This window comes from Plectropomus leopardus, chromosome 23, assembly GCF_008729295.1.
Source record: "Plectropomus leopardus isolate mb chromosome 23, YSFRI_Pleo_2.0, whole genome shotgun sequence".
Lineage (NCBI taxonomy): Eukaryota > Metazoa > Chordata > Actinopteri > Perciformes > Serranidae > Plectropomus > Plectropomus leopardus.
The window spans coordinates 19,946,126-20,089,974 of record NC_056485.1 but is presented as its reverse complement, the minus strand read 5'-3'; the positions used below and the strand labels follow the sequence as shown (position 1 = coordinate 20,089,974).

Below are 143,849 nucleotides of genomic sequence, written 5' to 3'. Positions count from 1 at the left end.
AATCAAGCCAATTTATTTATTTACTTTTCTTGTGCTGTTTTCAGACACCTTTCACAAGTATGCAAACTGTTAAGCAAACTGGTGCAATTTCTTTCAAAAATATGGAAGAAAAAAGCAATGACCAACTTAAGTATTAAACTTTTAAACTTAAGTAAGTTTATGTTCCATAAATAAAATAGTAGATTAAGAAATTTTTTTAGAAAGTTAAGGGAAAATGTCAAGGAAAAAAAGGAAAAAGCTAAGGGAAAACATTATTTATTTAAGTAGAATTACATATTTAAAATTATATCACAGAATTTTTAAAAAAAATCAGGTCATTTTCTTTCAACTTTTTGTTTTGTTTTAACTAAATTTCTGGTATTTTTTAAAAATAATTTTGCATATTTTTGAGTCGTCTCTTCTTTCCTTCTTCCCATATTTTTTAAAGAAATCAAGCCAATTCGTTCAGACACAAAACTGCCGGCTGAAACAAAACAAGCGCGCCCCCTTTTTTTTTTTTGCTATTTTTACTTGACAGCGGGAAGGAATGTGTGTACAAACAAAGAGGGCCTGAAATTAACACTTTAGCCACCAGCCCAACATCGAACACTCAGCTCTGCTGGCCTGTTTGGCAATTCAAAAACCTGGAACTTTATTGACTTACATATATAACACATTAGTCCTCATGCAGCAACATTCTCTTTAATTTCCCTTAAATTTTCTCTTAATTTCCTGGTAAGAGAAAATATAAGAGAAGAATGAATCCCACTGATCGTAATTCACCTGTTGGCACAGGTAACGCCCCCTAAACACTATATAAGGGCAGGTTTTGTGATTTAGACAAAGTAAATATGATTTCAGGGAGATTTATTGAAGTATTAAAAGTAAAAGTACGCTTGCAAAAACATTTAAATAAATGTATGAAATCATGGTAATTAGAGTAATTAAAAGAAAAGTCTGCAAACATTCTAATAATTAATTGTTTTAGCTGCACTTTGATATATTTTTTGCACAAAAATCTTAATTTGTAAAGTATCAAATACTAGCAGTGGAGTGAAAAGTACAGTATTTCCATCTGAAGTGTGGTGGAGTACAGCTATTAAGTGGTATGAAAGTCAGTGGGAACTAAAAAAAGATAAGAACAAAATCGTGGATGCAAACAAAAATAACAGAAAATTTGTTCTTGCATGAGGCCCAATGTCTTCCCCTCGAGTTGTCGCAAAGCCGTTTTATTATAATTTTGAAAAGTAACCCAACAAAAACATAAACCAAAGAAGGAATATACCACTACTCTATATACTGTTTTAAAGATTAAAAATATAAAACTTAGACCAAGCTTATCTCAGGCCAGTACAGGATCACTTAGACCAGAGTACGTCTTCTTTTTACATATGTTTATTTTATTTTATTTTTTGGCTCCCTCAGATGGTAAAACTGAGTATTTGTTGGCTGGTTGGCCCCAAAAGTAGTTAGTTTCCTGCCCTACGAACAAAAACCAACAAAGAGTTAAATATCATGTGGCTTCATGATGAACAAGTTTACAACCGACTGATGTTTTATTTATTGTTACTATCTTGAAAACCGTGACCTGTGTATTATTCCTAATGACATGCTGCTCTGGCTCGTTCAACTGGAAGTAAAAACGGATGTCTTTTAAACTTCACCGTCTCCTTACGACTTTTTTCGAGGGGTTCGTGACTTCAGATTAAGTCTTTAAAGTCCGATGAAACGGCATTTCGTGAACATCAGTATGCCGACGTATTTCTGTGTGAAAGGGATAACTCAATTTTCAGGATATTTTGTTTATTTTTTGACACATTAACAAACCAAACATTCTTAACAGCCAAAATATGTCAGATTAGCAATAAAATATATTTTTTTCTAATATAAATATCTTAAATTCAAAGTAATATGACCAAACAGCATGCAGCGAAATGAAAAAAATGTACTTTGGTTTTGCAGTTGCTTTAATTATAAATAAGACAAATAACAAGTACATAATGGACATAAATGGAGTATTTAAAAAGTATTTAAACTACAGACTTCTCCAATACTGTAAACATGTTTAAATGTTCAAAAATAATCACCAGATTTGGACTTTTTTAAATTCCTTGGCTTGAAAAAGCTGCTAACTTGAAACTGGAAACATAATTTCTCTCCAGGGTCAATAAATGTTGGTGTTGAGTCAGCAGGGGTCGCTGTGGTTGTTTAGTCCGTTTGCAAAATACTCACGAGGCCTAGAGTCATCTCAGGTGGCAGTCTTTGTCTCAACAGTTCATCTCTAATCTGGAGAAGAAAAAAAAGAAACAGTGGCCCTGAGATCAGATCAGATATGATGGTCTGTCAAAGCGTATTTCTATTGTATCGTACCCCTGAATCTTCAGAGATGTTTGTAGTGTATAGTACAATACTTGAAACTGTATTTCTAGTGATACATGTTCGCTGTTAACCAAAAGGGTTTCGTTTTCAGTCTGATTAGTAGTTGCCAGCATGATAACAGAAGAACTACTGGTTAGTTGGTTAGATAAGACGAGGCTGACCTGTTGTATGATGGTACTCCTGATGAAGTCCTCAGACAGTGGAGTGGTAGAGGAAAGCTTCACTCTTAGACCTACAATAACTAGAAGCACAGTGAACAAATGTTAAGAGGCAGGCCAGAAAGATGCTGAAACTGAGTCGTTAAGAGGAGGTCTAACATTTTCACGACACTCAAATGCCATTGTTTTCATTTAGCTCCCCATTTTTCCTGGTTTATGACCATTAAGAAACGATTACACGGTGTAAAACATCATCACCAAGTCAACATTTGTATTGGGAGCTAAAAAATAGGCCCTATATGGAACTGTGCACAAGTTCCACAATGGCCCTGAGCTGATTTGCCCACTTGGTTGAGTATAAAACAGCATCAAAATAGCTGTCCTAAATTCCTAGAGACATGCTTAAATCATAGATATGTCCTAAAATCTAAGAAATGTGATCAAATTTAAGAAATGTACTAAAATCCAAGAAACTTCCTAAATTCTAGAAACATCCTAAAAGTCCCAGCAACATCTTAACCTGTTGAAATGTGCTAAATTCCTAGAAACATGTTTGAGGCTGCTGCAACCGGCCCCTGTCCTGTCATTTTACAAAAGTGGCCCCCAAGCAAAGAAAGTTGAGCATCCCTACTGTAGGGCCCATTTATCAACTAATTTACAACCCACACTGGCCCCACATACAGATGTTGGCTTGGTATTTGTCATACTCACTTCTGTCAGAGGCTTCAGGTGCAGGTGTGCTAGTTGGTGGTGGACTTGACGGACTTTTAGTTGGTGTAGTTGTTGAAGAAGGAACAGTTTGAGTTGGTGTGGTGGTTGTTGGGGAAATGGTGGTGGTTGTTGGAGGAATGGTGGTTGTAGTTAGTGTGGTGGTTGTTGGGGGAATGGTGGTTGTAGTGGTGGTCGTTTGGGGAATGGTGGTTGTAGTGGTGGTTGTTGGGGGAATGGTAGTGGTCGTTGGAGGAATGGTGGTTGTAGTGGTGGTCGTTGGGGGAATGGTAGTAGTCGTTGGAGGAATGGTGGTTGTAGTTAGTGTGGTGGTTGTTGGGGGAATGGTGGTCGTTGGAGGAATGGTGGTTGTAGTGGTGGTCGTTGGGGGAATGGTAGTAGTGTTGGAGGAATGGTGGTTGTAGTTAGTGTGGTGGTTGTTGGGGGAATGGTGGTTGTAGTGGTGGTCGTTGGGGGAATGGTAGTGGTCGTTGGAGGAATGGTGGTTGTAGTGGTGGTCGTTGGGGGAATGGTAGTGTCGTTGGGGAATGGTGGTTGTAGTTAGTGTGGTGGTTGTTGGGGGAATGGTGGTTGTAGTGGTGGTCGTTGGGGGAATGGTAGTGGTCGTTGGAGGAATGGTGGTTGTAGTGGTGGTCGTTGGGGGAATGGTAGTGGTCGTTGGGGGAATAGTGGTTGTAGTTAGTGTGGTGGTTGTTGGGGGAATGGTGGTTGTAGTGGTGGTGGTCGTTGGGGGAAAGTGGTTGTAGCGGTGGTCGTTGGGGGAATGGTGGTTGTAGCGGTGGTCGTTGGGGGAATGGTGTGGTAGCGGTGGTAGTCGTTGGGGGAATGGTGGTTGTAGTGGTAGTCGTTGTGGTGGTTGCAGTGGTAGTTGTTGGGGGAATGGTGGTTGTGTGGTGGTCGTTGGGGGGGAAAAGTGGTGTTGCGGTGGTCGTCGGGGGAATGGTGGTTGCGGTGGTAGTCGTTGGGGGAATGGTGGTTGTTGGTAGGGGGGAATGGTGGTTGTAGCGGTGGTAGTCGTTGGGGGGGAATGGTGGTTGCGGTGGTAGTCGTTGGGGGAATGGTGGTTGCAGTGGTAGTCGTTGGGGGAATGGTGGTTGTGGTGGTAGTCGTTGGGGGAATGGTGATTGCGGTGGTAGTCGGGGGGGGAATGGTGGTTGCGGTGGTAGTCGTTGGGGGAATGGTGGTTGTGGTGGTAGTTGTTGGGGGGGGAATGGTGGTTGCGGTGGTAGTCGTTGGGGGAATGGTGGTTGCGGTGGTAGTCGTTGGGGGAATGGTAGTCGTTGGGGGAATGGTGGTTGTGGTGGTAGTCGTTGGGGGAATGGTGGTGGTTGTGGTGGTAGTCGGGGGGGGGTGGTGATTGTGGTGGTAGTCGGGGGAATGGTGGTTGCGGTGTGGTAGTTGTTGGGGGAATGGTGGTTGTTGTCGTTGGGGGAATGGTGGTTGCGGTGGTAGTTGTTGGGGGAATGGTGGTTGCGGTGCTAGTCGTTGGGGGAATGGTGGTTGTGGTGGTAGTCGTTGGGGGAATGGTGGTTGTGGTGGTAGTTGTTGGGGGAATGGTGGTTGTGGTGGTAGTTGTTGGGGGAATGGTGGTTGTGGTGGTGGTTGTTGGGGGAATGGTGGTTGTGGTGGTGGTTGTTGGGGGAATAGTGGTTGTGGTGGTAGTCGTTGGGGGAATGGTGGTTGTAGTTAATGTGGTAGTGATGGTTGTTGTAGCTACTGGTGTGGTTGTTGGAAGACTGGTTGTGGTTGTTCTCGGGTCTGTAAAACAAGTGAATAAAAAGATAAGTTACACATGAACTGTATCAGTCCAGGAATCAGCAATGGAATTTAAAACATTAAAAAAAAAGTCGTGTTTCACTCACCATTGCCAACAGTCACAATGACACAGCGGAGCTCAGAGTGATACTTGCTTGTACTGTGGAGATAAATCAATGTAGTTACTTATTGTCTTTAATGGTCAGATATCTGAGACCAGTTAATATTTTTTTAGGATTTTAAAGGAAAAAGTAGAAACATCACTTGTGGTTTTTAATTTTCATTATTTCTACACATTTTTCCTTGCACATTACTACAGAGCAGGGATACTCAGTTTGCTTTGCTTAGGGAACACTTTTGCAAAATGACAGCAGGGCAGTCGCCAGTCACAGCAGCCAGTCACTTCTTTCTAGGATTCTGGGACATTTATCAGATATTAGAACATTTTTCAGGTTTTAGGATGTTTCTAGGATTTTGGGATGTTTCGAGGATTTTAGAACATTTCCTGGGTTTTTGGACATCTCTCACAATTTAATACTTTTCTAGAATTTAAGGACATTTTCAGGATTTCAGGATATTTCTAGGATTTTAGGACATTAGGGGCTGAGCAAGGACCTCTCTCAAGGTTGCAGGGGATCTTCCACCGGCACTTTTTTTGATAATCAAGCTCTATTTTGATGCTGTTTTATGCACTTTGACACCTTCTGTATACAAAAAGTACAAAAGCAATTCCCAGTGTGAATCATTTTAATTTTTATTTTGAATCAGAAACTTTTTGAGCCAGATTTGGCCTGCTGGCCATAAGTTCAGTATTACTGTAAAGGGGACAACTTTAAGTGACTTACTTTAACTTTGCTTCGGCGACAAAACAGACAGGGTGGCTTTCTCCATCCTCATTTTCAGATGGCGTCCATGTCAGGGTGTACAGTCCTGTTGTATTTGTCAGGTTTATGTTGTGCGGTCCACTGAACAGCAGCTCAGAGATCCTTTGACAAACGGAAGAAGGAAAGGTTTGTGAAGTTACATAAGTACTTCAGAAACCACCCCACCCACAAATGAGGCAAAATTATTTTCCATTGCAGCACGGTTCTCTTCAAATTATCACCTGGCATCTTTCACGTCTTTCTTTTTTATGTTGTCTCCTTCATACCAGTTGTTTTACGGCTTGATGAGGTTGATGGTGAGTCACATCGACTGCTGATTCTTTGTGGTTGTTGTTGCATGATAGTTGTCTAACCAGTGTTAGCCTTCAACCTTCAGGCATGTGAAACTATTACTGAAGCAACATGGTGTAAAATCAACGAGTGCTCACACACAGCAGACCTCCTGCAGCAACATTCTCTCAAATTTCTCCTATATCTTCTCTTTACTTTCAGTGAAGGTAAAATGTAAGTGCGCCAAAAGTTTGAGAATTGAGTGACGTGTTTTTTGTTACTGGCTTTCACTTTCGCTAGAAGGTCAAAAGGTCCCGCTAACTTGCACGTTATGATACAAGTCTTTTTCCAGCAAGATAATATTAATGAATGTGCACCACTTTTGTGATCTTTGAAGCCTAAAAGGTAATCACCAGAAGTTTAAAAGAGCTAACATTTGCATGACTTCACGTTGCCACCATAACGAAGATGTAAATTAATTTTGGTGCGAATCGGCATGTTGACGTTCTGTAGTCTCATTTAGCCACTTGTTAGCAACAACCTTCTTTAAGACAAACAAAAGCTTTGAAATTCACAGGTGACGAGTTATTTTACAACGTGAAAGTATTTTGAGCTAGTGTTAACCACAGACCTTATTTCATGCATTCGACCAAAAACCTGGGACTTTGACATGAAGGAACCAGGAGTGCTGATATGCTAACAAATTTGGGGGGTTTTAGGACTCATTCTGCACTCTATGTCTGCTGGTTTGCAATCGAACCCGTCTCCTTCAATACAGTAAAACCATGGACAGTCACAACATTTCGTCCAACATGTCGGAAACTGGGCAGTAGAGCATTGGCGCGCTGTCTCCAAAAAAACCACCACATCCTGCACTGATGACGTCTTGGACACATCAAGTCGATTGCGTTTACACTACAAGAGATATTAAGTCAAATGCCTTCCAGAGCACCTCAGCTGTCTCTTGGTGGTTGTTTTAATTTGCATTTAGCGCTGTCCACTTGTGATCACCAAAGACGCATATTAATACCTGGTATAATCAAGGCCAGTGTTGAGGTTACACAACAACAGGTCAGATTTCTTGTGCTCCTGAAAAGCTTGGCAAATGAAAACTATGTTCTTACAAATTTCTTTTATCTTTGACTTACATGGAGTTACTGGCAGATGCACTGATGGTGATTTCCAGGGCCTGATTGACAGGGGTGTACAGCTGAGCTCTGTTGGCTGGGGTCGGAGGAAGGAACCTGGGTAGATAGAGTCCCTCTGTGCAGGACGGCACCACAGGGTCCACTGGAACAAAAAGAAAAGCTAAGAATTTTCTATGCATGGTAATGCATGTTGGTTTGTCCTTCCTTCAGAGAGTCCAGTCCACTTTGATTCCCATAAATGCTATACAAACATTCATGGTAACAACATAATAAAACCTGATGTCCGTATTGACCCTGAGGATTACTTACTCCATGAAATATCTTGATATCTATTATATTGATAAGAACAAATTTGCTAGCTGTTCACAGAGCTGGAGTTTTAGATTGAGCTTAATGTTGCAAACACCTAATTAGCAAAAGTGTGCACCGGAGATAATGTTTTTTTGTAGGTCCACCCAGAATTTAGCAATTCTTTCTAGCCAAAAAGCCAATGGGATTTTTCCATTGTATTTTCTAATATACTAAGCTCTGTGGCAAACAAAAGTGTAGGAATTTATATTTTATCCAGCCCAATACACAAATGAAAACCACCGTCCTTCATTTTTGAAGCTGAAATTCAATTGCTGTTGTGGTTTTCTACCCAAAGGTTATGGTAAAGAAACATTGTGATTTGGTTTATATCAGTGCTCTTGGAGTACCTCTTGTCCAAACAAATTACTTGATTGAATGTTGTATAACATAAATCTATTTTCACGTCTGCCTCTAATATGAACTTCTGGCTATAAATGTCAAGCTGCCAAAACACAAAATCTTACCCCGTAAAACAAACTGGACTGGCAGTTTGCTGATAGCAGTGCTGCTGGATATGATTGTCTGCACCCCGTCAGTTTTAGTCAGGGCGATAACCCCCCCCGGGAAGTCCTCCATCACCAGCTGTACAGCGTACGCACCTTCATCACTGCTTGAGGTTTGGCTGAATGACAGAGTACAGGACTGCAAATGGACCAAATAACCAAAGTCAAGTAATGAAATCATTAGTCATTATCGTCTACGTTATGTTTTTCTTTAAGTTCATGTCTTCACTTGTTTTCTATCAGCGTCTTTGGACTTTGCGTACTCACTGTTGAGAGGCTGAGGACAGACGGCAGTGTGCAGGGGTTGCACTCTGTGTTTGTGTTTCCATATCTGCATTCAACTTCATCTCCGTCCGGGTCAAACGCCAACAGGTTGAAATCTCTCGGACAGTTTGAAGGGACTCTGATGTAGAGAGAGGCATTGTGCATTCATTTCCACGTACAGCACAAACAAGACAGCCAGTCCGGCTGCTGCCGGATTAGTTTCGTCTGCACAAAGGTGTCTTTTACATTTCAGTGTAGTGATTGTAATTGTCTTGAAATTGGATACGACATGTAATTCAACTCACTGTTTCCTCCATGTTTGCTCCAGGAAACTGAAACTACTGCTACTTTTGGAATTTTGACTTGAACCCAAATCTAAAATCATGTTCTCAGATTTAATCTTTAAAGGCAAATAAGTAACTTTAATGCTTTTAAATGCATTTAACATAATCAGAAAAATCACAATATTTGAAATGTAATTTGTTAACTTAATTCTGTTAAAACTGAATTCTCAGAGACAGATACCTCATGCAAGATACCACCAGAGCTTATCTTTTTTTTTTTTTTTTTTTGTAATTTGGTTGAATTGACCGTTAACATGAAATCATCAACGATCATAAGCATAATGTTAGAATACTTCGAAGAAAACACTGACCCAAAAGATGTTACACATTAGCCTAACTTTTACAGCACATTTGTATTTCAGTTCCAGATACTGACTGTTGTTTGCATTTAAATAGCAATAGTGTTACTCTTTCCTTGATCTCTGTGCTGTTGTCAATAATTAGCGAGATCTGGTCTGGTGTTTTATGTCCGTCTTTTGTCTGAGAGGCTTGTGGCAACCAGGAAGAGACTAAAAATGACCACAAAGACATATAAAATCACTACAAAGAGACACGGACATATAGAACGATGAAAAAAAAGGAGCAAAACAACCACATAGAGAGACATAATGATCATGAAGAGACACAAAATGACCACAAAGAGACACAAAATGACCACAAAGAGACACACAACAATGACAAAGAGATAAAAATTACCACAAAATGACCATAAAGAGCGACAAAATGGCAACAGAAAACAACAGAAAGACACAAAATGACCATAAGGAGACAAAATGACAGAGACACAAAATGTCCACAAAGAGAAACAAAACAATGACAAAAAGATATAAATTGCCACAAAATGACCATAAAGACACAAAATTACATCAGAAAATAACAGAAAGACACACAATGACACAAAGAGACACACACTGACAACAGTAAGTCACAAAATGAACACAAAAAGACTCAAAGTGAGCACAAAGAGACACACAAAAGAGCAAAATAACTAGACACAATAAAACAAGAACAAAAAGAGGCTAACCCAGGGCCCTGTTGTCTCATAATCTGCCCATGCATATAATTATTAACAAATAGAAACATAAAGAGTGAGGAGACTAACCTCAGAGCTGGCAGGATGGTGGTCTGCGGTGACGTGTTGGCTCGGCCGGTGTCAGACCGGATCCTCAGGTCCACCAGAGTCAGAGCTCTCCAGGATACGATGCCATTTCTGATGCCATTTATCCAGTTACCGCCATCCAACCTTCAGAGGAAGATCATGAGAGTTAGTTTTAACTGTGCTGCACATTCAGGTTGTTGCATGTGTGAACAGTTAACTGCCAGATATTGATTTCTGAGGAAATTTGATTAACTCAGTTAATTGCTTGTAGGCAGCTGGGAGGTTTTGTTGTTTTTAACCTTTGCAGAAAGTTTGAAAATGACATTTTTTGCCTTCTGTGAAACATCATGTACTTCTTATACCTTCACACCAATGATAGCCGTAGTCGGAGGCATGAGCGTAATATCTCAAGAAAGCCTGAAAGGAATTTCTTCAAATTTGGCACAAACGTTCACTTGGACTCAAAAATAAGCTGATTAGAATTTGGGGGTCAGATGTGTAAGTTAAAGGTCAATGTGACCTTGTTTGTGTCATTCTCGCGAATGCGTTAACTCAAGAATATCTTGCAGGAATTCCTTCAATTTTGCACAAATGTCCACTTGGACTGAACAATGAACTGATCAGATTTTGGGAGTCAAAGGTCCAGGTCACTGTGACCCTGCATCAGTCTCTTTCTTGTATGACCTTGTTTGTGTCATTCTCATGAACATGTTTACTCAAGAGTCAAGTCTTGAGTGAATTTTGTTAAATTTGGCACAAACATCACATGGACTTAAAAATGAACTACATAGTTTTTTTCTGGTCAAAGGTCAAGGTCCCCATGATCTTGTGTCCATCTCATGAACTCTTTATCTCAAGAACGGCTTGAGGAAATTTCCCTAAATTCAAAACAAACATTCACCTGGACTCAAAGATATTCTTAGAATTTGGTGGTTGAAGGTCAAGGTCATGGTGCCCTCACAAAATATGTTTTTGGACAAAACTCAAAAATGTATGTGCTAATTATGACACAGTTTTACAGTCATTGTAAGAGGGTTAAATGGGTCATGACGTCTTGTATCTGGTCTAGTCTGAATTGACATGTTGCACTCACTGCAGCTCAAATGGAGCGTTACTGGCAATCTGCCGAGTCATGATTCCCTCTCTCTGACACCACTCTCCACTGATCTCTATGACAGTATTCAGCACCAAAGAGGTCTGAGTCCCACAGTCCCCAGTGCGGCAGTCCCACGTGTCATCATGTGAGCAACTCTCGAAGCCGAGCTTATAGCGAAGGACCACCTGTGGTATCACAGAAAACAGGTGTTATGGCTTTAATGGCAACATCCATTACACAAAGAATTAGTTTTTTGGGGGGTGGAAAAGATGCTACTTTAATGACATGTATAACATGTTATACAATATATCAATATTTTAATATTAATTTAATATTGATATCAATATGTTCACAACAACTTCATGGAAAGTTACTTTGTAAGGAAAAGGTGTTTGCAGAGTCCTCTCTGTGGCATTTTTCTTAGGACTTTAAAAAACTTTGATTTCTTTTCAAACCATGGGTGAAAATTACAAGAAAAATATCTCAAATTTTTCAAAAAAAAAAAAAAAAAAAAAAACCCAGAAAAGACAAAATGGATTTTTTTTAAGTAAAAACAAAAAATATTTGCTGATGAAATAGTCAATAATTGTTGTGATAATTAGGGGAAAAAATCTAGAAAAGTATATTTGTAAAATTGTATGAATACAGTTGTCTGGACATTTGTATGTGTTTTTATTAACATTTAATAATTACCCTCTATCTTTTTTAAACTAATTTTCAGGTCTTTTTCTTGTCACCTCATCCTTATTTCTTACAGTTTTTTGGACATCTCCTGCTAAGTTGCTCGCTGCATTTTTTAGCCATGTTTTAAAAGAAATCAAACCAATATGCTCACATTTTAAAGGATTAAAAGCATGTGAAAGGTTTTAAAGGGTTTCTTTAATATAAAAACGAGGTGTTTTACTTGCGTACAGTCAAATTTCAACAGGTGAATAAATTGAATTAGAGGAAAACTTTACGTACCGTGACAGAGCCGTCTGCATTTGTGTTTTTTGGGTAGAAGGTCATCACTGTCCCATAAAAATGAGAAGCCTGGGCGCTGCAGACGAGCAGCAGCCACAGCAGAGAGAACAACATCGTGAATGTGTTTGTCTCGACACACAAAGACCGTGATTGAACACCTCTGAAGACAGCCCTCTTTTAATGTCTCTCCCCTTTTCTGTTTGGCTATAATCCGCCCAGAAGAGCATTTTGTTTGGCATCAGTTCATCAGGAAACATTGTGGTATGAGGACATGTTTTCTGATGGTTATGAGATTGTGATCAAGATTGACACGTTTGATTTGCCAACAATGCAAATTAACTTGGAAACAGAAGGTAAGAAAATAATCATCACATTTTCCTCTGTCACTCTAAACATGTCATCGACATCTTTTTACATGATCAGTCATGTGGTTCAAAAAAAAGAGAGAGCTGAGTCCATGTTGACTCAACACAGTCACTGTATGGCCTGTGGGCCAAAACACCCTAAAATCAGAGAAATTTGCTAAAATACAAGAAACATCCTAAAATCCCAGAAACATGCTAGAAGCACTGAAAAATGCTAAAATCCTAAAACCGCTCAAAATTACGAAAAAAACGTCCTAAAATCAAAGCCATTTTCCATAATCCTATAAATGTCCTAAACTTTTAGAAATATTCTAAAATCCTAGGAATGTCCTAAAATTGAAATAATCTTCTAAAATCCCATAAGTGTCCTCAAACAAACTGAAATTTGAGAAATGTCCCAAAATCCAAGAAGCATCCTAAATCTGAAAAACGTCCTAAAATCACAGAAATGTGCTAAAATCACAGAAAATACTTAAATCCTAGAAATGTCCTCAAACCTTAGAAACATCCTAAAATCCTGCTAATGTACTAAAATCAAAGAAATGGCCTAAAATTAAAAAAAAAATCTAAAATCATAGAAACACTCTGAACGTCCTAAAATCAGAGTGATGTCCTAAAATCCAAGCCACATGCTAAAAGCATAGGAAAAAAAAGCTAAAAGCCTATTCTAAAATCCTGGAAACATCTTTAGGTTCTAGAAATGTCCTAAAATTATGAGAAACATTGGTCAGCTCAGGATCTCCCTCTCTATAGAAAATTTCCCACCCCAAAAACATTACGAAACAGAGGACTTTTATTTCTGATCAAATTAAAGACATTTACACAATAGATGAATGCAGAAAAGGCACAAAGTGTTGCAAAAAATCACCAAAATGCAGTGCTGAAACAAAATCCTGCATTTGAGCATGAAAACCATCACAGTCTCAGAAACAGGTGAACCATCCAGTTTTATGGCTCTGAGTTAAAAGAAAAAAGCAGAGGAGGGTGTGACCAAAGGGAAGCACGATCCAGTAAATCCAGTTTCAGTGCTGATCAAGGAGCTGTTCAGATCTCTAACTGTAAAAATACTTAAGTCCTGCAAATGTTAAAGGTATCTGAATTTAGTTCACAACGATGTATGTGATGTACGCTGCCAAAAAAATATCCCTTCTTCCCTTATTTATACCAAAAGAAAAAAAAAATGGATAAAAATATGTTATTGGTGTTGAGCCGACAGTTATGTTGGTGTTTGGTGTATCACAGCGTTTTTGGCAGCAGCTCCCCCCAAAATGCATATGAATTATTACTGATGAAAACCAAAATCTAAAATCCTAAATCCAAATCCTAAAATCAGAGAAACATCCTAAAACCCAAGAAACGTTCTCGAATCTTAAAAACGTCTTTCATCATAGAAACACCCTAAAATCCTGTAAACATCCTTAAATCCATCTGAGAAATGTCCTAAAATTAGAGAAACATGCTAAAAACCTAGAAACACCGTATAATCCTGAAAATGTCCTAAAATCCAAGAAGCATCTAAAAATCTTATAAATGTCTTTCATACTACAAACGCCCTAAAATCCTGAAAACGTCCTACAATCCTTGAAATATCCTGCAGACTTGGAAATGTCATAAAATCCAAAAATAAATAAATAAATAAACACTTATAAGGCTTCTGTGATTGGCCCCTGGCCCCCTGAAATTTTGCAAAAGTGGCCCCTAAGCAAAGCACATTGAGTAACCCGGCAGTAAAGGAAGCTTTATATTAGTATTGGGACGCGGCCCTGACTGTCAAACGGCCCGACAGCGCCTTTGAACCCGCCCCTCCACAGCGCGCTCTCTGATTGGCGGAGCTCGCTGTCCGTCACAGCCGTGACTCAGACTCCGGTCATGTGACGCATGTTTTTGTTTCCTCCCGTGTTCTCGCCGTGTCATGTGGACGTCAAAGACCCCCAACTGACAGGCTCCGGAGCCCGAAACCTCCCCACCGACTCCTACAAGAAATCTCCCCCGGGTATCGGAGCGTTTCCGCGGCCGCAGCAGAGGCTCTTCTCGAGGCCGGAGGCAGCGATGGCGGACGGGGAACGGTCGCCGCTGCTGTCCGAGCAGCACGACGGGACCAACGGCTTCTCTCCCGGCGGCAGCCTGCACGGATATCCGTCCAAACCGCAGAGTATGTCCGCTGTTCTGTTAAACCTGGACGATACAGGCGTGTTTTTAAGTGTTTTATCAGTAAAATGTGACAGTTTTATCGCGTATTTAAGTTAGAGAATATTGTTAAAATCGTAAACAAACGTCAGCTAGCTTTAGTTTACGAGCTAACTAGCTAGCTAGCAGTTTGGCTAACATTAGCTGTCAAATAACGAAGTAAAAATACAAACAAAGAGATTTAACCCGCGAAAATTCACTTTATGTGTTTATAATAAACGTTTTTAGGCTACCACAATGCAGTGACGGTAATTTACAATACACAGCAAAGGAGGCAATGCTGGGAGAAATATTCAAGTCCTTATCTGAGGTAAAAGTACTACTACACTGTGAAAGTACTTCTTCGAACAGGGATACTCAACATACGGCCCGCGGGCCAAATCTGGCACCAGATAGGGGGCTTTTTGGCACCCCAATCATGTTTCTAATTCACAATAAAATAAGGTGAATAACACTAAGAATTGTTTTTGTACTTTTAGTATACATAAGGTGTTCAGAGCGCATAAAACAGCATAAAAATAGAGTTTTTTTGTCATTAAAAGTACCACACCCCCCCGACAGAGGTCCTAGCTAAGACCCTAATGTCGTGAAATCAGAGAAATGTTATAAATTTCGAGAAATGTCCAAAAGTCCTGGAAATTTTCTAAAATAGAGAAATGTTCTGTTATCCAAGAAATATCTTAAAATCAGAAAAATGCCCTAAAATCAGAGTTATGCCCTCAAATCTGAGACATGTCCTAATGTCAGAGAAATATTCTAAAATCCAAGAAATGTCTTTAAAAAAAATTAGAAATGTCCTAAAATCATAGAATTATCTTGAAATCCAAGAAACGTCCCAAAATTCTAGTAATGTCCTAAAATCCCAGAAAATTCATACAAGTCGAGGAACATCCTTAAATCCAAGAAACATCCCAAGTTTCTACAATCCTAGAAATGTCCTGAAATCTGAGAAATGTCCTAAAATCCTAAAAACGTGCTAAAATCCTTAAAACATGTGGAGCTGCTGTTAATGGCTCCAAAGCAAAGCAAGTTCAGCATTGCTGATTAAATGTTTTAAAGTTATTATTAATATTTTTTTAAAAAGTTTGTAAATATTATGTAGCATTTCTACCAAAAGATGCCCCTAAATCCGTCACACTGGCCCTTTAAGTCGAACTTGAATGTACAATAAACTCCTTTTATTTCACTGATAACTCAGGCTGTGTCATTTATAAAAAAAAATACTAAAAAAGGAACAAACGTTGTGGTCAGCTCAGTGGGCGGTTTGCGTCGTGTCCAAAAGGTCAATGTTCAGCCAGACTTTGTTTGCTGAACAGTTTTTAGTTTGAGTTGACATTTCTGTCTGTCGTTTCTGGCTTCGTTCAGTAATCAATTAGCTGATAAACAGCATAAATTGACAACCGTCTTCAGTTGATATTATGGTGAGTTATTGAATAAAAGTAAATAAATAAATATAAAAATTAAATCTCCGCAGCTGTTTCTTCACCATTTCTTGACATTTTATAGACTGAGAGATCATTCAGTTAGTCCAAGAAATAAGTGACATATTGATCAATAATGAAAACCTGATACAGTTTGAAGCAGTGGACTACATGTCTGTCTCTTTGTCTTCTCTTTTCTTTTCTTCCTGTATTGTTTCTTCTTTCTCTCACTTCCTTCCTCTCCTCTGTTACTCATCATAAAGTTTGTGCTTTGGGTGTCGCTCGCTGATAATGTGAGCTGATAGAGTCGATATCTGCTGACCAATAATGACTCGCTGTTACGATGTGACTCAGTGTTTCGTCCTCCAGCAGTGCTGGCATTGATTGAAGTTCATTTTGGATTTTCGGACATCGAGAAACAGCCGGTTTTAACTTGGTGTCAGTTGGTGTTATTTGACAACATCTAATATTAACTATTTAATCAGTTAATGATCATGTATGACAAAGAAAAGCACCAAATGCATCAGTTTTCCTGCTGCGTTCAGACGCTTTTCACAAGCATTTAAACCTCTCAGACCCCCGAAAACCTGGGAAAACATAATGAGCAACTTGGCAAGAAGTTACATAAATTGCAAAAAAATAAAAAGATAATAACAATAATAATAAAAATTGACAAATGATCAGGTAGGAACTATTACATACATTTCCTGATACTACATTTATAATAAAAAAAAATATTTGGCAGAAAAAAACATATGCCTTTTTTAAAGACATACAAAATTTTATATATTTATTTATTTTTAAGGTTGTTTGGTATAGTTTTTACTTTTCATTTCTTTCTTTTATTCTTTTGCTTATTTTCAGGTAATTTTCTTTTAACTTTTTACAAATTTCTTTCTAATTTTGGGGCCTTTTTTTGTTGTTGCTGTTGTCTTCTTTCAATGTTTTTGAAATCAAGCCAGTTTTGTTGTTGTAAAACTGATCTTAAATTAAATTCTGCATGGCATTAAAATGCTTAAAAAGTCTTGAATTTAGCTTGCTTTAAGCTTTATATTTTGCACATAGTTGGTCAGAAACAAAGTGTGGTAAAAATCAAATTTTGACCTGATGATGGCACTAAATGAAAAGCCGGATGATGACAAAAGTGGTTAAAATTCACATAACATAAAAATAACATAAACATAAACATAAACATAAGCATCTGTTTTAAATGCCATCGGTCCACCACTTTGTCCAAAACCTGCTTTATTGTGCTTTTTAAAGTCTGGTGTCTAAAAACAAACTTTTGGATATTTGTGCTTTAACTCAGATTTCAAATTGCCTGTAAACTGTAACTGAGCCGTTTCCTCCCGGGTCTCCAGGTTTGGCGCCGTTCCCCAGCTCGGCGGCACCAGGTGAGCCTCCGCCCCCGTACTCGCCGCAGGGCAGCCCGGACAGCAGCAGCGCGCCGGTCATCAGCTGCCGCGTCTGTCAGAGCGCCATATCAGTGGAGGGCAAGACGCACCAGCACGTGGTGAAGTGCAGCATCTGCAACGAAGCTACGGTGAGTCCCAACCATCCAGACGGGTTTGTGTCATAGGATTTCAGAGTTCTCGTGGTCATGGAAAACCTGGAAAAGTCATGGAATTTCACAGGCACATTTTCCAGACCTGGAAAAGTCATGGAACCAGTAAAAATCTTAGAAAAAGTTTTGAAAAATCATTTAAATATGTTGTGTGTAATAATTATATTACAATTTTTATTTTGATTTTTTTTTAATAAAACATGGCATGTTTTTTCTTCTTTTAAAAAAATGGTTTTTTTTTATAGATTGTAGATTTTTCTTTTTTCACATTTAAAAAAATGTTTTGGAGATTTATTTATTTTTTTATAGAAAACTTTAACTTTTAGATTTTTTTCTTACATTTTTGAATGACTTTTTTTAATGGTGATTCTTACAGAAGAAATGTCTATATATATTTTTTTTTTTTTTAAGAAAATGGGGCTTGGAAGGTATATTATTTAAAAATATGTTGATGTTTTTCTTTGTTGGTATTTTCATTTAGATTTTTTTTTCTTTAACATTTTTTGGCAATATGAATAGGAAAATTTTCTAGAAAACACTCCTCCGTCCCCTTTTTTTCTTAAAAAATATAATAAATTGATCTTTTGATACATTTTTCATAATATGTTTTAAAAACATCTTAAGTTTTAGAACGAGTATGCAATTAGAAACCATAAAACATCTGACCGACTGTACGGAGAGTCACGTTTCACCAACCAGACATTTCTCAAACAGTGTCTCAAACTTCCTGTCTCGGGACATTTCGTCTCATCTGAGTAGATGTGCAGAATTTCTGCTGACGAAATTAGAAACCCAAAAATAGGGAAACCTCGTCACTGAAACTGTGTTTTACGTTTCTCTCCCGTGTGTCTCCGTCCCTCTCTCTGTAGCCGATAAAGAACGCTCCTGTTGGAAAGAAGTACGTCCGCTGTCCATGTAACTGTCTCCTGATCTGCAAAGTCACGTCTCAGAGGATCGCCTGTCCACGACCGTACTGGTGAGACACCGAAAAACAGCGCGGGATTTATTTTTCAACCTGTCAGCTTTGGCCTGTTAATGGCACCATCTGTGCAGAGGAAGTCGCCGATTCATTCAGCAAAAACACCGTCAGGGATGAGAGTGACGGGGTTCAGACAGTCATGGAAAACCTGGAATTATACATTTGTATAAATTTCTCAACTTTTCTTGATTTGTTTAAAATTTTGTTTTTATGTTTTTCTGACAGTAAACGCATCATCAACCTGGGACCAGTTCACATCGGCAGGGAAAGTCCCGAACCGCAACATCAGCCCGTCGGCATCAGGATCATCTGTGGACACTGCGCCAACACATTCCTGGTAACACACACACACACACACACACACACACACACACACACACACACACACAAGCACGCTTATATATAGGTGACTGCAAATTTAACTTCTTTATTATTTTATTTTGAATCAGCTGTCTGCAGAATTTCACCACCAACATTCAAACAAATTTTGAGTGAAACTTTATTTCTTGAATAGCCTGAAAAATATACCATAAAAAATAAAATTAGGGTGCATTTTTTTCCCAACCCCAAAAAGCTATGTTGGACATTATTTCTGAAGACGTGTGAACCTTTTATGGACCTCTGACTGCGAGCAAGCCAGCGAGGCTAATGTTTTGTCATCATAGTTGATTTATTTATTTTTTATTTATTTTATTTTTTTGTTATTTTATTTCATTTATTTTTTAAATATTTTCTCAGTTATTTTGTTGCCCTTAATTTTTTTAAACTAAGTATACTATTTTTCTGCATTATCTTGTAAATGTTTTGTCAAATGTTGAAAATAATAAACATATAATTGAAAAAATTCTTATTATTATTTTTTACTCAAGTTCCACTTCCTGTTTTTCCTTCCAGTGGACAGAGTTTTCAGACCGGACCTTGGCCCGATGTCCACACTGCCGAAAAGTGTAAGAGCCTCAACTATTCCCTCAAAACGCTCCCACAAACATTTTTTTTCTTGAATATTTAATATATTTATATTGCTTTTGTTTGCAGCTCTTCTATTGGCCGACGGTACCCGAGGAGGAGGAGCCTGCTCTGCTTCCTGCTGTTCGTCGTCCTCGTCGCCTCAACTGCAGGACTTATTGTACGTGTTTCATATGGTATTTTTGACAAAATTTTACACAAATGTCCATTAGGATAAATGAAGAGATGGCATTTTATATTCAGTGATGAAACTTTACTGTAACATCATAATATACACTGTAAATTTTCCATACAACCGCTAGGTGGTAATTCAAGTTTTCTTTATAACTTTGTGTAGTAGTAATAATAATAATTAATTGATTAATTTTAAAAAAAATGTATTAATAAAAAAATGTAAAAAAAAAAAAATAAAAAATGTATAAATAAAAAAAAAAAAAAATAAATAAATAAATAAAAATTAAAAAATAATAAAATTAATCTGCGTCTGTTTTCAGGTTGGTACGTGGAAGACGGCCCAGAACTCTAAAGGGATCTACGTGTCGTGGGTGCTGCTGATCCTGCTCGCTCTGTTCACCATGGCAAGAACCATCTACTGGAGGTGTCTGAAAATCAGCGACCCCATTTCCAACATCACGTAGAGAGAAAGAGAGAGAGAAAGAAAGAAAGGTGAGAGGGAGAGTGTATGAAGAGAGAGAAAGAGGGAGGTAGAGAGCTGACGTTATTGAGCCCCGTTTCTAAATTCACAGAGAAAAAGAAAATAAAACAAAAGATATGTAGATATGAAGAAAAGATGTGTAGACGAAGAGAGAAGATGTGTTTAAGATGATAAAATTAAAATCCGACATATGAGCTGTTAAGAAAATCTTTATATGAAGGTTAAACACATCACAAATTCGGGATGGTTGTTTGAAAAGCCTTTGGAGACAAAAAAAGTTAAAAACAGACAGATGGTTGAGCTGAGCTGGGAGATAACATGCATAATATAATGAAAGAAATGTAATTAATATAGCAAGTACATGGGGAAATGTATGAATCAATAAGCAGGCATTAATTGAAGGTAAGTGACATGAGTTTCTTTACGTTGTTTCAGAGTCAGTCTCGTAACACGTCAGCGCTGAGATCATCTCACAGGGTTTTTGGGGCATTTGATTACTCGTGTTTTTTTTCACGTTTGAAAATGATTCATGTCAAAGAAACTTGCAGTTCTGGGCTGAAATAACGATAACTCGTCCTGAGCTAAACTTCTAACTGGACTGAAAATTAACAAAAATATCACAACAGGTTAAGATTTCAGCAATAAACTCCTCATATGTTGCTAAATTCTACTCAACTAAAGCTATAAATCTGCAAGTTTCACCTGTTGGAGTCACTGATAGAAAACACCTGAAGCACACACGGGATTTATTTATTTGTCTTCTGTCTTTTTAATTCACATCTGAAGTCAGCTGACACACCCAGAAAACCTTTTCTGTTTGGGTACGGTCACACACGAGGGCGAAATTTGTGCTCAATGAGCTGGACGTGATCATGCATGTATAAAGAGATCTGGATACAGAATTCGAGGCGGGTGCCATTCATTCCTATGAAAGTTGCTCAGTGGTGCGTGAAGCCCCTCCAAAAAGATTTAAAAAATAGTTTTGCGGGGGTTTTGACACTCAAAAAAATGTATCCATTGACTTACAGACTTTCCTTTCACAATGTAAGTCAATGGGAAAAAGTCTTTTTGGTCCCCATAGCATCACGTGACTGACCAAGATGGTTTAATTCCACTTTTCCAACTACGTGAAATTGGCTTGAAAGCCCCACGAAAAGTTTGGGCGGTATCTAATATATCACACCTTCATACCCTCCTGATATTTCACCGGGGTGTGTGATGTATGATGGTATACTTTCAGCTTTTCAGGCTAAAAAATAAACAAAAGAAACCCATAAAATGGTAAGTAAAGTAATACTCTCACACCTGTTTTCCTTATTAAACAGAGAGAAAAAAAACTGCACACCTCTTGAATTCAACTTTCTCTTCACTTAATCGCCTCGTTAACTCGTCGTAAAACACACTTCACTCAGACAAAGGAAACAAAACAAAATTAATCCAAACTGTCCTGGTTACTTTTATTAGTAATCTAGTTAGTAAGTCCACTGTTCTAAAAATAACCAGCTCCAGTTTGGACGAAATAAATAAAAAAAAACATGCTGCTCCACGTTTCTCTCTCTGCCTGCTGGCTGCCGGCTGTTTACAGTCTTGTAACTTCTCCCTCCACCACTAGGTGGCTTAGCTGCCTGTTTCACCAGTAGAGACTAAGCTCTGGTGGTGCATGCTGTGCACTACATACAGAGTGTTTAATAGAAAGAGGAGCACCTGTTGTTATAATTGAACACACCTTCTGTATTTACTGACGTGTTTTATGTTGTGGAACAAACTGTAAAAGTCTCTTCAGCGTGTGTTTACTATGCACTTTATTTCAGTCTAACTAAACACACCGAAAATCCCTTTGACTTCAAGGCGAGGGAACTTGACTTGGAGCCGTGTTTTGGGGACTCATTCCTGATAGTCTCGTGTGTGACCGTACCCTCAGAGTGTAAATATGTTGAGTGGGATGTTGATTATTTTGGGACTGTACAGAATTACCAGAGCTGTTGCTTCCCCCTTGTGGCTGATTGATGTAAGTACTCGCTGACTGTGAAACATGTTGCACTACATGTACTGATGTACTACTACTGTAATGTTTCTGTCAATATTATCCCAGTGGATTTTTTTTGTATATTGTGAAACAAAGTAATACTTTTAACAAGGTCCTCTGACTCAAATGTCTCTTATTTTCTTATCATAAACTATTTTGCTTATAAATTTCCCGCTTTGCATCGGGGGCCACTTTGGCAAAATGACAGGAGGCCAGGGCCGGTGGGAGCAGCCCCAAATATGCCCCAAATTTCTGGGATTTTAGGATATTTCTCCGATTTTAGGGCGTTTGTATGATTTTTGGACATTACTCCAATTTTAGGATTTTTCTAGGATTTCAGGACATTTTGTGATTGGGACACTTCTTGAATTTTAGGACATTTCTTGGATTGTAGGACATTTTTCTTGGATTTCAGAACATTTCCAGGATTTCATGACATTTCTTGGTTTTTTTTTTAAGGAAAAAAATTTGAAAATATCAGATTTTAGCTCAGATAGTTAATATTTTCTGGTTTCTTTACTCCTTTATAACAGTAAACTGATTATCATATCATATCAGTTTGCAGACAATATTTACTCCTTTTACAATTTTAACTGTAAATCATATTAAATTATAGTATTTCTGTTATACTACATTGGCAAGGCTCATTTTGTCTTCCATCATAACAATAATACTGTATTTCTATTATTTTAAGAAGTTGAGAAGAAGTTGATCAACCAGACTTTTGTTTTTATGTACTTACCACTGAGAGCCACTAGAGGTCAGTACACACTGAGGTGTTTTTGGAGAGGACATCAGCAGCAGCCAGTACATCTTACAATGCTTTCCATGACATGACCTGAACATGATGGACTTTAATGTCCAAAAGGATTTAGGACTCAAGACAGCTTGATCCTCCTGCATCTTAATGTCTTCTGTCTCTATTTGGCACATTTTCTTTCTTTTATACTGAGTTATAAACATATAAACATAATAATATCACAGACCAGCAGGGCGTTAATTGGTCTGGTGCAGCGCAATGCATTCTGGTCGTTGTAGGTTTTACACCTCTTGAGCAAAAGTGTCCTTTTTCTCTGTTTCCTCTGGTCATGAAGCACCAATTTCAAAAGTATTTGCGTTTTTTTCTCTAATAGTTCTGTTTAAAGAGCATCTTTCCAATAGTGAAATACTTGTTCAGTTCAGTTTATTTGTACACAAAAAATGCAGATAAATAAAAATAAAAAATGTGTCAGGAGAGGTCAAGCATGGCCAAAATAACACACACATATACACTTCAACACACTCCTTCTTAAAGTCTTAAATTACACATTCACACGTCGACTTTTGAGTCTGATTTCTGTCTTTGGGAATCATGCTACACTTCTAAAACCAAACATAAGTTTAGTGTCCTAAAATCATGAAAACTTACCCCCTCCAACTTGAAAACAACAAACAATAACAAAAAAAAAAAAAAAAAACAACTAAATTAAGCTAAAAACTAAACCAACATTTTACCATAAAATACAACTCAGCACACTAAGCAAAAAAAGTGACTAGTCAGTAAATATTAATCTGATTATAACCAAGAAATAGAACAATATATATATATATCAAATTATGATCAAAATCCATGAATTCATACACTTCATGAATGAAATGTAATGATAAATTCTTTAATGATAATGAGCTTTTAGCGAAACCTGGCTATGTTTTGGCTTTTTGGACAAAAGCCTGTCAGGAAGAAGGTTTTTAAAGTATTTAGCTATAAATAGTAAGTGTGTTTTTCGGCAGTGTGACACATACATCAAATATTTGAGAACATAAAAACCTTGGAAACGTCTATAACGAGTCGAGTTAAGAGGAGATTGAGCTGGGGGAGGTAGGACCCTGGGGACAGAGATACGTCCCTCTCGTTCTCATCAAAATGCCACTGATACACTGAGTGTTGAGCAGTGACCTCACTGTGCTGACACTTTTATTTTAGACAAATAAAGCTAAAACTTAGTGGTCCGTAATATTTTGTAACCCTTTTCTGACAGCATAACTGGATCATCTCTCTCTCTTTTGCCCTCCAGACTCTCTCACTCTCTCCTCCTGTCTTTCTTCTCCCTCTCCGTCTCTCTCTCTCTCTCTGCTGGCTCATGTGTGGCGTTTCCCCTGATTCGCCCTTCAGTCTCTCGCTGCTCGATTCCCTCTGAGCCACTAATGGCTTTAAGCCCTCAGAAATCCGGAACGCTCGGGTTCCGGAACACCTGGGTTAAAATTCCGGAATACGGGAATACTTTACGTTTCGTGGAGCTGGGAGGATCAACTCACTTTGTTTTGCATTTCTTTATTTGTTTTTAACTTTTTAGTTGATATTGCAAGCACCGTGTGAAAGTGGATCCTTTAATTTTCCAAAACTGCAGGAGAAAATCTCTCTTTTGGAATAACTTTTGGATCTTTTCTTTGCAGATGTGGAAATATTTCAAACAAAACAGCAAGAGAAGAGTTCACTTTTTGCTTCGTAATTTTTTGGGGATTTATCTCTGGATTTGTATTTGTAATGTGTTTCCCTACAACAGAAATCACTGAAAAGTAAACGTGTGAATGTGTGTGACTAAAAACTTTAAGAAAGCGTGTGTTGTCTGTGTGTGTTTGTAAGTGTAATTTTGGCCATGCTGGAGGAAAAGAAGGCCAAGAGTTTTCGGCAACAGGGCTCCTCGGATGCAGGTCACCCAAAAACTACAAAAAGCAGCACCAGCAGCACCTGTAACAGCACCCGGAGCAAAGCTGACCACATCTCAAACCCCAGCAACGCCTCTGACCCGGCACAGCGGTGAGACAAACATTTTATTCACTTTATTACTAAAACAGTGATACTCAACTTACAGCCTGCGGGTCAAATCTGGCCCCTGATAGAGTGCTCGATGTCCTAAAATCCCAGAAACATCCAAAAATCGGGGGGAAAAGTCTCAAAATCCAGGAAACATCTTAAAATCTGCGAAATGTCCTTAAATCCTAGAAACGTCCTAAAATTCTAGAAATGTCCTAAAATCTGTGAGATGACCGAAAGTCCTAGAAATGTTCTAAAATCCTACAAAGGTTTTAAATCACAGAAACATCCTAAGATCTTAGAAATGTCCTAAATTCCTAAACCAACCTAAAGTCCTAGAAACATCCAAAAATATCAGAAACGTCCAAAAAACCTTAAAACACGCTAAAATCCTAGAAATGTCCTAAGATCAGAGAAACATCCTAAAATCCTATAAACATGTATCGGGCTGCTGCAACTGGCCCCCGGCCCCCTGTCATTTTGTAAAAGTGGCCCCTGAGCAGATCAAGTTGAGTATCCCTGGTTTAAAAACTAGCTTTGAAATGTCTCCGCATGCTTAAAATATAACACAAAAATAACATAATTAACGGCGTAATTGAATTAAAATCTGAGTTAATTTGGGAAAACAATGGGACCAAACATCTGTGTCATCCATGTAAACGTGATAAATGTTGGTAATGTCTTTTATCCTGCGTGAGTCTGAAGCGAACACATTTTTCTGTGCTCATGTGTTCATATGGAGCAATTAGCAGGTGTGAAATAGTCCTGTGGCATTAACCCTGCGAGCCCCGCTGGCCCTATAGCTAAAACGAGAAGACAACTGTGTCTGCGGCCGTGATGTATGTGTGTGTGTGGGTGCCTCATCTGTCTAAGTCTCAGGCTTTAAATGTTTTCTTCATGCGTGTCACACATACTGTCCCGCCTCACACATGTTGCTTTATTTTGGCTTTTCGCAGTACGTGACAGGAACGTTTCCTAAAGGTTTACCTTTAACGGTTTATGTGACGTTTCTGCGTTACGACGTCTGAAAGCCACAACAGCGATGTTATACGTCCTGCTGGGTCGAGTATTTACCTCAGAGATACTCAGCTTCCTTTGCTCAGGGGCCACTTTTCAAACAGGACAGGAGGCCAGGGGCCAGTCCAGCACAACACATGCTTCTAGGATTTTAGGAAATTTCTAGGATTTTAGAACTTTTGTAGGGTTTTGGGACATTTTTGGGACATCTAAACAGTTTTTAGGACATTTTTAGGATTTAAAGACGTTTGTCAGATTTCTATCATTTTAAGACATTTGTCAGATTTTAGGTGCTTTGGTTTTAGGATGTTGCAAGTATTTTAGGACATTTTCAAGGATTTTAGGGGACATTTCTTGAATTTTAGGACATTTCCAAGATTTAAGGGCGTTGTAAGGTTTTAGGACATTTCAATGAGTCTAGAGTGTTTCTAGGATTTTAGGACATTTCTAGGATTTTCAGAACTTTTGTAGGGTTTTAGGACATTTTTAGGATTTTGGGACATGTAAGCGCTTTTAGGACATGTAAACAGTTTTAGGACATTTTTAGGATTTTAAAAGGTTTCTCAGATTTTTTTCTCAGATTTCTATCATTTTAAGACACATCGGCGGTTTTAGGATGTTGCAAGTATTTAAGGACATTTCAAGGATTTTAGGACAATTCTAGGATTTTAAGACATTTCTCGGATTTTAGGGCATTTGAGGATTTTAGACAATTCTTGGATTTTAAGACTTTTCTCTGATTTAGGACGTCTCTAGGATCTTTGGACATTTCTCGGATTTTAGGACATTTCCAGGATTTTAGGGTGTTTCAAGGGTTTAAGGATATATTTAGGATTTCAGGCCATTTAAGGGTTTAAATTCTGAAAATGAATGATTAATAGCAACCCTGATTGCACTTAATGGAAAAAGCATTTATAGCTGGAAATTCAAAGATTAAACCAAAATTCACAAAATATAAAATGTATGCCATATGCTTGAAAACAGCCACAATTATCAAAAAATGAAGAATGAAAAGCAAATGTAAAATGCGTCAAACAGTCCCTGAGGGTTAAAAAAAGAATCTTTTAATAGTTTTTAATAGCATTAGCTTTTGATGATGGCTTTTAATAGTTCTCCTCACACAGCCGAGAGGCGTTTATTACAGTGTGTGTTAAATGTGTGTGTGCCCCATGCCTCCAGGCCATTATGAGCCTTGGCTGGGTTTTATGGTATAAAGAGAAGTTAACACCCGAAGACGCCCTGCTGCGTGTGAGCGTCATGTGAGCTGAAGTGGAAGAGAGGTGAAGTGATGGAGAGCGATAAACTGAAGGTGGAGGACAGAGAAAAGCAGTGATGGTGTGTGTCCGTCGCAGAGAGGTGTTTTGAGCGTGAGGTGTGAAATAGCTTCGGTCTGAATCAGGCTTTGCTCTGAGCTCTCTGTTGCCGTGGATTTAGACGGCCGGATTTAGGAGTGTGCGAGAGAGCAAATCTGATTTACCTCCGTGTCCTCCTCGTCTCTATTTTCAGGTTTTATCGCAGCGCTGTCATCCGATGCTCGTCGCACAATTCATATAAAGTCTGATCCATTCACACAAACACACACCGACGGTGTTTGGGATGTTTATATTTCTCATTAAGATTTATATTCGTGTGACAGGCCGTCGTCTATATTTGAGCGTTTGATTTGGGTCTCTGGCTGTCACCTCTAAGTCTCTCTGACTCACACATCGGTGGCAAAGGTTGAAGTTATGAAGCTGTTTTAAAACCATAAAGCTCGTTAGCGAGCAAGTCCTAATTAAATGAAAACCATTACCTCATTACGTTTATATTAACATGACACAGCATTTTTAATGTTTCCCTTTTAAAGCAGGCTTACTCAACTTGGTTTACTTGGGGCCATTTTTGGAAAATGACAGGAGGCCAGGGGCCAATTACAACAGCCACACACATGTTTCTAAGATTTTAGGACATTTCTAGATTTTTAGGACATTTTAAGGATTTTAGGAAATTTCTGTGATTTTAGGATGATTCTAGGGTTTTAGAACACCTCTTGATCTCTTTCTAGGAATAAAAGATGTTTCAAGGATTTTAGGTTGTTTTTAGGATTTTAGCACATTTGTAGGATTTTAGGACGTTTCTAGGGTTTTAGAACATCTCTCGGATATTAGGAGGTCTCTAGGATTAAAGGACATTTAAAGGATTTTAGGATGTTTGTAGGCCATTTTAGTGATACTAGAATGTTAGAGGTTTCTAGGATTAAAGGACTTTTTTAAAGATTTTAGGACATTTCTCAGATTTTAGGACCATTTGGGGTTTACCTAGGCCCTCCATCAGGGGGCTGCTGGGGGATCCTTCACTGCCACTTTTTTGATAAACAAGCTCTATTTTGATGCTGTTTTATGTACTCTGACACCTGATGTATACTAAAAGTACAAAAAAAATTCCCCTTTGTGAATCACTTTATCTTCATAGTGGTTAGAAAATATTCGGAGGGCCACCCAGCACCCTGTTGGGGGCCAGATTTGGCCCGTGGACCATTAGTTGAGTACCACTGTTTTACAGCGTCTTTATCGAAGCACAGATTGATTACAGAAGTAAACATAAACCAAAACCATGAGCTGAAAGTCGAAAACTGAAGCCAAAAAAGTGCCAAAAATTGCAGTTCCTCAAACGGCCACTTGAGGCAGACCACTTAATATGTACACACTGAAACAGGATACATCGTTATTATAAAATATTAAGTGGTGCCGCTTTAAATGATGTAGTTCCTAATTGGTAGTGGGCACCAGTGTAAGGAGAGATTTTGGAAAACACCGTTCAAAAACACACTGACCTCTACGCCGACATCACACACACATTTAGCCAGTACACACTCACCATATGACCAAACACCTCGTAAATTTTTGAGAGGGACTCTGTTTTTACAACGTGACAGGTGATCGACTCTCTGTGTGTGTGTGTGTGTGTGTGTGTGTGTGTGTGTGTGTGTGTGTGTGTGTTTGTGTGTGTGTGTCTTAGAAAGCGAGAACAGGTGGATTTAAAAGCGCAGCTGCTGTTTCCCTCCTTTTTCTTCTCCTTTTACTTTTGCTTATCATGTCTTCATCACTCTTGGACACACACACTCTGTCTTATTTTGTCCCGTTCTCCGCTCGCCGCGTTCTCCTCCACCTGTTGACCGTTTGCACTTTAACACGGCGCTCCAGGCAATCTGCCGCCAGTCTCGCCGGCTTTACTGGTTCCAGTGTGTATCCACTGCATAATAACGTGCAGATTTATTGCATCTGTGGTTTGCAAAAACGTACAATTTTAACATTTTTATCTATTTATTTTTTGGCGAGTAGGTTGGCAATCTCTTTGGGGAATCGAGAGTCCAGACTTGTTCTCTGCCAAATGAAAAATTTGGTTAATTTATGGATCCCTTCCCCCCCTCAGTATCCAAAGTCATAAGTATGATTGGGTTTATTTGGTGACCAACAGACTTATAGCTGATAAAACACTATTTAAAGTATTGTGCTTTAGATGTTTTCACAAGTATTTAAACCCTTGACTCTTAAACAAATTGGTGCAATTTATTTATTTATTTTTCTTTTTAAATTGAAAAAAAGGTAAAGAGCATCTTCGTAATAAATGTTGCACAAGTTGGTAGATTTAGAAAATTATTTTTTTTAAAGCTAAGGAAAAATGTATATGGAAAAAATAAGTGGGAAAAAGTACATCTGCTCATTCAATAGAGAAAAAAATAAAATTTAAAAAATGTAAAAATTAAAATTTGAGTAAAAACAAATTATGTTACGAAACTATTATGATTTTTTTAAGGACTTTTACTTTTAAGTCATTTCCTCTTTTTTTAAGCTTTATCTTTCTTTTATTTTTTGTCATTATTTTTTTTCAAACTGATTTTTTGATTAATTTTCTTGTACTTTTTGCTAATTTCTTGCTAACTTTTGACTAATTTCTTCTTTCATTGTTCATTGCATTATTTGCAAATTATTTTTAAAAAAAAAAACAAGCCTAATTTCTCAGGTTTCAGGATCAAATAAAAGATTTTATTAAGTTTAAATGTAGATGTTCTGATCAGATATTTCTCAAGTTTGAAAGCAGAAATATTTTCATCAGTTTACATATTTGGTGTTTTGGAAATAAAGTCATTTCAGTCCAGATTTGTGTTGAATCACACACTTGTGAGTCGTTGGCGCTGAGTGTTTGAGCCGAGCGCTCTCCTGACGATCAGGTCACTTTGTGTTGGACTCCATTAGCGCAGCCAGTTGTGAAAAGAGTTTCTGGGTCAACCAGCGAGTCCAGCCTCAGAATCGGGTTATCAAGTGTGACGACTGTGGACACGACGTCTTCGTACGAAGCCGCAAGTCAGTGACATGATTTTCAAATTGCGTGAGTGAGAAAAAAGGGAGAAGGTAGAGACGCAAGACAAGAAGAAGAAAGATTAAACTTTTTTTTTGCAAGAGAGGTACTTAAAACACTTTGACAATAACTAGATAAACTTTATCCTCTAAAACGTAAAAATACATTTTCAAGTGTCCCTCTCTCTTATCTCTGTGTTGTCTTCTTTGACTCAGTTTGTGCATTTCCAGCCATTGATGTTTTTTTCTTTTCCTCAATAATGGCTATTTTCAAAAGTAGTAATATTCAAATTACGGCTCATGGGTCAAATCTGGCCTAAAATTCTAAAAATGTCCTAAAATCTGAGAAATGTCCGAAAATCCTAGAAATTACTTGAAATCCGGAAACAGTCCTAAATCCGCGAAATGTCCTAAAATCTGAGAAATGTTCTAAAATCTGAGAAATGTCATAAAATCCTAGAAATGACCTGAAATCCGAGAAATGTCCGAAAATCCGAGAAATGGCCTAAAATCGGGGAAATGTCCTAAAATCTGTAAAACATGCTAAATCCTAGAAACATCCTAAAACTTATCAAAGCGTCCCAAAATCTGAGAAATGTACTAAAATACTAGAAACGTCTTAACATTCTCAAAACGCCCTAAAATCCATGAAACATCTTAAAATCTGAGACACGTCCTCAAATCCGTCCTAACGCTTAAACAGGAAGCTGTTCCTGTTTTAACTGATGAAAGCTAACGGTTTCTTTTTCAACATGTCTTCATGTAAAGACGACTTTCTGCAGCCGAAAAGCATCAAAACATATCGAGTATTTTCCCCTCAGACATCTGACTGCACTCAGTCAAGCTTTGCTGACAGGTTTTTCAAACGTTTTTGACAGTATGTGTGTATATTTGTAGTCTCCTAAAATAGTAAAAGTATCAGTGTATGCTGCGTCCGAGACAGAATACCTCGGTGGGTGATGAAAACTCTGCTCGACTGTAACTGGAGCCGGGCGTGATGATGTAACCGGAGCTCAGATATTCACGCCGAGCTACACGACGCGGTGTCACTGTCACTGTCAGCTGCCCGCCTCGTCAGAGCTCCCCGTGAGGTCAGACAGCAAATATCTCAAAGATTTTACATGAGGCCGCTCAGACCGATGCTCGGGTTTTACGTGCGGTCGTGTACCTGCTTGTCTGACATTTCCGTTTATTGCTCGTGCTTTTAAAGGAACACTAAGAAATCATCCCGTCAAATTGAGATATTTGTAAACAGGCACGTTACCCGCTGCACCAATGTCTCGGTAAAAAACAACTGCTTTTTGTGCCACAGGAAATGCCGCAATGTCCCTGTAAAAAATATAGCATGTCTCTGTGAAAAAACAAACAAACAAAATGCTTTTTGAAAGCAGCTACCCTGACAAAAAAAACAAAAAAACAAACAAAAAAAACACTCTTATTGTGGTAATCGCAGTGATATTTTAGTTGTTTTTTTTAATTAAGTAAAGAAAAAACCAACAGTTTTTTGGCATGTTTTCAGTGTCAGTATGTTGGCAGAACATGCAGCGCAATGTCTCAGTTTAAAAAAAAAAACAACTCAGCAGGAAAATCCCGTTTGAAGCACAAAAAGCCTCAGAAAACGCAGCAATGATTCGCTAAATCACAGCCAGCTTTGCTGTAACTGATAGGACTTTACTCATAATAGTATTAGTGCTTTTATAGAGCTGAATACTTTAGCGTGAGACTTACAGAAAAAAGAAATTCAGTATCTAAAGTTCGGACTTGCTAAAATCCTGAAATAGCAACAAAAGAGACTTTAAATTAAAACTTCAAAACAGAACCGATCACAAACTGGAGGGCGCTGAAACCTCCAATTAAACGTCGACGTCACCGCTAAAAATATCTCATTACATCGCTAAACATAGCGTCCAAGGACAAATAAACTATTTCCCTGTGTCAAGACTTTACACACACACACACACACACACACACACACACACACACACACACACACACACACACACACACACAGGCCTTGTAGTGCTGAGTGAGTGCACTGATTTATTTTCATCAGCGCTTATTAGATCCTCTGATAACTGCTCCTCAGAGGATGGCAACAGCGGCCGCAGTATGCACACACACACACACACACACACACACACACACACACACTTTTCACGTTTCTGGGACTTGAGGACAGTAGGGGCTTAGCCTGGACATTTGTCCTCCTTTAAATGAACAAGCTCTATTTTGATGCAGTTTTATTCACTTAAAATTCACTTTTTTACTCTAAAAAACTTTGTAAAAAAAATCCTAAAATCCATTCGTAAACTGTGATGATAAAAAATATTAGTAGTTGTCAGTAATTAGTACTGAGTGGAGACAGAATACTCTACAAGAAATTATTGATTAGAGTTGGAAAAAGTGTTGAAAACAGAGTCCATTAAGTCAGCTTTAAATATTGACAGATTTTTAGATCTGGGGCTTTTTATTATTATTAGGGACTGTTCACTATTTATGAGGGGGGTGCAAAAAGGGGAGGCATGTCAAATATTTTTCTGCACTGGGGAGGGTTTTTTTCATTTTTTATTTTGGCTCATGGGAGGAGAATACAGTTTTAATTTCTATCTATTTTACTGCAGTTTTTTACAGAAAGTAAACCGTTTTTGTAGGCATGTTTTTCTCTCTTAAAAGTTTTGGTGATTTTTTTTAAAAATTTTGGTGAATTTTTTTCAGTTGATTTTTTTAAATAGATTTTTTTCCTCTTTTTACATTTTTGGTGAATCTTAAAAGCTTTTTTGCAGGTTTGGAAGGCACATTTTGAAAAAAAATTGTGATTTTTTTGCTTCAAAATTTCTTTCTTTCATTTTTTTCTATAAAACTTTTTGACCTCCTTTTTTAATTTAAAAAAATGATATTATTTTCCTTTTAAATTCTTGGTCCTTTTTCCTTTTAAAATGTTTTTCTCTCTTCGTCTCCTCCTTAAATCATCCATAAAAAATATCAAAGCACACTGAAGCGACATTGCTGAGAGATTTATGACCCCGACATGTGCAGCAGCAGCACAGCAGCAGCGTTTGCCCGGTGTGGGTTACCGTGTGCCCTCCCCGTCCCGCTGCGTGATGCTTTAAACCCGTCCGTCTGTCGCCGGGCGTGTCGCAGAGGGCGCTCCCAGGAGCCACCGGGGTGACGACAAAATGTGAGGACGTGTTGGGCTTAAAGGGGCGATAATTCGAGTTTTAACTGTCCCACTGTACATCTGAAAAGTGCCAAAAGATCATTTTCATAATGTCCAAACAGGAAACATGTTGGTCACTAAAGTCAAGTAACAGTCACTTAGTTAACCCTTTGAAACCTGGAGCGACATCTCTTTTCTTATGCTGCTTTCAGACGCCTTTCATGAGTATGTAAACCTGTGAAAACCTCTGCAGATTGGGGGCATTTCTTCCAAAAACAGGTAGAAATAAGCAGAAAGCAGTGTGGTAAGAAATATGCCACAAAACTGCATGAAATGCAAACATTTTTTTTAAAATTAATAATAATTTTTAATAATTTTTAAAAAACAAGGGGAAAATATCAAGGGGGAAAAAGGAAAAAAAGCTAGGGAAAAACGATATTTATGATCATAATAATTACATATTTAATATTTCAGTTTCAATGGCCATTCTGATTGCAAACCATCAATTTTTTTAAGGAAAACCTCTTAAATGTTTTAAAGACAAAAAAAATTACCCAAACAATTTATTTAAAATTTGCAGATTTTTAAAAAAAAATTCTTTCAAAAATGCCAAAGAAAATTTAAAGTTTTTTTTTTTAAATGCCAAAAAGTTTTAAAGATAAAACAGTCAATCTAAAAAATACAAAAAAAATTTTTTTAAGAATTTTTAAAAATCGGCAATAATTTTCAAACAAAAGAAAATTCCTTAATATCTTCTTTAAAAATCAGCAATGAAAAAGAACCAATAATAAGTATAATTTCAGAGAATATATGGTCTTGAAAATTTGCCTCAAAATCACAGAAAAGTCACAGAAATGTTTTAGTAAAAATGTGCATGAATACTCAAACGGTGTCTCTGATTATTCCAGTTTACTTCCCAGTAAGACCAGTGTGGACTGTCTGCTGCTCAGCAGCATCTCGTCGTGCTGGAGGGTAAAATGTTCCTCAGTAATCTTCCCCACGTCTCACGTCTTCAGTTTTGCCAAGTTGAGGAAATAAGAGCCGTGTTTTTTTCTGGAAAGATCCCGCGGTCGAAGACAGATCCTAATTTGAGATTTCACGTTCCCGTCAGTCTTGGCGGCGGCCGCCGTGCGTCGTCACTGATCTGGAGTCAGGTTTCCTCCAGGCTGGATTGTTGAGATCATTAGAGAGGATCTGACCTTGTGTTTCTGGGCGGGGGAGGAGGATGCTGCACATTCATGTGGGGACACTCTGTGTGTGTGTGTGTGTGTGTGTGTGTGTGTGTGTGTGTGTGTGTGTGTGTGTGTGTGTGACATTGATGAACATTGTTCATCATTAGCATCACAGCTACACATCCTGAGTTTCATTGTAACAGCGTGCGGCCGCTTTCACACCACCACGCCAAAACCACCCGACAAATTGTCCACACATTGAGAAAATTGAGGTCCTGGATCTCCTTAAACCTCCAAGAGGACGTGACCATATCAGGGACATCAAATGATTGTTAGGGCCCTGTTATGTTATGGTTATTGTTCATAATGCTCTGGCGACATGTAGATGTCGTGTTATATGTCACGCTGGAGGCTGACACTGTTGTGTTACGTCAGGCCCGTTATGGCTGTTTTGATTCCACGCTGCCAGCATGCTGTCTAAAATCACACACTGGAGCGATATAATGTTTCCGCTGTTGTTTGGTTCTGTATAAAAATACAAAGAAAGACATAAAAAGGGACACAGTGAGGGGCTTTCTGTAAAAATAGCCAAGGCAGTGGGACTCAACTTCCCGGTCAAATCTGGCCCCTGAAAGGGCGCCAGGTGCACCCCCCCACAAAGCTTTTTTTAATTCACAATAAAAATAAAGTGATTCACACTGGGAATTGTTTTTGTACTTTTAGTATACATAAGGTGCCAGAGTGCATAAAACAGCATCAAAATAGAGCTTGTTTCCAAACAAAGCGTCAGTGGAGGTTCCCCGCACCCCCCAACAGTGGTCCTAACTAAGCCCCAAATGTCCTAAAATCCTAAAAATGTCCTAAAATCCTGGAAACTTCCTAAAATTGCAGAAATGTCCTGAAATCCTAGAAATGTCTTCAGATCCTACTTATGTCCTAAATCCTTAAAAAGGTTGTTAAGTCCTAACATGTCTTAAAATCCTAGAAATTTCTAAGAATCCAAGAAATGTCCTTAAATTATAGAAAGTCATGAAATCCTGGAAATGTCCTAAGATCCTAGAAATGTCTTTAAATCTTAGAAACATGTATGGGGCTGCTGTCATTTTGTAAAAGTGGCCCCCAAACAAAGTTGAGAATCACTTGCCTAAAAAATATAACCAAATATGCAGCAAAGACCTTTTTTTTTTTCATGTCTAAATCTGTGTGTTTCGTGTTGAGGTCACCACCATGGGACCAGGCCTCCGTCAGGGTAGTGATGACAGCCGAAAATAAACGTCTTTTGGCTCAACCTCCCCTCACACACACAGACACACACACACACACACACACACACACACACACACACACACACACACGTCCGGAGCGCTGCCAGTCAGCTGTTGTGTCGTGGTCAGGTGTTAAGCCCTGTGGTTCGGGGGAGGGGATAAAAGGGATATATTATTAATTTGCTGCAATCCCCAACAGAGAATGATCCTTTAATGAAAATATTCATCATCACCTTTTGATAAACTGTTGATTCAACAGTCTGTAAAGTCAATCGCTGTTTATTATCAAAGACTTAAAGCTCGGACGCTGGCTCTGGGTACGGGATGTGTCCGGATGAGGGTCGTTAAATCCAACGGGGGAATCCGGAAGAGTTTTGAATGGCTCGACGAAATTCTCGCTGACTCATGTTTTGGGGTGTAGAAGAACTCAACCTGCCTTTTTTGGGCGGCAATTTTACAAAATGACAGGAGGCCAGGGCCAGTGGCAGCAGCCCCATACATGTTCCTGGGATTTTAGGGCGTTTCTAGGATAAAAGGACATTTTTTGCAATTTTTATAGGATTTTAGGACCCTTTTAGGATTTTAGGAGGTTTCTAGGATTTTAGAACATTTCTCAGATTTTCTAAGAATTTAGGATGTTTCTTTGGTTTAGGACATTTCTTGGATTTAAGGACGCTGCTAGGATTTTAGGATATCATAGGGGCTTAGCTTGAACCTCTGTCAGGGGGTTCGGGGGATCCTCCACTGACACTTACTTTGATAAATAAACTCTATTTTTATCCTGTTTTATGCACTTCTGGCAACTTCTGTAAACTAAAAGTACAAACACAATTTCAAGAGTTAATCACCTTGTCTTCATTGTAAATTAGAAAATTGTTGGGAGCTTTATCTGATCTGACATTTAGAGATATTATAGTAAAAAATATGCAGACACCGTAATCATCTCCCATATGATGTTTAAAATAATATTGTGGGTCTTAACTAAATGTTTTCACTAAATGTGTGTGAGAGAACAGCGCCACGTTGTGGAAAAATGATGAAAACACACTTTGCTTTCTCACCCTTATATATATATATATATGTGTGTGTGTGTGTGTGTGTGTGTGTGTGTGTATTATGGGACCAATTTTCTTCTTGACAGAAGTCATGCATTTATTTTAAATATTTAAATTTGTATATTCATAAATGCAAGTGGACTAAGAGGCGTCCCAATATTCACTAGTTTAAACATGAAATTAAAGTGAATTTTTTGAAACACTAAAAGGTCTGACAGATAAGAAAGCCACAAGAACAATTAGCTTTTACAATGCCATGAAATGTTGTTTTTTATTCAAATATCTAAATTCCCCTTCCTGTTATTTTATGTATTTCCTTCATCACTTGATGTAGGATTACTGTAGTAGTAGTAGTAGTAGTAGTAGTAGTAATAATAATAATAATAATGATAAAAAGTATTATTAGGATTACTATTATTAACTATTAAGTATTCATTATTATTATTATCATTATTATTATTATTATTAGTAGTAGTAGTAGTAGTAGTAGTAGTAGTAGTAGTAGTAGTATTATGATGATGATGATGATGATGAATCTCAGCTCGTCCTCAAACGTCCGAGCTTTTATTCTGAAGGCTTGCCACCACAACCGGAATTATTCGCGTTTCCGACTGCGGTTTCACGGAAGACTTCCTGTTCGCCAGCAGTCCGAAGATGAGTTTGAACACATCAAATATACGAGATTTACACAAATAACTGAAGGTATACAACTAAACACGTTGTTACGCGGGAATATGCGCGCGTGCCTTCGCGGCATTTTGTGTTCGTAAATCGTAAAAAACGGTCGAAATGTTTGTTTTTTTCCCCTGAAGACGACTGTTAGCACTCTGGTAGCAGCAGCACGCCGGAGTAGCGAAGGCCCCGTGACGTGATTTGGCTCGTGTTCAGGTAGCGTTTAACGGTACACAAAGCCGTCTGACAACATTTTTAAAGTTTTGTGCTGTTTTGTGAAACTCTGAGTTAACGAGATTAGTGCTTTAGCGAGGCTTGTTGAGTCTGAAGCCAGGATTTCGTGCACCATGGTAACTTACGCAGCAGACTTCACCTGGTCAGGAGAGGGTTATGTCCTGAGTTCAGCTTGAAATCAGATGAAAAAGCGGCTTTCACATCTTTTTTAAGTAGCGTCACTCTATAATCTGTGTCAGATTATCAGCCATACAGACTGTCAACTGAGAGAAAATGTTATAAATACACTTTATACAACTTGTTGTGACAAAAATGCCACCCTACAAAGCCATGCATTTATGTATATATGCATTGCAAGGCCTTTTATTTATTTAATAATAATAAACTCCGTTTATACAAGAAATGCAGCCCATTGTGCTTTACAAGAAAGAAATTACATGCACCAAGTGCTTCACATCAAAACACATAAAATACAAAAGGACGTAATAATAGAATAGCATACATAGAATCACCTTCAAATGGATAAAATCCTCTTGATAATACTAGTAAAAGTCAGATAACATTGGGATGAAAATTTAGTGCTCAGAATGCATGACATAAAATGGAAAATAGACTAAATAAAATATAAACAACTGATGTTATTAAGAAAATAAGCATAAAAATAGAGTAAATAAAAAGCATAAGATTGGGAAAACATCTTAAGATCATTGTTTTATTTTTTAGTCTATTTTTCTATTTATTTAATACTATTTTGGTACGCACAGGAACCTACAGTTGATGGTGATGCAGAAAATCTGAGTAAGAATATTGTTCACCTGATTCACATGGTTGTGACTATAGACTGTAAAGATGGATGACGTGACAGCTCCCCCCAAAGTGAAGTTATTCAATCTCGATCGCCCCCTGGTGTCTGGCTGCAGTATAGGCCATAAAGCCCGCCCCTCCATGTTAGTGGATGGGACATGGGCCAAACTAAAAACTCAAAAGTACACGCTAAAATAAACTGTCACTGTAGGTAGTTCTCCTCACCCTGGTGTTTGTTCAAGTGTTTGTTTTCATGATAAATTCGGTTTTAGTGAGTTACTGAATTATAAAAAAGGGGGATTTTCCATCATGATTGGCAGCTGTGAAGGCCAAGCTGTGTGCTTGCATTCAGTGGAGCAACTCATGATTGGTCAGACGGGATATGGCTACTGTGCAGCTGCGACATGATCTCTTGCTGTTCCTTGCCTTTATGGACAGAAGTTCTGAATCCTGCTATCTTTCCAGTTAGGCATTTTCGTTGCTGTCTTAATGAAAATGACCCTTCCTTTTCACCTTTGGATGTTTGTTTGATTTTTTGGTTTCACATGCGGTAGAAGCTTCATCAGCACAACCACTTGCTCGTTGTGTATACTCCAGAAAACTTCCTGCATCATTCACACATCAGACATTTGTCTTTATTGTAGAGAGCTTGCAGGATAAAGTCAGTTTAATGTCCAGTCCAACTGCTTTGGATATTTGCGTTATCACATACAGCTCCTCTGGGTCTCAATAATTTCAGGTGCAGTGCATTTGTGAAACGGCTTCATGAGGCAACAGAGCAAGACATATGTGTTTTCAGTGCTCACCATAGTTTCGAGGATACTGCACTGTCTAAAAGTTGCTGCTTTGTAACAGTTGTGCCAGAGTATGACCTTGATTTGTCACTTAAAATATTATTCTCTGTTTTTGTATTTCTGAATGGAAAAAAAACTTGGCAAGACATGGGTTTCTCTGTGTAATCAGACATATGTGGAGGGGCAGGAGAAGTTGCTGGAAGGTTTTTGAATTCAGAGAGTGTGGATATTCATTTTTGAGGTTATTTCCATGACACTTGGAACTTTTTAAGTTTGTGAACTGTTTGGAATTTCCTCAACTTCTCCAATGTAAGGATGACATCGCAAAACATTTAGTTTTAAAATTGCAGTTGTTAATTTTTTGGCCAGCATATTGTTAATCATGTGAATCCTGATGGCGATTCACACTGTATACTTCCATTCTGTTAGACAACTTTACCTCTCATTCAATATATTGTGATTCAGAGTCGTACTGAAAGTTGAATCATATATAGGCCGACATTCAAAACCAGCATTCAAAACATTGTTTTAATGCTCATTTGAATCTTTCATTTTGACAAATTGTGTCGTTCTGAAATGAAAATTGCCGTTTTGAGATGTTACGTAATTCAGTGTGCTTTGTCGGCTGGTGCCAGTGTGAACCATTTACACCAGACATGAGCATGGAAAGAAAATAAACAAGTTTGTGTCTGTTCTGTATGTTTTCTGTTAACAGCAGTGACCTTGTTTTCTCTCTTTGTCCATGCCTTGTTGCCTTTACTCCTCTGTTCTGTCTTGCTAGTGGAGAACTGGAAGTCGAGTAAGTGAAATGACTGTGTGTCTCTCAGCACAAGAACGGACAACTCGGGAAGACCTAACAGATGATTAATTATACCCATCCAAGAAGCTGAAGTCCAATCAGATTCAATAATCCCTTCCTTTGTTTTTCTAACTTTTCAGCTTTGCATTGCTATCGGAACGTTGTGCCCCTGCTCCAGGGCCCCTAACGAGCCCTCTTCTTGGAGGGCTCCCAGGGAGATCGCTCCTGTTTGGCCAACAGGCTGCCTCCTTACAGCTGGCTCAGCTGAAAGCCCAGCTAGCACTGACGCAGATAAACAACGCTCTCGCCGTTGGCAACCGAGCCACGACTTTGACAGCCAAATCCAACAAACCTGCTCCGTACATATCCACAACACCCCCATCCCCAACGGCTGCAGCCATCAATCTCCTTAACCTTCTGAAGATCGCAAACACCATGTCCCATCCCCTGTATAACCCCTATGCCTCTGGGAACCAAGGCTCCAGCCAGGGGCAGTATGGACTCTCCAGTGTACAGGTAGCAAGGGACTCTCGGAGGGAATCCTCTCGCCCTGGACCTGGCTCTAGCTTCAGCTCTTCAAGTGCTGCATCTGCAACTCCTGTCAACTCTGGAGGAATACTCCCACCGCTGCTGTCTCAGTCAACTAACTACAGACCTGAACAGAACAGGGCCACAATGGACAGCAGTATAGAGAGATCTGTAGACATGCACATTACCCGAGCCAGAGAAGAGGTGAAGCTTCTTGGCAAACCGATGCATCAGCCTATAGACCAGGGCACTCGCTTTACCAGCACTCAAAGGGATGAGTTTATGTCCTCAGGCACAGGGATGGCCTCATACCCAATGTCCTCAACCTCATCCTCGCAAGGACATGGACAATCAGGCTTTAAAAGTGGATGCAGCTCCTCGGATTGGTTATCAAATTACAAAAGGCCCGCTGTTGATGACCCATACAAATGTTTTTCATCATCTGCTTCATCTAACTATGCAAGTGAAAGAGAACATAATATGCAGTCCATTCCAGGCTTGGGTGATTTTGACTATCCAGTGCCAGAAAAACCTGCAGTCCCTACAGAGTCCGGTAAACCCAAGTACACCTTTGAATCAGCTTCGAACATCCTTCTGCGCTTTGGGCTTGATAAAGAGGACTTGGAACACCTTGTCTCCTATCCTGAACACCAGATCACGCCTGCTACCCTGCCCTTCATCTTGCGGCAAATCAAAATTGAGAAGTCCAAGAGAGCTGCAGCTACAGTTTCGTCAAAACCCTGCCCCGAACCCCGACCTACCAGAAGTGTGAGTGGAATAGACAGTCAGAGTTTGAGAACTTCTGGAGTGGCAGGGATTTCCCAGGAGGAAATTTCAACTGCTGTTCTCAAGCCAAGTAAAGTGATTGACTATGGGCATACTGGCAAATATACTGGAGTGGTTGGGGATGACATTGTAAAGACCAGTAGCAGCAGATCTAACAGCAGTGGGAGTGGAAGTATGTTGCTGATGGACACTTTTGATAGCAGATACAGCCGAGAACCACCGCAAAAATATACAGCAGAGATGAAAAGCAGTGCTTTGGGTTCTTCACGTGATCAGACAAGTTCTGTTTCAAGTTTCAGCTCCTCGTTCAGTTCAATACTGAGCTCTGTGGCTCCTCCAAGGAATGATCAGACCAAACAATGGCAGAACCAACCAAACCAGACATCCCAAACAATCCCCAGCTCCTTCTGTCTTCCAAAGAAAGACACAGACCACAGAGTTCTCAAGTCTGAAGTCCCCAAACCTGTTCCTTTAAGAGAACCAGATGTAGATCGCCAGTCAACATCGAAACCTCCACCACCCAACACTCTGATCCGTGGTGTGCATCCCAGCCGACCTGGCCTGGTGGTCATTGGCAATATTCATACCACAGGCGCTAAGAATCAGAGTAAAACTCAAGGACAAGGGTCAACAGTTTCTGAGCAGATGAAAAAACAGCAGACACAACAGCAATCGAAGCAGCAGATGGAGCAGCAACAGAAGCAGTCCATAACGCAGGTGGGGCAAGCGATGTGGCCATCAGTGACTTCTGCTGCAAAATCAGTCACCCCTGCCTCTCACAACCCTAGCATCACTGATGCCATGCAACGTTCGGTATTTATCCCTGGTGGTCCTCACCCCATGGTTTTGCCTCCGGCTGTGCCTCAACCAATCCCAAGCCTGATGAATGTCATTCTCCTGCCAAAGCCGCCCTCCAACAGGCAGCCTCCAGGAAAGACGGCAGTCTCTAAGGGTCTGCCAACAGCAGCTATGATGCATGACTATGCGGCGACCACGCCGAAAACGTTTCCACATACCTGTTCTTTGTGTAACAGAGAATTTACTCTTATGAAGGTAAGTGGAAGTCTGCACTTTCTCCCATTAGGAAATTGGGGGTTGTTTATTTCAATATCTAAAATGTTTTTTCTTTTTTATTGAAAAATACCAACCTAAATTGTTTGATTAAAAGTTAATGTTAAAGAACACAAGGGTTTGATTTTGAAAAAAGTGTTGTACTTATTTGGAAGGATTATGTAAAATATTGTTTGCATTTGATGGATCAGTAATTACTATGAACTACTGTGTACTGTGTACTTCTAAGTAAATATTTTGTACCAAAATGCTTCAAGGATGTTAGTCACAGCTTAGCATTTATTATCTGTCATTCAAGGTTACAAATTGTGATCTTCATTTAATCAGACTGACTTCTAACTGTTGTTCAAACATCATTGTTTAGTATTGACAGATGAAGATCAATGTTATTAGTATGCAGTGGCCATCGCCATATTAACCTTGACGAATTAGTGCTGTGTAATTTGATGTAAAATGACAGGATGTACCCAACTGCTGAGAGTCTTGTTTATAATGAACGAAAAGCTGAGACGATTTGATGAGGACGAATCTGCAAATCCGAAGAATTGGTGCATCGAAAGTTGATAGAAGATGGTCATTTTCCTTTTTTCTCTGTTTTTGCTTTCTTTTTCTTTTTTTGGGCTATTGTCAAACAGTTTATATTCAGTGTGAATTATATCAAAAGTTGTTTGTGAATGCATAATGTTTTATCCTTTTCTCACAATTGGAGCTTTCAACAACGCATTTTATTTGTTTAATTTCTTGAATATATAACGGGGTCATTTTTGTAACAGTAGCTATCATTATGAAGCCATATTCCCTTTTTTAAAATGCATTTTTTAAATACATTTTTGTGTCCAAAAATGGAATTCCAATAACCACCAACCATAAACCAGAAGTCACCAGCATCACTTCAAGAGATGTTCATCACCAAGATCTTTTTATTTTTGGACCATCTGTCTTTGGGACACTGTCAATTGAAAAAAAGACACACAAGCTGCTTCCTCTCTCTAGTTTCCACATCTTCATGTCTACTCCTGAAGTCTCTAAAGTCGTGTTTTTTGACTTGATTCATACCCAATAGTGACCTCTGCTGAGAAGACCTTCAACAACCTTTGAAATACGACCCAAGACTGAAGAACCAGACGTTGTATTACCAAGAACCCAAGAAGAAATCTTTATTTTGGTTGTTTGTTTCTGGCACTCCTGTATTTGTTGCCCAAACATCAGCTCTAAGTGTAAAGACCTGAGTTTGCAAAATAAGTAGAATTTTATTTCCTGAATAATTTTGTCCACATTACACAGTTTTCTGTTTATTTTTTACTTCTCTTTAGCTTACAGTGAAGCAATGACTTAAACAATTTAGGCTCATGTCTCCAGTACTCAGTTGGACTCAACATTGTTGCTGAAAGTTGGATGACTGCTGTTGGCTGAAGACTTGATGATATTCCACTTTTTCCTCTTTAATTTTTTGAGACTCTCTTTTAATATTTACATTTATCAAGAAAAACTGTACTCAAGAGCAGAGAATTGGAATGGGACACTTGGACATGAAAGATCCAGCGAAAAGGGGCAAACTTTCGAAAAGGAGGAGATCCGTTAAAAGGAACTGTTTCTTCAGTGGTGCTGTGAAGCTGAATAAAAGATATCTGTTCTCAGATAATCACAATAATGAAAGATGAGATGTTGAGGCTGATAGCAGATGTTATAATAATGAAACCAATCTAAATTCTGTGTTTTTTTCTGACTGTTAGGATTGGATTTCCCACCAGAACACCAACCTTCACCTTGAAAGCTGCAGACTCCTCCGAACACGGCAAGTGTTTTCACTTTTTACTTTTCCCTACAAAGTTTTTCTGGGAGAAAAACAACTAGGGAAGAGATTATTTGAAAACTAGGTTGTAATACTATAACCTCTTCCTTGTTGTACCTGAAGAACTTGAAAGCCTGTATCACTCATTGCTAAGCACCTTAATGGTATGCAGTACTTAAAACTACCTTGAAGGGTCTTTCTTGAACCCATATTATTGGGATGCCAGTAGAACTTGGGGTTCATTAGTGGCTCTTCAAGGTACCTGCTCTAGTTCTGTTGTCATAATCTACAGAATATTTGCTGCTTTAATAAGTGTGTTTGAATTGTTTTTTCACAGATACCCAGAGTGGGATGGTGAGATTACACTCAGGCCAAGGTAAACTTAATAAGCTTGGAAGACTCCTGTTCATATTCATTAGATAATTCCTTACAGGCTTTACTTGTCAAGCATGTTGCAACCACATTCAGTTGTTGACTAGTACCCTGCTGATTTTTTGCTTAATTTACATTCCTATCATTTATTGTGCTTATTTCATCCATTGCTCTCTTCAGTGCTGCAGGTAAAGATGCCAAGCCCTCCCCCTCTACCACGTCACAGACTTCCCAACATCGTCACCAAGAAGTCAGGCATGGAAGGGGCTCTTATTCCCGCTCACCCAGCCCCCGTCGCCACCATGGCTCAGAAGGTAGAAGGGAGAAACACACGAGCAGATCGGATTCGCCGCACAAATCCAGATACACTCGCAGGTCTGTGACACATAAAATCTAATATGAGCAGTAACATGGGTGAACAGACGAGATTCTCACCACCAGATAGTGAAATCAGCAAGTGTGTTCCAGCAGAACATTTAAAATGTAATCATCAACAATTGTACTTTAGCCTCTTTAAATTTTCTTTATCGCCCCTTGAGGGATCTAGATTTATTGTGGATGTTTCACATTAGTTTTTAAACTATGCTTTGGTTTCATGTGTACTTTTACCAGGTCCCGATCTCGTTCTCGTTCCCCACGGTACGATTACCCAAACTCCCCCCACTATCCGTCAAGTTCCAGGAGCCCCGAGAGACGATCGTCACCAAGGAGGAGAGACAATAGACGATCATCTCCAAGCAGGAGCTATGAGAGACAGTCGTCTCCAAGGAGGAGTGATACATGGTCACCATCAAGGAAGACTGACAGGAGACCATCACCCTTCAGGTGGAGCGACAAGAGACAATCACCACCAAGGAGAAGTGATCAAAGAAGATCGCCCCTACGGAGAAGTGACGAGAGACGATCGCCACCAAGAAAAAGTGATATGAGACGATCCCCTCAGCAGAAGAAGTTGCCCGATGCAGAGAGCTTTTATAAGAAACTTATGGAAACAACAGGTTTGAGACATTGCAAACATTTTGGGCACTTAAAAGCACGTTTCAAGACTTATCTTGTGGCCAAATCTACTTGTGTCTATTGAATGTGTTTAATTTTATTTAATGTATTTACTTTTTTCATTGACTCAAGGAACTACTTAAATATGTATAGATATGTATTGCATGTCATTTTTACCGCGCAGTTCAGCGGTTTTACCAACCAAAACGCTGCAACTTTGTCTGACACAATTCATCTTTGTCCTTCTAGCTGTACAATCTCTGTCAAAAGAGTATGACCTAGATGCTGTGGTTAAAACTCTGGCTCCTGCTTTACTGGCCAAGCTAACCAACATGAAGTCCTCGCCATCATCATCATCATCGTCATCTTCCACAAGAGGAAAACCCTCCTCGTCTGCTACTGCCTCTTCCTCATCCTCCTCTACAGCAAATAAGGAGTTGGCCAAAAAGTCCTCTAAATCAAAGCCCAGCCTGCAGAAGAGTGAGGCAAGTTCCTTCACAAAGACTAAGGTTGGTGTTAGTTTCATTTACCAGGGAAATTTGGCAACTAACAGTCTATCATTTGATAATTATTCTTCTTTGTCCCTTCCTGTGTCTCTTTCATTCCTTACGTTGAAACCATATCCACATAGCACTCTGATCAAAGACATTAGAAGCAAAACAAAATCATTTTTACAGATGCTATACAGTTTAGATTTGACACTTCAAACGCAATTGCATCTTTCTCTTTCAAACCACTTTTTAAAAGATGTAAATGATAACCAACACTATAGTTAGTCCGACTTTTTTTTTTTTCTCTCTCTCTCTTTCCTCAGTCTGGTGAATCTTCACCGTCCACCATGGTGAGACTAAAAGAAATTCAGAGATCTGTCTCTTATGGCGAATTAAAAGCTGCAGTGGAGCACTTTGGAAAAACCAAGTCAGTTGTAGTGCTTCGAAAAAAAGAGGAGGTATGTATATGGAAAGATACAAATAAATTATCCTGTGCGTTTTTCAATACTTAACTCTAAACACTTAGCATAAGGAATAAAACTTAACAAGTAAATAAATGCTACTATTCCTCTCATTCTCTCATACTGGAAAGACTCCTGAAATTTAAATTTTGGTCAGTTAGACATGTTGTGGTGAGCTGTCAATGTTTTGTGTGGGAATTGAGCGAAGAGATGGTCCTGATAGTTGTAGTAATGCACCAGTGTCCCTGTGTTTGTGTGCACATGCAGGCAATTGTGTGTTTTGAGAACGAGAAAAGCGCAAAGAAATTGAAGAGGTTAAAGAGCATTGATGTGAAAGGACTGCCAGTTGCTGTTGTCAGAGAACAGGTAATATACTTTTTGACTTTCTGCCTGGGGAATGTGTATATTAACATTTGTCTGCTTTGTTGTGGTCACACTGTCAGTTAACAGATTAATCTGTAACAAACCTCAATTTGTTTGTTTAAAGGGTCCTGTTTCTAAGGAGCAAAAGAAGCCTCTCCAGAAGTAAGATATCTTTAAAACAGTGATGATCTTGCATTTGTCTATATATTACTGTAAATATTTATTTGCTGCCAATGTGATTTTTGGGTAATTTAACTACAAAAAAGACTAGCACATGTTTATGTGTGCGCAGGGAATGAATACATGTTATCCCGGGCATTTGGCCTGTGAAGGAGAGTACTATCTTACTTGGAAGAACATAAACCATTCAAACTGCAGTCTTGTGTTCCCCTTTCGCCATTTTCTCCTGCTTGACTCATGTAACTTGCTTTCATTCACAGAAAACCTGCCACAGCCAGTGTCTCCACACCTCAAACCGCTACTACAAAAAAGGCTCTTCTCCCTGCACCTAGCATGGCTCCGCCTACATGTCCCAAAAAGCCCTCGTCTTTGCCTTCTGGAGCCACAAAAGCAGGCAAACTTGCCAATAAAAAAAGTGCAGTTAAAGGTTCAGTGAAAGGCTTAACAACTACCACCAAAGCTAAAGTCTTGGTTTCCAAAGCGAAAAATGTTTCAACCAAGCAGATAACTAAAATGGTAAAAACAGGAAAGTTGCCTGCAAAGGGAGCTGTGATAAAATCTGTGCTTGATTCTGTGGCAAAGCAAGTAACGCCTTCAGGAACCAAGTCCACGTCACATCAGTCTGATGTTGACAATGCCAAACCTAAAGAATGTGAAATGAAGGTCCAAGAGGCTGTGCCGAAACACACAGTAAAAGTGGTCAAAAAGACAAATGTGATGGTTGTTGAACCTAGAACATCTGAAGCCAAGGTCCAAGACACTGTTCCAGAAAACACAGCCAAGGTGGTTGAAAAAGCAAACGTGACAGTCGCTAAACCTAGAGAATCTGAAACCAAGGTTCAAGAACCTGTGCTGAAAAACACAGCCAGTGTTGTCGAAAAAGCAAATGTGGCAGTTATTGAACCTAAAGAATCTGAAACCAAGCTTCAAGAAGCTGGGCTTAAACACACAGCCAAGGTTGTCGAAAAGGTACATGTAACAGTTGTTGAACCTAGAATATCTGAAACCAAGGTCCAAGAAGCTGTTCAGGAAAACACAGCCAAGGATGTTGAAAAAATAAATGTTACCACTGATGAACCTAAAGAATCTGAGACCATGGTTCAAGAAGCTGTGGCAAAAGACACCGCCAAGGTTGTCGAAAAGGCAAATGTGACAGTTGGACCCAAAGGATCTGAAACCAAAATACAAGAAGCGGCTCCGGAAAACACAACTAAGGTTGTCGAAAAGGCAAATGTGAAGGTTGTTGAACAAAGAACATTTGAAACCAAGGTCCAAGAAGCTGTTCCGAAAAAAACAGCCAATGTTGTTGAAAAAGCAAATGTGACAGGTCTTAGCTCCAAAGAATCTGAAACCAAGGTTCAAGAAGCTCTCCCAAAAAGCACAGCTAAGGTTGTTGAAAAGGCAGAAGTGACAGTTGTTGAACCCAGAACATCTGAAATCAAGGTTCAAGAAGCTGTTCTGAAAAACACAGCCAAAGTTGTCCAGAAGGGAAATGTGATGGTTGTTAAACCTACAACATCTGAAACCAAGGTTCAAGAAGGTGTGCCAAAAGATACAGCCAAGGTTGTCAAAAAAGCAAATGTGACAGCTGATGGACCTAAAGAATCTGAAACCAAGGTCCGAGGAGTTGTGCTGAAAGACACAGCCAAAGTTGTTGAAAAAGCAAATGTGACAGCTGATGGACCTAAAGAATCTGAAACCAAGGTCCGAGGAGCTGTGCTGAAAGACACAGCCAAAGTTGTTGAAAATGCAAACGTGACAGTTGATGATCCTCAGCATCAGGCAGAACTTGTAAAAGCCAGAGACAATGAAGATGCTGAACCAATGGAGACTGGGGCAATGAGAGTTGAATCAGCAGAGCCTATGGACGTTGGAAGTTGTGCTGAGGATCAAGGACAAAAACAACCAACAACAGAGGCTGTGCCAGAAAACTCAGCCGACAAATCCAGTGAGAGTCAACCACCAGACAGTACAGTTGAGACCCGGCCAAGAGAAACTTCTGTTGAGGCTTTACCACACGTCCAGCAAAGTGTCCTGTCAGAACCACAGTCCACTGCACCAGGACCAGAGACCAAGACAGAGGCTTCAAAGATGCAACAGCAGGCTGCAGGAAGCCCAGCTGAAGCTGCATTGGAGGCGAAGCTGCCAGATCAAGGAGTGGAAACAAAAACAATTCAAGGTTTGTTGGAAAACTATTTAATCATTGAAAGCAAAGTGTTTTCAAATGTGGCTTTTGGTATTTGTAGAAAAAAAGGAGAAAGGACTTTTCAGAACGCAAATAATTCGTCAAAATAAATTGCATGTCACTTAGAAAATTTGATCATTCATCTCTATGTACATGTACACACTGAATCCCAAAAATTTGTTTTTTCACAGTGAGGGCTTTTTTCACTCCACCTTGCCAGTTATTTTCAGTTATTTTCAGCTGTCTCAGAAATTGAAACTGTCTCAGGAAGAGATGATAATCTTTCAAACACTGAAATTCATTTTGATTTAATTTCATCTTTTGAAGATCCTGGAGTGAAGACAAAATCGGATGCAGCGTCAGACAGTTTTGCCTCAGAACTCGGCGCATTTACCGAACTGACTATTGGGAACATGAAGAATCTGCATCATTCCAGAATACGTAAGAAATCCATAAAGACGCTGTTTGTCGGTCACAGATGTCTGCATGTGGTCATAGCTGCCTCTTTCTAAATTGTTGTACATTTTCTTTGCTTCTCTTTGACAGCGTACATCAATTTTAAAACCGTCTTCTCACCCAAAGTAGGTTTCCTTCAAATCAGCTGGTCTTAATCTATTCTTTGACTCATAATTTTCCCTCCTGCTTAATACGTTCTTCTTCATTTTTACAGTTTTATTCACTTAATAAGAGACAGTTGCTCATACAAAACCTGCCGAGGTTTAACGAATGCTCCTACACAGAGGATGACCTCGCCAAACGGCTCATGCCATTTGGGTTTCAATATGAAGATAACAAGATCCATGTATTTCCTCAGAAGCGCATGGTAGGCAACCGATAATAATTATCGTTTTTTCCCAAATATTCTGAGAATACACTCAGAGAGCTCTTAACTCAGCCTAAAAATGTCTAGCAATGAGTCCTAGTGACTTTAAAAAAAGACTGATTGGCTGTGTTTTTATGTTGCATTTTCCATTTTGACTTAATAATATCAAATGTCTTGTCTTGTACAGCGTTCAATATAACGTAGTTGAAAAAGGATTTGCAAATCATTGCATTCTGCCTATATTTACATTTTACACTGTGTCCCAACTTTTTGCGATTGTATATATACTAGTGTTGCCTATATGGACCTAATCAAAAAGTACTTTAAACAAGTATGGAAAAGTAGTAACACATTTTTGTTTCTTGTTTTTCTCTCAGGCCTTGGTTATGATGCCGAATGTGCACGTTGTGCTTAAGACAATAAAAACCTCACAGAAGGGCATTTATTTCAAACATCATAGACTTGGTTTCCGCGTAGCGAACGACATCTCAATGACACCGGTAAGCATGTACAAAGCACTTTTTATTGACTGATTTTAGTAGATGTTCAGTCTGTTCAAGACCCCAAAAAATAGAGGACTTGAATTGGAGTGAAAACTGTTAAAATACAGAGCGCTTGATCTGCAAGATGATTTGTTGTAATCTGATTTTCACCAGATTTTAATATTTAATGAATGATGGTTCAATTGTTTTGGTTTTTTTTAAAAAAAGGGAATAAATGGTAAATGGACTGCACTTGTATGCAGTTTTCTAGTCTTCCAACCACTCAAAGACTTTGTAAATTATTGTGTTAGTCTGACTAAAACTGGACTTTTAAAATACATGCAAATTTGCTAATCCACCTGAAATCACATTAAGTCGAATTTCTCTAATAATTTGAACACTGCTACTCTGTTTCTGTTTCAGACTGGATTGTATCGGACGCTGAAAAAGCTGGTTTGTCCTGTAAGTGATACACACATACTCCTACAAACACTTCCTCAATTTTTAACTGCTTTTAAGTTTTGTCTGTAAAAGTGTCCCATCTGCGATCCAAGTTGGACTTTAAAATTGAGGTAACAGAGTACAGAAGATGACTTTATTTAAAAAATGAGAATGTTTTACCGCTTTGTCCCAATTTACAACAATGAAGCCAAAATATCCTGGATACAGACGCAGCCATCTTACACTGGTGACTTGATTTGGAGCCAAAGTTTGTGCAGAAGCCATCAGGAAGTAGAGCTGCGGTATCAAATTCCCGTCAGGCAGCCAGTTTTTCCTTGTAGTTAATCCTCTGTGGCCCAAAAGGCGTAATCCTCATAGGCCACCTTCATCAGGGTTTGTACGGTTGTGAAAAAAAGTTTTTCCAGGCCTGGAAAAGTTTTTAAAAAAGAAACTAAATATACTGTGAAAGTTTTGGAAGTCATAAAATTTTGTTTCACAAACCTGTATAATAACACATGATGTATTCACTGACTGATAAATGGTGTTTTAGGTCATTTTTAAAGAAAACTTGCCTTCCAGTCCAGAGAGCTGCGGGTTCAGAGGAAATTTTTTCTTAAAGAAAATTCTTAAAGGAAAAAGAAAAGCCAAATTTTTTCTTTAGAAATCACTAAAAATATTTAAAGAAAAAGAAATGCACTATTTCTTTGTCTTTAAAAATAGACATAAAAATGGTCAGAAAAATAAATTCAAAATACAGCCATTTAAAGTTATATGCCCCGCCCCTAAAGCTAAAATAAAAAACATAAGTAATGACAAAAATATTTTTTTTGTGCTTTCCTCTTTTTTACGTCCCCTCCCCTCTGTGTGTGTGTGTGTGTGTGTGTGTGTGTGTGTGTGTGTGTGTGTGTGTGTGTGTGTTTTTGTGTCTCTCTTGTTATGTTAATTGTTTTATTTGGATGTTCACTCCTTGTTCTCGATGCAGAAGGCAGCTGAAGAAGATTTAGCGAAAACAATCCTCATCAAGAACATTTCTTGGAGCGAGACCGTGGAGCTCTCGGAAACTTTGAAAAAAATCGGTTGTGTGCAGAACTTCCTGCCTCTCCTCAACAAGGTATAAACAAACACCAACGTTGTTTTCAGAGGCTGTAATAAAGACTTCCTGTTAGTCCTGTCTCTCACGTATTTGTGCGCTTGTGTGTTTCAGGTGTTTATAGAATTTGTGTCCGTTGAGGATGCCGATCGACTCGGAGTTTGGTACAGTCTCCTGAAACAAGCCCCAAACCACGAAGTCAGCAGGCTGCGAGTCGAGCACGGTGCCATAACAGCGCAGCGTAAGTCTCTGTTAGATGAAATGAAAAGAATGCAAACGTAAGACGAAGGTCCCTGTTGAAATCGTCTGTATGGTCATGACATCGTCTGAAGTGCATCATTGGAGCTCCTTACCCACCGCTTTTTTGATTAGGCGCTTTTTGGGACTGCTTAGAGTCGAATAAAATGACACAGTGACAACGATAAAGATTAGAAACACAACTACTGCGTACCACTTTTTTTGTCACTCTTAAAATACACTTCAGCATGATATTTTACTTGTTTTGTCTTGTTTTTTGTTTTTTTTTTATTTATACAGCACCAAAACTTGCTGAGAAAGCTCTTCCTGACAGCCAAAATGCTGTTGCCGGGGCAACTGTCCCACCGCTCAAATATGGCGTTCCACCAGCCAGCATTGGACCGTTTTCGGTCACGATGAGAACTTCCCCCTTCCTGTTCTCTACCGTGTGTCCTTGGTTCATTATCCCAAGTAAGAGAGACAGTTTTAACATTATCACTGGAATAAGAAATGAATTTAATAACATGATAAAGCTGAATTTGCCGCGTTAACTCATTCAGTAAACTAACTGTGGTTGTTTTGTTTAATTTTAACTCCCAAGATTATCAGACGGTCACAGCGGAGGATGACATTGAGGTAAGCCCATTTCAGTTAAACTTTCTTTTCATGTACACTGTTTAAAAAAAACCCAAACAAACAGAAAATGATTTCAAAGGTAACTAAAGTAACTAAAGGTAACTAAACCCAGCTTTACTCTTCTGACTTTTGCCACAGTTTGGCACATGCAGCAGATCAGAATTAATAAAACTGACTGTAACTTTAAGTATTTCTCTGCTTTCCACTTAGAAAAGGTAATAATACTTTAATGCAGATGTTCAAACATACATCTGCCTGAAAATCGCCAACTTCTTGTGATACATTCTGAGGACCCGTGTTTTTGCTCATCTGAAATTGCAACATCAAAATGCACCACAAAGATCAACAACATGTGAATTAAACTTTGGACTTTGAACTTTGTGTTTTTAAGAGGGCCCGTGAACGCGGTTCGAAGTTCTCTACGATCATGTTGACCGGTTTGCCGGAGGGAACCTTTAAGCACGAAGACGTGGCTAAGCTGGTGTGGCGGTATTTTCCCAAACAGAACCTTCACTCCCTGTACTACGACGTGGTGGCGTTAACGCTGCAGAGGAGGGTGAGGACGCTGCAGACTCTTACAGTGACAAACATTATTGTAATTATGATTAAATTATTTATATGGAGCTGTGCTGTTTAAGTCGTGAGTTCTCTCCTATCTTTTCTCTTTTCAGGCCTTTGTGTTTTTCTCTGATTGGACTAAATGCTGTGATTTTGTCCGAGATCACATCACAAATCCAGTTTCTATCAATGACTGCAAACTCAGCGTTCACTTCGTCCTGGAAGACATGGATCCCAGATCCAGTGAGGTACGGACACTGAAACAACAAAAACACCACACGGTGCACACTGGGCTGTACACAAGATGGGATATAAAAATCCAGTGTCAGAAGTAGACGGGAAAGGGAATTTCTGTTTGTTTTAAGTTTATAAACTGTTTATACTGCAATGAATTCCTTTCATTTCAGAATGAATAACAGATGTAAGAGATCTCTGCATAAACACACAGAAATACAAACATGTCTGCACACAGTTTGGGCCATTTTGAGAAAAAAAATGTCCGTTATGAAATACAAAAATGTTTAATAGCAGATATAATTTAAAATGTGTTTTTTATGACAATTGTGATTTGTAATCTTTTTGCAGGAGATGATGTACACAACTCTGATGAGATGGAGCAACGCTGTAAGTCAGTCACCAGCGGTGTCATAATTACCCGAATCTTAGGTCACAATTCAATTCAGTTTTTTATTGAAACATTTCTTTTTCAGCACTAAAGACTATCTATCAAGATGATCAAGTTATTATTTGTAAAAAATCAACAGATCACAGGTTTTATGCACTGACAACTGTTGCTTACATTTTCAAATTCTCCTTTAAAAAGACAGACTTTTTGGTTTTAACTGTGATTTAAGTGGAATTTTTTTATTCTTGTACATTTTCGTTACAACATAGAATAATTAAGCAGTGGTACAATTAGCCATACTCTAAACTGTTTAAGGACTCAAAACAGGTGTATTGAAAATATAAATAGAAAAAAATGATAACAAAGACAAAGGAAGAAAAGAAATATCACCAACTAACATTAACATGTTTTTGCTCTTCAGGGAGTTCCAGATCCAGACGCTCTGGAGGAGCGTTTGCTGTGCGTGGAGATTTCTCAAACACACGTAACCTTCATCGGGACAGTTTTGAAAGCAGTGGAGTCCATCGCGACCTTTGTCAGCTTTCTGCCGCTCTCCAACAGGGTACGGGAACACAAACATTTTACATGACAGGATATCTTTTTTTATAGATAAAGATTAATTGTTCAAATTTATCGTTTAAATTGCAGGTTCTATAGATCTTGTGAAGTTTTAAAAAGTATTGAATTTATATTTAAACATCCCACCAAAAAAGGCCTTTAAGGTACTAAAAGTCTTACATATTATTGAGAATGGTCTTAAATATGTTTTCTTTCTTTCCTTAGGCACTAACATTAGTAATAAGACTTTTTTAATCTGCCTGCAGGTTGTCAGGAGATAAATTTATTTCTGTATCTATAAAATAAAAATAGGAATTTTTATGCCTCCATGCCGGCGATAACTGTGACAACAAGCTGTCTGTACATTTGCCCTATTCATGGAAACACGATATCTCAAGAACGCCTTTAGGGAATTTCCTCAAATTTGGGACAAACATTCACAAATTTGGCACAAACATTGACTTGGACTCAACGATAAAGTGATTAGATTTTGGTAGTCTTTGGTCAAGGGCCAAGGTCAGTGTGACGTTGGCTCTGTCTCATTCTCATGAACGCAGTAATTTAGGTAGACCTTGAGGAATTTTCCTCAAATTTGGCACAAACATCCACTTAGAGTCATACAGGAATCTGTTAGATTTTCTGTCATACTGAAGCAAATTTGTTTAAACTTGTTTGACCTTAACATGCAATGAATTCCTGTGGCTTGTTACTGTTCTCTCACTGTCTCTGTATTTTATCACCACCTTCATGTCTTCGTCCTCTCCGTCTTTTCACTCGTTATCCATGACTGTCGTTTAGATATGCATTGAGATGGCTGACTCCAGCAGTGTGACCAAAGTGGTGCAGAAATACAACACTACGGAGTCTTTGAAGAAGGAACCTTTTTGGTATGCATGTGTACATGTGTACATGTAAATAGGGGCATGAAATGTTTTAAAATTAGTTTTAATTCTGTCTTTATGCTGCCTCTGTATGTGTTCATACACTTTAATTTTTTTATCCACCATCCCCACACCTCAACTGACTTAACTCTTTTTTCTCTCTGCAGGGGTAGAGTTCAACGTTTTGAGTCGTGAGTATTTCACTTTGTAATTCATTCTTGGCAATTTAAGAGACAGACAAAACCCACTTTGGTCGCCAACACGTGACATTGATTATTGTGATGACTGCTGTGAGGAAAAACCCTTCATTTTTTGCAACTGTCTCCCTCCGTTTGTGATTTCAGTGTGAAGAGCCTGAAACAGCGTCTACGTGATTCTAGTGAGATCACAATAAACTTTGACACCATCAATGTCAAAGCCAAGCCCCCAGATGTGAAATGTCAAACTAAGCCTCATCCCTCTAAGCAGTCGGATAATGGGTCACAACCTGCTCTCCAAACCAGTGGCCCTGGTGGATCCACCATTTCTGAGACCAGCACAGCAGGACCAAGTGCTACCACCACAAGTGACATAGCAATGGAGGGCAGCAATGTGAAACCAGGAACTGAGATCACCATGGACTCCACTGTTGCCCTTCAGGCAAATGAAGATGTAGAGAAAGCAAAGGATGGCGAGAAACCAGGAACTGGGATCACCATGGACTCCTCTGCTGGTCCTGAGGCAAATGAAGATGTAGAGAAAGCAAAGGATGGTCAGAAACCGGGAACTGGGATCACCATGGACTCCTCTGTTGCTCTTCAGGCAAATCAAGATGACGAAAAAGCAAAGGACAATGAGAAACCAAGAACTGAGATCGCCACGGACTCCGCTGCTGGTCCTGAGGCAAATGAAGATGTAGAGAAAGCAGAAGTAAATGTGGAAGAGGGCTCACCAATACCTTTGACCTCTACTGCTGATGTGACCTCTATCTCTGCAGTCAGCAGTGGAAAAACAGTCCCAACTGCTTCCAGCAATTCCCCCTCAGCCACAGCAACTTCGTCAGAAGAAAATGTCTCAGAACTTCCTCAGATTACCTCAGAAATGTTCCAGTTCATCGTGGCAGCAGTTCGCAACCACAAACTCACTCGGGGGAGCAGGTCCCAGAGTGAGGAAAAGAAGGTGAGGCCTGGACTCAGATCTTTAAACTCATCATTTACATTTGGCAGTAGGACATTTTGTAAGGGCCATAATGTAGTCAATCTTTTAATTTATGTGTAAATCTTTGTTAAGTCATAGAATCAATGAGACCAAACCGGAAAACGCAACAAAGACCAGTCAATAAACACACTATAGACTTTTTGGCGATACAAAGGAAAATCATTGATTTCCAACAAAATTGTGACGTTGATACCAGATGTTTTAAAATTTGCTATGAACTTTTTAAAAAAGACAAAAAAGAATTATGCCTCTTTGCTTGACGTTGGAGAAGTCAGTGCCTTATAAACATCTTTCCATTTCCTCCATATATCACTAATCTAGGTAAAATTTGTTTTCTTTAGAGCTCCAACAAAAGCAACAGAAGCCCTAAAACTTCAGTGGTTGAAGACAGACCACAAAGAATGGTAAACAATGGTTTTATTTATTCCCATGACCTTCTATGTACACAGTGGATGAGATGTTTCAACCCTGTTATGATTTTTCAGATTTTGTATGCGACAATCCTTTCAAGCCCTATCACTAATCCATGTTAATTAAATTAGTGTATACAATAGATAAATGGTGGATCATTATCTTGATTAATAATTGTTTTCTCGTGTCAGTTATTTTTTTCCTTTTATGTTCTCCATACAGGGTCCGGATGATTTTACCGATGAATTTGTTACGTCTGTTTTCGATGAGTTGAATTTCAACATGGATGACTTTGTCACTGTTGATGAAGTTGGTGATGACGTGGGGGACACAAGCCCTGAGCCTCAAACCTCCTCCTCACCCAAGCAGTCCTCCACATCAAGACAAGGCAGGCAGAGCTCCAGTGTCTCATCCTCTAGCCAAAAAACCTCAACAAGGTCTTCAAGAGACTCTAAAACCTCTTCCTCATCCTCCTCATCCAAGTCAACTAAAGGCTCCAGCACCTCTAGCTATGTGCCACCAAAAAACTCCAAGGACTCATTTGAGCCCACCAAATCCCCTATTAAACCCTCGTCCTCTGCCAGTGGTAGTAAGGCCTCCTCCTCTCCACAGTCTTCTGAAACCCGTTTTTCCCCTGGTCAGAAAAAACAGCAGAGCAAGACAAATCCTCCAGCCAAAACATGTAATACTTCATCCTCCCGTCGTAGTACCAGCTCATCCTCCGCTACACGTGAAACAGAAAAGATAACAGCAGCAAGTGTTGAGGCATCAATGGAGATACATTCAGAGCCACTTGGAGAAGAAACAAAAGACACGGAGACTGCAGTGGCAATATCTGGCCACAGAGTGTCAACAGAGGGTCTTTCTGCAAAAACTGCTGAGTCAGAGACAAAAACAGAAACATCAACCCATGGTCCTGAGGAGGTGGATGCACCTCTCATAGAGTTGAGCCAAGCCCAGAGTCTGGAGATTTTTTCTAATGCCAAAGACCGAAAGAAAAGTAAAGAGAAAAGGAAAGATTATGTTGACAAGCATACAGAGGAGGAGGAGGATTACTATGAAAAATACCAAATTCTTGATTCACTTGATGATCAAACAGATCAACAGATGGATGATGCCGACTATGACAGCAGCTCTGAAGCACAACTAACTGGACTCGAAGAAGGCAACACTTTGAACGAGGAAAGCTTTCAGGTCTTGGACAGTGTTGAAGATGAAGGCAAAGCCTGCCCAGATGAGTACAGTGAAATGGACGGTTCTCTCCAAGTTTTAGACAGTGTTGCTGAAAACCAAGCAGCTACGGGTCAAGAGGACAGCCACCTACTCCGAGATGATGGTTCCACAGTAAAGCAACTTTCTAAAGGGGATGAAATTTCAGCAGGCGCCAAATCTGATTCGGCAGGTAAAGGTCAAAAGGAAAAAAGTGCAGATAATTTCCAAGTGTTAGATAAAGATAGTAAACAAACTCCAAGGGACAAAGTAAATGGAAAGAGGGGAAAAGAGAAAGAGTTCAAAGGCAAAAGACATTCAACAAAATCCTCCAAAGATGTGGAAAATCTGGAGAGCCAAACCCCAAATGAGGACCAGACTCTACCAGAACAAGAAACCTTTGAGATATTGGATTCAATCGATGATCAGACAGTAACAGAGGATGACAGCCAAAACCTCAAAACTCCTAGTGACCAGAAATCTAAAGAAGATGGAAGGTCCATCCAGGAAGACGAAGACACATATCAGGTAATTGATTCGGTGGACGATCAGCCAACGCCTACAGAAACAGAGTCAGAGATTGACAACAAGCGAAAAAGAAGCATCAGAGAGGATGTGACTGCTAGAAAAGATGATAGACCATCAAAGAGGAGAAGCTGCACAACCACGGCCACCAAAGCTGAAGAAAAGGAGAAATCACCAAAGAAACAGGACAGGACAGTTACAAAATATGACACACAGACAAAGATTGACACCACTACGGGAGTTTCTAAAAAAGATAAAGATGTGTTTGAGGGAGTAGATTCTGTAGAAGACGAACCAGTTCACGATGCCGCCTCCACAGAAAGGTCTGGTAGAAGAAGGAGCGCAAGAGGAAAGAAAGAAGATAAAATGACTTTGGTTCCCACGGCAGTGTCTGAAAATCCAGAGGAGGGTACGTACAAAATTTTAGATTCTGTGGAGGACAAAACTACCAATGATGAACAGACTGTCTCTACAAGATCTACCAGAGGACAAAGGGAAAGAACATCTAAGAAAGATAGTTTAGATGAAAAAACAATAAAAGAGGACACATCAACAAGAAGGAGGCACAATCCTGCCAGAGGGTCCCAGGAACAAAACAGGGACAAAATGCCCAAAAAGGAGGGGAAAACCTCTCCAAAGGAGAGCACACCATCAAAGAAGAGTGACAGTATTGTAAGAGAGGTAAGTGAGGAGGATGCCACCTACAAGGTATTGGACTCTGTGGAGGAAGAGGTTGTTAAGGATGATCAGCCCGCTACAAGAAGAAAAGGACAGAGGGGAAGACCAAAGAAAGAAGCTAAATCAAAAGAAGACAGAACAACTTTGAAGACAGGTGACAAAGATGTTTCTGAAAAAGTGGCTGATGAAGAAGAGGCGACGTATCAGATTCTTGATTCTGTGGAGGACGAGATGGTTGACAATCAGCACCTCAAAGTACAGTCAGACGAAAAAAAATCTGAAAACAAAGAACGGCAAACAAAGACATCTCTTGCAGGATCACCCAAAAATGAGGAGGAGGAGGAAGAGTATCAGATCATAGATTCCCTCGAAGACGATCAAGCTCAAGAAGAGCCAAGAGCCACAGAGGACAAGACTAAAGACGAAAATCCTACAGAAGAACAGGCATCGACCGTAGAAGAAGACACACCAACACGTGGAACCACAAGTGTGGAAGCGTCTGAAAAAGTTGTCAGCGAGGTGGAGACTCCATATCAGATAGTTGATGATTTAGAGAAGGAAAATAATGATCCATCTGCTGCAAAAGGGTCTGCAATGGGGAACGAAGACAGTACACCCAAAACTGACATTAGGAACGAGGTTGAATCAACAACTAAATGCCAGAGTGATACTTCTATACTAAACAGGGAGAAAAAACAAAAATCACCCGAGGAAGACGATACGACGAGCACTCTGGTCAACCTAGACGAAGTGAGCGAGGAGGAGGAAGATTACCCTGACGACACAGCCGAAGAGGAAAAACTGAGGAAGCAGCAGGCTTTTGCAAAAGAGAAGCAGTTAACCAAAGAGCGGGAAGCACGGAGGACCAAGGAGAGAGAGGAGAGGAAGACCAGGCAGAGGGAGGAGAAGGAACGAAGTAGCCAGAGTAGCAGCAGAGGAGGAGGAGGCGGCGGGGAAGGGACGAGGAGGGCAAAGGAGAGGGTGAGGGGAAAGGAGAAGACAGTGGAGCTAGATGCCAAAGAGCTGGTGACTCTAGATGAGGTGGGATCAGATGAGGCCGGAGAGGATACGGCACCGGAGAGCCGAGAGTGGGATGAGGAGATCACGGAGGGCGAGCTGCAGGCACTCGTTACTCTGGACGAGTTTGTAGAAGAAGAGGAGGAAGGAAAGGCTGAGCAAAGCACACCGGAGACCTGTCCACCCAGCCAGGAGGACGAATCAGTGGACTTCTTAAACCCAGAGGTAAAAGTCAAGATCTAAACACATGCAAGTTTAATTTCCTACCATGGGGGAATTATGGGAAAGCAGCAGCTCTATAAATACATCTCTTGTGTCTGTCTGTAGACTTTGGTGACTTTAGATGAAGCAGGCGATGATGAAGAAGAAAAGCCGGACAAAGAGCAAGCAAAGACCACCTCGAGATCGTCCAAACGTAAACATAACGATGACAGAGGTATGTGTTACACTGTCAGTAACATGTACAGGTACATTTGAGTTTTACTCACAAGAAGACTATTGATTTTCTTTACGTTCAAATCACGAGAACCTTTTCACAGCAGAAAAAGAACAGGTGTAAATAAAAATCGTTACAATGGCTGGATGCCATTTAGCGTCCCTGCAAGACATTGGCAATTTCAGATGGGAGGGAGTTTGTCGTTAATATGAAAACTGAAGGAGTTTTCCTCTTGGTTGCTGCAAGTAGAAAAGCTCTCACCCTCTCAGGGTGAGCGCTATATTTCAGAATTCTTAAAAGCAACTCAATAAACAGAAAATGAGTGAATATCCACACAGAATTTAGAATTTTGAATTCAAACCTTTTAGTGAATCTTTAAGCAAGCAGCGAGCAGTTACAGAGCTCTGGATCAGAAATGCCTCTCCCTGGCCGATAATCAGCGAGTCAGCCTTCATTCTGACAACCTGTCTTTCCCTGATCCAGTATTTTATACCATTACAGTTATGAAATGTGCATGGAGGTGTTGTCTCCCTCTGATTGGATCCCCTCGTTATCTGGCTCTTCTCAAGGGCGCGGGGTCTTCTCTGGATTGGTCTACACCGATCACTCTGCTGTCCCCCCGTAACACAGCGCCTTATTAGGAGATGTTTTTCATTCCTGCAAGTCCTGTCAAACACAATCACAGAAACCACACATCCACACCTTTCTTGCCTCACATACACATTGCATACTTCCTCTTTTTTGTCTCTGCATATGGATGACCTTCACATGACACTCCGAAATGACTAATACAGTAGCATTTCAGTTCCTCTAACGCCAGTTTTAGCATTCTTACTTCGGCTTTCTTGCAGTTGCATAACAATCCTAGCCTTGCTTGGGCAGAGCCTCAAGGGCTCATGTCACATAAAACTTGTCCTCTATCTTACCCTTTCCTAATTATAATCACACTTCAGCTGGAATCAGTTCAGTTACAGACATTTAGGTTACATACTTACATACTCCAACAAAACCTAATCCTTAAATCCTAGCTCCCTTTGTTGTGTCCATACTGTAAGAACTTGGAGCAACCATAGTTCTTATTCATGTTCACGTAAAGGAGAAGCAAAGTTTTTTCTTGCGGTAGTTGCGTGAATTTTCTAGGACTATTCACAACTGGAGACTTTTGTCTCTCTCATAAACGTAATATCTTAAGAACACCTTGGCGGTATTTCACCAAATTTGGCACAAAAAGTCAAGGACAAATTCACAAGAATTTTCTGGCCAAAGGTTTAAGGTCAAGGTCGGTGTGATCTCGTCGGTCTTATTTATGTGAACGCGGTATATTGATAACACCTTGAGGTAATTTCTTAAAAATTGGCACAAACGTCCACTTAGACTGGTTGATAAACTGGTTAGAATTTGGTCAAAGGTCGCTGTGACACAAAACACATAAAATCTAAGCCGATAAAACGTAAGACAATAAAGCATTGAAACTTCCAAAGGGGTTTAAAACTCTTCTTTCTCTCCAGTTTTAGAGGAAAATATGAACTTTGTGACGGTAGATGAAGTGGGAGAGGTGGAAGAGGAAGAGGAGCAGGAAGCTGTAAAAACCAGGACAAGAGGACGAGCCAAGAAGAGAACCAGACAAACGCCTGGTAAAACACAAACGAGCACATTTTTATACAGTCATGTCATTACTCAAAACCTAATCTCTGAAGATTCACATTTGGACATAAACAGCAATCAACAGAACGAAGAACGGTCGAGCTCTAAACGTTAAACTCATCAAATAAAGAGTTTCATTTTCAAGTTTCCCTTTCTTTTGTTTGCTGAACCTGTTCATTGTCTTTTCCGCAGTGAGGAAATCTACCAGAGGGAAACAGATGACTGAAAAAGACGAGAGAGAAGAAGAAAACGAGCCAGCGGGCACTGAAGTACCGCCTCCCGCTTCACTCGAAGTCTCCTCATCGGCGGACAAAGACTCGTCTACTTTGTCAAGTGACGTCCAGCCGGAGATCCAGAAGACGGAGGTGGATTCAGTGAGCCATGCTGGCATTGATGCTGCGTCTGCAGGGCAGGAACCTCCGGCAGAAAACCCTGAGACCCAGACACCGGAGACCTGCGTGGAGCATGGAGAGGAAGAGGAGGAAGGATGGAGCGGGGCGGACATGAAAGGTACAAAGGGTTAAAATGGATGACTAACACCATTTCCAAAAAAATAGTGAAATTATTTTCTTCACTTGACGTGTATCGTCAACACTGAGCTGGTATTTTGGACCGATAGAAGTGTACCTTTCCGATAATTCTCACCAAAGAGAAGGAAATACGTCTAAATATGTACATTTTTCTTACATTTAGTGATGCAAGTAACAATTGTTTCCATCACTGATTGTTGAGTCAAGTGCTTATTTTGACATAAAAACTAACCTAACTGCCAAATTTGTATTTTATTTATACCAACTTTACTATTTCCTCATTTTTCAATGTCGAAACTTCATTCATGCAAAACTTAAGCTGAATTTGTACATGCGTGCTGTTTTTTTATCATTCTTAATTTTCAGACTATCCAAAATATTCCAAATATTCTTAGAAAAATTCTGCATTAAAAAAATGGGGGAAATGTTCAGAATATTAATATTTTAACACTTTTTTTGACACATAGCTGCTCATTTACACTTTACATAGAAACTACATTCGGATATTTTTCAAGTTGCATACAGTATACGTCTGATTAAACGTTTCACTTACATTTATACTAATTAATAATAATTAATAATTAATCGTTAATTAATTATTTTTTCCAACAATTCCTTCATTGTAACCTGATTGTTACAAATTTAAGCCAGCAATCGACTTCAGTATCAGCTTTTCAACAAACTTTAAAAAGTTAAAAAAATTTTCAGGCATCATTGATATTATTTAACTTTTATAGCTTTCGATTACGTTTGGCATCACTTTTAAAGAAATATTTTAAAGAAAATATTCATGTATGATTGCTGGCGCTGAAATTATTTCGAGCTTTCCCGTCTCCTCTTCAGCTGCGAGTAAACGGAAGAGCGAACCTGTCGGACCTGAAGCAAAGCGATCTCGCTCTCAGTCTCCGTGTGTTGCTACTGATGTCAAACTGCCCGTATTTAAACCCAACACACCCCTTGGTGAGACAAACACACACACACTTTATTTTGAAAACAACGCAAGATCTCAATGTTTGTCACTTTAGATTTCAATGTCACTTCCTCCCTCTTCAGGTCAGGAGTTTGTCGTCCCCAAATCCGGGTATTTCTGTAACCTCTGCTCTGTTTTCTACCTGAACGAGAGCACCGCCAAGAACCTCCACTGCAGCAGCCAGAGACACCACGAAAACCTGCAGGTACACACAGACACATACACAAAAACACACGAACAAAAACACAGTTGGTCTTACACCGTTTTCGTCTTCCTTCTCTCTCAGAAACACAACGAGAAACTTCAACGAAAACCATCAAGAAGTTCTCAAGGCTCCGTTTCTGACTGAGCCAGACTTCAACTACTGACTCTGTGTGTGTGTGTGTGTGTGTGTGTGTGTGTGTGTGTGTGTGTGTGTGTGTGTTTAAAAATGGAAAGAGCTGGACCAGTAAAATGTGTGCACCTTTACAAACCACTCCAGAGGGGTTTAGCTGATAAATCTGTAAAAGAAGCCATGTGGATCACAGCTAATCACTGTCTGGCTTTTTTTCCATATAAATGTATAAATGATTTATTTGCCTCCGTACTCGTTCATATGTCAGCATGTACTTTCTGATTGGCTTTCAAACACACCAACTCTGCAGTTTTGGTGCCTTACTTTGCCTACAGTTGCATCAGTTGTGTTGTGGAAAAACCCGGAAACATGAGCCGAGCGAAATGATTAAGTCTGCAACTGTTACATTTTTGTTAACTTTAAAAGGTGCTACATGACCTGTTTTACTCATCAATGCAGAAAAACTACAGTATTTAAAATAAATGCAACATTAATTTGCATTTTCTTTTTCTAATTTTCTAGAAATTAGAGTTAAATTTGCATTGAAACTTTGCTTGTAATCTCAAAATTTCTGCAGGAGACGACTGAACTGATGGAGAATGTGGTCCTAATTACTTTTCAGTTAGGAAATAAATCATTACATTGGTCTCATTTATGTAAACAAAGGTATACTCCTATTACATTATTACATTTCATCACTTTTGACATTTAAAATGCAGCAGGTAGCACCTTTCCAAGGATGGACTGTTACTCTGAGAGCTATTAACTTGTATAAATGAACCTTAAAATTTAATTTTGCACATTTTGTATAAAGATCAGATGAGCCACTCTAGCTTTATTAGCCATGCAGTTGTTAATTATCGTCATGGTTAGATTTTTCTCTCATAAATTAGTAAAGAAAGAAACCACAGTTTCTGAACTGCAGAAACAAACATGAACACGGTTAAAAGTACTGACAGTTATTTCTCAATAATGTGAAACTTTTTTTTTATTGTTTCTAGTTTTGCAGAGAAATGTTTTTATGAGTTACTTAACTGTTGAGGTTAACGCAAATCGTAGGAATGAGGATGTTTGTTTTTCTATCCTTTTGAAAATGTACCTAAAATGGCAAGTTGATCCCACTTTCTGTATTCAGGTGTAAAATGTTATTTTTACTCTGAATTAAATTGTATATGAAGTAACGCCTGACAAATGTGTTTTTGTGTGAAACATTTATCGTTTATTTAAACATGCAGTTTTATGGTGAAATTTACTGTCCCGAATCCGTTGACGAAAAATGTTTAAGTTAAAAAGCAACACGTTTTCCATGTTCATTAGTCCACTGTGACTGAAACATCAACACCTCTTTCATTTGGCCTCGGTTTCCAAATATGACCTCATTCAAAGTATCAAAAACATTTATTATAATGCAGTTTTTTGGAGGAGAAACAAAGTGCCAGAAATACTTCCAGTCCTTCCAAATAAAAGGGCCGAAATGCACAACATTAACACACTTAAAATAGCTCTCAGTAAATCAATAATAGTTGTTTTCTGACTTATCTCTAATAAATCTTAATCATTTAATTAAAAAAGAAAATCTAGATAAATCATCAGTCAATTACTGGTGTAGTTACTTTAAGTTTCATTTTCTGTAGGATTAAGTGAGTTTTTGTTTGTTTGTTTAAGCAGCTTTAGTGAATTAAAGTACAAAATACATTTTTTTCCTTCAGTCATCTGTTTATCTCTATCTTCTTTGTGGTAGATAACTAAAATGCTTTTGTAGTGGAGTAAAAGTAAACTTATTTAGGAAAAGTATGGTGTAGAAGTGAAAGATGACAGAAATATAAACACTTAAGTACACATCTCCAAATAAAGTATGAGGCTATAACTTTGTTATATTACACCACTGCTCATAAATACTGAAACAGTTAACCCTTAGGGACTGCTGGGAACATTTTTCGCACTTCCCGTAAAACAGGCCTTTTATTTTGAAGGCTTGGCACCAAAACCGGAAGCCCGTGAATTTGGGTAAATTTTACGTGCGGTTTCCTGCTTGTCAGTTGCAACGAAAATGAGTTTCAACATTCAAAATACGGAGAATACACCAATAACGGCAGGTATGAAACAATAACGTCGTTATTAAACGCCGCGCGCTTACAGTTTCCGCACGTGGTGACAGGTAGCCGGTAACTTCAGCGTCAGTTTGTAACAGAAGACGAGCGTTAATTACGGATGTGTAGGTGGTTCCGGTAGGGTCGGAATACGGAATTGCGCGCAGAAGCAAACAGACCAAACTAAGTAACTTTGTATTCTTTGAGACCAAAATAAAGAAATGATAGTCTTTATTCTTAACTTTATATCTTTAACACTTTTCCATCGTTTATATGAATTATTGTTTTATTTTGTCTGTCTTATTTCTATCAAGCACTTTGTAGTTTTTAAATTCCAGAGATTGTTCTTTTTATTGGCTTTCAACTTGTTTTATATGACATTATTTATATTATTAGCATTTTATCTGCCTCTTCTGTTAATTTTAGTTTTATCTGCTTGAATTACCTTAATTATTTTCCCCACATGTTATTAACTTCTCTGTGTAGGTCTTCTATGTCTTTTCATTTAAAGCACTTGGTGCATGTAATTTCTTTGATGTAAAGCACGTTTAGCTGAACAAAGATAACGATTAAAGAACGCAAAACAAAATTATAATGACCAGCTGCATGCAGCTAAGAGATAAGATACAAGGTCATAATGACTTTTTGGCATGAGATCTTGACCTGCTGCATCTTTGTTTTGTGAGAAAAACAGGAGAGGTGAAAACACACTCACACTCTTTCAGTAGCTGAATATGATTTTCACATAAGTAAATTGAATCTTGATCTACTGTGTGTGCTAAGGCAGTAAACTGGCAGTGCGTGAATTAAAGGGGAAGGGAAGGCAGTGAGCTGATATAATGTAATAAAGGGAGGGGGGGGGTAATTACATATAGACTTGCAAGGAGGGTGGGGACACACAATTGTCAGAATATCAAATTAGTGAATTGTGAAAGGGGGGCAAGAGACAGGAAGATTAAACATTTGGCCTACAGCAAGATCAAGGGCCAGACCAGCTGGGGGCTGGAACTGTTTCCAGTTATCAGTAGTGACCTTCTCTCTTTGTCTTGTTGCCTTCCCCTGCCTTTCCTCCTCTGTTCCTTTTTGCAGGCAAACACCTGAAAGTGAAACAGATGAAATGAATGTGTGTTGAGAGGACAATTCAAAACAAGACCTTAAAGATGATGGACACATCCAAGACTCTGAAGTCCAGTCCCATCCAGTAACCCCCCTGTTTATTCTTAACTTTAAAGCTTTGCATTGCCATCAGAGTGCTGTGCCTCTACTCCTACTTCCAGGGCCCTAATGAGCTCACAACTGGGAAGATTGTAAACGCCATGTCACATCCACTGTATAACCCCTATGCCTCTGGGAACCAAAGCTCCACCCAGGGACAGGATGGACCCTCTAGTACAGAGGTAGAGAGGGACCCTCAGAGGGAAATTTCTTGCCTTGAATCTGGCTCCAGCTTCAGCGCTCCTGGAGCTTCTGAGACTCCTGCCAACTCTTGGGGAACGCTATCTTCGCTGTTGTCTCAGTCGATGAACACAGAGAGGTCTCAAGACATGAATATTTGCATGGCCAAAGAGGAAGTGAGGCTTCTTGGCAATCATCAGAGCATGGACCAGGACACTTACTTTATCAGAACTCGAAGAAATGAGTTTCTTTCCACAAGCATGGGGATGGTCTCCTACCAAATGTCCTCAACCTCTGTCTCCCTAGGACATGAACAGTTGGAGTATGAAAGGGGCCGTGACTCCTGGTCATCAAACTACAAAAGGCCCACTGAAGATGACCCCTCTAAATTTTATTCATCATCTGCTTCATCTAACTTTGCAGACAGTGGTAATGTGAGGACTGATGCCTTTAGTGAAACAGAAAAGTCCATTCCAGGGTTACGTGATTCTGACAATCCCGTGCCTGACAAAACTGAGGCACCTACAGAGCCCAGCACACCTGAGCATGCTCCTAAATCACTTTCTAAAGTCCTTAACTACTTTGGGCTTAAAGAAGAGGACTTGGACTATCTCATGCCCTTACAAGACCAGATCACAATTGATACCCTGCCAAAGATCTTGCAGCAAATGCAAATTGAGAAGTCCAAGAGAGCTACAACTGCTGTGCAGTCAGAATCCTGCCCCGAACCCCAACCAACCAAAAGTGTGAGTGAAATGAAGAGACACAGTTTTAGTAGTTCTGGAGGGGCAGGGATTCGCCAGGAGGAAATGTCATCAGCTGTTCTACAGCCGAGTAAAGTGATTGATTATGGACAATCTGATGAACAAACTGGAGGAGCAGGGGATGAGACTGGACAGACTAGTGGCATTAGAGCCAACAGCAATGGGAGTATAAGTGTGTCGCTGATGGACACTTGTGATAGCAGAGGCAGTCAAGAACAACTGAAAGAAGATACAACAGAGGTGAAAAGCAGTGCTTTGGGTTCTTCATGTGACCAGTCTAGTTCTGTTTCCAATCTCAGTTCAGCACTGAGCTCTGTGGCTCCTCCAAGCAATGATCAGACCAAACAATGGCAGACCCAACCAAACCAGACATCCCAAACATTTCCTAGCTCTTTCTCTCTACCAAATAAAGACACAGACACGGGAGTTTGCAAGTCTGAACCACCCAAACCAGTTCCTTTAAAAGAACCAGAGGCACATCACCAGTTAACATTGAAATCCCAGCCACCCTGTACTCTGTATCATGTTGGGCATCCCAGTCAACCTGACATTGTGCTCTTTAACAGTAATAACACCGGAGGCACTAAAGATGAGAATAAAACTCAAGAACAGTCAGCAGTTGCTGAGCAGATGAAAAAGCAGCAACCAGCGCAGCCCATGCAGCAAAAATCGATGCAGCAGATCAAGCTGCAACAGAAGCAGCCAGTATGGCAGACGGTGCAAGCACCTCCAGTTATGTATGCTGCAAAATCAGTCCCCCCTGCACCTCACATCCCCGGCACCACTGATGCAATCCCAAGCACTTTGTCTCTGCCAGATAAAGACAAATACATAACTGTTTTTAAGTCTGAAGCCCCCAAACCTATTCCTTTGAAAGAACAAGCGGCAGAACACCAGTTAACAACAAAAACGCAGCCACCATCTACTCCGTATTGCATTGGGCATCCCAGCCGACCTGGCATTGTGCTCTTGGACATTGATTACACCAAAGGCACTAAGACTCAGAGTAAAACTCAAGGACAAGGGTCAGCAGTTGTTGAGCAGATGAAAAATCAGCAGACACAGCAACAATCAGAGCAGGAGAAGGAGCAGCACCAGAAAAAAATGTGGCCTCCACTTGTTTCAGCTGTAAAATCAGAGTCCCTTGCTTCACACAAACCCAGCGTCACTGATGCCATGCAACATCCAGAGTTTGTCCCAGGCGTTCTTCCAACGGTGCCACCTTCCAACAGGCTTCCTCTGGCAGAGGTGGCAGTCTCCAAGGGTCTGCCAACAGCTATGATGCATGACTTTACAACTACCACGCCGAAAGTCATTTTCGTTACGATGAATGTGAGTGGGATTCTGCAGTCTGTTATTTGTCCCTTTAGGCAATCATGGATTGTTTGTTTCAGTATCTAAAACGTTTACCAAATTCTTTATTTTTTATTTTGTGGGTATGATGGGCTTGAAAGTGAGGAGGAACAATCAGCAAATATAAAGAACTAGTGCATCAGAGAATCTCATGACCAAAGTGTATATTAAAATGGACAACAACAATTGTTTAAGAATAAATGTGAACTTGTAATGCTTTTTGTTACTCCATTATTAGGTATTCTTTTTGTGTAATATTGGCTATTATTTTTACATTTTTGCTCCTTTCTGAATACCTTTGAGTATTTGTATGCCCCCAAAAGGAATTCCAGTTATTTCCACAATATTTACCATAAACCCAAAGTCACCAGTATCATACCTAACAAACCACACAATAATCTTTTTTTTTTTTTTACCATATTTCTGTTGGACACGTTATTTTTCATTTCGTCCAGGCACTGATATGATGTAATGATGCCTTGTTTTTGTTGTTCTGACAAATAGGATTGGGCCTCCCACCAGGACTCCATCCTTCATCATGAGAACTGCAGACTTCTCTTTAAAAGGTCAGTCTTTTTACTTTTTACTTTTCCCTTTTAAGATCTTGTTTTTGTTGATACAAGTATTTTCTCTCTTCTTTTCTCTTGTTATTCTATTATTATAGTTTATGGAAACCAGAAGCAGGACCAAGTCATTGTGATGCAAGTTACAAGTAAGTCTCAAGTCTTTGCACTTTTTTCCTAAGTCAAGACAAGGGGGCTAAAATCCATCCAAATCCATCCATATGGTGTCTGCCAGGCTTTATTATTAAAACATGTTGCAATCACACTCTGTTGTGAACCAGTGCCGCACTGATTTTGGAAAAAATTCCCTTCCAGTTGTTTATTGTGCTTTTCTCCATTTTGCTCTTCAGTGCTGCAGGTAAAGATGCCAAGCCCTCAACCTCAGCCTCCCCACAGACTTCCCAGCAACCTCAACAGAAGCATGGAAGCTGCTCTTGTTCACTCTCGCCCAGCCCCCGTCACCATCATGGCTCAGAGGGTAAAAGGGAGAAACGCAGAAGCAGATCACTCTCGCCATGCCACGTCATTCGCAGGTCTTTGAAACCTACATTTTTGCATTAGGAATAACATAGGTGAACTGCAGCAATTCTTACTACCAGATTGTAAAATTAACAAATGTGTTCCTGCAGAAAAAAAAAAATCTGCATCAGCATTTAAACGTCTTTGTCAGTCAACCTTTGAGAAACCTAGATTTGCCATGACTTGTTTAACATTTTTTAGATTTGCATCAGATTTTGTTCTCTCATTAGGTCATTTTCTCCTTCCCCGAGGAAATATTGCTCTACGTGCTCCCGCAGTCGGTCAAACTCAAGGAGCCCTGAAAGACATTCGCCCCCAATGAGGAGAGACGAGAGACGGTCCTCACCAAGGAGGAGAGACAATAGACGATCATCTCCAAGGAGGAGAGACAATAGACGATCATCTCCAAGAAGGAGAGACAATAGACAATCACCTTCAAGGAGGAGAGTTCAGAGAAGATCCCCAAGAAGGAAGAGTGGCAAGAGCCAATCTCCATCAAGTAGTAGTAACGAAAGACAATGGCCTTCAAGAAGTAGTGACGAGAGACAATCCCCACCAAGGAGGAGAGAAAGATCATCACCAAGAAGGAGAGTTCAGAGAATATCCCCACAAAGGAGGAGTGACGAGAAACAATTGTCATCAAGAAATACTGACAAGAGACGATCACCTTCAAGGAGTAGTGACAAGAGACAATCCCCACCAAGGAGGAAAGATCAGAGAAGATCCCCACGAAGGAGTGATGAGAAACAACTCCCATCAAGAAATACTGATGAGAGACAATTACCTTCAGGGAGTAGTGACGAGAGACAATCGTCATCGAAGACGAAAGATCGGAGACAATCACCACCAAGGAGGAAAGATCAGAGAAGATCTCCTCAAAGGAGAAGTGACACGAAACAATCAGCATCAAGGAGTAGTGACGAGAGTCTGTCCCCTCAGCGAAAGAAGTTAGGAAGCACAGAGATGGCTATGCGACTAATAGAAACACCAGGTTTGATAAATTGCAAACATTTTAAGCACTGAAGACCATGTTGAAAGACATTTTGTGACTGTGTATGTACATGTATGTACAAGTAAATACAACAATCACAAATTGCTATTTTTTAAGGTGTAATATAAAATATTTTAGGAATACTTTGCCATTTTGGATGTGCACTTCAACACTTAATTGCTATCAAGAGTTAAGTAAAGCTGTACAACTCTCAAATCTGCCTATACCTATACAATAGTGAGATGTTGAATGCTAATAATCAAGCATCTTTTTAAGATTAGGAGTTTAAAACACCTAAGATTGATTTTACAGTAAGATTTACATAGTATGACCATGGCAGGTACAAATAGTATTTTTAATCTTAAGAAATTGTCTTAACTTGTCTTTTAGAAAAGAAGCATATGCTTAGATATGTATAATGTGTACTTTTCGCTTTACTTTCGAGTGGTTCAGATATTATTGTTGACGAGTAAGCTAAGTCTAAAACATTTCCCAGAAAACGGATACTTAACAGCTCATTAAGTAACAAGCAAGGAAGCTATGGTCGCTTTGCAGTAATATTATCAGTAACTCTACATTTCTTCATTTTACAGTAGAGGCTCTACACGAGAACCACAAAAAACGCTGCAATTCTGTCTGATACTCTTTTGGTCTTTGCCCATCTAGCTGTCCAGTCTCTGTCAAAAAAAACTGACCTGGAGTTGGTTAAAGTTCTGGTTCCCACATTACTGGCCGAGATAGACAAGATACAGTCTTCATCATCATCATCTTCCTCTTCCTCCTCCCGTTCCAAAGGAGTAAAGCCCTCCTCATCTTCTACTCAGTCTTCCTCATCCCTTTCCTCTCCAGCAAGGAAGGAAGAGCCCTCAAAAGTGAAACCTAGTCCGCAGGAGAGTGAGGCAAGTTCATCCACAAAGATAAAGGTTGGTTTGTGTGATTTATTTGGGGAATCCACATAACACTTTGAGCAATACATAAAATTACGCTTTGAAGTAACATTATGCAACTTTTAGTTGATTGTTGATTAACATTTCCAAGTCGTCAAATTACGACGCTTTGGGTTCGCATTTTGGTCCGACAGTCAACCAAACGTGTCTGTAGTTGACAACCTGGGAGTGAGACTCAACCATCAACTAAAAGTTTTTATAATGTAATCTTTTAAGTGACACACAAAGCAAAACATTTTGTTTTGGAAAATGACAGATAGCATAAAGGCTAGATTGGACATTGGACATGATGATCAACACTGTTTATGGTCTAAGTTTGTGTCTTTGCTCAGTTTTTGCCCCAAATCATAGTGAAACTACAAGGAAATAATAGAACCTCAAAGAGCCTTTGTATGAAGAGGATGCTAATCACTGTTTTTAGAGAGCATTTCCTGAGCTTTTTTTCCCTTTCTGTCTCTGTTGGTGGAATACACGTATTATCATTTGTCTGCTGTATTATGATCACACTGTCAATTATCAGATTATATAAAATAACAATTATCCATTTGTTTGTTTACAGAAGGCTATTTTTAAGGAGCAAAAGATGGCTTCACAGAAGTAAGATCACCGATCCCTTTTTTTTTTAACAAAAATGGTATTGTTTTAACATATAATGTTATTATTATTCAGTTGCTGCCTAAATATGAGTCTTCAGTGGAAACAAAGAAATCTGGACTCTGTGGGAATTTACCTGATGAAAAAACACAATCTGTGCATGTTTACGTTTGCACAGGGGATGGAATAAAAAGTCATTTTTGATATTCAACCTGTGAAGGACAGAGCTATCTCACAGTCAGGAAAACTGTAAAAACCCTGATATTCGATTTTTCCATTTTCTTCTGCTTTATCCTTGTAACACTTTTTTGTTCACAGTAAATCTGCCAAAACCAGTGTCTCTTCACCCAAAACAACCACCACCGGGAATGTTTCTCTCCCTCCACCGAACACTGATTCACTGAAAGGGCAGACAAAGGCCACAAAAGGCAAAATTACCAATCAGAAAAGTGCAGTTAAAGGCTCCGTTAAGGGCCCAACAACTAAGATTGAGGCAAATGTTGTGGTTTCTGATGTAGATATCTCAGCCAAGCGGATTAACAAAATGGGAGAAAAAAGAAATTCGCCTGTGAAGAGAGCTGAGGGAAAAGCTGGTGAAATGCAAGAAACATCTTCAGGATCCAAGTCCACAATTCCAGAAAATCAGTCTGATGTAGACATTTCCAAGCCTAAAGAATCTGAAAATGAGGTTCAAAAGGCTGTGCCGAAAGACATAGCGAAGGTTGTTGTAAATGCAAATGTGCTGGATGTTAAAACCAAAGAATCTGAAGCTAAGGTTCAAGAAGCTGTCCGGAAAGACACATCCAAAGTTTTGGTAAATGCAAGTATGACAGTTGTTGAGCCTAAAGTATCCGAAACCAAAGTTCAAGAAGCTTTACCGAAAAACACAGACAAGGTTGTTGAACCTAAGCATCAGGCAGAACTTGGCAAAAGTGGTAATGCTAAAGGCACTGAACCAATGGAGATTGGAAAGGTGGGAGTTGAAGTGGCAGAGCACATGGATGATGGAAGTTGTGCTGAGGGCCTACAAGAAAAACTGACAACTGCAGAAGCTATACCAGAAAATTTAGCAGACAAATCCAGTGAGAGTCAATCACCAGACAGTACAGTTGAGACTCAGCCAACAGACACCTCTGTCAAAGCTTTACCACACGTCCAGCAAAGCATCCTGTTGGAACCAGAGTCCACTGCACAAGGACCAGAGATCAAGACGGAGACTTCATACATCCAACAGAAGGCTGCAGGAAGACCGACTGACGCTAACCCAGATGCAACCGATGTTGCTGAAAATGCAAATATGAAAGTTGTTGTACCAAAAGAATCTGAATCAAATATTCAAGAAGCTGTGCTAAAAGTGACAGCCAAGGTTGTTGAAAAAGCAAATGTGACAGTTGTTGAATCTAAAGATTCTGAAACTGAGGCTCAAGAGGCTGAGTTGGAAGACATATCCAAGGTTTTCGAACCTAAGTATCAGGCAGTACTTTGCAAAGCCAATAACACTGAAAACTCTGACCAAAGGGAGATTGGGGGAATGGGATTTGAAATGGCAGAGCCCATGGACATTGCAGTTTGTGCTGTGGGAAAGCCAAAAATGTCCTCAGGATCCAAGTCCACGACTCCAGAAAAACAGCCTGAAGTAGACGATTCCAAGCCAAACGAATCTGAAACAAAGGTTCAAAAATCTGTGCCAAAAGATGCAACTACAGTTGCTGAAAAGGCAAGTGTGACACTTGCTGAACCTAAAGAATTTGAAACCAAAGTCCAAGGAGCTGTGCCGAAGGACACAGTCAAGGGTGTTGAAAAGACAAATATGACAGTTGTTGAACCTAAAGTATCTGAAACCAAAGTTCAAGAAGCTGTACCAAAAGAAACAGTCAAGGTTGTTGAACCTCAGCATAAGGTGGAACTTGACAAAGCTTTTCACCCTGGAGATAATGAACCAATGGAGACTGGGGAAATGGGAGTTGAAGTGGCCCAGTGCACGGATGTTGGAAGTTATGCTGAGGGCCAAGGAGAAAAACCGACAACTTTAGAGGCTATACCAGAAAATTCAGCAGACGAATCCAGTGAGAGTCAACAACCAGACTGTACAGTTGAGACCCAGCCAACAGAGACATCTGTTGAAGCTTTACCACAAGTCCAGCAAAGCACCCTGTCAGAACCAGAGTCCACTGCACCAGGACCAGAGACCAAGACGTGGGCTTCATACAGTCAACAGCAGGCTGCAGGAATCTCGACTGAAGCCATTTTGAAGGCAAAGCTACCAGATCAAAGAGTGGAAACCAGAACAATGCGAGGTTTGTTGGACACCTTTTTAATCAATCGACAGCAAAGTAAATAGATTACTGAATACACGCCCTTAAATTGTGTTTTGTAATATATTCCACTAAATTACTCAAATTATGTGACATCATGCAAATACTTAAAATGAAAATACTTAAAAATCGTCTTGACGAGCTCATTTGTCCAGGTCTTATATTTCCATGCCAAAAACACATCTTTGAAAGTGTATGTTATTTGACTGGTACTCAGTGATGGCGGATTCGCAAGTTCATGTATTGGCATTGGTAGTGAGAAGGAAAAATAGTATTGGAATATCTCTCTTAAGTAAATCACATACCTTTAACCTACCTGTACACTCGGCTGTAGACGTAACCACCTAAAAGATGCAAATACTTGCTATCCTCTCTTTTACAAAAGTTTTGTATTGTGATTTTTACTGGAAATGGTTACCTTTCAATGAAGCCCAGTAGATTCTTATTAGCAATGGTCATTTACCAGAAACTTCCAGCTCACTGGCAATCTCCCTTCAGTCAGCTGCCACCTTATTACGATATTAGTAAATGAGGAGGTATTGTATAGATAACTTTGGCCTTGTGCATTGTGGAGCTTTTCAATTGAAAAAAATATGGCCATTCAACAAAGGTTCAGCTCTAAACTGCAGTTCTGTGTCGCTCGTGGCCAGTTGGGGCCTTTCAATAAAAAACAGCACAGTCAAAGTAATATTATTGCTGATGCTCGCTTGCTTGCATCAGAGCAAATAAAACAAATAATCTCTCCAAGTAATCTGTTTCTAAAGACAGCAATTGTATTCAGAATACTACCATTTTAAACTACAATAGAAAGCATTTACTCATATGTTGTACTTTAAATTGTTAAAGCCATTACTTGTACTCCATTACTTCCCAACATTGTGCATAGAAAAAAAGTAAAGTAGGAATGGGATGTGATAGATTTTTTAAAATACTGATAGACATCTTAATTATTTTTATTTATTTATTTTTTGTAGTTCCTGTGACTGCAGTGATGACAAAACCAGATGCAGCATCAGTCAAGGATGCCTCCGAACGCAACAAAGTTATCTGTCTGACTAAAGGGGAGATGTTAGAAAAGTACTTGCATCCTTCCCAAATAGGTAAGAAATCTAAGAAAATGTCTTGCATGTGATAATAATTTCATTGTCTTTCACTTGGTTGTTTTACAGGTTATTTTTCTTTATTTCACAGAATGCCTCAAGATAAAAACCTGTTTATCGTCACAGGTAGGTTTCCTCAGATCACATGTGTAAAGCACTGAAGTATTTACTCATGTAGTTCTTACATTTTAAATTTGACTGCTAGAGTATTTTTATGCCTTGGTGCGAGAGGCAGTATTTTTTCAGGTTGTCCGTGATGAACATGATATATCAGAATTCCTTCAGATTTGGCACAAATTCCCACCTGGACGTGAAGATGAACTGATAAGATTTGGGTGGTCATGTGTCATAGGTCAAGGTAACTGTGACCTTGTCTGCCTCATTCTTGTAAACAGGATATCTTAAGGACGACTCGTGAAAATTTCTTCAAATTTGGCACAAACGCCCACTTAGACTCAAGAATGAGCTGCTTAAATTTTGGTGGTGACTGTGACAGTTTCTGGACATTACTCAAAACTTTATATGTAATTATGACAAAATTTTCCATTCCCATTTCATAGTGACAGCGTAATGTCCTACAAAAAGTTGAATGGGTTAAATAACTGTTTGTTAGCAATTCCAGTTGTAGTTTATGTTTTTTCACCAAATACAATCACACTGATACTACTAAAAATAAATCATCTGGACTATGTTAAAATTCACAAACAACATCCTGTTATTAACAGTCACACTACAAAAATACCTTTGCAAAAAATTATACTGCATTATAGGATGTAGACAATGTTAACAAAATGCATCAATTTATTAAGAAAAAGGCATTTTCCTACTATAATGCACTGTAAAAAGTCAATGTGATATAATAGAAGTTTGAAAATAAAAGTAGCACCATACAATAAACATATAAAAATGAATAAGAAAAAATAAATTGATGCAAATAAAAAATGAATCTAGAAAAAAATCTGAATAGAATTGATGGTAAAAAGAATAAAATAAAAAATTGCCAATGTTACATGTTAATTGTTATTTTAACTTAATTAAATAAACAAACAAAAATAATTAAAAAATAAATACAAACGATAGTGAATCTAGCCACAAAATCAATTTGAAATACATGGTCACATACAATAGTCAATTTAATATGATAAAAAATGAACAGAATTACAGTTTAATCAAAATACTAAAATGCATCTCATAAAAACGTCTGTATAAAATTATATTGGGTTTTGCCAAGTTTTTAGTGAAGCAATTTCATCGCAAAAAAAAAAAACCCCAACAACTCTAATGTACGATTACAACGCCCGTTACGGGGTTCATGTCACATAATGCCACCAAACTACAAACTAACCCAAACAATTAGTGCCCTTTATTATTATTTCTCTCACTTTTTCTTACAGTTTAAGTCACACAATACGCCGCTGTTGCTCATAACCAACCTGCCGGAGTATTACGAAGGCTGCTACACAGAGGACGACCTCGCTGCACTGTTCATGCCATTTGGGTTTCAGTATGAAGATGAAAACATCTACGTTTTTCCTCAGCTGTGCATGGTAGGCACCAAGTTATACATCTGCATATTTTTCTTTTTCTGTTTTCAAGATGAGTAAGGTGGTCACATTTTTCTAAAGTTAATTTTTGAAATATTAACCAACTAAGTACTTGGAAGAAGAAATAAACATAGCAATACCTTTTCCTCTCAGGCCTTCGTCATTATGCCGAGAATGAAGAACGTGCTCAGCACACTCAAAGCCTCCGTCCAGACGGGCATCGTTTTCAAAGAGTCTACACTCGGTGTCAATGTAGTCGCCAACCTCAGCGAGATGTCACCGGTAAACATTTTGACATCATTTTGAATTTCTATTAAAATAGCAGATTGTTTGAAAAAAAGATATTCAGTAAAACTATATATCCCCAAAAGCTGAGTTTGTTGTATGCTTCAAAAAAACGTTTATCTTTACAGTTAGACATCATCCAGGTTCTCTGCTGATGACTACAGAAATAAATAAGTAAAAGCACTTTCTGGAAACTGGATTGAACTTCTGGAATAAAGCTGTGAATAATATAAAGATTTCAGTAATAACCATCACCAGATTTTCACCCAAATATAAATTTGAAAAAATAAATGTATAGCCTGTAAGACTGGGCTTCAGGGAAGTATGGTGTATAATTCTTGCATTATTTTAACACAGTTTACTTTCCTGTTTCTGTTTTAGCTTGGATTTTATACATGGTTAATGAAGCATGTTAAATATGTAAGTAACACACACACACACACACACACACACACCCTCTTATTCATAAACTGCTTTGAATTTTCTATTCTGCAAGTTACTCTTGGACTTTAAAAGAAGTTTTAAATTTTACTTAACCAGTGTTAAGTAACCAATGTCGTTGACCAATGTTGGTTTTTCAGGGCTGATACAGATACCGATCATTAGTCGTTAATGAGACCAATATTCAATATTTTTACTGACATGCATTTACAACAAATTGGGAATCTTTCTGTCAATATTTAGAATTTGGAAAAAAACAAACTCCAACACAAACTTTGTTTAAATGCCTTTAGCAAATGTTTAATCAGAACTGAAATGTTCAGCATCATATACAGCAACTTTACAGAAAGTTAAAAAAAATAAAATAAAATCAAGTGAACATTAAAGAATAAATTTTAAAAAAATCTCCAAGTTCCTCCAATGCTCACACTTTCTTTGCACTTTTTAATTAATTAATTTTATTGTTGATCATTAAAATAAATCTGCAAAGTGGCAAATATCGGCCGATAACCCGTCGACCTCTACTCTTGTATCTTGATTATTTCACCAAAATGTATTTAACTTCATAAAAGATGGAAATTAGCGACAACGATGTAAAAAAGTGAGGAAAGATGGCACATTTTTATAAAAACATTGGCTTTTATTTGTGTACGGGTTGACACTTTATCGGCCTGGCTGATTATCGAGGCTGATATTGGGCAATGATCAACAATAAAATTAAATAATTAAAAAATGCAAAGAATTTGTCAGCATGGGAGAAACTTTGTAAAACCTCAGAGAGCTATTATTTATTATTTATTTATTGTTTTTCATTTCTTCAATTTAAATTTTCATTTGACTTAATTAAAAAAGTTGCTGGAAACTTGCTCTATATGATGTTGAAAGTGTCAGTTTTGATCAAACATTATGTAAAGGCATTTAAGTTTTTTGTTGGAGTTTGTTATATTCCAAATTGTAAATATTGACAGAAAGGTTTGAAATTTTATTGTAAATGCATATTGGTTACAAATATTGATTATTGGTGTCATCGACTACTAATAATCTGTATCGGTATAAAAAAACAGTATCAGTCGACCCGTAGTGTGTAAAATTGTATTGTATTGTTGCTGTGTGTGTGTGTGTGTGTATGTGTGTGTCATTGTAATGTTTGTTTGGATGTTCACTTCCTGTTGTCGGAGCAGAATAGACGTGATGAAACTGGAGCGCAAACCGTCTGCATCAAGAACATTTCGTGGAGTGAGACCAAGCAGCTCAAAGAAATTTTGAATAAAATCCAATCTGTCATAAACTACCTGCCTCTCCTCAACAAGGTAAAACAGGACACATTAACGCTTTAAGCGGCTGCAAAAACATCTCCTGTGGGTCTTACCTGTCACGTGTGTGCGTGTGTCACAGGTGTTTGTACAGTTTCAGTCCATTGTTGACGCTGATCGGCTCGGAGTTTGGTACAGTCTCCTGAAACAAGCCCCTTGCCACATCGTCTACAGGCTGGCCGCACCGCGCAGCAACACCAGCTGTTTGTTTTGTAAGTCTTTGGATTTTTTTTTTTTTTAAGTTTTGTCTTTCAGTTTGGGAAAAGAAGTTGAAGCCAGGTGTCCGGTCAGAGCTGTGATACCTGCAGCGTCATCCAGAGAGCATCTCTGAGACACTGGATACCTGCAATCAGATGAATTCTTTGCTTGGTGTTTTGTTTTGTTTTTTTCCAGCTCACTTGACGTTGTTTTCACTCCAGTTATAGCAGATCAAGTTTTATTTAAAAAAATAAATAAACTTTGCTCCAGACATGATCTTTTTAAGTTAGTTTCACCCTAGTTGCTTTGTCAAAAATCCAATGGGATTTTTCCATCAGATTTTGGATCACTGCATAAAAATAAGATCTGTGGTAAACAAACACTGATAATCTTCACAAATAAACATCACTTTTAAGAGTTTTGAAGTCTAAATGTAAATCCCGTAAGTAAAATGTATAAAAACGAATATTTTTTTTAAAAGTATCTTTTAATATTTTAAATTATTTATTGTTTTTGTACTTTATAGTGTGTAGTATTTATTTACTTTTTCTAATAATTTAGGCATCTGTGAGCTTGCTCCACCAGAATTTAATCCTACTTGTTCAGTGACAGTAAAGATGTCTACAAAGCTAATGTGAGGATATTAATAAACTACACCACAGATGCATAACTTAGCCACTTGTTGAAACTCAGTACTTTTTACTTTGACTTTTATATCTTTTGTGTCACTGCCTGTCTTTCAATTGTCTAATCTTGTTGTCTTTTTAAAAAAAATTGCAACTTTTATTGTGAAGCACTTTAACTGCATCCCTTGTGTGGAAAAATGCGGTATAAATATAGTTTATTATTATTATTATTATTATTATGGTTATTATTACCGCACGCCAGTGTTGATACTTGGCTCGTTCTTTTGTTTCTGCAGTACCAAAACTTCCTGCTAATGCTGTACCGGACAGCAAGGATGCCGTCACGGGTGCAACTGTCCTGCCAACAGATATTCTCGTTCCGTCGTGCAGCTACGGACCATTTTGGGTCACGTTGAGGGTTCGTCCCTTCGTGTTTCCAACCAGGTGTCCGTGGTTCATCATTCCAGGTAAAGGAGGGATCTAAGTTTAAGGTAATAATTTGATATTGCCAGATTTACCATGTTTACTTGTTTTCTGGATAGTAACTGTGTTTTTAATTTTTAACTCCAAGATTACCTGACAATCCAAGACGAGAACGACATCGAGGTACGCTCATTTCTGTTTAACTTTCCTGTCGTAATTATCAATCATTTAAGCGTACACCTTGATTCCACCAGCAGCGTGTTGATGGCGTTACGTCTGCAGCGCTGTCGTCTTCTTGTGAATTGTATTTTTTCCTCCTTCGTGTGTCTCTCCACAACTTGTAAGGGAGATTCTTAATCTCAATGGGACCAACCTGGATAAACAAATAGATAAATACTTAGAAACAACAATGAGATTTTGGTGGTCAAAAGGTCAAGGTCACTGTCACATTCCTGTGTATGCAATATCTCAAGAACATTTGTGAATATGTTCACTTGGACTCAAGGGTGAACTGATTCAAATTTGGAGATAAAAGGTCACCATGACCTTGCGTCTGTCTCCTTCCAGTGAACACAATATCTCAAGAAGGCCTTGAAGGAGTTTCCTCAAACATCCAAATTGGTGGTCAAAGGTCAAGGCGGCTGTAACCTCACAAAACATGTTTTTATACTGATTAGAATTTGGTGGTCAAAGGTCAAGGTGAATGTAACCTGACAAAATGTGTTTTAAACTGATTAGAATTTGGTGTTCAAAGGTCAAGGTGACTGTGACCTCACAAAACATGCTTTTATATCTAATACATACATATCTAGTAAGATAAAATGACAATGTGATGACGTTAAATATCTTAAATCAAACTTTGGGCTCGTAACATTGTGTTTTCTAGAAGGCCTATTTTGGAGGTCCCAAGCTCCCTACGATCATGCTGACCGGTTTGCCCAAGGGAGAGTACAGGCACGAGGAAGTGGTCAGGCTGGTGTGGCGGTATTTCCCCAAACAGAATATTTACTCTCTGTACTACAACGTGGTGGTGTTACCGCTGCAGAGGAGGGTGAGGACGCTGCAGACCGTTACAGTGACAAACATCACCGCATTTTCAGCTGTGTTAGTTAAATGGAGTTTCATTTTGTTTTCCTGTCCCGTCTTTCCTGTCCTCACCTCCAGGCTTTTGTGTTTTTCCCTGATTGGGCAGCATGCGGCAGTTTCATCGAAGATCACATCCAAAGACCAGTTACCGTCAAAGGCTGCCTGCTCAGCGTTCACTGCGTCTTGAAACCCATGCATCCCGAGTTCAGTGAGGTATGGACTCTAGGAAAAACAGAAAATATCAGAAAAGAAATAATGATAATGATTTTAATTTACTAAGCACTTTTCAAGCTTTTCATATTTTAGTGTAGGAATTAACATAAATTTTCATTAGCTTTTTTTACATTCCCACTTTTTTATTGTGGGCAAACTGGTAAGAAAGAATGTAAAATAATAACACTAATAATTATAATTAAATGTGTTATTTATATAGCACTTTTCAAGTTAATTTTAAATAATGTTCATACTTTATTGTAGAAATGAAGAATAAATATACATTAGCTTATACATTTTCCTCTTTTTTTTGTTGGCAAACAGGTCACAAAGAAGTAAAATAATAAAAGTTATAACAAAAATAATAATAATAACAATAATAATACAAATAAATTATTTATATAACATTTTTCAAGCTTAAGCACAAAGTGCTTCCAAATTAAAAAGGTTTACAATTATAATTATGAAAAAAAAATTATATATAGTATTTAACAATTATATATGAGGTAAACATAACCTAAGATTTGTAGTTTATATGAACTTTTCAAGGCAATTGGTTTCCAAGATTTTTTTAAAGTAAGATCAGATTTTACAGCGTATGACAGTCTGTGATCTGTAATCTTTTTGCAGGCGTTGATGTACAAAACTCTGATGAAGCTGAGCAACGCTGTAAGTCATAAATCACTTTATGTTAATCTTTTGAAAACAGCTCCGCTCCTTAAAACCGACCCATTTTTCTCTCCAAAGGGAGTTCCAGAGCAGATCCTCCTGGAGGATCGGTTGCTGTGCGTGGAGATTTCCGAAGCGTCTCTGGACGTCATCAGGGTGGTCGTAGATGCGGTGATGTCCATCGACACCTTTGTTGGCTTTCTGCCGCTCGCCAACAGGGTACAACAACGCAAACATCTGATTTTTACATTTTCCAGTGTTGAGGGAACTGCCCTGATATGATCTGTAACTTCACATCTGCTCTCTCCAGGCGGGTTTCCATCACAGATTTGTGCAAAACTTGAGCGATATTTTTGCAATGACGAGAAAACATAATTGTCGCGTTTCCACTGAGTGATGTTATGCAACTTCTCCTCTCGCGATAACATCTCAGTAACCATGGAAACCCGCCCCTCTTTCGTTTTTGTCTCATCACTTTCATCATCATCTCTCCCTCCTCAACGTTTTTGTCGCTCTGCCTCAGATATGCATCGAGATGGCCGACTCCAGCGGTGTGACCAGGGTGGTGGAGAAATACAAAACTTTCTCACCGGACTCTTTTCAAAAGGGCACAACTTGGTATGAACGTGTCCTTTTAAAAATTCAAATTCAAAAATCCACCACCGTCACACCCAAAACTGACCAACTCCTTCTTTTTCTCTCTGCAGGAGAAAAGTTAAACGTTTCGAGAGGTGAGTGTATCACTTTTCTCGTCTGGTTTAAAAAGAGAGAAAAGAGGTGGTTAAGTTGTAATGTAAAGAAGTTACTATATTGGTCAAGTTATTAAATTATTATATTAATATAATTAAAAATATATATAATAATTATATTAATTATTATATTAATATTATTAGGTTTTATTACATCTTTCCATCAGGTTAACCCTTTGAAACCTGAGCAGATTGGCTTTATTTCTAAAAAAATAAGTACATTAGTTACATTTTATAAATGTAAAAAAAAAAAAGGAAATGCCTGAAAATTTGTTTAGAAAGAAGTTTAAAAAAAACAAAAACTATCAAGACTTGTAAAAATGACTTCTAATAATAAATAAGTAACACTGTTTGAAATATGAATTGAAATTTTTTCCCTACATATTTTATAAAAAGATAATTTTCTAAATATACTACTTTGTGGAACATTTCATTAAAAAGTTGCTCAGGTGTCTGAAAACACAAGAAAAGCGGTGGCAGTCCTGTTTTTTTTTTCCAAGTTAAGAGCAAATTTTCAGCAAATTATTCTATTACTGGGTGCTATAACTGTGCTTTCATTTGCCTTTTGTTTGTAATTTTAGTTCGAAGAGCCTTAAACGGCGTCTGCAACTTTGTAGCAAGACCACAATAAACTTTGGACCAAACTACATCTCTTACACAACCAACACGCCAGCCGTGAAAAGTCAAACCCAGCCTCCTCCTCTCTCTGAACTGTCACAAAATGGTTCAAAAACCTGCTCTGCAAAGCAGCGTCCCCGGTGAATCCACGGTTTCTGAGCCCGTCACTGCAGGGCCGAGTGCTGCAGCTGCGCGTGATGTAGCAACGAAGGAGGACGGGGAGAAAAGAGGAACTGAGATCGCTGTAGACTCCACTTTTGGTCCTGAGGCAACTGAAGACGTAGAAAAAGCACAAGTGAAAGAGGGGCCACCAACATCTTTGACCTCTGCTGCTGATGTGACCTCTGAGGTCAGCAGTGGAAACTCGGCCCCTGCTGCTTCCAGTTCAACCCGCTCAGCCACAGCAATCCCGCCTGGAGGACGCTTTCCAAAACCTCCTCGGATGGACGCCGACCAGGTCATCGTGGCCGCAGTTCGCAACTACAGACTCCAGAGCGAGGAGAACAAAGTGAGGCCTCGCTTTAATTCGTCAAACTTTAATGTTACACACACTCGTATCGCTCTGCGCACAAATGTGCTTTTCAAAATCAAGCTTTAAAAGATATTATACATCTGTATTATTTTCTACTTTCATGAATTTTTTATTTTAACCAATATCAGTCCTTGTCATATATTGTCAGATATTCATTAATTTCCAGAGTTTTTTAAAAATTTTTTTGTCATGATAACACTGTTTATAGATTTAAAAAAACACGAAAAAAAATTATTTTCAATATACTACAAGCAAAGTAGATTTTTTTGTGCATTTTTTTGCACTTGCCAGTATGAATGTAACAATTTTGTTTGCACATTTTTGACTTTAGCTGGAAATTTCAAGATTAAACAAAAATACACAATCTTGCCAAAATTGATGTCATATGCCTGAACACAGCAAAAATTATAAATGAACTGAAGAATCAAAAGCCAGTAAAATAGTGATAAACTCAACATCTAATTCATGAAAGCAATTGTTTCCCACAGAAGTTGCCCACAGGGGGCGATGTATAGTGCATCAATTTTTGATTAATTGTTTATGAGACTGTTAACACGAAAAAAACAGTTTCCAATAACATGTTACCTTGTTACCAGGGAGTTTGAAATTTTGAGGAGTGTGGTTATAATTGTTCATGCTTTTTAATCCTCAAAATCTGTTTAAGATATTTTTTTTGATGTTTTTCTTTAGCAACCCTGCAACACAAGCTCACACACGGTAAACTGCTGGGATTTATATCCCCAGAAACCTCCTAGTCCTTCTTTGTGTCTTATGTTAACATTTTAAGACTCTTTAACCCTGATATCCTTTTCTTTTTTTTCAAAACAATATTTATTTCAGGCCTTTTCACCAGTCCTTGTAAATTAAAAAAATAGTATGCAATAAATGAGTGTGTTAAGTTTTTTTTTTTTTTTTATTTATTCATACTGAACAATACATTAACTGGTTCACTGTTTGATAACTGTTTGAATTCATTTTTTTGTTCTCCATCCAGGGTCAGGATCATTATTCTACAGATGAAAATGTTTCATCAGACCTCAACAAGGATGACTCAGTTGTCTTTGAGGAACAAGGTGATAAAGCGGGAGACACAAGCCCTGAGCCTCATAGCTCGTCCTCCTCCGAGCAGTCCTCCAGAGCAAGAGGAGGGAGGTTAAGCTCCATTGTGTCGTCCTCTGGCAGACAGACCTCAACAAGGTCTCCAAGAGACTCTAAAAACTCACCTAAGTCATCAAAAAGCTCGAGTTCTCCTTGCTCTGAGCCCAACAAATGCCCTACAAAACCCTCGTCCTCTGTCTCTGTTGATCATCAAACAGATCAACAGATGCACGACCAAGACAACAGCTGCGAAGCTCAACGAACTGGACCTGAGGAAGGCCACACTTTGAACAAGGAAAGCTTTCAGGTCTTGGACAGTGTTGACCATAAAGACAGTGCCAGCCCAGATGAGTCCAGTGAAATGAACAGTTCCTTCCAAGTTTTAGACGGTGTTACCAAAGACCAAGCAGCTACAGGTCAGCCGTACAGTCACCTGGTCCAAGACGATGGTTTCACAGTAAAGCAACTTTCTGAGGAAGATGCAACTTCGACAGGTGCCAAATCTGATTCGGAGGGTAAAGGTCAAGAGACATATAGTGTAGATACACATAGTGAACAAGAACCGACGGACAAGGGAGAAGAAGACACAAGGCCAAAGGACGAAGACAAATCTCAGGTAATTGATTCTTTAGAAGATCAACAAACGACTACAAAGACTGAGTCAGAGCCTGGTATGAAGAGAAAAGGAAACACAAGAAGGCAAGTAGATTCTGTTGAAGGAGAACTGGTTCAAGATGCTGCCATAGCAGAAAGTTTTGGTAGAAGAAGGAGCGCAAGAGGAAAGAATAAGGATGACACTGCCAACGATAAACCAACCGTCACAACAAGATCTACCGGAGGAAAAAGGGAAATAACAGCGAAGAAAGATACCTCCAATGAGAGAACAAAAAGGGAGGACATGCCAGCATTGAGGCAAACCCCTGCCAGAAAGCAAAACATGGAAAAAGCATCAAAGAAGGAGGAGAAAACTCCTTCAAAGGGGAGCACGCTGTCAAAGAGGAGTGACAGTGTTGTAAAAGAGGAGGGTGCTACGAATAAGTTATTGGACTCCGCGGAGGAAGCCGCTGTCAAGGATGATCAGCCTGCTTCAAGAAGAAAAGGACAAAGGGGAAGACCAAAGAAAGAAGTTAAAACATCTGAAAGTGCATCAGTGAAGAAGGGTGACAATAACGCAACTGAAAAAGTGGCCGATAAAGACGATCACGTTCTTGACTCTGTGGAGGACGAGATGGTTGATGATCAGCATCTCACAGCACAGAAGATGCAGAGGAACCGGAGCAGCAGCAGAGGAGGAGGCAGTGGTGGTGAAACGGAGAAAACCTCGAGATGCACCAAACGCAAACACAATGATGATACAGGTATGTTATATATATGTATATGTATGTACTTGGAGGTATACTACACATTTTTTGTTAATCAGTGTCATAAAAGCCACAATCAGTCAAAGTTATTTCAATGTTGTAAGCCAAGAGTAGAGTTTTTTTCTGTTCAGTTTTAGAAGAAAGTATGACAGTAGACGAAGTGGAAGACGAAAAGGAAGGGGTAAAAACTAGGACAAGAGGACGACCCAACAAGAGAACCAAACAGACCCCCGGTAACACACAAATACATACATTTTTATCTTTTATACAGTAGTGTGATTACTCAAAATTCAATCTCTGGGTACTCATGCATATCAATCAGCTTTTTTTTGGCTTCCCTGGTTTCCATTGATCAAGCTCTAAAACATGAAATTGTATCAGTTGCAAGTTTCCCATTTTGTTTCTTTGCTTCACCATTTCATTGTTTTGCTGCAGTGAGAAAATCTACCAGATTGAAACAAGCGACTGTAAAAGAAAATGAACCAGTTGGCACTGAAGCACTGCCTCCCTCTTCGGTCAATGTCTGCTCATCAGCGCACAAACATCTGTCTACGTTGTCAAGCGACGGCCAGCCAGAGATACAGAAGACTGAGGTGGAATCAGCGAGCCAAGCTGACGTTGATGTGGCCTCTGCAGGGCAGGAGCCCAATCCGGAAATCCCCGAGAGCCAGAAACTGGAGGGATGTTTGGAGCAAGGAGAGGAGGAGAGGGAAGGATGGATCAGAGCGGACATGAAAGGTACACAGAGCTTTGTTTTAACACCAAACGGGAAACTTCGTTCTTCAGTTGTTGTGTATAATCACTGAGCTGGTATTTTGGTCCAGTCCAAGTTTATCTTTCCGAAACTTTTCTCTGAAGTGGATGAAATACTGCTGCAAGTAATGATTATTTCGATCATTGGACGTTTCTAGGATTTGAAGACGTTTCCGGGATTTTAGGACATTAGGGGCTTAGCTAGGACCTCTTTTGGGGATGATGGAGATCCTCTACTGGTACTTTTTTTTGGATCAAGCTCTAGTTTGATGCTGTTTCATGCACTCTGGCTTCTTACGTGTACTCAAAGTACAAAGTACACTTTTTTTTTCCAGCAATACAGGAAATGCATTTTCTAGTTGCCAGAAGAATGCTGGATTCATGTTATTGGGTATTTGCAGATATATTTTAATTTTTAAAAAAATGATAAACTTAAATTGGCATCTTTGCTTTAATCTGTTCTATGTCGCTTGCAGTGCACATAGAGAAAACATCGTGACATCATTGTCGGGGCTTAAATAAATTATAAATTGCTTGTTTCTTGTCTTTTAGTTGCGAGTAAATGGAGGAGGGAGCCGCTTAGACGTGAAGCGAAGCGATCTCGTTGTCAGTCTCCTTGTGATGCCGCCGCTGTCAAACCCAGCGACCTTCTCGGTTGGAAAACACACACACACTAACACACTTCCACTTTATATGAAAACGACTCCCATTTTTCCCATTTTACTGTCACTTCTTCCCTCTTCAGGTCAGGAGTTTGTCGTCTTCAAATCAGGGTATTTCTGTAATCTCTGCCGTGTTTTTTCTGGCCGAACGAGAGCACCGCCAAGAACCTCCACTGCAGCAGCCAGAGACACCACGACAACCTGCAGGTACACAAAAAAACATACACAAAAATACACAAAAAAAAACACATAGTTGGTCTTACACTGTTTGTGTTCTCCCTTTTCTATTTTTTTTCCAGAAATATTACCAGAAGCTTCAACAGGAATTTGTGTGTAAGAAGTTTACACACAAAGTCCTCAAGGTTCAATTCCTGATTGATTTCCAGCTTCAACGACAGGCTTTTTCCAAATCAGTGTGCACAACCGCAATTCCAAAAAGAGCGAATGTGGTCTTAGTAAAGGTGTGTTCACACCGAACGCGCTGCAAGTGTTTCGTGTTGCAAGTTTACAGACAAAGTCAGTGCAAAGATGCAAATAGATGCAAATTCACACTGGGTGGTGCAATGGTTGTTGGAAGCAATGCAAAGACTATAATTTCCTTCTTAGAGTCCATTGTACAGAAAAGTAATTTCTATTTGAGTGAGACTTTCGCATGACACTGGCTGCAGTAGCCTGTCAGAGTCTATCTGAGATTGTCCTGATGTTGCTGAGATGCAGAAGCGATGGATAAATAATGACGCTGTCTGTGGACTCACACAGTCTGTCTTTTCATTTATAATAATTTAATTGATATATTTATTCTTTTATTCTGCCTTGATCATGTTTCACTTTATTATTAGTACTATTGTCTCTTTAATGTACTGCTAATATTCTTTGAATTGTATTTACTGTTATCGTATGAATTGTTATTGTTATTTTTGTTTTGGAATTGTTGTTTAATTCTACTTTATCTTTGTTTGGACATCAGCTCAGTAGAAAATATTGTAATAATTTGAGATTTCTGATTTCCATAATCATCAAAATTAAAACAAAAAAAGGCTTGAAATAGTCAAATTTACATGTAATGAATATACAGTATATGAAAGTTGACCTTTTTGAATGAAATGATAAAGAAAAATGAACTTTTAATGATATTAGTATTATTTTATTTTATTATATATATTTTTAGATGCACCTGTATATTTATAATAAAAGGCTAAGTCAGGAGCTTTGGAGAGTACCAGAATCTCACTGGAGTATAATCCGTGTGGTTACCCAACTGACAAAAAACAAGTCAGTCGTCAGACAGACACGTGGCAACAGGAGGCAGGAGACCTTATATTAGAGTCTTTTCCTAGACTCAACAGGAACTGGCTGCAAACTACATGAACCCTCGTGTGTTACATCGTGTGTTTTTTTTTATTTTAGTTTAGTTTAGTTTAGTTTAGTTTAATGTGGTTTATACTTATTTGGCTTATTATTTTTCATTTGTAAATTTTTCGTAAAACACCTTCCACTCCACATCAAACGTGATTGTCATTAAATGCAAACATACAACCAAATTATCAACAGCAACTCAGTCTGGTGCAAAACAGAAGTAGTAAAGTGCCAAGTAGTAAAATACTGCAATTTAAAGGACAACAGTCATAAAAAATACATAAATAAACAAGAGCACAGTTGAAAAGCAACAGCGATAATAAATAAATGACTGCTAATAGTAGTCCAAAATAACTGCAAAATCTTGTCTCACTAAATTCCATTGTTCTGTTTGTATAATGTCAATAGAAATCATTCATTCATACATAATACATACATACATACTTGTGTATGTATGTGTGTGTTTATATATATGTACATATATATATGTAGACAGATAGACAGATAAATATGAAAATTTATTTTAGGATTTTTTTAGTATTTACTTCCTCCCACTCCATTTCTGGGTGAGAAATACTGTTTCCTGGATATGTCTGGTAGGCATTCTGATATTGTTGTGTTTGCTATTATTTTTAATTAAAAATTTAAAAAATCTATTTAAAAATTTGCTAAATGCTTTAAACATTTAAGTTTATATGAGTCAAGAATATTTTAAATTTTCATGTTTTTTAAATAATGATTGAAAATGAACTTTTCCACAATATTCTGATTTAAAAAAAACCATTTTATAACTGTAGGCAGAGCCCTTGAATAGATTATTCTATTATTATTTTTATTCTATTCTAGAGTTTATTCTAGTGCACTCGCTTTAGGCTATCATCAAAACTGAAATGGAAGAAGAATTGGAAAGATTTTGGTTTTTACACACACACACACACACACACACACACACACACACACACACACTGACATTTATTCATACACACGCGCGCGCGCGCGCACTGATAAAGTTGCAATCTCAGATCTCGTCAAACGTTCGGGCTTTTACTCTGAAAGTTTGAACGTAAGCCGGAAGTCGGTAGATTCTAAGTCGAACTTTGAGACTTCCGGCCTGCGAACGTAAACAGTCCTGAAAAGAGTTAAAATCATAGTTTCGGCACCGCCAACATGTGACAGAAGTACCGAGGTAAGCGACTAAACCAACGTTTTTAACGCGGAGGTAAAAACTGTGACGTTTCTCGATGTGGTGGCGATAACAGCAAGTTATTTCCGGTCGCCAGAACCGTGTTTGTCGCGAACTTCACACCGGTTAGTCGGTCAGAACTTGTCCGGGTTTGGGACCCCCGAGTCCGCAAACTTCTCCGAGTTCGGGTCGAGTTTCTGAAGATGGAAACTTGGTGAAACGAGTTGACAAGTCAGTGTGAGTTCAGGTGAGTCAGTAACAGGAAGCAGGGCTCAGGGTTAGTCATTTTATTATTGAATTTAAGTTTTTATTACCACGTATCTTCACTTTTTTTGACATTAATCACCATGGTAACATCGGTTGAGAGCTTCAGAGGACTGGAGACTGTTTCCCTGTTTATAGGTGTTTCCTCCTGTTTATCAATCCCAGGAAAAAACAGGTAAAACGCATCTTATGCTGGTTTTATTTGGTTTTATGTGTTTGCAGATGGTCTTGACCCAGTTCTTACTGGTCTCTGATGGTTTAGCAGGGTGGGCCTGCAGCTGGATGTGCTGCTGTGACGAGTTTATCAAACTGCGCACGTTTATTTTCATGCGCATCCTATGACAGAAAATCATGCTGCGTTCATGTGATTTCAGGAAGTCGTAATTTTGATTTTCCCCTTTCGAGTTTGGAAGCTGTTCTTCAGACTTTGTTGTGTTCATGAGCTCTGAGGTTGTAAAGTGGGAACAGCAGGGAAGCTGCAAAGAAGATATTACATTTTAATGCAGAGAGCATCTGAGCAAGAGGATAATAGCTGTTTCCAGTTTTTTCATATTTTTTATATATTTTTTATTTTTAATTTTCTAATTTTTTTTGTTATATTTATTTTTTATAAAATATATTTTTTATTTTTTTTCCATTAATTAATAATTTAATAATAATTATATATATATATATATATATATATATATATATATATATATATATATATATATATATAACTTTTTTTATATTATATATTTTATTTATCATATTACACATTTTTATTCTTAACCCTAAGGGCCGGCTGTAATATTAAACACAGTCATATCACTCTGCTTTCAAAATCAAAATATTATACATTAATATGATTTTCTTCATTCATTAAGTAATGTTTTTTACCCAACATTAATTCTAATCATAAATATAAAATGTTCATTTTAAATGCCAGGTATTTTCAATATACTATATGCAAACTAGATTTTTTTTATATTGTTATCACAGCAATTGTCAATGATTAACAGCAACGTTGAATGTGACAGTGCACCTCGAGGAAATAGCATGTATTTTCTCCATAAGCCAAATATGGTACAAAATTAATTATAAAAAAAAAATCAGGTTGAAAATATTAAAAACTACAAATTCCAAGGCAAAAGACCAGAATGACACCAAGAAATAATATAATGTTTTCATACTTGGATGGCTGTGGAACCAAAAATTGCAGTTTAATGGGTTTCAGATTAAACAGTCTTGCCAAAATTTCTGCTATGTGCATGAACACAGGCAAAATTATACAAGGATTTACCTTCTACACTCAGTTTCCAGCTAACGTGGACAGAACTAATTGACCAAACACGGTCTATGAAAGGATCCTGCTAGAAAGCCAGTCGCAACTGTTTTCACCAGAGATTTGTATGCAAATAAAATAAAGTGGTTTATGTCTGTTTCAGTTGTTTCCTGTTAAGATGCATTAACTTGTTTTCTCTTTATTTATGCCTTAGTTCCTGTGCCTTTTTTGTTTTGTGTCTTGCTAGTGAGGACCTAGAAATGACCATAACGTGTGCCAGACAGCACCAGAGTGTACAACTCAAGAACAGACCTTCCAGATGATGGATTTTACCCATCCAAGCCGCTGAAGTCAAGTCCCGTTCAGTAATCTTCCTTTGTTTTTTTAACTTTTCAGTTTGACATTGCAATTTGAGGATTGTGTCCTTGCTCCAGATCCATTGCCCCTAATGAGCTCCCAAAGTGGAGGGCTCTCAGGGAGCTCTTTACTGATTGGCCAGAGGGCTGCCTCCTTGTGGCTTGCTATCTGAAAGCCCAGCTAGCACTGACGCAGATAACCAACGCTCTCACTGTTGGCAGCTTAGCCACAACCTTGACTGCTAACTCCAACAAACTTGCCTTCCTCCATACCCACAATACCCCCTTCCCATACTGCTTTGGCCACCAACCTTCTGAGAAGATTGTTAACACCATGTCTTATCCACTGCATAAACCCCATGACTCTGGGAACCAGAAATCCACCCATGGGCGGCATGGAAGCTCCAGTATACAGGCAGAAAGGGACCCTCAGAGGGAAACTTCTCACCTTGAACATGGGTCCATCTGCAGCTCTTCTGGAGCTTCTGCAATTCCTGCTAAATTTGCGGGAATACTCCCTCAATCAAAGGACTACAGACCTGAACAGAGTAGGGCCACGATAGACAAGAACATAGAGAGGTCCCTAGACATGGGTCATAGCGCAGCAAGAGAGGATGTGAGGCTTCATGGCGAATCGATGCATCAGCCCAAAGACCAGGGCGCTCGCTTTACCAGCAAAAAAAGTGACGAGTTTCTCTCCTTAGCCACAGGGATGGTCTCCTACCCAGGGACCTCAACTTCTGCTTCTCTAAGACACTCAGACATTGAAAGTGGACGTAGTTCGTCTGAGTGGTTGTTGAATGTCAAAAGGCCGAATGCTGATGACCCCTCTAAATCTTATACATCATCTGCTTTGTTTATTAATGCAAGCAGTGATGACAGTAGGTGTAATGCATCCAGTGAAAGAGAACATGATATGCAGTCCATTCCAGGATTGGGTGATCTTGACTGTCTAGTGCCAGAAAAATCTGAGGCCCCTACAGAGTCCAGTCGACTGAAGTACACCTCTGAGTCAGCTGCTAACATCCTTCAGCGCTTTGGGCTTGATATAGAGGACATGGAACATCTCATCTCCTATCCTGAAGACCAGATCACGCCTGCTACCCTGCCGTTCATCTTGAGGCAAATCAAAATTCAGAAGTTCAAGAGAGCTGCAGCTGCAGTGCAGTCAAAACCCTGCCCCGAACCCCAAAACACCAGAAGTGTGAGTGAAATGGACAGTCACAGTTTGAGAAGTTCTGAAACGGCAGGAGTGAACCAGAAGGGCATGATTTCAGTTGTTCACCAGCCGAGTAAAGTGGCTGACTGTGGACATACTGGCAAATATACTAGAGGGTTTAGGAATGACACCGGACAGACCGGTGGCAATAGAGCCACCAGCGGTGGGAGTGGAAGTATGTTGCTGATGGAGACAGATCATGACAGTAGCAGACTCAGTCGAGAACCACTGCCAAAAAGTACCACAGAGGTGAAAAGCAGTGCTTTGGGTTCTTCACGTGACCAGGCGAGTCCTGTTTCCAGTCTCAGCTCTTCGTACAGTTCAAGGCTGAGCTCTGCTGCTCCTCCAAAGAATGATCAGACCAAACGATTGCAGACTCAACCAGACCATACTTCCCAAACAATCCTTGGCTCTTTTTCTCTGCCAAAGAAGGACACAGACATTGGAGTTCACAAGTGTGAAGCACACAAACCAGTTCCTTCAAAAGCCCAAAAGGCAGATTTCCAGTCAGCATCAAAAACCCAATCATCCCCAACTCTGCAACGTGGTGTGCATCCCAGCCGACCTGGCCTTGTGGTCATCGGCAGTAGTGATGCCAGCGGCACTAAAGATTGGAGTAAAACTCGAGGACAAGGGTCAGCAGTCGATCAGCAGATTAAAAAGAAACTGGTACAGAAACAGTCGAAAGAGAAGATGAAGCAGCAACAGAAGCCTGTATCACAGACGGGACAAGCGATGTGGCCTCAAGTTTTCTCTCCTGCAAAATCAGAGTCCCCTACTTCTTCCATCCCCAGCATCACTGATGCCATGCAATATCCGCAGTTTTCCCCTGGTGGTCCTCACCCCATTGGCCTGAATGACCTCATGCTCCCGAGGCTGCCACCTTCCAGCAGGCATCCTGTGGGAAAGGCGGCAATCTCCAAGGGCCTGCCAACGGCTGACATGATGCATGACTATGCGGCGGCCACGCCAAGAATCTTTCCACATACCTGTTCTCTGTGTAACAAAGAATGCACACGTGTGCAGGTGAGTGACGTCTGCACTCTGTTCTGTCTATCTTTAGGAAATTGTGTTTATTTCAGAAACAGAAACATTTATTCTTTTTTATTGAAAAACACTCATTTATTTTGTTTTTGCTTTTTATAATCTTGTGGAGATGTACTGAGGAGTTTTGTTTTTTTATTCTAATAGTGATACAATCCAGAATACCTGTAAACTTTGGGAGATAATGGTTTATGATTTGGATGTACTACAAACAAAAGGTTTTGTGACCAAGTGCTTCAAGGATGCCAGTCAGAGATAACTCTTTTTGTTATCTATCATTTTTATTTTTTTACTTTTAGTGAATGTATAATTTGTGTCTTATTTTCACTATTAACGTTGTCAGAAACACATTTTTTTTTTACTTCAGTGTATTTTGTATCTAATAGTAGATATCATTGTTTTATAATAGCCTACCGTCAGGAATGGAAATTAACACCAGCCACCAGCCAAATGCTGATGAAATATGCAAATGGCTGCTATATTGGCTTCACTCACCAGCCAAAAAGAGAATGGTAATCAACTGAGTTGCTGGTAGATGTTGGTATCTACCAGCCAAAGTGGCAGGTGAACACAAAAAAGTTGATTTCCAGCCCTGCTTACTGGTTACTATTTATGGAGCCAAGCTGTTTTTTTTATTATGTCCCAAAAAACAATTCCAATTACTACTAGAAATACCATTATCCCCATCTTATTTTAGGACCCTGAATCTCACCTTTTAAAAGCCTCTTCCTACTCCCCATTTTTCTGATCTTTCTCCTGATGTCTCACCTTGTGAGTTTTTTGTCCTGATCCACAACTGAAAGAGACCTCAGGAAACTCTGATACAACACAAGAATGAAGTAGCATATGGCTCCCGTCTCCGTCCCTGATGTGGACGGGCTCAAAGCTGTTCCTGTTATTCAAATGACTGAAGATTTAAAGGAACCAGACATTTCTTTATAGCTTTTTCAGACTTTCTATTTCAATATCAACATTTAGCAACACAAAGAAATTGAATTGGACACTTGGACTTGAGAGATTCAACACACCAACGAGGGACAGCGTTTGAAGATCAATTAAACTCTTTCTTTAAGACTGTTGTAATGATGAATATAAAAAATATCTGTTGTCAGACAATCACAAAAACGAAAGTTTAGATATTGAAGCTGATAGCATTTGTATAATCACAAGGCCTTAATGTTGTGTGTTTGTTGTTCTGACCACCAGGATTGGATCTCCCACCAGAACACCAACCTTCACCTTGAGAGCTGCAGACTCCTGCGAACACGGTTGTGTTTTTTTTAATCCAATTTTTAATTTAAGATATTGTTTGACAATCAGTGTGTTTTTTCTGATAATTCTTGGGGATATCGCACTTGGGAAGTCCCGAAATAGGCTACTGTAAAGGACACACTGCATGAAAAAGAGACTGTAAAAGTAAAGCCTCTTCCTTAAGATTGTTTGTCCCTGATGACTTGTTCTATTGGCGTTACCTGTGAAGCATAGTGGCACAGCCTGATTAGCTCATTGCTAAGGGCCCCTGAGAACCTTAATATCCTGCGGTAGTTAAGTCTTGTACCTTGAACAGTTTTTATTTAACTCATAAAAGAAAACAACAAATGTGTGAGAGTCATTGACAATATGGTCTGTCTGTTAAGCAGCGAAGTTATGTCCATTTCTTCTTCAGGGCTGCAGGTAAAGATGACGAGAGAGTACGGCGTGGAAGTAGCTCCAGTTCCCGCTCATCCAGCCCCTGTTGCCGCCATGGCTCAGAGGGTAGAAGGGAAAAACGCAGTAGCAGCTCACTTTCACCGCAGAGCTCCAGATACACTCGCAGGTTTGTGACATATAATATATGAGCAATAGCATGAGTGAACACACGAGATTCTCATTACGAGATTGTGAAATTCCCAAATGTGCTCCCGCAGAACGTTAAAATATCTTCATCAACATCAGCATTTGAGACCCTTTGAAATTTAAATATGCTGTTAAATGTTAACATGTTTTAGATTTCCATGAGATTTTATCTTTACTTTCACCAGGTCCCGGTCTTGTTCTCGTTCCCCACGGTATGACCGCCCTACCTCCTACAGCTATTGGTCACATTCAAGGAGCCCAGAGAGACGATCGACATCGAGGAGGAGTAACGAGAGAAAATGGTCATCAAGGAGGAGTGACGAGAGACGATCTCCGCCAAGGAGGAGTAATTCAAGTCAATCCACGCAGCCAAAGAAGTTGAGCAGTGCAGAGATCGTGGCTAAGAAACTACTAAAAACACCAGGTTCGAGAAATTGCAAACATTTTAAGGACTTAAGACCGTGTTATCGGCTCATTGTGACAGAATGTACCTGCAGCTATTCAAGCACTGTGTTTCAGGTGCTAATGATGGTAGATGGTAACAGCTTATTAAGTAACAAGTGAGAAAGAAAGAAAGCGGTGATCGCTCGTACCTATCTATATTAAAATCTTTTTGCCTGCAAGTTGTGTTGGACGGGCGGTAACTGTAGGCCCCGTGTTTCTGGAAACTTGAGTTGGAAAAAGTCTAGGATGATACATTTTTTCACCCATCTAAGGTTGCAGTGAGATTTATTAATACCACTGCTTTTTCTGCGTCAGACAGCAATTTGCATATTTATCTTGTTTCTGCATTGACCCGAGTACTCGTTTTAAACTTTTGCCAATTGAAGCATCAACCAGTGTCTCATTTCCTGAAGATGAGTCCACCTAGAAAAGTCATCATAAAATATTTTTTAAAAAATCATACAAAAAATCACTTAAAGATGATATGATCATTAAATCTGCTTTCCTTCATCTTACAATAGAGAATCTGTTTTTGGAGACTTTGCAACTTCGTCTGATGCTCTTTTCTTCTTCATCCTTTCAGCGGTGGAGGCTGTGGTCGAAAGTCTGACTCCTGCCTCACAGGCAGAGATAGCCAAGATGAGCTCGCCTTCATCACCATCATCATCATCCCCCTCTTCCATAAGAGGAAAGCCCTCCTCTTCTTCTACTGACTCTTCCTCAGACCTCTACTCTACAGCGAAGAAAAAGTATTTGAGTTATAATCCTTCAAAAGCAAAGCCCAGCCTGCAGAAGAGTGAGGCCAGCTCTTCAATAAAGACTAAGGTTAGAGGAATTCACCTGGTGAATTTGGCACAAAAGGGTATCATTTGGTAAACAACTTATTTTTCAGTCTCTTCCTGTGTCTCTGCATTATTCCTTCTATTGAAACATTGTCCACATAACACTTTGATCAAAGATATAACAGAAAATTATACTTCATTGCTACGTTAAATTTGTGTTTATGTCTCTTTCTTTGCTCAGTTTTGTAAACCTTCACCTCCAACCATGGTGAAACTACAAGGGATTCAACTCTGTGTTTCTTACAATGACCTGAAAGTTGCTGTGGAGGAGCGCTTTGGAAAAACCAAGTCAGTTGTGCTGTTTCGGTCCAAACTGGGGGTATGTATATATGGCATGGACGATGTGTTTTGGCTGCCTAGGCCTATATTTTCTATTATTTGCCTTTTCAAAATACAGTGGTGTTATCTGTTTTGACAATCTGTTGCTTTTATTTTGCTGTTTGATATGATGTCTCTGTGAAATTAACAAGAGAACCAAACCCCTAAACCATCAGGCCCAAAAACCTGTTTCCAGGCCTAAAACTATGATTACTGAGAACATGCAGCCCAACTACTGAATGCAATGTATGATGAATAAATAATAGATAAAACTGAAAAAAAAAATCAAAAATAATGCTTATTAAAACCAAGAACTGAGGAAACGCTATCATAAGGATAAAACCAATAAATAGAAAGATAGAGATAAATAAATAGACTAATAAATTAAATGATAATAGCAATAATAAAAGTAAATAGATGAGTAAATAAGTAAAATACACTCACTGTAAATAAGAGGTAAATAAAATGATAAAAGCACAAAGCAGAATAATAAATAAATATGTTAAAAATAATAAAACAAAGTAGAAAGTAGTAAACTGTAAAAAAAAGACTAAAATATATAAATAAATATAATAAACTGAATCTCACCACATTCTCACCAGTCCAATATAGTACATTTTTTATTAATTACATGCCTTTCACACAAATCCTCTCACCAGTATAGGGAAAATAAAATCCAGTCGTAGATGCACATCTTAAATGAAAGATTTGGTCAGTTCGACATATAGCGGTGAGCTGTTAGGTTTTTGCGTATGAATGTAGTGAGTAGATGGTCCTGATGGTTGTGGTAATTCACAGATGTGTGTTTCTGTGTGTGTGTGTGTGTGTGTGTGTGCATGTAGGCAATAGTGATTTTCGAGGAAGAGAGAGACGCCAAGAAATTGACGAGCTTAAAGAGCTTCGATGTGAAAGGAGTAACAATCGCTGTTGTCAAAGAGCAGGTATTTCACTAGTTGTCTTTCTTTCTTTTTCCATTGTAAATGTACATATTTGAGATATACTATGCAGGGCTGTCTAAAAAATGTATAGTTATCCCACTCTATCAGAAAACACAGCTGTAAAATACCACAAAAAAAACATATATAGCACGGGGAAATGGCAAACAATGGCAAGAGTGTTTACAGACAGCACCGGACAGTCCTCATAGTATACCTTTTACTTTTCTCAGCTGTGAGTCAGAATAATCTACCAAAAAAACTCACTTATTTTTTCTTTTTTTACAGGAGACTGTTTCTAAGGAGCAAAACAACCCTCCTCAGAAGTAAGATATGTTTCACATTTTGTCAATATTCTTTACTATAAACACTCAGTTGCTGTGAAAAACTGTGTCATCAGTGGATTTTGAAAATGTTTTGTTATTAAGATCTCTCCAGCATACAGTTCATATATTTAAAATTTACTGCAGTTGCTGTTTTCACTTTTGGGGGATTTACATAATGACAAAAAATCAGAGAATCTTTATGTGTGAACAGAGGTTAGAATAAAAGTTATTCCAGGAATGCAACGTGTGAAGGAAAGTACTGTCGTACGACTATGAAAACATTTACACAGTGACCTTGACATGTTCCATTTTCTCCCATTGGACCCGTGGTACTCTGTTTACAGAAAACCTGCCATATCCAGTGTCTCCACACCTCAGACTGCTCCCGCACGACAAGTTCTTCTCCCAACACTGAAGAAATTTCCACTTAAAGGGCAGAAAAAGCCTTCAGGAGCCATAATGGCAACACCAGGCAAACTTACAAATCAGAAATGTGAAGCCAAAGGCTCAGTTAAAGTCTTAACGACTGTCACTAAAGCAAAAGTCTTGGCTTCCGAAGTAAAAAATATCTCAAGCAAGCTAAATACCGCAAAAGTTACCTGTGAAGAGCCTGTGAAGAGCCCTGTGGTAAAGTCTATCATACATGTAGCAACATCTTCAGGATCCAAGTCCAGGGCTCCAAAAAATCAGCCTTATGTGGACAGTTCCAAGCATAAAGAATACCAGAAAAGGTTTAAGGAAGCTTTGCCGCAACATACAGCCAAGGTTGTTGAAAAAGCAGATGTAATAGTTATTGAACATGACGAATCTGAAACCAGGGTTCAAGAAGCTGTGAAAGACACAGCCAGGGTTGTTGAACCTCAGCATCAGGCAGAATTTTACGATGCTAATGGTGCTGAAGACGCTGAACCGGTGGAGACTGGGGAAATGGGCGTTGAAACAGCAGAGCGCATGGATGGTAGAACTTGCTCTGAGGACCAAGGAGAAAAAATGACAACCACAGAGGCTTTACCAGAAAATTCAGACAAATCCAGTGAGAGTCAATCACCAGACAGTTCAGTCGAGACCCGGCCAATAGAAACGTCTGTCAAAGCTTTACCACACGTCCAGCAAATCACCCTGCCAGAACCAGAGTCCACCGCACACGGACCAGAGACCAAGACAGAGGCTTCATACATCCAACAACAGGCTGCCGGAGGCCCGACTGAAACCACTTTGAAGGCAAAACTGCCAGGTCGAGGAGTGGAAACCACAACTATTGAAGAAGGTTTGTTGTAGACCTGTTTGTTTTGATGGATAGCAGCAAGTATGTTAAAATCCGATCTTTTGTGTTTATGGAAAAATATGTTAAAAAGAGAAGGTTGCCATTATTTTATCTTTGTTATTGTTAACAAATACCACAAAAAGCCAAAACCAACTTTGTGTTAATCTGTCCCTCAGTGCTCGTGTCTCCGACCTACATTTGTTTGGGCACAAACGTCCACTTGATTTTAATTGTCATAGGTTAAAGCTCAAACTCACTGTGACCCCAGACGTCTTAGTCTCCTAAAAATGTTATCTCAAGAACAACTTCTGTCTTCAAATTTGTCACAAACATCCACTTGGATTCAAGGATGGATTGATTAAATTTTGTTGGTCAACATTCAAAAGTCAAAGTCACTGTGGCGTTAGAAATCATGTTTTTGGCCATTACACAAAAATTCATATGATAACAAAAAGGCAAAATTCACACAAATGTCTAATAGGAGAGTCATACAAAAAGGCGATAATTCTTGTTGGTTCAGGAAATGTCTCAGAAATTAGATTGAAAATTACAGGAATATGCGAAAAACTGAGCTGTGGGTCATAGAATAAATTGTTACTTTTTTATGTGATATTCATCTGAATTAAATTTTATCTTTTGAAGGTCCTGTGACTCCATTGATGACGCACCTTAATGCAGCATCAGCCAGTACTGCACCACATCTGACTTTCGGGGAGATGGTAGAAAAGCACCTGCAATCAGCATTACGTAAGAACCCCAAGAAATAGACTGTTTATGGTCACAAATGTCAGCATGGGGTCATAACTGCGTTTATGTTTTCACTTACACACTTTTTTCATATCTCTTTCACAGCGTGCCTCAAGAGGAAACCCTGCCTCTCACCTAAAGTAGGTTGAAATGACTTGTACGAAGTACTTAAGAATTTATATATGATGTTTTCTGATTAAGAACTTTACCGCTTGGGTGTTTTTGTTTACTCCATGTCGTGGCAGAAAGTGGTGTTTCAAAGAGGAATCAGATGGTGGAGACACAGGTATCAGATGGGGAATCTCTTTATCCACAGCGGCCCTACTAACAGCGCAGATCAGCTGACAAGTCTTCTTCCCGTTTTCCAGATTTTGACATGTTCTGTTATACCCACAAATGTTCGTGTGTTCAACATTTGTGTGTCCATTTGTTTGGACAGTTTCTCTTAACATTTCGGCAAGATTAACTTCCAATGAGGGAAACATCAGGCCTCCCCCTTAACTCGGACTCCAACCAACTATCTCCACTTACTATGTGTGTGTGTGTGTTATACTTTGCCTTATCCCAGAGTGTAAGATGTTTTTCCCTGCTCATGTTCTTGGCTTCTTCCTGTCTTTGTTCGGCGCCAGTCCAGGTCACAGTGACCCGGCGCTCACTTACTGGCGGCCAAACAGGGACATAACCTGCTCTGAATGTTTGACCCTATCATTCTCCTGCATCCACCAAAAAACCACACTGAAACACTTTCAGTAAAAGTTCATCATTTTAAGGTTTTTGAAAACATTTCCAAACAAGACTCCAGTAAACTCTTTGTTTCATATAATGCCACCTCCCTCTGGACTTTAGTGCTCTTGAAAACTTGATTATTTTTCTGTCTTTCTCATTAATTTTGCTTCCTTTTTTCCAGGGTAATTCATTTTGTAATAGACAGTTGCTCATAACCAACCTGCCGGATGCTGGCCTCTACACCGAGGATGACCTTGCAAAAGTGCTCATGAAATTTGGGTTTCAATATGCAGACGACAAGATCTACGTTGTTCCTCAGATGAACCTGGTAGGTACCAGGTCACCTGCTTTGGTTTGTTTTTAATAACTCCACGTTTCTGCTTTTTATACTTTGATCGGATTCTGTGACAATCGGTCTGTTTTGTTTTCATGATTTTCACATGGCACAATTGAAACAACTTCTTTTTGTAGTTTCAAGATGAATTAAGCAACATTTATAGTTTTTAAACATTTATTTGTGAAATCACACCTAACTCTAACTCAGGGACTTAGAACAATTAAATAAAAATAGTAAAACATTTTCCTCTTCAGGCTTTCGTCATGATGCCAAAATTGGAGGATGTGGTCAACATAATGAAAAGAGGGGACAGCGTTATTTTAAAATCATTTAAACTCCATCTCCATCCATTAGCCAGTGACATTGTAATGACACAGGTAAGCACTTACACAGCACTATTTTTATCAATTGTTCAGTATACTCAAGACCCCACAAAAGAGAGTCCTTCATTTTTATATTATTTACATTTATATATATATATATATATATATATATATATAAATATCATTATAAATGGATGTCATTTATAGTGAGAGATAAGTGTCCCAATGTATACAGTTTGAGTCTGAAGTGTATCGGTATAAACACGTACTCTGATGTCTCTGTTTCAGTTTGGGTTTTATCAGTGGCTGATGAAGATGATGCTTTATGTAAGTAACACACACACACACACACTTAAATTTGTTTTTTTGAAAATATCACTTAAGTGCAAATCTGTAATGGAAACTAGCCTTATGTGGCTGGTGTGAAAACGTAAATGGTTCAATTTAGAGCCAGTGTTTTTGACATTTAGGGACATCGCTCATAAGGACCCCCCGCTCCCTATGTAGACATAAACGGCTCATTCTAAGATAACTTATATTTTCGGGGATTAAACACTAAAGAAAACATACTTATTTTCCATCTTTGCCAATATATTCCCCTAAATCCTCCACACTGGACCTTAAAGATATTGTCTTCTAGTTTTGCATTGCACATAGTTGTTGGTTGTGTCCTCTAATTTTTTGGTTTGGATATTCACTTCTTGTTCTTGATGCAGAACGTTGATGATGACGGAAAGAAAACGATCTTCATCAAGAACATTTCATGGAGTGAGGCCGGGCAGCTCGGGGAAGTTTTAAAAAACATCAAGTCTGTCAAGAAGTACATGCCTCTCCTCAACAAGGTATGAACGTGGTTTTAAGTGGCTTTAAAATAAAACTTCTTGTGCTTACCTGTCACACGTGTAAATGTTTGTTTGTTCCAGGCGTTTATAGAATTTGAGTCCGTTTGTGATGCTGATCGGATCGGAGTTTGGTACAGTCTCCTGAAACAAGCCCCCGACCATGAAGTCCACAGGCTGAAAACACCATACATAACCAGTACAGCACCACGTAAGTATCTGTTTTAGGAAATAAATAAGTACACAGAGCATTTTCACTGCTAGTATATGTCTTGGATGCAGTGCCTAAGTGTATTTGTACAGCCCCACTATACAAGCATTTAAACCTTTGATCCAGAGCTCGTCAGTCTTTTTGTTTGTAGTTCTTGACAGAGAAAGGGTTGGCAGCTTTCACTCTGACGCAACATTAAAATTAAACAGTTAGCATGTATATCCCAAATGTATTTATTCGAGAAAACTATGCCAGCCAGTGGTTTCCGTGTTTTGGGTGGTTGTTGTATTCAAACATGACACTTTTCTCATATATTGATTTCTGCAGCTGCAAGTCTTCCCACCAAGGCTCTGCTAGCAGCAAAAGCTTTTGCTGCTGGAGTCGTTGTCCCGCCAACACAAAATGCTCTTCCTCAAGCCAGCATTGGACCATTTTGGGTCCCGATGAGAACTTATCCCTTCCTGTTCCCTACTGTGTCTCCGTGGTTCATCATCCCAGGTAAGAGCGGCAGTTCATTTTGTACATTATTAGTATTATTATTAAACTTTTGGGATCTAAATCAAATTTAATGGTTTGATTCTGCCACATTGATCATGAGAATTTATTCAGTAAAGTAACTGTGTTTGCCAATGTTCACTTCCAAGATCACCGGATACTCACCGTGAAGACAGACATTAAGGTAAGCCCATTCCAATTAAATATATTAGCCTGGCAATGAGTATTTCTTCAAATTTGGCACAAACGTTCACTTGGACTCAGTGATGAATTGATTCGATTTTGGTTGTCAAGGTCAAGGTCACTGGGACCTTGCATCTGTCCCATTATTGTAAATGCGTTATCTCATGAACACCTTGAGGGAATTTCTTCAAATATGGCACAATCATTTGAATGAACTCAAGGATGAAATGATTACATTTTGGTGGTCAAAGGTCAAGCTAACAGTGACCTTGCATTCACCTTATTCTTGTGAAAACAATATCTCAAAAACACCTTGAGGGAATCTCTTCAATTTTGACACAAATATCTCAAAAAGGATTTGAGATATGGGTTTCCTCATTCGGCACAAACATCCACTAGGAGTCAATAATGAACTGATTACATTTTGGTGGTCAAAGGTCAAGGTCACAGGGACTTTGCATTCATCTCATCTTTGTAACATCTCAGAAACACCTCAAGAGGGAGGTTCCTCAAATTGATTTTTGGCTTTTAACGTTGTGTTTTTAAGAGGATCAGCGGTCATGGTACCATGTTTCCTACGATCATGTTGACCGGTCTGCCTGGGGAAAACTACAAGTATGAGGACGTGGCCAAGCTGGTTTGGCGGTATTTCCCCAAACAGAACCTTCACTCCCTGTACTACAAGGTGGTGGTGTTACCGATGCAGAGGAGGGTAAGAAGCAGCAAGCAGTCTCAGAATATAATAACATGTATTAGTTAAATGGAAATGTGTTGTTTGAATCAGCTGTGCCTTTCAAATCTTTTCTCTCTTAACATCCAGGCATTTGTGTTTTTCCCTGATTGGACTACATGGTGCGATTTTGTCCAAGAGAGTGTCACAAGGTCATTTTCTGTCAATGGCTGGATGCTCAGGCTTCACTTCGTCTCGGATCACATGAATCCCCCATCCAGTGAGGTATGAACGCTTGGAAAAAAACAACAACTCTGGGCTGTAACACTGTGAAGTAGACAAAAAACAAGAGCAATTTTTATTTACCTTCATTTTACTAACAGTTTACACTGCAAAAGAAATCCTTTTTTTCTGTACATGTTTCTGAAGAAAATTATAAATAATGTCCTAGTATTGTTATGGGAGGAGGCAGACAAGCATATAAATGCAAATGTGGTTTGGTTTAAAATGCAGTTATATTTTTAAATGTACTTTTAAAAGCATCCATGTCAATCTGTGACTCTTAATCTTTTTCCAGGAGATGATGTACACAACTCTGATGAAGTGGAGCAATGCTGTAAGTCATAAATCACACGTGTAAATCTTTTGTCAAGTGAAAGCAGCTCTTCATCTTTAGATATGTTCTGAAAAGAGAAAATAGACACCTTTTGTGTGGATGTCCAACCATTGTTAATAGTAATCAATTGAAGCAATTTATTCCTCAGTGTGTGCTACACTGACCAAGAAGAGAGGACACAGAGTGGTTGGTTTGCTCAAATTGCTGGAGGGATTACATGCCTCATCTGGCTTGGCAATGCCTAGGGGTCCCCCAGGATCAGCTGGGCCAATGACAGGGATGTCTAGAGTACCTTAATTAATAAAAATGGAAAGACAAAGTCTTTAGGCTAGTATGCTAGCGGCATCACAAGCTTGGATGCAATGCTCTGGAAATGAAGGCACTACCAGCAAGACTCCATGAGCAGGAGAGCTCAGCTTCCTTTGTCAACATAGCACGCAACCATCAACACTGATGATGGTTTTTTTCCAACACTGATTGGAAATCAGTGTTGGAAAAAGGCAACAAATCCTTGTTTTAACACACTACTATTTCTTCCTCTTCAGGAAGTTAAAGAGCCAAAGTCTCTGAAGGAGCGACTGCTGTGTGTGGAGATTTCTGAGACCTCCGTGCCCCTCATCAGGACGGTTTTAGAGGCGGTGGCGTCCATCGCACCTTTTGCCAGCTTTCTGCCGCTCGCCAACAGGGTACAAGAACACAAACATCAGCACACTGCTGTTGCTGCAGAGGCTAGGAAACTCATTAGCTCATAATTTGTCTGGATTTTCTGTCATATTTTCAGTTTTTTTAGTTAGTTTGACCTTCGACAACAATCATTTTGCATGAATATACACAAACTTCTTTCTTCTTATGGCTTGTTGCTGTTCTCTGTGTTACTTTTGTCTCATCACCTCGTCTTTGTCTTTTCACTCTTAATCCATGACTTTCGTTTTACCTCAGATATGCATAGAGATGGCTGACTCCAGAGGTGTAACCAAGGTGCTGGAGAAATACAACACTACCGGCTCTTGGAAGAAGGACCCTGTTTGGTATGCATGTGTACATTATATCTTAATCTTTAATCCATCCTCACAACTTAACTGATCAACGCCTTTTTCTCACCACAGGAGTAAAGTTCTGCGCTTTGAGTCGTGAGTATATCTCTTTGTAATAGATTCTTGTCAGTTTAAGAGAGACAAAACATGTTTTAGTTGGGAAAGCATGACAGTTATTGTTAGTACAAGTTTTTTTTTATATATGCATCTTTTATAATTACTTTATATCTCTATATTGACCTTATGTGAGCTTCTACCTACTCATAGTAAAGTCTTCGCTCTGCAATGTTTTAAATTATTGTAAATTAAATAACTTTAGTTTTCGGACTGTTGATTAGACCAAAAAACACACATTTGACAACGCCAGCAAGGACTCACTTTATATTTTAACATGTCATAGACCAAATAGTTAATTGATTTATTGGGAAAAAAGGTCTTCAGATTAATTGTTATGAAAATAATTGTTCGTTGCAGTCCTAAAAGTTTAACCAAAAGAGAAAAGTTATTTTTATATATGAAAACGCTCAACTCTTTGTATATATCTTTGGCATAATGCAAAGAGATGACTGAGAGATAAAGTCAAAGACACGAGATGAATACTTGGGAATTGTGTTTCTTATTTCTATAACAAAGTACTTTATTCTAATATTATATTTTGTGAGAACAACCCTGCTTTTATTTGCTACTGACAGTCCTTTTGTTTGTTATTTTAGTTTGAAGAGCCTTAAACGGCGTCTACAAGATTCTAGTAAGATCAAAATAAACTTTGGACCAAGCACCATCTACAGAGCCAAGTGCCGAGCTGGGAAACGTAAAACTCAGCCTCCTCCGTATAAACTACTGGATAATGGTTCACAACCTGCACTGCAAACCAGTGGCCCTGGCAGATCCACCATTTCTGAACCCATCACAAGCAGGTCCCTGAGGAGCAAGGAGAGTGAGGGAGGCATGAAGGTGAAGCCTGGATTTAAATTTTTAACTCAGCAGTTACATTTGGCAATTGCATATTTTGTCAGCGCCAAAATGTAGAGTCAAATTTTAGATTGCCAAATAAATCTGTGTTAATTCATAGAATCAGTGGCACAAATGAGACCAATCATGTAAATACAGCATTACCCTGGGTCTCTAAAGACTCTATAGACATTTTGGAGATTAACATTAGAAAAATAATGATTTCCATCAACACTGTCACTTTGATACCAGATTTTTGAATTTGGTGCAGAACTTTTGATAAAACAGTAATAAACGTACATATCCATGCCTTAGTCATCCAACCAGCAATTTAACTAAGTGAACCATTTTTTTAATTACTTTTTTGTTGATTAATAAGCAAACCGATGTGTTGTTTTAGTTATTGGTTCTTTCTTTGTTCCCTTTCCAGGATCAGAATGGTTTTACAGATGGCAATGTTTTTTCATCTTTTGCCTTGCTTTTTGAAGAGCCAAATTTCAAAAGCGATGATGATGTCACTGATGACAAAGGGGGCGATTATGTGGGAGACACAAGCCCAGATCCTCATACCTCGTCCTCATTCTCAGCAGAAGATATTGCTGTTAAAACAATCGCGTCAGTGACAAAAATAGAAACATCATCGGAAATGCATCCACCTCTTCAGGGTCATGGGTTAGAGCTGAGCAAAGCCCAAAGTCTGGATATTGATCTTAATGTTGACACACTGACAGAGCAAAAGAAAAGCAAAGAGGAAGGGAAAGAAGATAGCAAACATACAGAGGTGCACGAAGAAAGCTTTCAGGTTTTGGACAGTGCTGATGATGAAGGCAAAGCTGGCCTACAGGAGACCAGTAAAATGGAAATAGACAGTACTTTCCAAGTGCTAGACAGCGCAACCAAAGACCAAGCAGCTACAGGTCAAGAGGACAGTCGCCTGGTCCAAGATGATAGTTCAACAGAAAAGCAACTCTCTGAGGAACATGCCATTTCTGACCAATCTGATAAAGATTCATCTGGTAAAGCTCAAAAAGCAAAAAATGAAGATAATTTATATATGTTACATAAAGGTAATGAACAAACTCCAAAGAACAAGGGAGATGAGAAGAAGAGAAGAGAGGAAGAGGTCAAAGGTAAAACGCTTTCAGCAGAATCCTTCAAAGCCTCCAAAGATTTGGAAAACTCTGATAGCCGAATCGCAAATAAAGACCAGCCCGTTCAAGATGTCAGTGATGTTCCTGAACAGGGAACATTTGAGATATTGGATTCAGCTGATGATCAGACAGCAACAGGAGATGAGAGTCAAAACCTCAAGACTTCCAGTGACCAGATATTTAAGGAAGACACATGTCAGGTAACTGGTGCTGTGGAAGATCAGCCAGTGACTACAGAGACAGAGCCAGAGACTGACAAAAAGAGGAAAAGACGCATGACAGATGTGACTGCTAGAAAAGATGATAGACCATCAAAGAGGAGTTGCATTACAATCATAGCTTCCAACATTGAAGAGGAGGAGAAATCGCCAAAGAAACAGGACAGGACAGTTACAAAATGTGAGACTCGAGCAAAGATAGACCCCCCTGCAGGGATTTCTAAACAAGACAAAGAGGTCAATGAGGAGCTGGAGTATGAGAATGTAGATTCTGTTGAAAATAAACTGGTTAAAGACGCTGCAAGCAGAGAAAAGTCTTGTAGAAGAAGGAGTGCAAGATTAAAGAAAGCGGATGAAATGACACTGAATCTCACAGAAGTGGGGAAAAAAACAGAGGAAGGTACATTCAAGGTTCTGGACTCTGACAAGGATGAAACTGTGAAAGATGAGCCGACCATCACAAGAAGATCTACCAGAGGGAAAGGGGAAAGAATACCTACAAAAGAGGCCTCTAATGAGAAAACAAAAAAAGAGAACACATCGACAACAAGGAGGCACACTCCTGCCAGAGAGTCAGTGAAACAAAACAGGGAAAAAACTGCAAAGAAAGCCCCTCCAAAACAGAGTACACCATCGATGAAGAGTGACGATGGTGTTATAAAGTTGAGAAATGAAGAGGATGCCACCTCTGATGTATTGGACTCTGTTAAGGATGATCATCCTGACACAAGAAGAAAAGGAAAAGGGGGAAGACCTAAAAAAGACGTTGCAACAACAAAAAAAGAGGCATCAGAAAAAGTGGCTGATGAAGACGCAACAGTTCAAACACTTGATTCTGTGGAGGATGAGTTGGTTGACAATCAGTCCCCTACAGGACATTCAAAAGAGAAAAAATTGAAAAGCAATGACCAGCAAGCAAAGACAAGTACATCTCTTGCAGGATCACCCAAAAATGAGGAAGAGGAGGAAGAGTATCAGATCATAGATGAGCTGGAAGATGATCAAGCTTTAGAGGAGCTTACTGCCACAGAGGACAATACTAAAGACGAAACTCCCACAAAAGGAGAGGCATCAACCATAAAAGAGGACACACCGACATGTGGTACCACGGGTGCCGAAATGTCCGAAAAAGTCAGGAAGGAGACTCTGTATCAGATAGCTGATGATTTAGAGAAGGCAAATAATGATCAATCTGCTGCAAAAGGGTCTGCTATGGTAGATAGGCAAATAAAATGCAAAACTGACATTAAGGACAAGGAGACCGTGACTCTGGATGAGGTGGGTGCGGAGAGCCGAGAGTGGGATGGGGAGATCACGGAGGGAGAGCTGGAGGCATTCATCACTCTGGATGAGTTGGTAGAAGAAGAGGAGGACGGAAAAATGGAGCAAACCCTTGTGGAGACCCACCCATCAGACCAAAAGGACGAATCAGCAGACCACTTAAACCTCGAGGTAAAGGTTGAGACTTAAACAGACTTTAATTTTCTTCCAATAGGAAATGACAGAACACATTTAGAAAACAGAAGCAATAACTCCATAAAATACAGATCCCAAAGATCTCTTGTGTCTGTTTTTTAGACTTTGGTGACTTTAGATGAAGCTGGTGATGATGATAAAGAGAAGTCGGACGAAGAGCAAACTGAGCAAACTTCAAGATCTGCCAAACGCAAACATGTCGATGACAAAGGTATGTGTTATTCTTTCAAAACATAGTACAGCATACTTGCAAAGGTATGTTTGTATTTCACCCACAACTATTGGGCTGCCTCTGCAGCCAATTTCAACAGGGCAAATCTTTGTTTTCCAGCTGCGTCGCTCAATGTTGGTTTTCAGGTTGGCAAACTTAAGGTCCTTGCACCCATAGGCCTCCTGCACAGCATCCTCCTAGGGCACAGTGAGCTCAGTGATGTAGAAGAGGCGCAGTAAGCCCAAAGTACGAGGTCTGGTCTTGAGTTAGTAAAGATGATCTCAGATGAGAAGCATAGCCGCTGATTCAGATCTGCCAATAACCTTCAGTTTCATGCTCCTTCTCAAGGATTCTCGAGCATTCTAGTTTATTTCTGACGATCGAATAAGTCATGAATAAATTTTTACCTCGTGTTTTTTGCAGTGTAATTTTTCCTTCTCTTTTTCAGTTGTGAGTAAACAGAGGAGGAAGTCTGTCGGACCTGAAGCAAAGCGATCTTGTTCTCAGTCTCCTTGTGTTTCTGACATCAAACTGCCAGCTTTCAAACCCAACAACCTCACTGGTTAGACAAACACACACACACACACATTTTGATTGGGGAAAAAAACAAGATGCAGCTGTTTTGTCACATTTTTCCCCTTGTTTCACTTTCACTGTCTTCCTTTTCAGGTGAGGAGTTTGTCGTCCCAAAATCAGTATTTGTCTGTAACCTCTGCTCTGTTTTTTACCTGAGCGAAAGCACTGCCATGGACCTCCACTGCAGCAGCCAGAGACACCACGAAAACCTGCAGGTACGCACAAACACATAGGAAAATATAAACAGACAAAAACATACAGTTGGTCTTACACTGTTTTTTTGCTCTTTTTTCAGAAATATTACCAGAAGCTTCAACAGAAACCATGAAGTTCCACATAAAGTTCTCCATGCTCTGTTTCTGAATGATCTGGACTTGTTTAATAAGCCACTCTGGTCATGACTGATTTCTATTTTTTTCTTGTGAATGTAATGAATCAATGAATGTATAAATGTTTTGGCATGTATTGTTCCCTTGATATTCAGACTCCCTCCGACCCCAACTCTACAGTTTTAGTGCCTTACGCTGCATACAGTTGCACAGATGCATTGCATCACATGTTTTATGGAGAACAAAATCAGGAACGTTTACTTATTTTTGTATTTTTTGAAACTTTAAAGATGCGAGATGACCTCTTTTACCTCTCAGATTTTATTTTGATGATTTTCTGGAAATCTGCTTCAATTTTGTGCCAAATTTTGATGGAAATAAATCTTCTCCTTGGTTTTATTTAGTTAAAATGATGTTATGTTACATAATTGAATTTGATCATTTACATTTCTAATGCAGTATGTGGCACAATTTGAAGGACGAACTGCTATTCTTGGACTTATTTGTTTTTAAATTGAACAAGTGAATTGGAATTTGCACAAGATGTAAAAGGTCAAATAAGTGTTAACAACCACTTATAACCACTTATAGCTTTATTAACTTTTTTTAGGTGATGCCTCACCTTAAAATGTTAGATTTTTCCTTGAAGATGTGTCTTAAATGGTAGCAAGTTCCAGTTTCTACTCATGAAAGTGTAAAATACCATTTATATTACATTATTAAAATGTATAGCTCTCTTAAATATTTAAAAACAGTGTAAAATACTTTTAAAAAAATTACAAATCAAAACATTTTTGAAAACTAAAAAAAACATTTTTGAAAATGTGTGAACTAATTGTCAACTTTTGTGAAATGTTTCGTTTTGTAAAATGTGTTTGGCGAAATGTTGCATTTTCCAAAATGATGTTGTGTTGTGAATATGTTGAAAAACAAACTTGGATTCTTGATAAGCAAGTATATAAAAATATGAGCCCTGGGACCAGAAAACTAAACCAGAGATTGGTTGAGTGCTCTGATCGCCCTCTAATGTTTGGGCTTTTACTCTGAAGGCTTGGCACCCAAACCGGAAGTCCGTTCTGATTGTCATCGGACTTCCTGTGTGCTAGCAACTTGCGTGCTAGCAACCTACGTATGAGTTTGAGCACACCGAAGACACAAGATTTACACAAATAACAGAAGGTATGCACCAAAAAAAGTCGTTATAAAATCACGAAGAGAAACACCGCGTGCTGACAGTCGACGCACGCGGTGTTTGTCAACCGAAACCCGTCTGTTTACAACCGGGCCGGCTGAAGGCTACCTGTGATGCTAGCAGAAGCACGCGATAGTCTTAAATTTAGGCTACATAAAATCATGGGACGAATCGTCACAGAGAGATAAGGATATTTCCTGGCGTGTTTCCGGCTTTTGTCTCCTGTGGGAACACGTTTGAGTCTGTTTTGAGCTGAGAATCAGACATCAGGAAAGCAAAAACGGAAGTGGAAGTTGTTAACTTGACTTACCTTTTCCATGACTTCACCGGCTTCCGGTCGTGTACAGGTATTACCTGGTACCCCTGCATAAAAAAACAGCTTGACGAGCTTTTTTGACCAGCTTAATGTGTGTTTTTGCATATACATTTTGATGGTTTAGCAGGTCAGATCAGCTGGTGATGGTCACTAGCTGGTTTAACCATTGAAGTTCCTGTAAAACTGAAAACAAATCAATGTCATTGAGTGTGGAGTAATAACAGCCTCATGGGGGGGAAGTATGAAAAGCAAAATGCATTAATTAGTGAAGTCTACTGTCGTGTTTTATGCACAAATGCATCAGGATAAATGCACAGCTCGATAGACTGGTCACACTAGCATGTCAAACCATCAAATACCAGCAAGAACTGGTTTAGGACCATCTAAGACCAGCTGAAACAAACTAACACCAGCTACCAGCTTAAGGTGGTTTTTAGTTGGGGGTTTTTCAGTATGGGCACTAGACCCAACTAGCAGTGTTTGGTTGTTAAAATCTGATAATATTACAATGTCATATTTAAGTAATTTTACCGTGGCAAGCTTTCTTTTAGTTCCCACAATGTTCTTCTTAAAGTTACAGTTACATTCTCTACAAACATCGTCAAATTGTTTTGGGTTTTTGTCTTTTGTTTTTGTAAACACATCTTATTTCAGGCCTCATTAACATCCTAAAAACATTTTCTGAATGTTGCTTTGAAAATTTTATTCCATGTATCTCATGTGACATTGTGGGAACGTTTTATAAAAGAACATTCTGTGAGCTGTCACACCCGGTGGGCCTCTTCGCCATCTGTGCCCAGAGTACGCTCTACACTCTGAGAGTGAGGTGCAAATGTCCAGTAGCGCTCCTAATGATTTGTCCAGTTACAAAAATAAAACATCAATACCTGGTGACAGGTGTTATTGTGATGGGCAGTGACAAACGAATTTGTGGGAAACCCAATAAATTGAAATTGCAGTTGTGAGATGTTATATTTTGCGATGTGCTTTGCCTGTCTGCTGGTGCCAATCTCAACTGTGTCCACCAAAGATGAGCATGAAAAGGAAATAAAAGGTTTGTGCCTGTTCTGGGTGTTTGCTCATAACAGCAGTGATATTGTCTTGTCCTTTTATCTTTGCTTTGTTACGTCTCCCTCCTCTGTTGTCTCTTGCTAGTGAAGACCTGGAATGATTGTGTGCCTGACAGCCTCTGATTGGACAACTCCAGACAAGACCTTCCAGATGATGGATCCATCCAAGAAGCTGAAGTCCGGTCCCATTCGTTAAACCTCTTTCTTTGTTTTTCTAATTTTTCAGCTTTGCATTTCTGTTGGAGCGTTGTGCCCCTTCTCCTGCTCCAGGGCCCCTGACGAGCCCCCTACTTGGAGGGCCTCCAGGGGGCTCGCTTCTGATTGGCTGGCAAGCTGACTCCTTGTGGTTTGCTCAGTTGAAATTCCAGCTAGCATTGACACAGTTTAACAAATGTCTTGCTGTTGGCAGCCAAGCCGTGACATTGACAGCCGTTTCAAGCGTATCTCCACGTTACATCTTACATCCATGACACCCTCCATCCCAACTGCTTAAGCAATCAATCTCCTTAACCTTCTGAAGATTGTAAACACCATGTCCCATCCCCCGTATAACCCCTATGCCTCTGGGAACCAAAGCTCCACCCAGGGGCAGTATGGACTCTCGAGTACAGAGGTGGAGATGGACCCTTGGAGGGCATCTTCTCACCTTGGACCTGGGCCAAGTGTCAGCTCTTCCGGAGCTTCTGAGACTCCTGCCAACTCCCGGGGAATGCTCCCGTCGCTGCTGTCTCAGGCTTTGAATTACAGATCTGAACAGAGAAAAGCTGCAAGAGACGACAATAAAGAGAGGTCTCAAGACATGCATATTACCAGAGAAGAGGCGAGAGTTCCTGGCGACCAGATGCATCAGCCCATGGACCAGGGCACTCACTTTACCAGCGCTCAAAGTGATGGCTTTATTCCTTTAGGCACTGGGACGGCTTCCTACCCAATGTCCTCTACCTCTTCCTCTCTAGGATATGGACAGTCAGGCTTTGAAAGTAGCCCTAGCTCCCTGGAGTGGTTATCGAACTACAAAGTGCCCACTGCGGATGACCCCTCTAAATTTTATTCATCATCTGCTTCATCAAAATATGTGGGTGGTGGTGATGGTAGGTTTGATACATCCAGTGAAAGAGAACATAGCATTCAGGCCATTCCAGGACTGAGTAATTTTGACTATCCAGTGCCCGACAAACCTGCGGCCCCTACAGAGTCCGGTCGACCCAAGTACACCTCTGAATCAGCGTCGAACATCCTTCAGCGCTTTGGGCTTGATAAAGAGGACTTGGAACATCTTGTCTCTTTTCCTGAAGACCAGATCACGCCTACTAACCTGCCGTTCATCTTGCGGCAAATACGCATGGAGAAGGCCAAGAGAGCTACAACTGCAGTCCAGTCAGAACCCTGCCTAAAACCCCAACACACCAGAAGTGTGAGTGAAATGGAGAGTCACCATTTTAGTAGTTCTGGAGGGGCAGGGATTCATCAGGAGGTAATGTCATCTGCTGTTTTCCAGCCAAGTAAAGTGATTGACTATGGACATACTAGCAAATATACTGGAGAGCTTGGGGATGACATTGGAAGGAGCAGTGCCAGTCAAGCCCACAGCGGTGGGAGTGGAAGTATGTTGCAGACAGACATTTTTCATAGTAGCAGACACAACCGAGAACCACTGCAAAAGAATGCAGCAGAGGTGAAAAGCAGTGCATTTGGCTCTTCGTATGACCAGATGAGTTCTGTTTCCAGTCTCAGCTCTCCGTACAGTGCAAGGCTGAATTCTGTGGCTCCTCCAAGCAAAGATCAGACCAAACGATTGCAGACCCAGCTGAACCAGACTTCCCATACAATCCCAAGCTCCTTTTGTCTTCCAAAGAAAGACACAGACATCAGAGTTTTCAAGTCTGAAGCCCCCAAACCTGCTCCTTTGAAAGAACCAGAGGCAGATCGCCAATTAACATCAAAATCCCAACCACCCTCCACTTCATATTGTGTTGGGCATCCCAGCCGACCTGGCATTGTGCTCTTTGATAGTAATAACAAAAAAGGCATTAAGGATCAGAAGAAAACTCAAGGACAAGAGCCAACAGTTGCTGAGCAGATGAAAAAGCAGCAGACACAGCAGCAACCAGCGCAGCAACAGTTGAAGCAGCAAACAGCGCAGCAGAAGGCGAAGCAGCCAATACAGCAAATGCAGCAGCAGTCAAAGCAGCAAGCACACAACCAGCCTGTGCAGCAGAAGGCAAAGCAGCTGATAAAGCAGATGCAGCAACAATCAAAGCAGGAGGCAAAGAACCAGCCAGTATCGCAAACCGGGCAAGCTGCGTGGCCTCCAATTATTTCTACTGCAAAATCAGTTCCCTATGCCTCTCACCCCCCCAGTGTCATTGATGCCACACATCATTCAGTGTTTATCCCTGGTGGTCCTCAGCACATCGTTATTCCCCCAGCTGTGCCTCAGCCACTCCTGAGCCTGATGAATCTCATTCCTCCAACGCTGACATCTCCCAGCAGAAAGCCTCCGGCAAAGACGGCAGTCTCCAAGGCTTTGCCCACGTTGGTTATGATGCATGACTATGCAGCGACCACGCCGAAAATCTTTCCGCATAGCTGTTCTTTGTGTAACAGAGAATGTACTGCAATGAAGGTGAGTGGAGTCAGCATTCTTATTTTCTCCCTTTAGGCAATTGTTTTTTATTTCAGTATCGAAAATGTTGAAGGATTTGATTTTGAAAAAAGTCTGACGGCGATGCCTTCAAGCATATTTCAAGAAGTTATGTAATCTTGATATTTGGGTTGGTCTGCAAGTACTGCAAAATGCTATTAAGAAGCCTGCCATCAGGTTTTAAATTTGTACCATTTTGCAAAAACAGAGTTGGATTGCAAACTTTGGGAGAGATTGTTAAATGTAATCAGCTGATTTGGATGGACTACAAATTAAAAATTTGTACCAAAATGCAACATTTCAGTTCTCTTGACATGTCAGTGGAAACATGGCTATTGTCTTGTTTAGACAGATGAAAATTAGTTTCTTTTTCTTACTGTAGGAGCTGTCAGTTAGGTGTTTTGTTACTTTATGGCATATCTGATATTAGGTATTAGTTTTTTTATAATGCTGGATATCATAATGGAGCCAAGTTCCCTTAAAAAATGTTTTTGGGCCCTTAAAAGTTACCAGTATCGTAATTCACCTTTCACACAATTGGCAAGATTTTTTTCCCCTTATTTTTCTTTGGGACGGCACATTTCTCTTTTTGTCTAATTTTTAAAAAAAAGATGCACCAGCCTCCTCCGCTCCAAATCTTCATGCCTGCTCCAGATGTCTCAGATGCGTGTTTTTGTCCTGGTCCACATCCAATGGTGACCTCTGCTGATGAGATGGCCTTTCTGAGACTGCACAAGACAGAAGAACCAGACAGAACCAGACATCGCATTATGAAGAACCCAAGAAGAAAGCTTTATTTTTATTTATTTGTTTTATTTTTTGTTACTGGCAGTCCTGTATTTGTTAAATTTCATAATTAAAAAAATTGTTGCCCTTAAACTAAAGTTGACAAAAGTCAGCTTTAAGTGTAAAGGCAAGAGTTGCCAAAACTAGTATTTTATGTCCAGAATAATTTTGTTCATTTGATACTGTTTTTTACATTTATTTCTTGTGACATTTTAGCTAATATTGAATCCACAATTCCAACTTTTAAACTCCATATCATTGTTGGCCAGTGTCTCTGTTCGTGACCTGGGCTCAAGGCAGGATCTAGGGAACTATTTCTTTAAGGGTGCTATACTGTTGAATCAAAGTTACCAGACAATCACAAAACTGAAAGTTGAGATATTGAGGCTGATATCATCTAAATGTTGTGTGTTTGTTCTGACTACTAGGATTGGATCTCCCATCAGAACACCACCCTTCACCTTGAGAACTGCAAATTCCTCCGTACCCAGTCAGTGTCTTTTCTTTCACCTTTTTCTGCTAAAGATAATCGGGTGGTATTTTTCACCCAAATACAACTGCTTTAAGACTGCCCGAAACCACAACTTTTGTACTCAAAGGTGGCCTTTTTACTGTTTCATAGCTGAGTTTGAATTGTTTTTTTGTTTTGTTTTCACAGATACCCAGACTGGGATGGTGGGATAGCGCTTGGGCCCAGGTAAATTTCTTTAGTTGGGAAGACACTGTAGGGTTTTCTTTATCTTTTACAATTTGTCGATGCACACTACACATTTTAGCTGGTCGTGCTGCATGGCTACAACATGGAAAGGCAAAAAACGACTAGGTTATGTCTGCATTATTTGAATGAAGATGGTTTGGTCCTCAATTTTGACACAAAGAAAGACAGTAGGCTGGTTTCCATTAAAGATTTGCGCAAAGTTTAAGCAATATTTTCGAAATGTTGATAAAGCGCAATTGCAAGATGACCATCTTTCCATTGAGTGATGTTTTATGATGGATGTTCACAACTAGCTGTCATTTCCTGTTGTTGATCAAGCTTTTCTTGTACTTTCCTCAGTGCTGCAGGCAAAGATGACCAGAAATTACGGCGTGGAAGTACCTCCCGTTCCCGCTCAACCAGCCCTCGTCGCCGTCATGGCTCAAAGGGTAGAAGGGAGAAAAGCAGGAGCTGCTCACGTTCGCCGCACAGCTCCAGATACTCTCGCAGGTCTGTCAAACATAAATTCTGATATGAGCGATAACACAGGTGAACAGAACTGATTTGCACCACTAGATTATGAAATCACCAAATGTATTCCTGCAGATTTTGATTTGTCAGTCACCCTTTGAGAAATCGTGATTTGATGTGAAATCTTTTCCTTTTTCTGTATTTTCACCAGGTCCTGGTCTCGTTCCCGTTCCCCACGGTATGACCGCCCTACCACTTCCCGATATCGATCACATTCAAGGAGCCCTAAGAGGCGATCAGACAGGAAACGGTCCTCATCAAGGAGGAGAGACCAAAGACGATCATCTCCAAGGAGGAGCCGTGAGAGACGATCATCATCAAGGGGGAGTTATCAAAGAAGGGGTGACGAGAGACCATCGCCATCACGGAGCAGTGATGAGAGAAAATCCTCACCGAAGAGGAGAGATCAGAGAAGATCCCCGCAACGGAAGAGTAACAAAAGACGATCGTCTTCAAGGAGTAGCGATCGGAAACGATCGCCATCAAGTAGCAGTGATGACAGACGATCGCAGTTGAAGACGAGTGATAAGAGACGATCTCCACAACGGAAGAAGTTGAGCAGTGCAGAGAGCCTGGCTAAGAAACTATTGGAAACACCAGGTTTGAGAAATTGCAAACATTTTAAGGACATTAATCTACTTGCATCTATTAAAGCACTACGTACAAGCCAATGCCACAGTTATGAATTGTAAAGTGCGAGGACCAGGTTTGGCTTTTCTGCAGTTTTGTCTGATACTTTTCTCTCCTTCTTCCCTCCAGCTGTTCAGTCTCTATCAGAAGAGTCTGACTTGGACTCTGTGGTTAAGACTCTGGCTCCTGCCTTGATAGCCGAGCTAGCCAAGATCAAGTCTTCACCATCGTCCTCCTCTACACCAAAGGGGGATTTGACTCCAAAGCCCTCTAAAGTAAAGTCCAGCCCGCAGAGGGTTGAGGCAACTTCCTCCACAAAGATTAAGGTTGGTGTGTATGTGCAGGGTTTTCATTTATTAGTTTAAAAGATGTCCAACACTATATATGTTCTAAGTTTGTGTTTTTTTTCTGTCTGTCTTTGCTCAGTCTGGTAAATCTTCAGCTCCAACCATCGTGAAACTAATAGGGATTTACAGAAATATCGCTCACAGTGATGTGATCTCTGCTATGGAGCACTTCGGAAAAACCAAATCAGTTGTACTGTTTCGGTCTAGACTTGAGGTATGTATTGAGACCCTGATGAGTTTGCTAACATTTTTCTAGATTTAACATAAGCTTTAACAGTCTTACCAGACTAAGTAACACTATAGCAACAAGTCCCTGGATTTCTTGAACTGAACAAGTATGTGTTTTATTTCTTAGGAATTTAATATATCAGTTGTAAAAGTAGGAATATGTTGGGTTTTTTAAAACAATATCTTTATTGGGGTTTTCAGTTATAACAGATATTACATATAAATAAAACAGTCTTGCCAGCAAATATGTTATAACGTAAAATAAAAAGTAAGAACAAAACAAGAAAAAAACCAACAGCGATAGAATAAAAGGTAGTCGTAAGGCTCAGTTCTGTATTTGTGTGTGTGCACATGTAGGCAGTTGTGTGTTTCGAGAAAGAGGAAGACGCAAAGAAGCTGAAGAGCTTGAAGAGCATCGTTATGAAAGGAACGCCAGTCATTGTTGCCAGAGATAAGGTATTTCAGTTTTTATCTTTATATATATGACCTTGGAAAATGTGCATATTAACATTTGTCTTCTGTAGCATGGCCATACAGTCAGTTACTAGATTAATATAACATAAATCTAAATTTGTTTTACAGGAAACATCTCCCAGGGAGCAAAAGACACCTCACAGGTAAGATGTTTTACACAGATGATGTTGTTTTTGCCAGTAAGTTAGGTAGCTGCCTAAATTTGTGCCCTCAGTGGGGCAAAAAGTTTGGATTTGGGGGGAATTTATGTGGAATAAAGCTTGTTCCAGCTAAGGTTATCAGTCTGAGAAGGACGGTACTATCTTACAGTGAAGAAGAACATATAAAAGCATTGATTACCCATTTTGCAATTTTCTCCTGCTTAACCATAGTTACTCTTTTGTCAGAAAACCTTCCTCATCCAGTGTCTCCTCACCTCAAACCACGACTGGAGCCAAAAAGGATACAAAAGATAAACTTACTGATCAGGAAAGTGCAGCCAAAGGCTCAGTTAAAGGCCCGTCAACTACCATCGAAGCAAAAAATGTCTCAACCAAGCAGACTACAGAAATGGTAAAAACAGAAAAGGATCCGAAAGGAGTTGTTGGAAAGCAAGAAACATCAACAGGAGACAAGTCCACGGTTTCAGAAAATCAGTCTGATGTAAAAGACTCCAAGCTGAAGGAAACCGAGGTTGCTGAAGCTCAGCTTAAAGCAGAACTTAGAAAAGCAAATGACCCCAAAGATACTGAACCAATGGAGATTGGGGACATTAAAGTTGAAGTGGCAGAGCCCACGGACTTTGGAAGTTGTGCTGAGGGCGAAGGGGAAAAACAGACAACTACAAAGGCTGAACCAGAAAACTCAGCAGACAAATCCAGCGAGAGTCGACCACCAGACAGTACGGATGAGACCGGGCCAACAGAAAATGCTGTCAAAGCTTTACCACAAAGCATCCTGTCCGAACCAGAGTCCACTGCACAAGGACCAGAGACCAAGACGGAGGCTTCACACACCCAGCAACAGGCTGCAGGAAGCTCGACCGAAGCTGCTTTGGAGGCAAACTTGGCAGGTGAGTGGAGACAAAAACGATGCAAAAAGGTTTTTTGGAGACCTTTTTTAATGGTTGGATATCCAAGTATGATAAACCGTTACCCTTGGTGTTAGTAGAAAATGTTAAATAGATAAGGCTGGCAGTACTCTGTTTGTTATGTAAACAAATCCATGACCAACTTTGTGTTAGTCTATCTGCCCATGTTTAATGACTTTGACAGCCTGTTTATTGGTCTGACCTGCAAGAGCACTGGTTACAATGGCTGCAAAAGAGGTAGTACTAATGTATACTCAGACTTAAGTTTGTATAACTTTGTGTTTAGATAAGGTTATACTTGCAAGCCTATTAAAACACAACATATTCAATCCCTCAGAACGTTATACCTCTATTTATCTTATACCTTACTTGTGAAGTTTATCTGGTCTATTATTTTTAGTTAAGAAGATATTGCTACAAATTCCTTTTGAAATAGGTTAAAAACTGAGCTGTGGGTCAATAAAACAGGGATACTCGACTTGCTTTGTTTGAGGGCCACTTTTGCAAAATAACAAGAGGTCAGGGGCCAGTCTCATTCAAGTTTCTAGGATTTTTCTAGGATATTCGGACATATCTCCAATTTTAGGACAGGTCTAGGATTTTAGGACATTTCTTGGATTTTAGGATGTTTTATGGATTTCAGGACATTTCTCTGATTTTAGGACGTTTCTTGGATTTTAGCAATTTTTTGATAAGCAATATCTGTTTTGACAATACTTACGTGTATTTAAAGTGCAAAAACAATTCCCAGTAATTCCCAATAAATCACTTTATTTTTATTGTGATTTAAAAAATGGTTGTGGGGGCCATCTGACACCCTTATGGGGGCCAGATTCAGCTCTTTTTAATTTGACTCTCTCTGGAATAAAAGTTAACATTCTGGTGTCAGTCTGGATCCAACAGATATATGTTAAATTAGGAAGAGGACACAATCATCTTTCAAACGACTAACATCCAACTCCATTAAATTTGATCTTTTGAAGATCCTGTGACACAAACGGATGCAACATCAGCCGAGGACACCAGCGCAGTTACCAATCCAACTATTGGAGAGATGTTAGAAAAGCACTTGTTTCAATCCAAAATATGTAAGTAATCTAAGAAAATGTTCCCATGTGATTATTATTTTACTGTCCTCCTTTTTTTTTTTAAATGGTCTTGATCTCTCTTTCACAGCATGCCTCAAGATGAAAACCTGCATTTCGCCAAAAGTAGGTTTCCTCACATCATTTACATAAAGTACTGCAGTATTTATGCGTGTGTTTCGTCTAAAGATATGAATCAAACTAGGAGATGGGTTTTATTCTATGAACGTTCAACACCACCATCTACTAGTCAGAATCTGCTACAGTCAGGGAAAATAATCGATTACTGATGACTAAATTCACAGGAATAATAAAAAAAAGACAGTAAAATAGTCCACAGCTTCATACATCTTTTTCAACAATAAGAAAGACATTTTGTGGTCGAAAATAGACGTTAGGATCTGTCTCAGATGTGACGTTTATAAATAAGACTGATTCTGATTGGCTGCTAGTATTTCAACTGTTCATTGATTTGGCTCTAGGAGTGAGCCAAACGATATTGTTCACCACTCTTGTTGCTGTTTCTAGTTTTAGTGTGGACTCCGTCATCCACTTGAGTTGGCACGGATTTTAAAACTATCTTTTTATAGTTATTGTTCTTGGTGTGTCCGGCCCTTTAATTACAAGCTAACCTAAGCTGTTTCTGACCCTCATCATGTCCTTCTCTCTGCTTCTTTCAGTTTCTGTCGCTTACTCAGAAGGAGCATCGCCTGAAGCAGCTGTTAATAACCAACCTGCCGGAGTACAAAAACGGCTGCTACACAGAGGACGACGTTGCCAAACTCCTCGTGCCGTTTGGGTTTCAGTATGCAGATGACAACATCCATGTTGTTCCTCAGACGGGCATGGTAGGCACCCGGTGATCAGTCTGCATCCGTGATTCTGCTGTTGCTTTTTAGTCTCTGATCAGATTCTGAGACAAATATTCTGTTTTTAGTGCTTTTTTCAGGTCAGCAATATGCAGATTTTGTAAAGTTGATTTGTGAATTCACCCCTAACTCTTAACTTAAAATTCTTTGAAACCTGGAGCGACCTCACTTTTCTTGTGCTGCTTTTTGGCTGCCTTTCAAAAGTGTTTAAACCTTTGAATTTTTTTATTTATTTTTATTTTTTTACCCCAGCTTTTAGTAAAAAAAACTATATTTATACTTATCATAATTACATGTTTGAAGTAATGTTACAGAATTATCATTTGAAGCACCTTTTTAACTTTCATTTTCTTTTTCTAATATTAATTTTCAGGTAATCTTTATTATACTTGTTTCTTGCAAATTTTTAGGTAATTTCGTCTTTCCTTGCTCATTTTCCTTCCATGTTTATAAAAAAAATTAAGCCAGTTTACACGTTTCGAAGGATTAAACACCCAGATCATTTGTCATGAATTTTTTTTGCATTCTTTTTGTAATGCGTAAACTATTGGTGCCCATACGAAACTCCTGATTTTCACCACATTAAAAGATTTGACATTCTGTTGAAAAAGTACTTGTAACAAGTAAATAGAAGTACTAATGCATTTTTGTTTCCGGTTTTCCTCTCAGGCCTTCATCTTGATGCAGAAAGTGGAGGATGTTCCCAAAACATTAAAAGCTTTTAACAGAAGGAAGGGCATCACTTTTAAAACATCTAAACCCCGTTGCCACGCAGTAGCCAACGGCATTACAATGACACCGGTAAGCAAGTACTCTACACTGTTTTTACGGACTGATTTTTATATATGTTAATATATTCAAGACCCCAAAAAAGAGAACTTTTCAAACAAAAAGATTGATATTTATTTAAAAGAATAGATTGGTTAAAACTGACCAGATTGTATGTCCTCATTCCCATGACTAAATGTGGCGTTTCTGCTGCAAGAAGAAATAATAATAGCCCAGAGACAATCCATTTATAGTGATATGTTCACAAAGACACAATTACTCTCGTGTGTGCTGGTATTAAGTAAGTGTGGTGTATTGTTAAGATGTATTAGTATTTAATTAACACTGCTTTTTTATGTTTCTCTTTCAGCTTGGGTTTTACAAGTCGCTGATGAAGCTGATACATTTTGTAAGTAACAGACTCATTTAATTCCTTTTCATATACAAACTGCTTTAAATCAATGACAGTCTATAAAGACACATCACAAAATGAAGTGAAAATACCATCTATACTGCATCTGTGATACACACTGTACCGTGTTTGCTAATAAGCGTCAAGACAAGCTTGCATACTTTCCTAATGATAAGAGCGGCATGCAGCTGCTGAATGAGTTGCTAGAGCAATAGTGCGCTCAAGGTCACGGCCGTATTTTACAGTACAGTCCGCTAAACTATCAACAGTGATGTAAAACAGTGAGGATGTAAAACATAAGGTGCCAGAGTGCATAAAACTGCATCAAAATAGAGCTTGTTGATCAAAAAAAGTGTCAGCACAGGATTCCCCACACCCCCAACAGAGGTCTTAGCTGAGCCCCTGATGTCCTGAAATCCTAGAAACATCTTCAGTTCCTAGACATGTCCTAAAATCATTGAAATGACCTACAATCCTAAAAAATGTCCTCAAGTCTGACAAATGTGCTAAAATCTAAGGAATGTCCTAAAATCCTAGAAACATCCTTAAGTCAGAGAAATGTCCTAAAAGCCTACAAACACCCTAAAATTGTAGAAATGTTCTAAAATTTGATTAAAATGTTGTAAAATCCAAGAAATGTCCTGAAATCCTAGAAACGTCCGAAACTTCTAGAAACATCCTAAAGCATGAGAAATGTCCTAAATTCTTAGAAACGTCCTAAAATCCTAGAAATCTACTAAAATCCTAGAAACATATACATTGCTGCTGCAACTGGCCCCTGGCCTCCTGTCTTTTTGCAAAGGGGGCCCCCAAACAAAGCCAGCTGTCGAGGAAACTTGAATTAACATGTTTTGGTCTTTCTTAATCGTCACGTGTTGCAACACTGCACAGCAGTTGCGCGTCCTCTTGTAAACGTTTTGGTTTGGATGTTCACTTCCTGCTCTTGTTGCAGCCTGTGGTCGACGATGGATCGAAAACAGTCTTCGTCAAGAACATTTCATGGAGCGAAGCCGAGGAGCTCAGAGAGTCTTTGAGAAAAATCACCCAAGAACCCGTGAAGAACTACCTGCCTCTCCTCAACAAGGTACAAACACACACATACAAGTACTTTTTAAGTGTCCTGAAAAAACACTTGTTGATAGTCGTACCTGTCATGGACGTGCTTGTGTGTTCCAGGTGTTTATAGAATTTGAATCTATTCGGGATGCTGATCAATTCGGAGTCTGGTACAGTCTCCTGAAACAAGGCCCTGGCCACGAAGTTCACAGGCTGAATGTACTGAACAAACTAGAAGCTTCTGAGTCACCACGTAAGTTTCTGCTCTAACTTTTTTGATTTTTCTGTCAGTTTGAAAAAATAGTTTCACATTAAAAAATTAACCTAAATTATCATTTCGGCAGTTGAGAGTCGCTTTCCACGGGCCAGCATCGGACCATTTTGGGTCACGATGAGAACTCGTCCCTTCCTTTTCCCTACAGGCGATCCTTGGTTCAACATCCCAGGTAAGAGAGACTGTCTTTTATTATTATTGTGACAAATGTTGTTATTATCAGTACAATAACTGTGTTTTTCTTTGTTCACATTTGACCTCAAGATTACCTGACAGTCAGAGATCTGGACGACATTGAGGTAAACCCATTTCAGTTCTACTTTTCCATCATTCCTGTCATTTATATCATATCAACAATTTCAGCTTATCGAAGGTAGATTTTTTAGTCATTTTTAAAACAAAGTTTAAAATATCAAAATTATATTATCAACTGTATTTTAGAACCAGGTGTCCCAAATTAAGAAGGCTACGATTTTCACTGTGTTCGTATTTAAGTATTGGGTCTGATTTGCTATTGGCGGATTCCCGTTCTTAAAGAGTAACTCGACTCCCAAACCACTTTTTCTTTTCAGTTGAAAACCAAAATACTTGTGTAGTGCCACACATCAGCCACTCCTCGATGACATTTATTCTCACGATACATTCTGATTTATTTTGTTTTTTCTCGCGTAAATTTCCAGTGTGATCCAACATCAACACGTACGATAAAACTGAACAACATTAACACATGAATTTAACTTTGGACGTTCAGTTTAAATGTTGTGTTTTCTAGAAGGCCGGCGACCGTGGTTCCACGTTTTCCACAGTCATGTTGACGGTTTGCCGGGATTCGGACACTACAAGCACGAGGACGTGGCCAGGCTGGTGTGGCAGTATTTCCCCGAACAGAGCTTTGAGTCCCTGTACTACAACGTGGTGGTGTTACCGCTGCAGAGGAGGGTACGAGCTGACACTGCAGACTGTTACAGTGACAAAACTACATTCATAGTTATCAGAATTATATATTTAAACTTTTTATTTTACAGAATTGTTATGATTTTTAAGTGTTTTCTCTGGTTATTTCCTTGGGAGTTTTTCTGTTTTGTTTTTGTCGTTGGGTTTATTTATTCTTTAGTTAATTTTCAGATAATTTTCATGTGCTTAAAAAAAAAAGCTAATTTTGGGTTATTTCTTCTAAGTTGCTCTGAGCAAATTTGTTTTCTTTCTTTCGAAAACATGAGACAAAAAGCAATGAGCAACTTGGCAAGAGCTGTTCTGCAAATTGCTAGAAATTAGTAGATGTGGGAAAATATTTTTAGAGAAGCTTTGGGAAAATATCAAAAAAACATATTAATAATTATAATTATATAATTATTTTACGGCATTATTATTTTTAAGCAGTTTTTTGAAGCGGCGTAGTTTGAAATAAACAGTTTTTCGTTCCTATCTTTCTTCTCTTTCACTCTAGGCCTTCGTGTTTTTCTCTGATTGGGCGAAATGCTGCGATTTTGTCCGAGATCACATCACAAATCCAGTTTCTGTCGAAGGCTGCCTCCTCAGTGTTCACTTTGTCTTGGAAGACATGAAACCCGAATGCAGTGAGGTAAACACCACAGAAAAACACCACACAATACTGTCAGGATGGGACAGAAAGATCATCTGTCAGAAGGAGATGGAAATTTCCTTCTTTCTTTTTTTGGCATTTTATTTGATTTTTCAGAAAAAGACAGATGACAGTTCATTGTACATTTGTGCCCACTTTCCCTCACCTACTCAAGCCTACCCTCCACAATCACCCTCTACCCCATGGCACGAGGGATTAAAGATAATACTGATTTTATTATTATTATTAGTGTTGTAATGATAATAATAATTTAACATGCATGTATAAGAGACAAACAAATATTAAAAAAGAAGAATAAATAAATGTTTTTAAAGATTTACATGATTTGACTGACATTTTTACGATAAGGAAATGTGCCTCAGTAAATCACAATTTGTAGAAGATTTTATCCAGTGGGATGTAGATTGAGAAGGAAATTTCTGTTGGTGTTTTCATCGGTTCAATAATCTTTTTTACCATGAATGATTCCTATCTTCTGAAAACATTTAGAAAGAAATAATAGCAGATGTTGTGATGATGTATGCAGACAATTTGGGCAATCCAAAATACATTTTCTTAAAATGCAGATATAATTTAAAATGTGTTTCCTATGACAATCTGTGACTTCTTTTTGCAGGAGATGATGTACAAAACTCTGATGAAGCTGAGCAACGCTGTAAGTCATGAATCACTTCTGTAAATCTTTTGTCAGATGAAAAAATGTTTGGATTTCTGGTCGCTAACAGCAACTGTTTTTGGCTCTTTAGGGAGATCCAGAGCCAGAGTCTCTGGAGGAGCGGTTGCTGTGTGTGGTGATTTCTGAGACGTCGCTGGACGTCATCAGGGTGGTCATAGAAATGGTGGCCTCCATCACGACCTTTGTTAGCTTTCTGCCGCTCGCCAACAGGGTACGCTTTTTATTACACATGTGCAAAACTTTAGATTTGTGGCAAATGCTGTTACTAATGCTCGCTGCTGTGGCGAGGAAGCTCTTGCTTCAAGCTGTGGTTGGATTTTATGTCATGGTTAATCCTTTGTAACCCTGAGGAAATTGGCTTGACTTCTTTCAATAACATGGGAAGAAGGCAATAAGCAATGGACGAAGAAATTAGCAAAAAATTAGTCAAAACAGAAAATTTCCCAAAAATTTGTTAAAAAAAGAAAAAAGTTAAAAGGGAAACAAGACTTGGAAAGATGCTTTAAAAATTAAAATAATTAATATAATTATCCGTAGAAATGTATCTTTTTTTTTTTAATTTAAAATAGCAACAAGAAAGGTGACGTCACTGTAGATCCCAAAGTGTTAAATTAACTTGTTACAGTTTGACCTTCAAGTACTGTAACTTCTCATACAATCTATTATTTTGGCTCCTTGCTGTTATCTCTTTGTTGCTTTCGTTTCATCATTTTCATCATTTCTCCCTCCTCCTGTTTTTTGTTGCAGATATGCATCGAGATGGCCGACTCCAGCGGCGTAACCAAGGTGGTGGAGAATTACAACACTTTCTCACCGGACTCTTTTAAAAAGGGCGCAGCTTGGTATGATTGTGTCCTTTCAAAATTTAGGGGTATGAAATGGGGTTAAATTAGTTTTTTACTTATGCAGTTTCCTACACAATCTTTTTCCCTGTATGTGTTAATGATTTTCTATATCTTAATCCACCACCCTCAAACCTAAACTGAAACTCCTTTTTCTCTCTGCAGGAGCAAAGTTAAACGTTTGGAGCCGTGAGTATATCCCTGTAATAGATTCTTATCTGGTCAAAAAAGAGAAAAAATGCTTTAGTTGCCAAAGCAATGATAATAGGCAGGTTTCCATTTACTCTCAAATTGCAAATATAAAATATTCTTAATGGAAACACGTCAATATCAAAAAAACTCCCAATCATTGAAAAACGTGTTTACGCTCACATTGGTGGTGTTTCAGGGGATTTGAAAAAGCAGTATTTCGCAAAAATGCAATGGAAGCACTTTTTTGGCTTCTGTAGGTCACTTGATGCTGTAGCTATGTGCTTGTCAGTAGGAACTGGCTCCATGATGCAGCAGGAGCTACAAGAGCTGTTATTGCATCACTTAACCCTTCAGAAGTTGAGCGGATCATCCGGAAGTTTTGAATTCACAATCCTCTGTAAAATCGTGGACTATCACCTTCCAGAAATCCCTCATACATGGCCACTCCCTCTTATAAGGGGCTTGTCTTTCCATTAGCGCTTGCATAACACGCCTACGTCACTTTCAGTTCACTATTTCTGACATTTTATAGACAGAACGATTAATCAATTTATTGCACTTATTTAATTATCAAATAACTATATGTGGCTATTTTGAGAGAACAATCAAACCTTTTGTTTGTCATTTTAGTTTGAAGAGCTTTAAACAGCATCTACAAGATTCCAGTGAGATCACAGTCGTCTTTGGACCAAACACCATCTATTACAGACCCAAACCCCCGGCTGTCAGAGGTGAAACTCAGCCTCCTCCTTCTGAACTATCGGATAATGAGTCAAAGCCTGCTCTGCAAACCAGTGGCCCTGGTGGATCCACCATGTCCAAGTCCATCACAGCAGGACCAAGTGCTACTGTTGCAAGTCCTTCGTCCTTCATTGACAAAGCAATGAAGGACGACAATGAAAAACCAGGAACTGAGATCACCATGGACTCCACTGTTGCCCGTCAGGCAAATAAAGATATAGAGAAAGCAGAAGTTAAGGTGAAAGAGGGCTCAGCAGCAACTTTGATCTCGACTGCTGATGTGACTTCTACCTCTGTAGTCAGCAATGCAAACACAGTCCCAACCGCTTCCAGTTCTGCCCCCTCAGCCACGGTAACTACGCCAGAAGAAAACTTTGCAGCAACAGTTCACAACTACAGCCTCACCCAGGGGAGCAGGTCCCAGAGTGAGGACAAGGAGGTGAGGCCTGACTTTAAATCTTAAACTCAACATTTAACTTTGGCAGTGACATATTTGTTCGGAGCCTAAATGTAAAGTCGAGCTTTTAAGTGCCAGAAAATCTTAGACCAAACCAGAAAAGCATTACCTTAAGTCTCTAAAGCCACCATAGACTTTTTTATAGATTAACAAACAAAAACAATGATTTTGAACAAAACTGTGATTTTTCTACCAAAATTTTTGAAATTTTCCATGGTCATTTGAAAGGACATTGATATTTTTGGATATCGATGTCGTTACTCCTCCACCTGTTTTATAAATATGTGGCTCTGGCAAAAGCAACAGAAGCCCAAGAACTTCAGCAGCTGAAGACACACCACAAAGAGTGGTAAACAGCTGTTTTTTATTCTCATAATCCCCCATGTCCTGCTTTGTGTCTTTCATTAACCTTTAATCCCCAATCTTATGAAATAAATGAATAGTTTGCTCATTTATCCAACTGATTAATAAGCTATGTGATTCATTGTTTCAGTGACTGATTTCTTCTTTGTTCTTGACCCAGGATCCGGATGATGTTAAAGATAACACTGTTTCTTCAGACGCTGGTGTCTTTGATGAGAAAGATTTCAACATGGATGACTTTGTGACTGTTGACGAAGTTAGTGATGAAGTGGGAGACAAAAGCCCTGAACACCAATCATCCTCCTCATCCAAGCAGTCCTCTAGAGCCAGAAGAGGGAGGCAGAGCTCTGGTGCATTGACGACTGGCAAACGGATCTCAACGAGATCTGTAAAAGAATCCAAGAGCTCTTCCTCATCCCCCTCATCCAGTTCGACAAAAGGTGCAAACTCTTCCAGCTCTGTTCCACCAAAACAGTCCAAGGACTCATCTGAGCTCAGCAAATCCCCAACAAAACCCTCCCCTCCACAATCCTCTGAAACCTGTTCTTCCCCTAGTCAGAAAACACTAATCAGCAAGACAAGACCTCCAGCCAAAGCCTCTAATACCTCATCCTCCGGTCGTAGTACCCGCTCATCCTCAGCTGCGTGCGTAACAGAAAAGATAACATCAGCATCAAGTGTTAAGGCATCAATGGAGACATGTTCGGAGAGTGCAGTGACAAAGTCTGACCAAAAAGTGTCAGCGGATGGCCTTAATGCAAAAACTGTTGAGTCAGAGACACAAAAAGAAACATCATCAGAGATGCATCCGCCTCTGCAGGACCATGGGTTCGAGTTAAGCCAAGCCAAGAGTCCAGCGATTGATGCTAATGCCATCAACACAAAAGACCAGAAGAAATGCAAAGAGGAAGGGAACGTGGATGACAAACCTACAGAGGTTAAGGAGGACAACAGCAAAAAATATCAAATTCTCGATTCACTTGATGATCAAACAGATCAACAAATGGATGATGTGGTCCAAGACAGCAGCTCTGAAGCGCAGCTAAGTGGACCCAAAGAAGGCCAGACTTTGCATGAGGAAATCTTTCAGGTCTTAGACAGTGTTGACAACCGCCAAGATGAGTCCAGTGAAAAGAAAATGGATAGGTCAGTCCAAGTTTTACACCAAGCAGCCACAGGTCAAGGGGACAGTCATCTGGTCCAAGATGATGGCTCAACAGAAAAGAAACTGTCAAAGAAAGATATAATTTCGGCAGGTGACAAATCTGATTGGGAAGGTAAAAATCAAGAGACAAATATTGTAGCTACAGATTGTACGCAAGAACCGGTGCACAAGGGAGATGGTAAGAGGATAAAAGAGGAAGAGGTCAAAGGTGAAATGCTTTCAGCCTCCAAAGATGTGGAAAATCCTGAAAGCCGAATCCAACGGGAAGACCAGCTTCATCAAGACCCTGACAACAAAGATACTTTAAAAGACAATGCCAGTGATGCCCCTGATCAAGAAACCTTTAAAATATTGGATTCAATTGATGATCAGACAGAAACAGAAGATGTCAGTCAAAACCTCAAAAAATCCAGTGACCAGATATCTAAAGAGGACATAAAGGAAGACACATGTCCAATAATTAACTCTGTGAAAGATCAGCCAACAACTACAAAGACAGAGTCAGAGACCGACGGTGGAAAAAGAAACATGAGAGGTGAGGCGATGACTACAAAAGATGATAGTCTTTCAAAGAGGAGAGGCCGCACAACCACAGCACCAAAGAAACAGGACAGGACAGTCAAACAATGTGAGACACGGACAAAAATGGACACTACCACAGGAGATTCTGAAAAAGACAAAGAGGTCACTGAGGAGATGGTGTATGAAATAGTTGATTATATTGAAGACAAACCGGTTCCAGATGCTGCCAGCACAGAAATGTCTGGTAGAAGAAGGAGTGCAAGAGGAAAGAAAGAAGATAAAGTAACACTGAATCTCACAGAAGTGCCTGAAAAACCAGAGGAGGTTACATACAAGATTTTAGACTCTGTGGAGGGCGAAACTGCCAGTGACGAACTCATCATTACAAGAAGATCTACCAGAAGAAAAAGGGAACGAACACCTGAAAAAGATGCTTCAGCTGAGAAAACCCAAAAAGTGGACACACCAACAAGGAGGAGGCACACTCCTGCCAGAGAATCACAGGAACGAAACCAGGAAAAGACATCAAAGAAAGAGGAGAAAACCTCTCCAAAGAAGAGCACTTCATCAAAGAAGACTGACAATACAAGTGAGATAAGCGAGGAGGATATTGCCTCTGTGGAGAGAGAGGTTGTTATGGACGATCGGCCTACTGTAAGAAGAAAAGCACATAGAGGAAGACCAAAGAAAGATGTTAAATCAACAAAAGAAGGCAGCACAACTTTCAAGGAGGGTGACGAGTCTGAAAAAGTCAGCGATGAAGAGGAGATTTATCAGATTCTTGATTCTGTGGAGGATGAGATCAGTGATGATCAGCCCTCCACAGCACATTCAAAAGAGAAAATTTCAAAAAGCAATGACCAGCAAGCAAATGACAGAACATCTGTTGTAGAATTAACCAAACACGAGGAGGAGGAGGAGGAGGAGGAAGAGTATCAGATCATAGATTCCCTGGAAGATGATCAAGCTCAAGAAGAGCTAACTGCTGCAGAGGACAAGACTGAAGATGAAACCCCTACGAAAGAAGAGGTATCGACTGAAAAAGTACACACACCAACACGTGGCACCACAGGTGTGGAAGCATCCGAAAAAGTGGACCTCAAGGAACAGACCCTGTGCCAGACAGTTGATGATTTAGAGAAAGCAAATGATGATACATCTAAAGCAGAAGCATCTGCTATAGAGTATAATCCAACAACACCTAAATCAGACATTAAGAAAGAGAAAAAATCAACAGCCAAGGCCCAGAGTGACACTGCCACACCTGAAAGGGAAAAGAGGCAAAAATCAACGGAAAAAGACGACACAGCGAGCGCTCCAGAGATGCTTTACAAAGTGAGCAAGGTGGACAAGGCCCAAGAGGAAGAACTGAGGAAGCAACAGGCAGCCGAAAAAGAGAAGCCTTTTGTCAAAGTGCAAGAATCAAGGATGTCCGAGGACAGGGAGCAAAGTATCCGGAGCAGCAGCAGTGGAGGAGAAGGCGGGAGAGGGACAAGGAGGGAAAAGGAGAAGACAGTGGAGCTAGATGTTAAGGAGCTGGTGACTCTAGATGAGGTGGGAGCAGATGAGGCGGCGGAGGATAGGGCACCCGAGAGCCGAGAGTGGGATAGCGAGATCACAGAGGGCGAACTGCAGGAACTTGTTACTTTAGATGAGTTCAAAGAAGAAGAGGAGGCTGGGAAGACGGAGCAAAGCACTGTTGAGACCTGTCCACCCAGCCAGAAGGACGAATCAGTCTTCTTTAATCCAGAGGTACCTAACTACCGAAGGGGAAATTTTGGTAAAGCGCTATGAAACAAATAATACAGATGATCTCTTGTGTCTGTTTTAGACTTTGGTGGCTTTAGATGAAGCTATCGATGATGAGGAAGAGAAGCCAGATGAAGAGCAAACTGAGAGAACATCAAGATCTGCCAAACGCAAACGTGATGACGACACAGGTATGTGTTGTTATTTCAATACAAATCACAATTCATCTGCACTAGACTCTTTAGATAATAGACAAAGTTACAGTATCGGGACCTACTGGTATTTTGGACTGCTGCTTTGAAGCCATGAGTAGGGCATTTCAGCTCCTGCCATCTTGGTTTTTTTGAAGCCAGAAGTGACCATATTTGGATGAGAGGTAGGAGCAGGCTGAAAATGTGTGTATTTCTTCTGTGAACTTGGACATTTTAACATGGGGCCTATGGGTATTTACTCTTTTTTTGGAGTCCGCCTCAAGTGGCCAGTCGATGAACTGCAGTTCTGGGCATTGGCGTTGACATCTGCCTATGTCTTTACTTGTGTTCACACCAGATTTTTTTGGGTCTGCTGCCTTAAAAATAGCAATGCACCTACTTTGCCGTGACCGTAGTTCATTTTCAGACCTACGTGCCGATGGTCGCACAGATCGGAGCTTCCTGTGGGATTAAGCTGTGTTGGTCTGAAACTAGCAAAGACAGTTGTACTGCACTATGAACCACTTTGTGTTGGGTCTAAGATAGGGCCTTAAAACTAACAAGAGGGGTTAATACTTTGGGTATTTTTTGTCTAGTTTCAGATGGAAGTATAAACTTTGTGACGGTCGACAAAGTAGGGGAGGTGGAAGAGGAGGAGGAAATGGAAGCTGTAAAAACCAGGACAAGAGGACGAGCTAAGAGGACAGCCAGACAGACCCCTGGTAACACACAAACACTTACAGCTGTATCTTTTATACACTTCATTACCTCAAAACTTATCTCTTTTACATAGAAAATGTAAATTTTGGACACAAACAGCAATCTTTAGCTTCACTCTTTCCAATGACGGAGCTCCAAAACTTGAATTTTTTTTTTTAAGAATGTTTTTTTTGAAGTTTCCCTTTCATTTTCTTGCCAAACCAATTAATTGTCTTTAACCACAGTGAGAAAATCTGTCAGAGGAAAAACAGCCGCTGCAAAAAACGAGGGAGACGAAGAAAATGAACAACCTGGCGCTTCACTCGATGTCTCCTTGTCACTGGACAAAGATTCGTCCAAGTTGTCAAGACACAACCAGCTGGAGATCCAGAAGACAGAGATGGAGGAGGCAGCAGCGAGCCAAACCAACATCAATGCCGCCTCCACTGGGAAAGAGCCGGAAAACTCTGAGAACCAGACACCAGAAGGACATATGGAGGAAGGGTGGAGCACGGCAGAAACCAAAGGTACTGAGAGCTGAAAGAATAATGGATTAAGGCCATTTCTACACTGATGGAGAGATTTCGTAAGTTTTAGTTAACAATTTCCACATTTGAATTGGAACGAGTGAATATTGACCAATTTTGCCAAACACCTTTAGCATATCTACCAAAATAACCCAGTACAAAATAGTATAAAAACTTCTCTCCAGTTCAGTGTGTGCCAGGATGCCACCAAAATTTGAAAAATATGACTGTACTTCACATGATGGGCATCAAATGAAGTACTCATTTTTAAAACGATACCCAGTCCTTGCTGCAATTATCAGTATTTTTGCAGAATAAAAATGAAATTTCTGACAATCAAGTAAGTAATAAGTCGTCACACTTTGCAGTTTGCTTTAAGAAAACATCACATCTCTTTTTTAGGTGTGAGTAAACGCAGGAAAGAGCCTGCCGGACCTGAAGCAAAGCGATCTCGTTCTCAGTCTCCTTCTGTCGCTTCTGACGTCAAATTGCCGCCATTCAAACCCAACAACCCTCTTGGTGAGACACAGACACACACAGTCGAACTTTTTATAAAAACGACTCGAGATGCAGATGTTTTTGTCACACTTTCCCCCGTTTCACTGTCACTGTGTCCCTCTTCAGGTCAGGAGTTTATGGTTCCCAAATTAGGGTATTTCTGTAGTGTCTGCTCTGTTTTCTGCCCGCACGAGAGCATCGCCAAGGACCTCCACTGCAGCAGCCGGGAACATTACGAAAACCTGCAGGTTAGACCAGCACAGGCGTCTTTATCTGTATTTATTCAAAAATTATCTTGATCTGTTTTTCAGGTGTTGGTGTGGTTTCTACCGGAAGTCATGTTAAATCTGCGCAAATGTGTTTTTTCTAGCCTGATTTTGCACCTTTAAAGCATCGAATTGATTCAATATTGGTGAAAATTTGATTTTTAAATATATTTTCACGTCCTCATTCTGTGCCTACATCCCGAATTCAGAAGTAAACATACTGAAATACAAACTTGGTCTCACACTGTTTGTGTTCTTCCTTTTTTTCCAGAAATATTACCAGAAGCTTAAACAGAAAACATCACGAAGTACCACAAAAAGTTCTCAAGGTTCCGTTTCTGATTGATCCGGACTCCAACTACTGATTTTATCTGCTCAAAAAAATGTGCAAAACCACTGTAGAGGGGCTTAGTCCACAAATCAGTGTGTATATTAAGTCATGTTTGTTGTAAATAATTCCTGTGTGGCACAATTTTTCATATAAATATGTAAATTATACCGTAATAGCTTAGCTTGTATTGCCCCTTTGGGATTCTAACTCCCTCCAACGGTACAGCTGTGGTTGTTTAAAATTGAATAAATAAAGTCTAGATAATTTGATTCTAATTTGATCTTGCACAAGATGTAACAGTCAGTAAGTGTTCACGGCTTTCACTGTTAAATCAGACGTCTCGGTGTCTTTTTCTGTTTGATAAACATTAGAAAGCAAAAGGAGTATCATTCAGTATTTCGATGACAGTAAGAAGACAGTGTCTTATTCTTTCTAGATTTGGAGAATGTTTTTTTCTTGTAAAATTTATGTAACTGTCAAAATATATAAAAATGTGAAAGATCATGTCGTGGGGTGTTTTTGTTTTTCTCTGCTTTTGAAAATGTATCTGAAAATGGTGTGAAATGCCATTGTAGGTTGTGTCTCTGTGGGCGCCATTTCTTGAATAAGGAAATTAAATGAGCACAAACAAAACCGAGTCATTACTTTTTATCAGGGTGAACAGGTGTAAACATTGAGATTGATTTTATTACTGTGGCTGTTATTTCCAAAAATTACATATTGAAAGTATTAAGATAAGATTTTTTGTTCTCATTAGACATTTTTACATAGCTATGTTAAAATAAGTTTATAAATCTACTATTTTTTTGCAATTTGTGGAACATGTCTCACCAAGTTCCTCATTGCCTTTTTTCCGTGTTTTCTGCTTTTCCTGGGAAAGCAGCCCGAAAAGCAGTTTCTTTTTACTGAGATGACGAAAACTGAGACATTGCCGCTTTTCTTGCTGAGCTAGTGACACTAAAAGGTCTGTCTTAGTTTGTTTTGTCTTGTTTTTCAGACCATGACTTTTCTGCTTTTCCTGCTGGGATAGCAGCATGAGGTTGTTTTTTTTTTTTTTTTTTTTAACAGATATCACAACTTTAAATACACCACCACAATAATTATACACACCCAGTTTTGGATTATATATATATAAATTTCTCTCTCTCTCTCTGTCTTCTTTTTTATGTCATTTTTCTCACCACCTTTTACTAATTTCTTGCAATTTGCACATCTTGCCAAGTTGCCCATTGCCTTTTTCCAGTGTGATCTATTTGCTGTGGTTTCAATGGTTCAAATGCATATGAAAGGCATCTGAACACAACATAAGAAAATGATGTCCATCCAGGTTTTAAAGGGTTAATGTATGAGTGGTGTAAATGATAAACTGAAGCATAAATCCTTATTTTTTTAATAGATATCATCAGTTCATTGTTTCATTATTTGCTCCCTTTGCTTGTCTCATGAATGTGTAAAATAGTAACATAATAATGATGACAGTACAGCAGACACTGTGGTGTATGTTACTGCTGAATAATATTACCTGACATTTCTATTGACACTTTGCTTTTTCATTTGTTTGCTTTGTATCCAGTTCAGTCAAATTTCCAGACAGGGCGCCATGAACGTCTACCATAAAGATAACAGCCACGGCAGTTGTTTTCCCGCCTGTATTTACCCATCGGCCACACCCACACCTGGCAGCAGCTTCAGTACAATAATATTATTATAATGCATAAATGTTTTTCAATGTTTTGAAATGTGGCTTTTTCGCATTGTCTAAAATGCCACCTCGTGAGTATTTGTATTTTTTAGATAAATGGGAGTTTTCTCAAATCTTGTCTCCATTACATGTTATTATTATTATTATTGTTATTGTTATTGTTATTGTTATTGTTATTGTTATGTTATTGTTATTGTTATTGTTATTGTTATTGTTATTGTTATGGTTATGGTTATGGTTATTGTTATTGTTATATTTATTCATTTCAATTTGTGCAATTTGAGAGTGAATGGAAATCCACCTTTTGTGTCCTTGCATCTGTCACACTCTTGTGAATGTGATATCAGTAGATGGCCCTGACAGAGCTTTCTCAAATTTGACACAAACGTTCACTTGGACCAATTTGGTGAAAAGGTCAAGGACACAGTAACCTCATAAAACATGTTTTTGACCGTAACTCAAGAAATAATGAAGTAAAATGTCACACAGGGACACACAGGGGCAGGTACCCTTCCAGCACGAATCGGCATGAAACACCTGTAACCTAAAATGATGAGATGACCATTATCATATGATCTGTTTCAGCTTCTCATCTGTTGCTTTATCTTGTTTCAGGTTATCAAGTGAAACATTTTCACGCTCCTTTGTTTTCTGACAGGACAGATCCTGGTCTGCAGGAACAGAATGCTTACAGAGAGGGACGTGGTGACATGTCATGCATTAAAACTAATAAGCCTTTGGATATGGCAATAGATTTTGATAGCCAACCCCATGCTGAGGTGGAGTAGGCTAAGTTATTTATTCAAAACAAATTCACTGTGTATAAGAGCTGGTGTTTCTCTTGTTCAGCACCTTCACACACTGAAGCTCCAGGCTGACGCTGACAAGACAGAAGATAATCCTGCAGAAGGTTTGATTCATCCTCTTTATTTTTTTCTGCGTTGTCTCTTATCATCAAGTCTACATCTTAGAAATATCACTAACATGTCTGTGTTTCTTTATACAGATCATTTTACCATAATCACATTTAAGCGTGAAGATGCGGACTGGTGACTCTGCTCCTCTGTGCCATGGTGGCTCTGACCGGAGTTGCTGGTGAGTATTATGTAGAGATGGTTTTGTGCAAAATGAACAAATAGGATATTAATTTACTCGTCTTGAGATTAACTCATTCATGTCATACATGTCAAACTTTCTAGGTCTTCAAAGAGGAAAATACAATGACCATCAGAACCGTAAGTGAGGTTTGGGTTTGTTTTTTTTTAAATAAAGTTTTTTTTTTTTACTTACTTAAATACAGGCAGGGCCCGAAAATTTTTTTTTTTTTTTTTTTTTTTTTTTTTTTTTTTTTTATGTTTTATATTTTTTTATTTTTTTTTTTTTTTTTTTTTTGTTTTTTTTATTTATTTTTAATTTTTTTTTGTTTTTTATTTTTTTTTTTATAGCTTCTGAGTATTATGTAGAGATGGTTTTGTGCAAAATGAACAAATAGGATATTAATTTACTCATCTTGAGATTAACTAATTCATGTCATACGTGTCAAACTTTCCAGACGTTCGAGCACGAAAACTCACTGATCTTCAGAACCGTAAGTGAGGTTTGGGGGTTTTTTTTAAATAAAGTTTTTATTTCCAAAAATACAGGCAGGATTCCCAAAGTCATTGAAAACTTGGAAAAGTATTCAAATTTTCTAATCACATTTTCCAGGCCCGCAAAAGTCACAGAACAAGTAGAAAATCTTGAAATTTTTACAAAAATCATGCAAACGTGCTGTGTGCAATGAATTGTTATTATTTTTAATTTAGTAATAGCTGCTGCTGATCTTTAGATTAACTCATTCATGTCATACTTGTCAAACTTTCCAGATGTTCGAGCACGAAAATTTGATCATCAGATCCGTAAGTGAGGTTTGGGGGGAGTTAAATAAAGTTTTTATTTCCAAAAATACAGGCGGGATTCCCAAAGTCATTGAAAACTTGGAAAAGTATTCAAATTTTCTAATCACATTTTCCAGGCCCGCAAAAGTCACAGAACGAGTAGAAAATATTGAAATTTTTCCAAAAATCATGGAAACGTGCTGTGTGCAATGAATTGTTATTATTTTTAATGTAGTAATAGCTGCTGCTGAGTATTATGTAGAGATGGTTTTGTGCAAAATGAACAAATAGGATATTATTTTACTCACCTTGAGATTAACTAATTCATGTCATACATGTCAAACTTTCCAGGTCTTCGAGCACGAAAACTCACTCATCATCACATCAGTAAGTGAGGTTTGGGTTTGTTTTTTTGTTTTTTTTAAATAAAGGTTTTTTTTTTAACTTAAATACAGGCAGGGCCCGCAAAAGTCACAGAACAAGTAGAAAATCTTGAAATTTTTACAAAAATCATGGAAACGTGTTGTGTAATGAATTGTTATTATTTTTAATGTAGTAATAGCTGCTGCTGAGTATTATGTAGAGATGGTTTTGTGCAAAATGAACAAATATGATATTATTTTACTCATCTTGAGATTAACTCATTCATGTCATACATGTCAAACTTTCCAGGTTCTCGACCACTAAAACTCACTGATCATCACATCAGTAAGTAAGGTTTGGGTTTTTGTTTTTTTTTTTTTTTTTAAATAAAGGTTTTTTTTTTTTTACTCAAATACAGGCAGGGCCCGCAAAAGTCATAGAATGAGTAGAAAATCGTGAAATTTTTTACAAAAATCATGGAAACATGCTGTGTGCAATGAATTGTTATTATTTTTAATTTAGTAATAGCTGCTGCTGATCTTTAGATTAACTCATTCATGTCATACATGTCAAACTTTCCAGATGTTCGAGCACGAAAATTTGATCATCAGATCCGTAAGTGAGGTTTGGGGGGGGTTAAATAAAGTTTTTATTTCCAAAAATACAGGCAGGGTTCCCAAAGTCATTGAAAACTTGGAAAAGTATTCAAATTTTATAATCACATTTTCCAGGCCCGCAAAAGTCATAGAATGAGTAGAAAATATTGAAATTTTTCCAAAAATCATGCAAACGTGCTGTGTGCAATGAATTGTTATTATTTTTAATTTAGTAATAGCTGCTGCTGAGTATTATGTAGAGATGGTTTTGTGCAAAATGAACAAATAGGATATTAATTTACTCATCTTGAGATTAACTAATTCATGTCATACGTGTCAAACTTTCCAGACGTTCGAGCACGAAAACTCACTGATCTTCAGAACCGTAAGTGAGGTTTGGGTT

At 39.2% G+C, this 143,849-nt stretch overlaps 6 protein-coding genes across 9 annotated transcripts; 5 read left to right on the top strand and 1 right to left on the bottom strand.

Moving 5' to 3' along the window:
• Positions 1-1,979: 1,979 nt before the first annotated feature.
• LOC121962476 (mucin-2-like) lies at positions 1,980-12,036 on the bottom strand. Its single transcript, XM_042512733.1, has 15 exons — positions 11,923-12,036; positions 10,957-11,144; positions 9,867-10,007; positions 8,424-8,559; positions 8,118-8,295; positions 7,303-7,444; positions 5,846-5,986; positions 5,108-5,160; positions 4,634-5,003; positions 4,291-4,539; positions 4,196-4,238; positions 3,446-4,164; positions 3,228-3,385; positions 2,520-2,599; positions 1,980-2,265 (listed from the first exon to the last, which is right to left on the bottom strand). Exons 1-15 carry the CDS (start codon positions 12,034-12,036, stop codon positions 2,188-2,190), a joined length of 2,790 nt encoding a protein of 929 aa, XP_042368667.1. The 3' UTR covers positions 1,980-2,187.
• Positions 12,037-13,975: 1,939 nt separating this feature from the next.
• LOC121962432 (type I phosphatidylinositol 4,5-bisphosphate 4-phosphatase-B-like) lies at positions 13,976-20,646 on the top strand. Its single transcript, XM_042512687.1, has 7 exons — positions 13,976-14,439; positions 17,257-17,438; positions 18,329-18,435; positions 18,664-18,775; positions 19,333-19,385; positions 19,474-19,564; positions 19,899-20,646. Exons 1-7 carry the CDS (start codon positions 14,166-14,168, stop codon positions 20,040-20,042), a joined length of 963 nt encoding a protein of 320 aa, XP_042368621.1. The 5' UTR covers positions 13,976-14,165; the 3' UTR covers positions 20,043-20,646.
• A 19,713-nt stretch (positions 20,647-40,359) lies between these two features.
• LOC121962007 lies at positions 40,360-65,873 on the top strand. The gene is made up of 34 exons (XM_042512170.1): positions 40,360-42,552; positions 44,304-44,365; positions 44,700-44,738; positions 44,915-45,109; positions 45,347-45,732; positions 45,980-46,239; positions 46,545-46,679; positions 46,950-47,048; positions 47,170-47,207; positions 47,486-49,404; positions 49,738-49,851; positions 49,957-49,991; positions 50,081-50,233; positions 50,611-50,733; positions 51,139-51,177; positions 52,139-52,267; positions 52,361-52,487; positions 52,784-52,954; positions 53,085-53,119; positions 53,511-53,675; positions 53,791-53,925; positions 54,263-54,301; positions 54,724-54,864; positions 55,659-55,747; positions 55,909-55,932; positions 56,086-56,899; positions 57,280-57,342; positions 57,572-61,003; positions 61,106-61,214; positions 62,723-62,848; positions 63,051-63,368; positions 64,232-64,348; positions 64,442-64,563; positions 64,645-65,873. The coding sequence occupies exons 1-34, from the start codon at positions 40,621-40,623 to the stop codon at positions 64,705-64,707; spliced, it is 11,748 nt and encodes a 3,915-aa protein (XP_042368104.1). The 5' UTR covers positions 40,360-40,620; the 3' UTR covers positions 64,708-65,873.
• An 831-nt stretch (positions 65,874-66,704) lies between these two features.
• Positions 66,705-93,039, top strand: LOC121962473. Its single transcript, XM_042512730.1, is given in 33 exon segments — positions 66,705-66,788; positions 67,872-70,273; positions 70,799-70,860; positions 70,959-71,006; positions 71,208-71,390; positions 71,607-72,367; positions 73,034-73,290; positions 73,874-73,911; positions 74,227-76,205; positions 77,198-77,323; positions 77,415-77,449; positions 78,718-78,870; positions 79,021-79,149; positions 79,534-79,572; positions 80,775-80,903; positions 80,989-81,118; positions 82,027-82,197; positions 82,302-82,336; positions 83,040-83,204; positions 83,318-83,452; positions 84,083-84,121; positions 84,200-84,340; positions 84,645-84,739; positions 84,829-84,852; positions 85,452-85,601; positions 85,603-85,996; positions 87,015-88,476; positions 88,611-88,712; positions 88,915-89,217; positions 89,785-89,886; positions 89,978-90,030; positions 90,033-90,227; positions 92,920-93,039. Coding segments are annotated over 32 exon segments (9,930 nt in total). The 5' UTR covers positions 66,705-66,788; positions 67,872-68,098.
• LOC121962005 (zinc finger protein 638-like) lies at positions 92,337-114,387 on the top strand. 4 transcript variants are annotated; one of them, XM_042512168.1, is made up of 31 exons: positions 92,337-92,436; positions 94,358-96,562; positions 97,787-97,848; positions 98,247-98,396; positions 98,602-98,840; positions 99,444-99,685; positions 99,884-100,021; positions 100,863-100,961; positions 101,244-101,281; positions 101,626-102,548; positions 103,188-103,292; positions 103,398-103,432; positions 104,200-104,346; positions 104,610-104,732; positions 104,967-105,005; positions 105,395-105,520; positions 105,602-105,728; positions 106,056-106,226; positions 106,373-106,407; positions 106,954-107,118; positions 107,227-107,361; positions 107,654-107,692; positions 108,238-108,378; positions 108,632-108,720; positions 108,799-108,822; positions 109,440-109,680; positions 110,108-112,498; positions 112,625-112,733; positions 113,182-113,295; positions 113,403-113,524; positions 113,605-114,387. In XM_042512168.1, exons 2-31 carry the CDS (start codon positions 94,652-94,654, stop codon positions 113,635-113,637), a joined length of 8,313 nt encoding a protein of 2,770 aa, XP_042368102.1. In that variant the 5' UTR covers positions 92,337-92,436; positions 94,358-94,651; the 3' UTR covers positions 113,638-114,387. The 4 variants fall into 4 exon arrangements, with proteins under 4 accessions (XP_042368102.1, XP_042368100.1, XP_042368103.1 ...); XM_042512166.1 differs by having other exon boundaries at positions 94,209-96,562; XM_042512169.1 differs by lacking the exon at positions 92,337-92,436 and adding an exon at positions 92,484-92,680.
• Positions 114,388-115,237: 850 nt separating this feature from the next.
• Positions 115,238-139,537, top strand: LOC121962008. The gene is given in 34 exon segments (XM_042512172.1): positions 115,238-118,842; positions 120,075-120,136; positions 120,305-120,343; positions 120,704-120,853; positions 121,026-121,474; positions 121,634-121,830; positions 121,931-122,065; positions 122,437-122,535; positions 122,662-122,696; positions 122,940-123,604; positions 124,606-124,710; positions 124,799-124,833; positions 125,388-125,555; positions 126,246-126,377; positions 126,715-126,753; positions 127,709-127,840; positions 127,933-128,065; positions 128,157-128,258; positions 128,351-128,385; positions 128,859-128,898; positions 128,901-129,025; positions 129,534-129,668; positions 130,306-130,344; positions 130,436-130,576; positions 131,113-131,207; positions 131,373-131,396; positions 132,030-132,579; positions 133,121-136,399; positions 136,479-136,587; positions 137,184-137,309; positions 137,532-137,813; positions 138,216-138,332; positions 138,438-138,559; positions 138,849-139,537. Coding segments are annotated over 34 exon segments (10,065 nt in total). The 5' UTR covers positions 115,238-116,748; the 3' UTR covers positions 138,924-139,537.
• Positions 139,538-143,849: the final 4,312 nt, after the last annotated feature.

Coding starts and splice junctions, on each gene's coding strand:
- LOC121962476 (XM_042512733.1), bottom strand. CDS start 12,036: ATGTTGTTCTCTCTGCTGTGGCTGCTGCTCGTCTGCAGCGCCCAGGCT. Junction 5,161..5,845: donor GTCGCCGAAGCAAAGTTAAA/GTAAGTCACTTA, acceptor TTATCTCCACAG/TACAAGCAAGTATCACTCTG. Junction 3,386..3,445: donor ACCATTCCCCCAACAACCAC/CACTACAACCAC, acceptor CCCAACAACCAC/CACACTAACTACAACCACCA.
- LOC121962432 (XM_042512687.1), top strand. CDS start 14,166: ATGTTTTTGTTTCCTCCCGTGTTCTCGCCGTGTCATGTGGACGTCAAA. Junction 17,439..18,328: donor GCATCTGCAACGAAGCTACG/GTGAGTCCCAAC, acceptor CTCTCTCTGTAG/CCGATAAAGAACGCTCCTGT. Junction 18,436..18,663: donor GCCTGTCCACGACCGTACTG/GTGAGACACCGA, acceptor TTTTTCTGACAG/TAAACGCATCATCAACCTGG.
- LOC121962007 (XM_042512170.1), top strand. CDS start 40,621: ATGTCCCATCCCCTGTATAACCCCTATGCCTCTGGGAACCAAGGCTCC. Junction 44,366..44,699: donor TGCAGACTCCTCCGAACACG/GCAAGTGTTTTC, acceptor GTTTTTTCACAG/ATACCCAGAGTGGGATGGTG. Junction 49,852..49,956: donor TCTGCATCATTCCAGAATAC/GTAAGAAATCCA, acceptor TCTCTTTGACAG/CGTACATCAATTTTAAAACC.
- LOC121962005 (XM_042512168.1), top strand. CDS start 94,652: ATGTCTTATCCACTGCATAAACCCCATGACTCTGGGAACCAGAAATCC. Junction 100,962..101,243: donor TCGCTGTTGTCAAAGAGCAG/GTATTTCACTAG, acceptor CTTTTTTTACAG/GAGACTGTTTCTAAGGAGCA. Junction 105,006..105,394: donor TGATGAAGATGATGCTTTAT/GTAAGTAACACA, acceptor TTCTTGATGCAG/AACGTTGATGATGACGGAAA.